Consider the following 131,732-nt stretch of genomic DNA (forward strand, 5'->3'; position numbering starts at 1 on the left):
ATAATATAACTGGTTTATATAAGGTAGTACTGTATACTATTAGTATATGATAATATAATAAGAATATAACTGATTTATATAGAGTAGTACTGTATGTCGTTAGTTTATGATAATATAATAATATTACTGGTTTGTATACAGCAGTAGTGTAGGTTGTTGGTATATGATAATATAATAATAATATAACTGGTTTATATAGAGTAGTACTGTATATTGTATACTTACAATATAACGGGTTTATATACAGTAGTAGTATATGTTGTTAGTATATGATGATATAACAATAATATAACTGGTTTATATAGACTAGTTGTGTATGTTGTTAGTATATGATATATAAGTGAAACAATAATATAACTGGTTTCTATAGAGTAGTAGTGTATGTTGTTAGTATATGATAATATAATAATAATAATATAACTGGTTTATATACAGTAGTAGTGTATGTTATTAGTATATTATAATATAACTGGTTTATATAGATTAGTACTGTATGTTGTTAGTATATGATAATATATAATAATATACCTGGTTTCTATACAGCAGTACTGTATGTTGTTAGTATATGATGATAAGATAATAATATAACTGGTTTCTATACAGCAGTACTGTAAGTTGTTAGTATATGATGATAAGATAATAATATAACTGGTTTCTATACAGCAGTACTGTATGTTGTTAGTATATGATAATATAATAACAATATAACGAGTTTATATACAGTAGTAGTATACGTTATTAGTATATCATTATATAACAATAATTTAACTAGTTTATATACAGTAATAGTGTACGTTGTTAGTATATGATAATATAATAATAATAATAATATAACTGGTTTCTATACAGCCGTACTGTATGTTGTTAGTATATGATGATAAGATAATAATATAACTGGTTTATATACAGTAGTAGTGTATATTGTTATTATATGATAATAAAAGAATCATATAACTGCTTTATATACAGTAGTAGTGTCAGTGTGTTTGTCTTTATTTCTATTCACAGCTGTGCGGAAGTGACACAGCAGGCGCGCGCCGCGTCACGTCACGCGAGACAGCACAGGAGCCGAGCGAGAGGAAAAAAACATGAACAAGAACAAGAAGAGTTTCCTGTGAATTAAACCTCGTGACAAACACTGGACATGTCCAACCCGTCCACACCGGTACCGGGGACTCGCTCGGAACCGTAAAGATGAGCTCGAATCGCAGGTCACGCGCCTTTTCCCTGAATTTACGGTAAGAGTCAGAGCAGGAGAGAGTGGGGGGGTGAAGCTCGTCCACGCAAACATTGCCGCGTCATTAAAATTCACAAACACAATGTTTTGCCGCCAGAGGAACGGACCTGCACAGAGACACGGACTCACGGACACGCAGGTTCGCCCGCTGCGCTGGCGGCGGGGCTTCGTCTGCAGCTGCACGCGCACAGGTCGTTAGCATTGTTTTGGTTGAGGGGCGGAAGAATGAGGAAGTAGCTGCTCAGTGAAGCTAGGAGGTAACTCGGTGCCGCGCACAGCACCACAACAACGTGTCTCCTTTGTGACAGCAAGTGTGTTCACGTCTCGTCTCAGGATGTCTCTCTCTCTCGGTGTGTCAGCACTGAACCCCTGCAGCGGGTCACATGCTGCCTGTCTGCGCTGCGCCGCACAGCACGTTGGAAATGTTGATCTGTGTGTTTATGGACATTCATATTGGTCCATACAAGTTATAAACTCTGAATAGTGAACGTACACTCTGTATCTGTTCGTTGTTAACACGATCAATCAATCATATTGTAATAAATCCAATGTTACAGCATCCACTTCCGTTTTCCTTTCCTGGCAGAATTTATTCAAGTCCCGAAAAACGTGTGTCACCTTATTGTCTGTTTTTATTGTTGATGAACGTAGGGATTATTTTCTTCAAAATAATTGATAAATTGCTGTTTACTCTATAAAGTGCGAGCAAAATAGTAAAGAATGCACAGGAGCTCCCATATGACTGGCATGGCAGTCCAAGGATTATCAGTCAACTGTCAGTCATAACTAGGGCTCTGCAAATATTGCCCAAAATATTGTCACGGTAAAGAAAGAAATCATATCAGTCGATATCAATAATTATCCTGATAAATGTCAAATTAATATTAGTTTAAAGACTGATTCCTGCTCCTGAGTGAAGGTTGTGGTTTTAAACTCTTCAAACACTTAATAAACAGCAGAACATTTACTATTGTACAAACAAGGCATCAATATATATTTAACTTTTGTTGTGTTGTTATTGATGAAATTATATTACGATAATTATTGTTATGTTTTAGCTCCCAGTCCTATTCTATTATTATGTTAATGATTAGTCAATGACCAACATTTTTCAATACTTTAAGGTCGATTGACTCATCATTTGTAACATTGTTTCAGGGCTACTGTCACTATCATGTATATGTTCACTTATGCTGATGTGTGTCGTGATGTTTTTCTTCTGTGACTTCATGCTGGTGATTTATTTTTCTAGGCTATGAATTTCTCCGAGCATGGGGAAGTTTCAGATGAGGCGATGCCAGAGAAAGGCAAGTTTTGTCTTTACACAGTAATTGAAGTTATAAATAAGATTAAAAACAGCTGGTGTATATAAAGCTAGACTCATTTAATCTAATGAGTCTAGCTATATAGTCTGATCTTAAATATTTGTTTTCAAGTTTTAAATCAAACATGTTAGGATTCTTTTTCCTGAATAATATATGTGGCTAAACCACATCTTTGAAAGAGACATGAAATGACGTCTGAGCACGTGAGGATCTGACATGGTTTAACAAAGAAAGTATGAATCTCCCATTATTGCAGAACACAAGCATGTCCAGGACATTAAGGAGGAAGCAGAGGACTATGCTGTTTGTGAGCTACCTGAAGGACGTGGAGGAGGATCTCATGCGACCTCTGAGGCTGGTAAGCGGACATCTGCAGAGATGGGTCCTGAAACAGACCTGTCCTCCAGCAGCAAGAGAGCCAGAGTCTCTGCAGAGGTAAGCTAACGTCTAAATATTTCATCTAGGAATTAACTGCATATCGTTTTTTTATTGTGTAGGTTGAGTTGTCTCTTTCAGTATTTCTGTGTTGTTTCCTCTGTCTAGATGAGGAGGCACTTGATCGATGTGAGCAGCAGACATGAGCCTCTTTGCCTCACCACAACCGGAGAGAACAGGGACTGCGTCCAGGAGAAGTCCAGGGCGTCCTACAGAAAGCCTCTCTTCAGCATCTCCCACAGGATCTCAGAGAAGAGGAATACACCGAGTCTGGAGCAGCAAACCAGTCCTGATGCTGGAAATCCACTCAACTACAGCAGCGTCCTCTCGTCCAAGCTACAAAATCCAGAGGAAAAAGACAAATCGGAGACCCTCCCCACCACAGACAGTTTAGGCCAAGCTTCAACAACAAACTCCAGCCTTTATCCACTGATTGAGAAAATGTTTTTTATTCTCAATACCCTCAATTCGAGCATGACACAACTTCACAGCAAAGTGGACTTGTTAACCCTCGAAGTCCTGCGCATAAAAAGGCAGATCAAACCCGCCGAGATGGTGACGGCGTTCCAGCCTCCTCCTGAATATCTACTAACAAGTGACGAATTGAATCAGCTGATGGAGCAGACATCCGGTGCGGGGGAGCTCGGGTGTCGGCTGCTGGTGCATCTCTTCCCAGAGCTGTTCAAAGTAAGGGAGTGCTCTCATGAATGCATGGCGAGCAAGAGAATGCTGGAGTCTCTGCATCTGCAGCTGATCCGTAACTACGTCGAAGTATGCTACCCGTCAATCAAGAACAACAGCGTCTGGCAGGAAGAATGTCTCCTCCAGATTAATGACTTCTTTAATCGCTTTTGGGCGCAGAGGGACATGGAGAGCGCTCAGCAGCTCCGGAAGCAGACACTCGCAGGTGCTCTGATCAAAGCTGAGCAGCCTCCAACCTACCATTTCATCAATGAGCAGGGTCAGGAGGAACACGTCGCTCTAGATAACCAGCAAAGCAGCCTTGCTGAGTCAGACCTTGCTTTCACTACTCAAGCCACAGAGGACATCGATGAGTTCTCGTCCCATGAGGACTTAATTTTTTTTCTCATGCACCGTCTTTTCCCTGAGGTGTTTGAAGCGGGAAAAATGCCTGAAGGCTCCAGTAGCTTCAGTAGAGTGGGGCAGCTCTTTCTAGACTCTGACAAGATGGAAATTATAAGAAAGTATATGGAGGCAAATTTCCCTGATGTACCTGAGGACAGCTGGCTCCAGGTCTGCATTCAGCATATGGAGGATGCTCTCGAGGGTCCTCACAGTAATGGTAATGGGAGTGAACCTGACAATATCAACGATGAGGGCTATGATGGAGTCAGCCTTTCAGAAGATGTTTCTATTATTAAAGTTCCAGAGGCGGCTGATTATGAAAGGCCCAATCGCAAATCCAAAAAGTCACTGCTCTCCCCCGTGGATTTTGACAATCTGGAGATTCCGGTACCCGACTTCACTGTCCCCCAGGGGTTCCTCTTGTCCCTGGAGCAGCTGAAGTTCAACTATGAATGTAGCTTGTCCATTGGGAACTTTGCCTCTCGGCTGCTGGTGCTTATGTTCCCTGAGCTCTTCACCCACGAGAACGTAAGGAAGCAGTACAACTGTAGTGGTTCTCTTGGGAAAAAGCAGCTCGACCCTGTTCGTGTAAACCTGATTCGTCACTATGTGCAGTTAGTCTACCCTCGGGCCAACAACGACAGAGTGTGGATGTTAGAATTTGTGGGGAAACTTGATGAGAGGTGTAGGAGACGTGACACAGAGCAGAGGAGATCCTACCTGCAGCAGCGCAAAGTGTATGGGCAAGAGTCTGAGCAGGACTTCCTTTGCCAGCTGAGCCAGCTCAATCCAGATATTAGAGAGGACTCAGATATCCCCTCTTTACCTCCTGAGAAAAGCAGCAAAGATTTTTGCAAAATTCCTCTGGATGAACTGAATGTATCCAAACCTGACTTCCCCGTACCGTCAGCCTACCTGCTCTCAGACACCGAGGTACGGGAGATCGTCCAGCAGAGTCTCTCTGTGGGGAACTTCGCTGCCCGGCTGCTCGTGCGCCTCTTCCCTGAACTCTTTACACAGGAGAACCTGCGGTTGCAGTACAACCATTCAGGGGCCTGCAACAAGAAGCAGCTCGACCCTGTGCGCCTCAGATTGATCCGTCACTATGTGGAAGCAGTGTATCCTGTGGATAAGATGGAGGAGGTGTGGCACTATGAATGTGTGCCAAGCATTGACGAACGCTGCCGGCGCCCTAATCGCAAGAAGTGTGACATTCTCAAGAAGGCCAAGAGGTCAAGCACTGTGTCCTAGTTACAGTACTCTCCAGTTAGGCAACACTTTTTGTCATGAAAAATAATTGCACATTATATAAGCTGAAACCGCATTGTTGAACTTTTACATAACTGTCCTATGTAGGATGAAGCCAAGCTGGTATGAGTTTCTTCAGTACTATTCTTTGTCATATTTTATATTTGGACTACAGCAATAGATGTTGTAGTGTATGCAGTCTTATTAATGTTGGCTCAAGACTTAAAACTGCTTCTATTTATAAGCCAAAACTGTCATAGCTTATCTAACATTCTTTGTTGATAAATGTTGTAGCCTTAACAAGAATAACAAATATAGTAGCTGATACCATCACTCACACATTTGCTCTATGGATAGCAATGATTCAGAACTATGTGATGAGACAGGTGACAAACTAAAGGAAAAACCTGAGTAAATGAGTATATATATATATATATCTATCTCCAGAGGGGCTGTATGTGAGACCGTTAATATCGGGATCAGAGGCTCCAAACATTCCCCAGTTTCTCCTGCCAGAACCTGAGTAAATACTCTGGAGGATGCCTGAATCAGCCGAAAAGAGAAAACAGCGAGAGATCCTCTGCAGGATTCACCGCTAAAGGGTGGGTGTGTTGATGACATTTCTAAAATGAAAGAAAACAATTATCTCAGGGTGAAAAGGCGATGCCACACACATAGAAGACACTGACAAAGATGTCCAGGGGCCTCATTTATAATCATTGTGCACGCACAAAACAGGCGTGACACTTGCGTACGTCACTTCTCACGCAAAACGTTGGGATTTATAAAAACAAACTTGAATGTGCACACTTCCACGCTAACTCTGACCCATGCGTACGAACTTTTTGGAGATGGAAAAATGACAATGCAGATGTGGGGTGGTGAAATGAAGCAGATTATTGATCCACTTCATCATTACCATTAAAACCAACAGCTTTGGTTGTGCTCATGCGACAAAACTGATCCATAAGAACCTTCCATTGAAAAATATATAAAACAACTTACAGTAAATTACATACAGATACCATTAAACAGCTTAGTCATTAATAGTTTTTAATAATATATTCAAAACTGTGCATGTATCATCAAGGACAAGTGTGTGTGTAAAATCGCAGCAGTGAACGTGACTGTTCCATCTCAAAGAGTTTTTGTCCCATGATGAAGACTGATCAGCTGATATATATTCCAAAGATCTGTTATCTTGGATCTTTGTCCTGAACTGAATCCAGTATTACACAGATCGACCGATGGAACCGATCCATCCCAGTACAAAAAAAGTTTTTAATTGAATAGATTGTGGACATGACAACTGTCTCTACATTTGATAACAAAGATTAAAACTCGGACAGGTTATACAAGTTCCCTCACAATCTGACAGTTTGGAACGCTGCAATTGGATCTTATTTAAAATTCAGGCTCCGTTCTATCTTCTTCACTCTAACTCACTGTTTTATCAGCAGCAGAAACAGTGTATCATTGTATTTTCATTATTAATTACATCACTGCTGTCCAATGAAATCGCTCTCCACCTCACCACCAAACACCTCAATGTCAGGGTCAGAAAGTTTTGCTTCCCCTTCTCATCGCTTGATGCCATGACTCTGTCACGATTCACTGTGAAAACCCATTGGTCAGCAGGATAATTTAATATTCATTAGTTGCTTTGCATTGACCATTTATGGTTGAAAGTGGGCGTGTAGAGGGTGGACTGTGATTTCTAAAGTGAACATTGCGTTCATTAGTGTACGCACGGTTTTATAAATCTGAAAAAATCGGCTTTTGTGCACACGTACACTTTGAGTATGAATCCTACTCACTGTTTTACAAATGAGGCCCCTGAGGGGAGAATGATGCAGGTGTCCATGTGCTGTAAACAAAATTGCATCCTGCCTCTGCCTGTTTTGCCACACCTCACCTGAACACTGGAGATGTCATTGTTGTTGTGAATCTCAAACACCAGACCCAATCCTACGGACATACACTGGAGTTCAAGTCTGAAAACCTCTATTATGGCCTTTACCGTTGTTAGATCTCAGTACATCTCCAATAGAGGAAACCTACAGGACATTTCTGACAGATGTGACATCTCTCTCTCTCCTCCATCATCATCAAAATACCAGTATACCTTAGAAGAACCGTGTTTCATCCCTCTAGTTGAGTTCAGACACTTGTGGATTGAATGCAAAACACCAGTGAAGCTGTTGACACATGTTGGCCCAACTCTTAACTCACCTTGTATCGTTATTTCCTGTAATTTGTCACCTGTCTGTATTTCCGTTACAGTTACTGATGTAGCATTGTGCCACCACTGTTTTAATAACAACGTGCTTATGTTAAGCCTTCTTATAGAAGTTTATACTATAAAGACAATTTAACATGACAATGGATCATGATAACCTTTCTAATAAAATCCTAGTTATAAATATAACATTATCAGACTGTTTTACATAATATCACTAAACTGTTGAGGTACTGAATCGTGCATACATTTCTTCAGCAGGAAGTGAGAGGTGTGTGTGTCCTGGATCCTGACCATTTCCCAATTTTGTTGTGCCAATACATGAGAAAACTAATTAACGTGAATATTGGTCCTTCGTAAAATGTTGTACCATTTAGAAAACGATTAAATCCAGATTTACAGGGAAAAGCACAACAAACCCAGGCAACCGAGTCGGACGGAGCCTGTCAACTTCAAGTCATGGCGCTCTTCATCAGCAATTTTTCCATTTTCAAACATTTTCCAAACTTCAAAGTGCACATTTATTGGACTCGCAGAGTATATGGTGGGGAAAGGGAAACAATCCAAATCTTTCTCCCAGCCAACTGCTGAATGTCTACAACCATTGAGAAATGTTCATCTTTACATCATACAACTGTTATTGATTCTCGATCAAACTTCTTGGAGACCATTCAAACTGCCAGTCGTACCATGTCTGTGTTGTTGCCTTGCTGGCATTACAGTCTCTTCCCGTCCCATTCAAGTTCATGGCTTAAAGGCCTCGTCCTTGGAAAGCTCTATAGATTTCCAGCGCCTGATGGCAACTTTGTACTTTTCTTTTTTACTGGTTTCCTCAAAAACACTTCTCACGATGACTCTCATCAAGGTTACAGTGTCTCCTGCCTGGTTCTCTGACAGGACCATGTCTAACGTGTCCCCAGCTTTCACCTGAATACAGAAAAAAATATGAGTTAATGTATATTTGAGGATTACGTGCAGGACTACATAATTTGTCACAATACATTACTCACCATTTTACTTTTTTTGATGAGTTTCTGCCCGTTTAGCCGGAGTTTATTGCTGTAGAAGGCATCTTCAATCTTTCTGTAACAAAACGAAGGAAACACTTTATTCAGGGATTAAAAGGCTTATACCTTTTTACTGTTTACAAGTCACGTTTGATTATGGTTATCCAATATTCATAAGCTATACAGAAAATGTCTGCAGAGCTTGTAAACATAGACTGACTCACTTATTTGCCATGTCCAGGCCAGCCTTCATGATGCCGTCGTACCGGAAAGACTTAACATACTTTTCCATATCTTTATATTCCTTTGGCTGATTTGGGTCCATATCCACCTGATTATCATCGTGGTTGTCCTCTGGGTCTTTCTCATCCTCATCTTCCTCCTCCACCTGTGCTGTCGGAGCAGTTTCTTTCTTCCTGATGCTTTTAGATCTCAGATGATGAACGGACCAACTCCTGAGAGAGTCTCTGCTGTGGGAGGTCGGCCTGTGACAGCCAAACATGGGGAACGACGAGCAGCCCCACAGCTGGCGTGTGTGTATGCTCCTGGGACACCATCTACTCTGCCTCAGTCCATATTCAGCAGCCAGCAGGTGGCGGGGGTTCAGCCGCCCGAGCTGCCTCATGGCAAGTGACTGCACCACCAAATTCTGCATGTTTGTGTTCCACCCGGTCACTACAAAAACACCACAGGTTAAGAGACATCACACTGCAACACCAGCCTCCATATGACTAATGTAGTGTAATCTATATGTGTAAGATAACGAATTATCAATTAGTATTAACACTGACCCTGATTATAAGTAATGATTATTAAAGATTTACCTTTACATAATATCCTATTTCACTAAATAATTTCACCCCTATGTTTTGGGTTGTTAAATTTAATTCATTATATGTCCAATTGTTATTCAAATGCTAAAATACCTTTGTAAATAGAAAGGTAAAAGGATTAGGTTCTGCAGCACTATTCAACAAATTCGACAATCAAGATAAAAGCCTCACTCTAGAACAATCAAGGACACATTCAAGACTTCAGCAGAAATTACTTTAAAACACTGATAATGAGGAGAGCACAAACTGGAGCATCATTATTGACATGTGTTTGTTTTCTGCTTGCAGCCAAACAACAACAAACATTCGGCTGAGAGTCAGCGCTGTTACAGATTCTGTCTCGTCGCTGCCTGCTGCTCCACTAAATATAAAACATAATCTAACATAAAGGCTGTCTGACTGAGTGAAGTTGAACCCAAGCTAGCTGCAGCTAACTAGCTTCACTTTTCTCCAGTGAGTGCAGGGACTCGCTACGAGCTCGCTGACAGACACACACACCGCGGGCTGTGGCCAGAGGGACTCTGCTGCTACACGCTGAAGTGCAAGCTCTTCACATGATTATTATTATTATTTATTAGACAACTCACCTACGAGATAACCTTTCACTGCTTGTTACTGTACGCTGCTTATTCGCCTCCGCTGCTTGGTTACATGTCAATGTGCTGCCACCTGCCGGACAGGAGGGTAACAACACGTTGTAGCTCAGTATGACTGAACAAAAGAGGAAATATTAGGGCTTGGAAATAAATATAATTTATTATCTCAATATAATTATCATCAATAGTAGTATAAGACTTGTTGAGTTATTTTGTATCCATTGTGTAAGCACAGTGAGGACATACACATAATTGATCTACCTAGGATTTGTACAATGTTTTGCTGTTTATTAAGTGTTTGTCATTCGCTGCTCATGAAGAAGAGTTTAAAACCACAACCTTCAGTCGTACAAAAACTACTGTCTTTACACTTAACAAAAGAAACAATATTGTCCCATTTATTTTTAACATAATCGACGGATATAATTTTTTTATCTTGCCTTCACTTTTGTCCTTATCGCCCTGTGCCAGTTTATAATAGAAACAGTTGTGCAACAGATATGTACAAACTGTTTTCCACAGATGGCATGTTATACACAATGTATGTATATATATTTTAACTTTTTCTACAACAAAGCCACAAAAAAAAAATGTTGATTGCCGTCAATCTTTCAGTTACCTTTGGAGTGGAAAAGATTAAAGACATTGAGAGCAATGCATGACCTATGAAATTAATTGAAGACGATTTAACACAAGCATTATTTTATTTTTTTTGCTCAGTCCACTGCGGCTGGACCCCTGCAGTACTTCTCTTTCCTTTGCTCTGTCTGCTCATTGCTGCAACCAACATCAATGTGCATTACCGCATTCCAGTGTTGCCACAGCTACTTTGAAAAAGTAATCTGATTACTGATACTCCTTTAAAAAGTAACTTAGTTACTTTACAGATTACTCGATTTTAAAAGTAACTAAGTTAGATTACAAGTTACTTTATTAGTTTCATTCAGCAGCTGCCGACAACACCCCCGCCGCCTCAACATAAAAATGACAACCGGTTTGGCCAACACTCACTTTATTAGAAGTGCATTTTTAACAGTAATGTACACAACAACAATTTATAATATAAATTATTTATTTTTATTTATAAAAATAAAATAATGACAGTCTTTCTTGAATTTACTCAACATAAATACTTGTTTTTCTAAAATAAAATAAAGATAGTCTTTCTTGACCTGACATATTTAACTCTTTACACTGTAATGGCAAAACTTACTATTTATGATCTATATTGTTATTGTTATAAATGTAACTATTAAATTCTTTTCAACATGTTTTATGAACATTGTACCTGTTGTTCACAGCATTAGAGAAGCAAGGAGTGGTTTTACAAAACAAAACAAGTGTATAACACCACATGTAGCCTGATATCATGTCTACATTTGTAACTTTGGCCTAATCTTATGTTGTTATCGCGTGTTATGAGACAGTGGAGTGGGGCGAGTAAACCAGTGGTTGTACCTCATTAACAGAAGCTTCTCAAACCTCTTGTCAGAAAGTCTATTTCTTCTAGGAGGAGGACCAAACCTCCCAGACTGAAAAGCCGCTCCACAGGAGCAATTGATGGGGCTGGAGTGTTATACTTCAAGAACATTTTCTTTATGTTTGAAAACTGATGCAGAATCTGAAGGTCATAGGCTGACCTCAGGTAGTCCATGACTTCATTTTCTGAAGAGTAGGTCTCCTCTGGCTCTGCCTCAAAAGTGAAAAAGTCCATCTCACCTTGGCTGTCAGATGTGGTGGGCACACTTACAGGGCCCTGTGCTGCAGGAGCAGTTGTGCGGTGGCACTCTGCTGTCAGAAGCTCTTTTACTCGCTCCCTCCTACCTGCATCTCTCAGCCATCGGAGTTTGAATTTTGGACAACTGGCAGCTGCGAGAAGAGCATCTTTGTAGTCCAGCACACCGGCGAAACGTGTCTGAACGTGTCTGAATATATATATAATATATAATTCATATGTTTATGCCAACAAGGCCTACAATTTATTATGTCATTGAATTACTTGGAAGCCACGCCTAATGTGGGATCAATATTATGGATTTAATTTTGTTTTAGGTTACTTACTGAGACATTTGTATTTGTTTTATTCTTCTTTTGCGATGATAATGAATATTATGTTCCATGTTCATAAATAGTGTGATGCAAGACATTTTAATTAGCTTAAAAGATGGAGTATACCTGCACTATGGCATCTGGAAGGCCTGCCGTCATCCTGGAGAGGGCATCTTTCACAGCCAGGGTCTTCTGCATCAGAACTTCAAGTGTGGGTAGTAAAGTCCCATAAGGACAGTTGCCTTGCAAAATTACCAGTGCTGCAGTAAGAGGCTGCATGGCGGTGCACTACTCATGCAGGAACTGGTACTATTTGTCTTTGAAGCACTTAACTCCCAGCTTGATGCACAGAGTATTCAGCTCACTCATGGGGATATCTGCAATTCTCTTTACAGCATTGGTACCAAGAGCTTTCTTTTGCTGACTTCCTCCACTGTTTCCATTGTCTACTTGGTTTGGTCCAAAGAGCTGTGCATTTTGCTGTGCTGCTCCTATACACAGCCTTGCTCTCTGCATTGGAAGTTAAATATTTCTCCACATCCTTTGTAGAAATGAGGTTGATGGTGTGGGGGAAGAGACAGCTGGCCATCACTTTCATCCTCAGCTGAGAGGATTTCTGACACATCTAAAAAAGTGACATCATCATCATCTGTGGGGGTAGACTCTCCCTCCTCCTCATCGGACTCTGTGACAGGCTGATAAACTTTAAACGCCTTGACAAAGTTGGATCCATTATCAGTCACTGTTGCAACTACTTTGATTTCTGCACCAATAACATCATATGTGTGTCTACCGCGAATTCTCCTACATGCTAATGCAGCCTTCTGGCGCTCTAATGTGGATCTACTGATCCAGTGGAGCGTTACTCTCATATAACTTATATTGTTAGCAGTCCAAATATATGCGGTAGTTGACACAAAGTCGACCTCATTCAGCACGGCCTTCAGATTTCTCTCCATCCCTGCGTACTCCTTCTCTATGTAAGAAGAAAAAGCTGTTCTGTGAGGCAGCCCGGCATTGACAGTAGTAGGGATCATGTTTATTGAGGCACGAAACGAGGGCGAGTCAACCGTGTTTAAGGGCAGCCGTTCCTCTACAACGTACTGCCCGTCCAACTTCTTCAACCCTCCCCCACTTACCGGTTTTGCACCGAAGTCCAGCTTTTGTTGTTTGGGTGGCGGGGGACCTCCTGCTCTCTGCTTCGTACCACCTTGTGGGATTTCCTCTGTAAGTTTGACTGTGCAGTGCTGCGACTCCCAATGTTTGATCAAATTTGACGTCGTGTTTTTGTAGCTTGATAGCACTTCGTTGCACAGAGCGTACAACGAACCTTGATATTTCCATCTTTAGCTGACAAATACTCAAAATAGTGATTGTATTTCCAACTCGAAGATGCGCATCTCTCTCTCTCCTCCTCCATTGTTGTTTGTGTCACTGCATGGTAGTATATACACGTGACGTGACCCTCATGCTGAAAACGTGACTTAATTGTCGCATAGGCTACATGACTTCACTCCCAGAGACGCAAGAAGAAATAAAATATATATTTTACTATTAACGACAAAATAGTAACGCACAGTGACTTGGACAAGTAACTTTAATCTGATTACTGGTTTGGAAATAGTAACGCTTTAGATTACTCGTTACTGAAAAAAGTGGTCAGATTAGAGGAACGCGTTACCGGCATCACTGGTCTGGATCTCATTTAAGTAGAAACAGATTGAAGAATGATAATTAGGTCTAATAAGATGGAATTTCCCTAACTATGTCAAACAGCAGCAGCATCACAGGGCTGCTTTTAAAGGGCTTCTGGTCAAATGTAACCAAACGCATGCATGCACACGAACAAACACACACACACACTCACACACAAATGGATACATAAGGTTACGTGAGGCCTATGACAACCACTATTATTTGCTTCATCATAAAATGTAAATATTTATGTTGTTTCTGCAGAATATCGTGCCTACTAATTCTAATCTGTAAATAGTTCAACGTTTTATGAAAAAATGTTTATTTGTGATCTCGCTGAGAGTTATATGAGAAGATGAACCTGGTTCTGTTCAAATTCAAAAAAATCCACAAGGACATCAGGAACTCACTGTTCCTGGACAAACATACCCTGACCACAGTGTGTGGTTTGGAGTTTGTAAACAAGATCTCATGTGGTATTAAATTGCTTTTAGTGATGCTAGTAAATAGGTTTTATTAGCTTCTTAGTCTTTGTTAGCAAACCTTGACACAATAACAGGGGAAACAGTGAGGCTCCGTCTAAAGCCGACAAAATCTGTGTATTAAGGAATTAACATGTTTGTTTAATCTGAGGAATTAAAGTGAAAGTGCAACGAGTCACTGCTCAAGAAAGAAATGATCAGAATGGTGAATTATTATTATATTTATTTCTGTACTTTGATCAGAGCATACATATTCAGTTTGAGAGATGCATGTTTAGATAAGCATTTTTTCTTCTGCCTGAACCTTTTCAGTCACTAATGGCCCAACTGTCAATGGCAGAAAAAGGCCAGACAATCCGTTTGAATTTAATCAAACTTCAACAAATTTCACACACTCATAGATATCAGTTCCCTGAACTCATCAAGATCAACGAAGTATTTCCGGGGAATATTCTCTCAATGTTAAAGAACGTGAAAAAAAATTCCTGGATCTGAATCGGCCCCCAAATAAATTGGGTTCTTCTCTAACACCCCATTTTTTTTGCACCCCATTGCACAGCATTCTTAAAAGCAAGACACCGCAGGGAGTTGAACCCTGTCCTGACAAAGTCAGGAGTGCCACCACCGGGGTCTTTTGCTTTTTTGTTTTTGCTGTAATAAGGGCAAAAGCAAAACCTGGAGGAACAAAACCAAGGCTTTGTTCCCCCAGTAAAAGAAAACCACTCAGCACCTGGCTGCTATATTATTCCAGGTTAGAGGACTTCACACGGACTTGAGCCAGTCTCGCACTATTATTTCTGTGAAGAGAAGTACAGGGATAAACCCAACCAAACCCAATAGCAATATAAACTACTGCAACACATTTGCACTGCATTTCAGACCAAATTGAAGCTGCACCATGCACAGCCTTCCTCAACTACTATACGATCGTTTGACAACCAGATTCCAGGATTACTGTTGTGTTCTTTTTTTTATATATATGCCACTGCCAGTTTTTAGAAATCTGAACAATGTTAGCATCCATTTATTAATTATTCTAGTTTTATATTATTGTAATAAGGTACGTTTAGCAACATTCATACAAATTTTAAATGCATGCGAGTTAGCTGTAAGGTAAATTTTCATCAGCAGTCACTTTGCTAGATGATATTAGTTATCCTGCACTTTATAAATATGGTGGAATAGTAGAATATAGTTTGCATCACCCGCGGATAAGTTCTACTTTTAAGAAATTGAAATTGAAATTGAGTGACCTTAGGTGATGCTTGATTCACAAAGGAACTTGTACAAACAATTAGTTAGGAGTTTCTGGTGATCTTGGGTATTGGAAGGCGCACAGGACACAGCACTCTGAAAAATGCAAAGGAAAAAGCCTCTCCCCACAATACCCTTCCCCGAATACAAGCAGTACAACACTACAAGACAATCACTGGAATTAGAGTTATCCTAATTACAACTGCCTTCAGAGGGCCAACTGTTTGACTGAATACAATTCAAAGTGGAAACCTTTTTCCAGAAGAAGCTTTTAAATACCACAGACCTGAACGTGAAGGATTCCTCCTTTATGAACCGTAGGTGTAGACTTGAATGTAGATTTTGGAACGGCGGCCCATATGACTTAATCTGCAAGAGTCACAAATACACAGTTCCCCTCCCAACCCAACACAGCAACTTGAAGCCTGTACAGAATTACAATTACTTCTAGTAAAGATACTTGTTACCCCCCCATAACAGGCCATAGTGTAACATAAATGTAAACACAGAATTTGATTGTCTTAAATGCATCTTTGATTTTTCAAGGATAAAGTTGCTTCCTTTGTTTGCATAACTAAATTAATTTGTCTCCTATCATTGCTGGATTTAGATTAAGACTTTTAAGGGATTTCTCATAAATTACTTTTCTCTCTTTTATGTAGCTTTAAAAAAAAAGATGGCTGAATTGACCAAGATTACACTAATAGTCTTGGTATCTATAGCTTAATTGTTATATGAATTCATCCTTGACTTTGAGATGAGTCTGCATTAATTTAGACTTTTTTTTTAGTTAGTTGACTCCAGTAATATATGTATATATTAAATTTGATCTGAATTAAGATTAAATTTAATCTAGATTAAATCCTTAATGTTGCAACATGCAAAATTACCAATAACCAGTTCATTCTAATAATGAGGCAGTTGAATAAAAATGCCCTTTAAAAAACTTTAGGATTCTGAGATTGGGATTAAGGGCCTCTGGCTATAGCTCCATAGCAGTTAAATAAATATGCTCAAAATACCAATTACTGATTGTGTCCAATTTGATTTGTTATAATATTTAATTATAAAATGTTTGGACTAAATAAACTAAAATGTTCGAGGTTACATGTAGACTTGCCGCTAAATTGGTTGGCTGATGACATTGGCCGATAAGAGCCGTTCACACAAATATTTATCTGTATAAATATTTTCAGATATGAAAATCTAAAGAAGAAAATGTATTTGTGTTTTTTTCTATCTTTCATTAAGTTTTATGGTAAAACATCAAGCCCCAATTATTTCTTTATGGGATCGTTTGACAACCAGATTTCGGGATTACTGTTGTGTTCTTTTTTAATATATGCCACTGCCAGTGTTTAGAAATCTGAACAATGTTAGCATCCATTTATTAATTATTCTAGTTTTATATTATTTGAAAAAAGGTACGTTTAGCAACATTCATACAAATTTTAAATGCATACGAGTTAGATGTAAGGTAAATTTTCATCAGCAGTCACTTTGCCAGATTATAATAGTTATCCTGCACTTTATAAATATGGTGGAATAGTAGAATATAGTTTGCATCACCCGCGGATAAGTTCTACTTTTAAGAAATTGAAATTGAAATTGAGTGACCTTAGGTGATGCTTGATTCACAAGGGAACTTGTACAAACAAGTAGTTAGGAGTTTCTGGTGATCTTGGGTATTGGAAAGCGCACAGGACACAGCACTCTGAAAAATGCAAAGGAAAAAGCCTCTCCCCACAATACCCTTCCCCAAATACAAGCAGTACAACACTACAAGACAATCACTGGAATTAGAGTCATCCTAATTACAACTGCCTTCAGAGGGCCAACTGTTTGACTGAATACAATTCAAAGTGGAAACCTTTTTCCAGAAGAAGCTTTTAAATACCACAGACCTGAACGTGAAGGATTCCTCCTTTATGAACCCTAGGTGTAGACTTGAATGTAGATTTTGGAACGGCGGCCCATATGACTTAATCTGCAAGAGTCACAAATACACAGTTCCCCTCCCAACCCAACACAGCAACTTGAAGCCTGTACAGAATTACAATGACTTCTAGTAAAGAGACTTGTTACCGCACTCCCTGGGAAAACAGAACGTCTTGCTACATCTGGAGACTAGTTCTGAAGCTGCTATCCTGCGATAGTGTCCATCTTGTTGGTGCACCTGGAAGTTTCCTATTCAAGGCCTTTTGTACCGGTAGCATAGAGCTGTGAATTCTAGTTTGAGACTGATTACCCCCCCCCCCCCCCCAATATCAGGCCATAGTGTAACATAAATGTAAACACAGAATTTGATTGTCTTAACTGCATCTTTGATTTTTCGAGGATAAAGTTGCTTCCTTTGTTTGCAAAACTAAATTAATTTGTCTCCTATCATTGCTGGATTTAGATTAAGATTTTTAAGGGATTTCTCATAATTTACTTTTCTCTCTTTTAGGTAGCTTTAAAAAAAAAAGACGACTGAATTGCCCAAGATTACACTAATTGTTTTGATATCTATAGCTTAATTGTTATCTGAATTAATCCTTGACTTTGAGATGAGTCTGCATTAATTTAGACTTTTTTTAGTTAGTTGACTCCAGTAATATATGTATATTAAATTTGATCTGAATTAAGATAAAATTTAAGCTAGATTAAATCCTTAATGTTGCAACATGCAAAGTTACCAACAACCAGTTCATTCTAATAATGAGACAGTTGAATAAAAATGCCCTTTAAAATACTTTAGGATTCTGAGATTGAGATTAAGGGCCTCTGGCTCTAGCTCCATAGGAGTTAAATAAATATGCTCAAAATACCAATTAATGATTGTTTCCAATTTGATTTGAGGTAATAAATTTAATAAAATGTTTTGACTAAATAAACTAAAATGTTGGAGGTTACATATTGACTTGCCGTTAAATTGGTTGGCTGATGATATTGGCCGATAAGAGCCGTTCACACAAATATTTATCTGTATAAATATTTTCAGATATGAAAATCTAAAGAAGAAAATCTATTGTTTTTTTCTATCTTTCATTAAGTTTTATGGTAAAACATCAAGCCCCAATTATTTCTTTATAGGATCGTTTGACAACCAGATTTCGGGATTACTGTTGTGTTCTTTTTTAATATATGCCACTGCCAACTGTTTAGAACTCTGAACAATGTTAGCATCCATTTATTAATTATTCTAGTTTTATATTATTTGAAAAAAGGTACGTTTAGCAACATTCATACAAATTTTAAAAGCATGCGAGTTAGCTGTAAGGTAAATTTTCATCAGCAGTCACTTTGCTAGATGATACTAGTTATCCTGCACTTTATAAATATCGTGGAATAGTAGAATATAGTTTGCATCACCTGCGGATAAGTTCTACTTTTAAGAAATTGAAATTGAAATTGAGTGACCTTAGGTGACGCTTGATTCACAAGGGAACTTGTACAAACAATTAGTTAGGAGTTTCTGGTGATCTTGGGTATTGGAAAGCGCACAGGACACAGCACTCTGAAAAATGCAAAGGAAAAAGCCTCTCCCCACAATACCCTTCCACAAATACAAGCAGTACAACACTACAAGACAATCACTGGAATTAGAGTCATCCTAATTACAACTGCCTTCAGAGGGCCAACTGTTTGACTGAATACAATTCAAAGTGGAAACCTTTTTCCAGAAGAAGCTTTTAAATACCACAGACCTGAACGTGAAGGATTCCTCCTTTATGAACCCTAGGTGTAGACTTGAATGTAGATTTTGGAACGGCGGCCCATATGACTTAATCTACAAGAGTCACAAATACACAGTTCCCCTCCCAACCCAACACAGCAACTTGAAGCCTATACAGAATTACAATTACTTCTAGTAAAGAGACTTGTTACCCCCCCCCCCCCCCCCCCCATAACAGGCCATAGTGTAACATAAATGTAAACACAGAATTTGATTGTCTTAACTGCATCTTTGATTTTTCAAGGATAAAGTTGCTTCCTTTGTTTGCATAACTAAATTAATTTGTCTCCTATCATTGCTGGATTTAGATTAAGACTTTTAAGGGATTTCTCATAATTTACTTTTCTCTCTTTTATGTAGCTTTAAAAAAAAAGATGGGTGAATTGACCAAGATTACACTAATAGTCTTGGTATCTATAGCTTAATTGTTATATGAATTCATCCTTGACTTTGAGATGAGTCTGCATTAATTTAGACATTTTTTTTAGTTTGTTGACTCCAGTAATATATGTATTAAATTTGATCTGAATTAAGATTAAATTTAATCTAGATCAAATCCTTAATGTTGCAACTTGCAAAGTTACCAACAACCAGTTCATTCTAATAATGAGACAGTTGAATAAAAATGCCCTTTAAAATACTTGAAGATTCTCAGATTGGGATTAAGGGCCTCTGGCTCTAGCTCCATAGGAGTTAAATAAATATGCTCAAAATACCAATTAATGATTGTTTCCAATTTGATTTGAGGTAATAAATTTAATAAAATGTTTTGACTAAATAAACTAAAATGTTCGAGGTTACATATTGACTTGCCGTTAAATTGGTTGGCTGATGATATTGGCCGATAAGAGCCGTTCACACAAATATGTATCTGTATAAATATTTTCAGATATTAAAATCTAAAGAAGAAAATCTATTTGTGTTTTCTTATCTTTCATTAAGTTTGATTGTAAAACATCATGCCCCAATTATTTCTTTATAGGATCGTTTGACAACCAGATTTCGGGATTACTGTTGTGCTCTTTTTTAATATATGCCACTGCCAGTGTTTAGAACTCTGAACAATGTTAGCATCCATTTATTAATTATTCTAGTTTTATATTATTTGAAAAAAGGTACTTTTAGCAACATTCATACAAATTTTAAAAGCATGCTAGTTAGCTGTAAGGTAAATTTTCATCAGCAGTCACTTTGCCAGATGATATTAGTTATCCTGCACTTTATAAATATGGTGGAATAGTAGAATATAATTTGCATCACCTGCGGATAAGTTCTACTTTTAAGAAATTGAAATTGAAATTGAGTGACCTTAGGTGATGCTTGATTCACAAGGGAACTTGTTCAAACAATTAGTTAGGAGTTTCTGGTGATCTTGGGTATTGGAAAGCGCACAGGACACAGCACTCTGAAAAATGCACAGGAAAAAGCCTCTCCCCACAATACCCTTCCCCAAATACAAGCAGTACAACACTACAAGACAATCACTGGAATTAGAGTCATCCTAATTACAACTGCCTTCAGAGGGCCAACAGTTTGACTGAATACAATTCAAAGTGGAAACCTTTTTCCAGAAGAAGCTTTTAAATACCACAGACCTGAACGTGAAGGATTCCTCCTTTATGAACCGTAGGTGTAGACTTGAATGTAGATTTTGGAACGGCGGCCCATATGACTTAATCTGCAAGAGTCACAAATACACAGTTCCCCTCCCAACCCAACACAGCAACTTGAAGCCTGTACAGAATTACAATTACTTCTAGTAAAGATACTTGTTACCCCCCGATAACAGGCCATAGTGTAACATAAATGTAAACACAGAATTTGATTGTCTTAACTGCATCTTTGATTTTTCGAGGATAAAGTTGCTTCCTTTGTTTGCAAAACTAAATTAATTTGTCTCCTATCATTGCTGGATTTAGATTAAGATTTTTAAGGGATTTCTCATAATTTACTTTTCTCTCTTTTAGGTAGCTTTAAAAAAAAAAGACGACTGAATTGACCAAGATTACACTAATTGTTTTGATATCTATAGCTTAATTGTTATCTGAATTAATCCTTGACTTTGAGATGAGTCTGCATTAATTTAGACTTTTTTTAGTTAGTTGACTCCAGTAATATATGTATATTAAATTTGATCTGAATTAAGATTAAATTTAATCTAGATTAAATCCTTAATGTTGCAACATGCAAAGTTAACAACAACCCCGTCATTCTAATAATGAGACAGTTGAATAAAAATGCCCTTTAAAATACTTGAAGATTCTGAGATTGAGATCAAGGGCCTCTGGCTCTAGCTCCATAGGAGTTAAATAAATATGCTCAAAATACCAATTAATGATTGTTTCCAATTTGATTTGAGGTAATAAATTGAATAAAATGTTTTGACTAAATAAACTAAAATGTTCGAGGTTACATATTGACTTGCCGTTAAATTGGTTGGCTGATGATATTGGCCGATATGAGCCGTTCACAAAAATATGTATCTGTATAAATATTTTCAGATATTAAAATCTAAAGAAGAAAATCTATTTGTGTTTTCTTATCTTTCATTAAGTTTGATGGTAAAACATCAAGCCCCAATTATTTCTTTATAGGATCTTTTGACAACCAGATTTCGAGATTACTGTTGTGTTCTTTTTTAATATATGCCACTGCCAGTGTTTAGAACTCTGAACAATGTTAGCATCCATTTATTAATTATTCTAGTTTTATATTATTTGAAAAAAGGTACGTTTAGCAACATTCATACAAATTTTAAAAGCATGCGAGTTAGCTGTAAGGTAAATTTTCATCAGCAGTCACTTTGCTAGATGATATTAGTTATCCTGCACTTTATAAATATCGTGGAATAGTAGAATATAGTTTGCATCACCCGCGGATAAGTTCTACTTTTAAGAAATTGAAATTGAAATTGAGTGACCTTAGGTGATGCTTGATTCACAAGGGAACTTGTACAAACAAGTAGTTAGGAGTTTCTGGTGATCTTGGGTATTGGAAAGCGCACAGGACACAGCACTCTGAAAAATGCCAAGGAAAAAGCCTCTCCCCACAATACCCTTCCCCAAATACAAGCAGTACAACACTACAAGACAATCACTGGAATTAGAGTCATCCTAATTACAACTGCCTTCAGAGGGCCAACTGTTTGACTGAATACAATTCAAAGTGGAAACCTTTTTCCAGAAGAAGCTTTTAAATACCACAGACCTGAACGTGAAGGATTCCTCCTTTATGAACCCTAGGTGTAGACTTGAATGTAGATTTTGGAACGGCGGCCCATATGACTTAATCTGCAAGAGTCACAAATACACAGTTCCCCTCCCAACCCAACACAGCAACTTGAAGCCTGTACAGAATTACAATTACTTCTAGTAGAGAGACTTGTTACCCCCCCCCCATAACAGGCCATAGTGTAACATAAATGTAAACACAGAATTTGATTGTCTTAACTGCATCTTTGATTTTTCAAGGATAAAGTTGCTTCCTTTGTTTGCAAAACTAAATTAATTTGTCTCCTATCATTGCTGGATTTAGATTAAGATTTTCAAAGGATTTCTCATAATTTACTTTTCTCTCTTTTAGGTAGCTTTAAAAAAAAAAAGACGACTAAATTTACCAAGATTACACTAATTGTTTTGATATCTATAGCTTAATTGTTATCTGAATTAATCCTTGACTTTGAGATGAGTCTGCATTAATTTAGACTTTTTTTAGTTAGTTGACTCCAGTAATATATGTATATTAAATTTGATCTGAATTAAGATTAAATTTAATCTAGATTAAATCCTTAATGTTGCAACATGCAAAGTTAACAACAACCCCGTCATTCTAATAATGAGACAGTTGAATAAAAATGCCCTTTAAAATACTTGAAGATTCTGAGATTGAGATCAAGGGCCTCTGGCTCTAGCTCCATAGGAGTTAAATAAATATGCTCAAAATACCAATTAATGATTGTTTCCAATTTGATTTGAGGTAATAAATTGAATAAAATGTTTTGACTAAATAAACTAAAATGTTCGAGGTTACATATTGACTTGCCGTTAAATTGGTTGGCTGATGATATTGGCCGATATGAGCCGTTCACAAAAATATGTATCTGTATAAATATTTTCAGATATTAAAATCTAAAGAAGAAAATCTATTTGTGTTTTCTTATCTTTCATTAAGTTTGATGGTAAAACATCAAGCCCCAATTATTTCTTTATAGGATCTTTTGACAACCAGATTTCGAGATTACTGTTGTGTTCTTTTTTAATATATGCCACTGCCAGTGTTTAGAACTCTGAACAATGTTAGCATCCATTTATTAATTATTCTAGTTTTATATTATTGGAAAAAAGGTACGTTTAGCAAAATTCATACAAATTTTAAAAGCATGCGAGTTAGCTGTAAGGTAAATTTTCATCAGCAGTCACTTTGCCAGATGATATTAGTTATCCTGCACTTTATAAATATGGTGGAATAGTAGAATATAGTTTGCATCACCTGCGGATAAATTCTACTTTTAAGAAATTGAAATTGAAATTGAGTGACCTTAGGTGATGCTTGATTCACAAGGGAACTTGTACAAACAAGTAGTTAGGAGTTTCTGGTGATCTTGGGTATTGGAAAGCGCAAAGGACACAGCACTCTGAAAAATGCAAAGGAAAAAGCCTCTCCCCACAATACCCTTCCCCAAATACAAGCAGTACAACACCACAAGACAATCACTGGAATTAGAGTCATCCTAATTACAACTGCCTTCAGAGGGCCAACTGTTTGACTGAATACAATTCAAAGTGGAAACCTTTTTCCAGAAGAAGCTTTTAAATACCACAGACCTGAACGTGAAGAATTCCTCCTTTATGAACCCTAGGTATAGACTTGAATGTAGATTTTGGAACGGCGGCCCATATGACTTAATCTGCAAGAGTCACAAATACACAGTTCCCCTCCCAACCCAACACAGCAACTTGAAGCCTGTACAGAATTACAATTACTTCTAGTAAAGAGACTTGTTACCCCCCTATAACAGACCATAGTGTAACATCAATGTAAACACAGAATTTGATTGTCTTAACTGCATCTTTGATTTTTCGAGGTTAAAGTTGCTTCCTTTGTTTGCAAAACTAAATTAATTTGTCTCCTATCATTGCTGGATTTAGATTAAGATTTTCAAAGGATTTCTCATGATTTACTTTTCTCTCTTTTAGGTAGCTTTAAAAAAAAAAGACGACTGAATTGACCAAGATTAAACTAATTGTTTTGATATCTATAGCTTAATTGTTATCTGAATTAATCCTTGACCTTGAGATGAGTCTGCATTAATTGAGACTTTTTTTAGTTAGTTGACTCCAGTAATATATGTATATTAAATTTGATCTGAATTAAGATTAAATTTAATCTAGATTAAATCCTTAATGTTGCAACATGCAAAGTTACCAACAACCCCGTCATTCTAATAATGAGACAGTTGAATAAAAATGCCCTTTAAAAAACTTGAGGATTCTGAGATTGAGATCAAGGGCCTCTGGCTCTAGCTCCATAGCAGTTAAATAAATATGCTCAAAATACCAATTAATGATTCTGTCCAATTTGATTTGAGGTAATAAATTTAATAAAATGTTTTGACTAAATAAACTAAAATGTTCGAGGTTACATATTGACTTGCCGTTAAATTGGTTGGCTGATGATATTGGCCGATATGAGCCGTTCACAAAAATATGTATCTGTATAAATATTTTCAGATATTAAAATCTAAAGAAGAAAATCTATTTGTGTTTTCTTATCTTTCATTAAGTTTGATGGTAAAACATCAAGCCCCAATTATTTCTTTATAGGATCTTTTGACAACCAGATTTCGAGATTACTGTTGTGTTCTTTTTTAATATATGCCACTGCCAGTGTTTAGAACTCTGAACAATGTTAGCATCCATTTATTAATTATTCTAGTTTTATATTATTTGAAAAAAGGTACGTTTAGCAACATTCATACAAATTTTAAAAGCATGCGAGTTAGCTGTAAGGTAAATTTTCATCAGCAGTCACTTTGCTAGATGATATTAGTTATCCTGCACTTTATAAATATCGTGGAATAGTAGAATATAGTTTGCATCACCCGCGGATAAGTTCTACTTTTAAGAAATTGAAATTGAAATTGAGTGACCTTAGGTGACGCTAGATTCACAAGGGAACTTGTACAAACAAGTAGTTAGGAGTTTCTGGTGATCTTGGGTATTGGAAAGCGCAAAGGACACAGCACTCTGAAAAATGCACAGGAAAAAGCCTCTCCCCACAATACCCTTCCCCAAATACAAGCAGTACAACACTATAAGACAATCACTGGAATTAGAGTCATCCTAATTACAACTGCCTTCAGAGGGCCAACTGTTTGACTGAATACAATTCAAAGTGGAAACCTTTTTCCAGAAGAAGCTTTTAAATACCACAGACCTGAACGTGAAGGATTCCTCCTTTATGAACCCTAGGTGTAGACTTGAATGTAGATTTTGGAACGGCGGCCCATATGACTTAATCTGCAAGAGTCACAAATACACAGTTCCCCTCCCAACCCAACACAGCAACTTGAAGCCTGTACAGAATTACAATTACTTCTAGTAAAGAGACTTGTTACCGCACTCCCTGGGAAAACAGAACGTCTTGCTACATCTGGAGACTAGTTCTGAAGCTGCTATCCAGCGATAGTGTCCATCTTGTTGGTGCACCTGGAAGTTTCCTATTCAAGGCCTTTTGTGCCGGTAGCATAGAGCTGTGAATTCTAGTTTGAGACTGATTAAGCCCCCCCCCCCAATATCAGGCCATAGTGTAACATAAATGTATACACAGAAATTGATTGTCTTAACTGCGTCTTTGGTTTTTCAAGGATAAAGTTGCTTCCTTTGTTTGAAAAACTAAATTAATTTGTCTCCTATCATTGCTGGATTTAGATTAAGACTTTTAAGGGATTTCTCATAATTTACTTTTCTCTCTTTTATGTAGCTTTAAAAAAAAAGATGGCTGAATTGACCAAGATTACACTAATAGTCTTGGTATCTATAGCTTAATTGTTATATGAATTTATCCTTGACTTTGAGATGAGTCTGCATTAATTTAGACTTTTTTTTTAGTTAGTTGACTCCAGTAATATATGTATATATTAAATTTGATCTGAATTAAGATTCAATTTAATCTAGATCAATTCCTTAATGTTGCAATTTGCAAAGTTACCAACAACCAGTTAATTCTAATAATGAGGCAGTTGAATAAAAATGCCCTTTAAAAAACTTTAGGATTCTGAGATTGGGATTAAGGGCCTCTGGCTATAGCTCCATAGCAGTTAAATAAATATGCTCAAAATACCAATTACTGATTGTGTCCAATTTGATTTGTTATAATATTTAATTATAAAATGTTTGGACTAAATAAACTAAAATGTTGGAGGTTACATGTAGACTTGCCGCTAAATTGGTTGGCTGATGACATTGGCCGATAAGAGCCGTTCACACAAATATTTATCTGTATAAATATTTTCAGATATGAAAATCTAAAGAAGAAAATCTCTTTGTGTTTTTTTCTATCTTTCATTAAGTTTTATGGTAAAACATCATGCCCCAATTATTTCTTTATACGATCGTTTGACAACCAGATTTCGGGATTACTGTTGTGTTCTTTTTTAATATATGCCACTGCCAGTGTTTAGAACTCTGAACAATGTTAGCATCCATTTATTAATTATTCTAGTTTTATATTATTTGAAAAAAGGTACGTTTAGCAACATTCATACAAATTTTAAAAGCATGCGAGTTAGCTGTAAGGTAAATTTTCATCAGCAGTCACTTTGCTAGATGATATTAGTTATCCTGCACTTTATAAATATCGTGGAATAGTAGAATATAGTTTGCATCACCCGCGGATAAGTTCTACTTTTAAGAAATTGAAATTGAAATTGAGTGACCTTAGGTGACGCTAGATTCACAAGGGAACTTGTACAAACAAGTAGTTAGGAGTTTCTGGTGATCTTGGGTATTGGAAAGCGCAAAGGACAAAGCACTCTGAAAAATGCACAGGAAAAAGCCTCTCCCCACAATACCCTTCCCCAAATACAAGCAGTACAACACTATAAGACAATCACTGGAATTAGAGTCATCCTAATTACAACTGCCTTCAGAGGGCCAACTGTTTGACTGAATACAATTCAAAGTGGAAACCTTTTTCCAGAAGAAGCTTTTAAATACCACAGACCTGAACGTGAAGGATTCCTCCTTTATGAACCCTAGGTGTAGACTTGAATGTAGATTTTGGAACGGCGGCCCATATGACTTAATCTGCAAGAGTCACAAATACACAGTTCCCCTCCCAACCCAACACAGCAACTTGAAGCCTGTACAGAATTACAATTACTTCTAGTAAAGAGACTTGTTACCGCACTCCCTGGGAAAACAGAACGTCTTGCTACATCTGGAGACTAGTTCTGAAGCTGCTATCCAGCGATAGTGTCCATCTTGTTGGTGCACCTGGAAGTTTCCTATTCAAGGCCTTTTGTGCCGGTAGCATAGAGCTGTGAATTCTAGTTTGAGACTGATTAAGCCCCCCCCCCCCAATATCAGGCCATAGTGTAACATAAATGTATACACAGAAATTGATTGTTTTAACTGCGTCTTTGGTTTTTCAAGGATAAAGTTGCTTCCTTTGTTTGAAAAACTAAATTAATTTGTCTCCTATCATTGCTGGATTTAGATTAAGACTTTTAAGGGATTTCTCATAATTTACTTTTCTCTCTTTTATGTAGCTTTAAAAAAAAAGATGGCTGAATTGACCAAGATTACACTAATAGTCTTGGTATCTATAGCTTAATTGTTATATGAATTTATCCTTGACTTTGAGATGAGTCTGCATTAATTTAGACTTTTTTTTTAGTTAGTTGACTCCAGTAATATATGTATATATTAAATTTGATCTGAATTAAGATTCAATTTAATCTAGATCAATTCCTTAATGTTGCAATTTGCAAAGTTACCAACAACCAGTTAATTCTAATAATGAGGCAGTTGAATAAAAATGCCCTTTAAAAAACTTTAGGATTCTGAGATTGGGATTAAGGGCCTCTGGCTATAGCTCCATAGCAGTTAAATAAATATGCTCAAAATACCAATTACTGATTGTGTCCAATTTGATTTGTTATAATATTTAATTATAAAATGTTTGGACTAAATAAACTAAAATGTTGGAGGTTACATGTAGACTTGCCGCTAAATTGGTTGGCTGATGACATTGGCCGATAAGAGCCGTTCACACAAATATTTATCTGTATAAATATTTTCAGATATGAAAATCTAAAGAAGAAAATCTCTTTGTGTTTTTTTCTATCTTTCATTAAGTTTTATGGTAAAACATCATGCCCCCAATTATTTCTTTATACGATCGTTTGACAACCAGATTTCGGGATTGCTGTTGTGTTCTTTTTTTTATATATGCCACTGCCAGTTTTTAGAAATCTGAACAATGTTAGCATCCATTTATTAATTATTCTAGTTTTATGTTATTGTAAAAAGGTACGTTTAGCAACAATCATACAAATTTTAAATGCATGCGAGTTAGCTATAAGGTAAATTTTCATCAGCAGTCACTTTGCCAGATTATATTAGTTATCCTGCACTTTATAAATATCGTGGAATAGTAGAATATAGTTTGCATCACCTGCGGATAAGTTCTACTTTTAAGAAATTGAAATTGAAATTGAGTGACCTTAGGTGACGCTTGATTCACAAGGGAACTTGTTCAAACAATTAGTTAGGAGTTTCTGGTGATCTTGGGTATTGGAAAGCGCACAGGACACAGCACTCTGAAAAATGCAAAGGAAAAAGCCTCTCCCCACAATACCCTTCCCCAAATACAAGCAGTACAACACTACAAGACAATCACTGGAATTAGAGTCATCCTAATTACAACTGCCTTCAGAGGGCCAACTGTTTGACTGAATACAATTCAAAGTGGAAACCTTTTTCCAGAAGAAGCTTTTAAATACCACAGACCTGAACGTGAAGAATTCCTCCTTTATGAACCCTAGGTGTAGACTTGAATGTAGATTTTGGAGCGGCGGCCCATATGACTTAATCTGCAAGAGTCACAAATACACAGTTCCCCTCCCCACCCAACACAGCAACTTGAAGCCTGTACAGAATTACAATGACTCCTAGTAAAGAGACTTGTTACCCCCCCCCCCCCCCCCATAACAGGCCATAGTGTAACATAAATGTAAACACAGAATTTGATTGTCTTAACTGCATCTTTGATTTTTCAAGGATAAAGTTGCTTCCTTTGTTTGCATAACTAAATTAATTTGTCTCCTATCATTGCTGGATTTAGATTAAGATTTTCAAAGGATTTCTCATAATTTACTTTTCTCTCTTTTAGGTAGCTTTAAAAAAAAAAAGACGACTGAATTTACCAAGATTACACTAATTGTTTTGATATCTATAGCTTAATTGTTATCTGAATTAATCCTTGACTTTGAGATGAGTCTGCATTAATTTAGACTTTCTTTAGTTAGTTGACTCCAGTAATATATGTATATTAAATTTGATCTGAATTAAGATTAAATTTAAGGTAGATTAAATCCTTAATGTTGCAACATGCAAAGTTACCAACAACCAGTTCATTCTAATAATGAGACAGTTGAATAAAAATGCCCTTTAAAATACTTGAGGATTCTGAGATTGAGATCAAGGGCCTCTGGCTCTAGCTCCATAGCAGTTAAATAAATATGGTCAAAATACCAATTAATGATTGTGTCCAATTTGATTTGAGGTAATAAATTTAATAAAATGTTTTGACTAAATAAACTAAAATGTTCGAGGTTACATATTGACTTGCCGTTAAATTGGTTGGCTGATGATATTGGCCGATATGAGCCGTTCACAAAAATATGTATCTGTATAAATATTTTCAGATATTAAAATCTAAAGAAGAAAATCTATTTGTGTTTTCTTATCTTTCATTAAGTTTGATGGTAAAACATCAAGCACCAATTATTTCTTTATACGATCGTTTGACAACCAGATTCCGGGATTACTGTTGTGTTCTTTTTTTTATATATGCCACTGCCAGTTTTTAGAAATCTGAACAATGTTAGCATCCATTTATTAATTATTCTAGTTTTATGTTATTGTAAAAAGGTACGTTTAGCAACATTCATACAAATTTTAAATGCATGCGAGTTAGCTGTAAGGTAAATTTTCATCAGCAGTCACTTTGCTAGATGATATTAGTTATCCTGCACTTTATAAATATGGTGGAATAGTAGAATATAGTTTGCATCACCTGCGGATAAATTCTACTTTTAAGAAATTGAAATTGAAATTGAGTGACCTTAGGTGATGCTTGATTCACAAGGGAACTTGTACAAACAAGTAGTTAGGAGTTTCTGGTGATCTTGGGTATTGGAAAGCGCACAGGACACAGCACTCTGAAAAATGCCAAGGAAAAAGCCTCTCCCCACAATACCCTTCCCCAAATACAAGCAGTACAACACTACAAGACAATCACTGGAATTAGAGTCATCCTAATTACAACTGCCTTCAGAGGGCCAACTGTTTGACTGAATACAATTCAAAGTGGAAACCTTTTTCCAGAAGAAGCTTTTAAATACCACAGACCTGAACGTGAAGGATTCCTCCTTTATGAACCCTAGGTGTAGACTTGAATGTAGATTTTGGAACGGCGGCCCATATGACTTAATCTGCAAGAGTCACAAATACACAGTTCCCCTCCCAACCCAACACAGCAACTTGAAGCCTGTACAGAATTACAATTACTTCTAGTAGAGAGACTTGTTACCCCCCCCCCATAACAGGCCATAGTGTAACATAAATGTAAACACAGAATTTGATTGTCTTAACTGCATCTTTGATTTTTCAAGGATAAAGTTGCTTCCTTTGTTTGCAAAACTAAATTAATTTGTCTCCTATCATTGCTGGATTTAGATTAAGATTTTCAAAGGATTTCTCATAATTTACTTTTCTCTCTTTTAGGTAGCTTTAAAAAAAAAAAGACGACTAAATTTACCAAGATTACACTAATTGTTTTGATATCTATAGCTTAATTGTTATCTGAATTAATCCTTGACTTTGAGATGAGTCTGCATTAATTTAGACTTTTTTTAGTTAGTTGACTCCAGTAATATATGTATATTAAATTTGATCTGAATTAAGATTAAATTTAATCTAGATTAAATCCTTAATGTTGCAACATGCAAAGTTAACAACAACCCCGTCATTCTAATAATGAGACAGTTGAATAAAAATGCCCTTTAAAATACTTGAAGATTCTGAGATTGAGATCAAGGGCCTCTGGCTCTAGCTCCATAGGAGTTAAATAAATATGCTCAAAATACCAATTAATGATTGTTTCCAATTTGATTTGAGGTAATAAATTGAATAAAATGTTTTGACTAAATAAACTAAAATGTTCGAGGTTACATATTGACTTGCCGTTAAATTGGTTGGCTGATGATATTGGCCGATATGAGCCGTTCACAAAAATATGTATCTGTATAAATATTTTCAGATATTAAAATCTAAAGAAGAAAATCTATTTGTGTTTTCTTATCTTTCATTAAGTTTGATGGTAAAACATCAAGCCCCAATTATTTCTTTATAGGATCTTTTGACAACCAGATTTCGAGATTACTGTTGTGTTCTTTTTTAATATATGCCACTGCCAGTGTTTAGAACTCTGAACAATGTTAGCATCCATTTATTAATTATTCTAGTTTTATATTATTTGAAAAAAGGTACGTTTAGCAAAATTCATACAAATTTTAAAAGCATGCGAGTTAGCTGTAAGGTAAATTTTCATCAGCAGTCACTTTGCCAGATGATATTAGTTATCCTGCACTTTATAAATATGGTGGAATAGTAGAATATAGTTTGCATCACCTGCGGATAAATTCTACTTTTAAGAAATTGAAATTGAAATTGAGTGACCTTAGGTGATGCTTGATTCACAAGGGAACTTGTACAAACAAGTAGTTAGGAGTTTCTGGTGATCTTGGGTATTGGAAAGCGCAAAGGACACAGCACTCTGAAAAATGCAAAGGAAAAAGCCTCTCCCCACAATACCCTTCCCCAAATACAAGCAGTACAACACCACAAGACAATCACTGGAATTAGAGTCATCCTAATTACAACTGCCTTCAGAGGGCCAACTGTTTGACTGAATACAATTCAAAGTGGAAACCTTTTTCCAGAAGAAGCTTTTAAATACCACAGACCTGAACGTGAAGAATTCCTCCTTTATGAACCCTAGGTATAGACTTGAATGTAGATTTTGGAACGGCGGCCCATATGACTTAATCTGCAAGAGTCACAAATACACAGTTCCCCTCCCAACCCAACACAGCAACTTGAAGCCTGTACAGAATTACAATTACTTCTAGTAAAGAGACTTGTTACCCCCCCTATAACAGACCATAGTGTAACATCAATGTAAACACAGAATTTGATTGTCTTAACTGCATCTTTGATTTTTCGAGGTTAAAGTTGCTTCCTTTGTTTGCAAAACTAAATTAATTTGTCTCCTATCATTGCTGGATTTAGATTAAGATTTTCAAAGGATTTCTCATGATTTACTTTTCTCTCTTTTAGGTAGCTTTAAAAAAAAAAGACGACTGAATTGACCAAGATTAAACTAATTGTTTTGATATCTATAGCTTAATTGTTATCTGAATTAATCCTTGACCTTGAGATGAGTCTGCATTAATTGAGACTTTTTTTAGTTAGTTGACTCCAGTAATATATGTATATTAAATTTGATCTGAATTAAGATTAAATTTAATCTAGATTAAATCCTTAATGTTGCAACATGCAAAGTTACCAACAACCCCGTCATTCTAATAATGAGACAGTTGAATAAAAATGCCCTTTAAAAAACTTGAGGATTCTGAGATTGAGATCAAGGGCCTCTGGCTCTAGCTCCATAGCAGTTAAATAAATATGCTCAAAATACCAATTAATGATTCTGTCCAATTTGATTTGAGGTAATAAATTTAATAAAATGTTTTGACTAAATAAACTAAAATGTTCGAGGTTACATATTGACTTGCCGTTAAATTGGTTGGCTGATGATATTGGCCGATATGAGCCGTTCACAAAAATATGTATCTGTATAAATATTTTCAGATATTAAAATCTAAAGAAGAAAATCTATTTGTGTTTTCTTATCTTTCATTAAGTTTGATGGTAAAACATCAAGCCCCAATTATTTCTTTATAGGATCTTTTGACAACCAGATTTCGAGATTACTGTTGTGTTCTTTTTTAATATATGCCACTGCCAGTGTTTAGAACTCTGAACAATGTTAGCATCCATTTATTAATTATTCTAGTTTTATATTATTTGAAAAAAGGTACGTTTAGCAACATTCATACAAATTTTAAAAGCATGCGAGTTAGCTGTAAGGTAAATTTTCATCAGCAGTCACTTTGCTAGATGATATTAGTTATCCTGCACTTTATAAATATCGTGGAATAGTAGAATATAGTTTGCATCACCCGCGGATAAGTTCTACTTTTAAGAAATTGAAATTGAAATTGAGTGACCTTAGGTGACGCTAGATTCACAAGGGAACTTGTACAAACAAGTAGTTAGGAGTTTCTGGTGATCTTGGGTATTGGAAAGCGCAAAGGACACAGCACTCTGAAAAATGCACAGGAAAAAGCCTCTCCCCACAATACCCTTCCCCAAATACAAGCAGTACAACACTATAAGACAATCACTGGAATTAGAGTCATCCTAATTACAACTGCCTTCAGAGGGCCAACTGTTTGACTGAATACAATTCAAAGTGGAAACCTTTTTCCAGAAGAAGCTTTTAAATACCACAGACCTGAACGTGAAGGATTCCTCCTTTATGAACCCTAGGTGTAGACTTGAATGTAGATTTTGGAACGGCGGCCCATATGACTTAATCTGCAAGAGTCACAAATACACAGTTCCCCTCCCAACCCAACACAGCAACTTGAAGCCTGTACAGAATTACAATTACTTCTAGTAAAGAGACTTGTTACCGCACTCCCTGGGAAAACAGAACGTCTTGCTACATCTGGAGACTAGTTCTGAAGCTGCTATCCAGCGATAGTGTCCATCTTGTTGGTGCACCTGGAAGTTTCCTATTCAAGGCCTTTTGTGCCGGTAGCATAGAGCTGTGAATTCTAGTTTGAGACTGATTAAGCCCCCCCCCCCAATATCAGGCCATAGTGTAACATAAATGTATACACAGAAATTGATTGTCTTAACTGCGTCTTTGGTTTTTCAAGGATAAAGTTGCTTCCTTTGTTTGAAAAACTAAATTAATTTGTCTCCTATCATTGCTGGATTTAGATTAAGACTTTTAAGGGATTTCTCATAATTTACTTTTCTCTCTTTTATGTAGCTTTAAAAAAAAAGATGGCTGAATTGACCAAGATTACACTAATAGTCTTGGTATCTATAGCTTAATTGTTATATGAATTTATCCTTGACTTTGAGATGAGTCTGCATTAATTTAGACTTTTTTTTTAGTTAGTTGACTCCAGTAATATATGTATATATTAAATTTGATCTGAATTAAGATTCAATTTAATCTAGATCAATTCCTTAATGTTGCAATTTGCAAAGTTACCAACAACCAGTTAATTCTAATAATGAGGCAGTTGAATAAAAATGCCCTTTAAAAAACTTTAGGATTCTGAGATTGGGATTAAGGGCCTCTGGCTATAGCTCCATAGCAGTTAAATAAATATGCTCAAAATACCAATTACTGATTGTGTCCAATTTGATTTGTTATAATATTTAATTATAAAATGTTTGGACTAAATAAACTAAAATGTTGGAGGTTACATGTAGACTTGCCGCTAAATTGGTTGGCTGATGACATTGGCCGATAAGAGCCGTTCACACAAATATTTATCTGTATAAATATTTTCAGATATGAAAATCTAAAGAAGAAAATCTCTTTGTGTTTTTTTCTATCTTTCATTAAGTTTTATGGTAAAACATCATGCCCCAATTATTTCTTTATACGATCGTTTGACAACCAGATTTCGGGATTACTGTTGTGTTCTTTTTTAATATATGCCACTGCCAGTGTTTAGAACTCTGAACAATGTTAGCATCCATTTATTAATTATTCTAGTTTTATATTATTTGAAAAAAGGTACGTTTAGCAACATTCATACAAATTTTAAAAGCATGCGAGTTAGCTGTAAGGTAAATTTTCATCAGCAGTCACTTTGCTAGATGATATTAGTTATCCTGCACTTTATAAATATCGTGGAATAGTAGAATATAGTTTGCATCACCCGCGGATAAGTTCTACTTTTAAGAAATTGAAATTGAAATTGAGTGACCTTAGGTGACGCTAGATTCACAAGGGAACTTGTACAAACAAGTAGTTAGGAGTTTCTGGTGATCTTGGGTATTGGAAAGCGCAAAGGACACAGCACTCTGAAAAATGCACAGGAAAAAGCCTCTCCCCACAATACCCTTCCCCAAATACAAGCAGTACAACACTATAAGACAATCACTGGAATTAGAGTCATCCTAATTACAACTGCCTTCAGAGGGCCAACTGTTTGACTGAATACAATTCAAAGTGGAAACCTTTTTCCAGAAGAAGCTTTTAAATACCACAGACCTGAACGTGAAGGATTCCTCCTTTATGAACCCTAGGTGTAGACTTGAATGTAGATTTTGGAACGGCGGCCCATATGACTTAATCTGCAAGAGTCACAAATACACAGTTCCCCTCCCAACCCAACACAGCAACTTGAAGCCTGTACAGAATTACAATTACTTCTAGTAAAGAGACTTGTTACCGCACTCCCTGGGAAAACAGAACGTCTTGCTACATCTGGAGACTAGTTCTGAAGCTGCTATCCAGCGATAGTGTCCATCTTGTTGGTGCACCTGGAAGTTTCCTATTCAAGGCCTTTTGTGCCGGTAGCATAGAGCTGTGAATTCTAGTTTGAGACTGATTAAGCCCCCCCCCCCAATATCAGGCCATAGTGTAACATAAATGTATACACAGAAATTGATTGTCTTAACTGCGTCTTTGGTTTTTCAAGGATAAAGTTGCTTCCTTTGTTTGAAAAACTAAATTAATTTGTCTCCTATCATTGCTGGATTTAGATTAAGACTTTTAAGGGATTTCTCATAATTTACTTTTCTCTCTTTTATGTAGCTTTAAAAAAAAAGATGGCTGAATTGACCAAGATTACACTAATAGTCTTGGTATCTATAGCTTAATTGTTATATGAATTTATCCTTGACTTTGAGATGAGTCTGCATTAATTTAGACTTTTTTTTTAGTTAGTTGACTCCAGTAATATATGTATATATTAAATTTGATCTGAATTAAGATTCAATTTAATCTAGATCAATTCCTTAATGTTGCAATTTGCAAAGTTACCAACAACCAGTTAATTCTAATAATGAGGCAGTTGAATAAAAATGCCCTTTAAAAAACTTTAGGATTCTGAGATTGGGATTAAGGGCCTCTGGCTATAGCTCCATAGCAGTTAAATAAATATGCTCAAAATACCAATTACTGATTGTGTCCAATTTGATTTGTTATAATATTTAATTATAAAATGTTTGGACTAAATAAACTAAAATGTTGGAGGTTACATGTAGACTTGCCGCTAAATTGGTTGGCTGATGACATTGGCCGATAAGAGCCGTTCACACAAATATTTATCTGTATAAATATTTTCAGATATGAAAATCTAAAGAAGAAAATCTCTTTGTGTTTTTTTCTATCTTTCATTAAGTTTTATGGTAAAACATCATGCCCCAATTATTTCTTTATACGATCGTTTGACAACCAGATTTCGGGATTGCTGTTGTGTTCTTTTTTTTATATATGCCACTGCCAGTTTTTAGAAATCTGAACAATGTTAGCATCCATTTATTAATTATTCTAGTTTTATGTTATTGTAAAAAGGTACGTTTAGCAACAATCATACAAATTTTAAATGCATGCGAGTTAGCTATAAGGTAAATTTTCATCAGCAGTCACTTTGCCAGATTATATTAGTTATCCTGCACTTTATAAATATCGTGGAATAGTAGAATATAGTTTGCATCACCTGCGGATAAGTTCTACTTTTAAGAAATTGAAATTGAAATTGAGTGACCTTAGGTGACGCTTGATTCACAAGGGAACTTGTTCAAACAATTAGTTAGGAGTTTCTGGTGATCTTGGGTATTGGAAAGCGCACAGGACACAGCACTCTGAAAAATGCAAAGGAAAAAGCCTCTCCCCACAATACCCTTCCCCAAATACAAGCAGTACAACACTACAAGACAATCACTGGAATTAGAGTCATCCTAATTACAACTGCCTTCAGAGGGCCAACTGTTTGACTGAATACAATTCAAAGTGGAAACCTTTTTCCAGAAGAAGCTTTTAAATACCACAGACCTGAACGTGAAGAATTCCTCCTTTATGAACCCTAGGTGTAGACTTGAATGTAGATTTTGGAGCGGCGGCCCATATGACTTAATCTGCAAGAGTCACAAATACACAGTTCCCCTCCCCACCCAACACAGCAACTTGAAGCCTGTACAGAATTACAATGACTCCTAGTAAAGAGACTTGTTACCCCCCCCCCCCCCCCCCATAACAGGCCATAGTGTAACATAAATGTAAACACAGAATTTGATTGTCTTAACTGCATCTTTGATTTTTCAAGGATAAAGTTGCTTCCTTTGTTTGCATAACTAAATTAATTTGTCTCCTATCATTGCTGGATTTAGATTAAGATTTTCAAAGGATTTCTCATAATTTACTTTTCTCTCTTTTAGGTAGCTTTAAAAAAAAAAAGACGACTGAATTTACCAAGATTACACTAATTGTTTTGATATCTATAGCTTAATTGTTATCTGAATTAATCCTTGACTTTGAGATGAGTCTGCATTAATTTAGACTTTCTTTAGTTAGTTGACTCCAGTAATATATGTATATTAAATTTGATCTGAATTAAGATTAAATTTAAGGTAGATTAAATCCTTAATGTTGCAACATGCAAAGTTACCAACAACCAGTTCATTCTAATAATGAGACAGTTGAATAAAAATGCCCTTTAAAATACTTGAGGATTCTGAGATTGAGATCAAGGGCCTCTGGCTCTAGCTCCATAGCAGTTAAATAAATATGGTCAAAATACCAATTAATGATTGTGTCCAATTTGATTTGAGGTAATAAATTTAATAAAATGTTTTGACTAAATAAACTAAAATGTTCGAGGTTACATATTGACTTGCCGTTAAATTGGTTGGCTGATGATATTGGCCGATATGAGCCGTTCACAAAAATATGTATCTGTATAAATATTTTCAGATATTAAAATCTAAAGAAGAAAATCTATTTGTGTTTTCTTATCTTTCATTAAGTTTGATGGTAAAACATCAAGCACCAATTATTTCTTTATACGATCGTTTGACAACCAGATTCCGGGATTACTGTTGTGTTCTTTTTTTTATATATGCCACTGCCAGTTTTTAGAAATCTGAACAATGTTAGCATCCATTTATTAATTATTCTAGTTTTATGTTATTGTAAAAAGGTACGTTTAGCAACATTCATACAAATTTTAAATGCATGCGAGTTAGCTGTAAGGTAAATTTTCATCAGCAGTCACTTTGCTAGATGATATTAGTTATCCTGCACTTTATAAATATGGTGGAATAGTAGAATATAGTTTGCATCACCTGCGGATAAATTCTACTTTTAAGAAATTGAAATTGAAATTGAGTGACCTTAGGTGACGCTTGATTCACAAGGGAACTTGTACAAACAATTAGTTAGGAGTTTCTGGTGATCTTGGGTATTGGAAAGCGCACAGGACACAGCACTCTGAAAAATGCAAAGGAAAAAGCCTCTCCCCACAATACCCTTCCCCAAATACAAGCAGTACAACACCACAAGATGATCACTGGAATTAGAGTCATCCTAATTACAACTGCCTTCAGAGGGCCAACTGTTTGACTGAATACAATTCAAAGTGGAAACCTTTTTCCAGAAGAAGCTTTTAAATACCACAGACCTGAACGTGAAGAATTCCTCCTTTATGAACCCTAGGTGTAGACTTGAATGTAGATTTTGGAACGGCGGGATATATGACTTAATCTGCAAGAGTCACAAATACACAGTTCCCCTCCCAGCCCAACACAGCAACTTGAAGCCTGTACAGAATTACAATTACTTCTAGTAAAGAGACTTGTTACCGCACTCCCTGGGAAAACAGAACGTCTTGCTACATCTGGAGACTAGTTCTGAAGCTGCTATCCAGCGATAGTGTCCATCTTGTTGGTGCACCTGGAAGTTTCCTATTCAAGGCCTTTTGTGCCGGTAGCATAGAGCTGTGAATTCTAGTTTGAGACTGATTAAGCCCCCCCCCCAATATCAGGCCATAGTGTAACATAAATGTATACGCAGAAATTGATTGTCTTAACTGCGTCTTTGGTTTTTCAAGGATAAAGTTGCTTCCTTTGTTCGCAAAACTAAATTAATTTTTCTCCTATCATTGCTGGATTTAGATTAAGATTTTTAAGGGATTTCTCATAATTTACTTTTCTCTCTTTTAGGTAGCTTTAAAAAAAAAAAGACGACTGAATTGACCAAGATTACACTAATTGTTTTGATATCCATAGCTTAGTTTTTATCTGAATTAATCCTTGACTTTGAGATGAGTCTGCATTAATTTAGACTTTTTTTTTGTTAGTTGACTCCAGTAATATATGTATATATTAAATTTGATCTGAATTAAGATTAAATTTAATCTAGATTAAATCCTTAATGTTGCAACATGCAAAATTACCAATAACCAGTTAATTCTAATAATGAGACAGTTGAATAAAAATGCCCTTTAAAAAACTTTAGGATTCTGAGATTGGGATTAAGGGCCTCTGGCTCTAGCTCAATAACAGCTAAATAAATATGCTCAAAATACCAATTACTGATTGTGTCCAATTTGATTTGTTATAATATTTAATTATAAAATGTTTGGACTAAATAAACTAAAATGTTGGAGGTTACATGTAGACTTGCCGTTAAATTGGTTGGCTGATGATATTGGCCGATATGAGCCGTTCACACAAATATTTATCTGTATAAATATTTTCAGATATGAAAATCTAAAGAAGAAAATCTATTTGTGTTTTTTTCTATCTTTCATTAAGTTTTATGGTAAAACATCAAGCCCCAATTATTTCTTTATACGATCGTTTGACAACCAGATTCAAGGATTACTGTTGTGTTCTTTTTTTTATATATGCCACTGCCAGTTTTTAGAAATCTGAACAATGTTAGCATCCATTTATTAATTATTCTAGTTTTATGTTATTGTAAAAAGGTACGTTTAGCAACATTCATACAAATTTTAAATGCATGCGAGTTAGCTGTAAGGTAAATTTTCATCAGCAGTCACTTTGCCAGATGATATTAGTTATCCTGCACTTTATAAATATCGTGGAATAGTAGAATATAGTTTGCATCACCTGCGGATAAATTCGACTTTTAAGAAATTGAAATTGAAATTGAGTGACCTTAGATGACGCTTGATTCACAAGGGAACTTGTTCAAACAATTAGTTAGGAGTTTCTGGTGATCTTGGGTATTGGAAAGCGCACAGGACACAGCACTCTGAAAAATGCAAATGAAAAAGCCTCTCCCCACAATACCCTTCCCCGAATACAAGCAGTACAACACTACAAGACAATCACTGGAATTAGAGTCATCCTAATTACAACTGCCTTCAGAGGGCCAACTGTTTGACTGAATACAATTCAAAGTGGAAACCTTTTTCCAGAAGAAGCTTTTAAATACCACAGACCTGAACATGAAGAATTACAATGACTCCTAGTAAAGAGACTTGTTACCGCACTCCCTGGGAAAACAGAACGTCTTGCTACATCTGGAGACTAGTTCTGAAGCTGCTATCCAGCGATAGTGTCCATCTTATTGGTGCAACTGGGAGTTTTCTTTTCAAAACCTTTTGTGCCAGTAGCATAGAGCTGTGAATTCTAGGGAGAGACAGATTAAATGACTGAGAGTGATACAGAGATACCTCCACCCATTATACGAACCACCGCCTTGCTTTAACGTGTGAAGCTAGAAGATTTGTCTCTCATCACTGGCTGGCTTGTTCTAGAACTGCTGCTTCCGTGATGGTCTCTCTGTGCTGCTCCTCTGCCCTGTACCTGTGACTCCCTCTGGTGTACACATCGCCAACAGCTGCTTCCTTCAAAGGAAATCCTTTGAGTTCAAAATCAAAGGAAAATTCTTTGGGTTCAAAATCAAGGGGAAATCCTTTGAATGGAAAATGACTGTATTCTATACAGCATAGGTAATTATGAGCCATCTGCAGTTGAATAAAAATGCCCTTTAAAATACTTGAGGATTCTGAGTTTGGGATTAAGGGCCTCTGGCTCTAGCTCCATAGCAGTTAAATAAATATGCTCAAAATACAAATTACTGATTGTGTCCAATTTAATTTGAGGTAATATATTTGATAAAATGTTTGGACTAAATATACTAAATGTTGGAGGTTTCATGTAGACTTGCCGTTAAATTGGTTGGCTGATGATATTGGCCGATATGAGCCGTTCACACAAACAGGTATCTGTATAAATATTTTCAGATTTGAAAATCTAAAGAAGAAAATGTATTTGTGTTTTCTTATCTTTCATTAAGTTTTATGGTAAAACATCAAGCCCCAATTATTTCTTTATACGATCGTTTGACAACCAGATTCCGGGATTACTGTTGTGTTCTTTTTTAATATATGCCACTGTCAGTGTTTAGAACTCTGAACAATGTTAGCATCCATTTATTAATTATTCTAGTTTTATATTATTGTAAAAAGGTACGTTTAGCAACATTCATACAAATTTTAAAAGCATGCGAGTTAGCTGTAAGGTAAATTTTATCAGCAGTCACTTTGCTAGATGATATTAGTTATCCTGCACTTTATAAATATGGTGGAATAGTAGAATATAGTTTGCATCACCCGCGGATAAGTTCTACTTTTAAGAAATTGAAATTGAAATTGAGTGACCTTAGGTGACGCTTGATTCACAAGGGAACTTGTACAAACAAGTAGTTAGGAGTTTCTGGTGATCTTGGGTATTGGAAAGCGCACAGGACACAGCACTCTGAAAAATGCAAAGGAAAAAGCCTCTCCCCACAATACCCTTCCCCAAATACAAGCAGTACAACACTATAAGACAATCACTGGAATTAGAGTCATCCTAATTACAACTGCCTTCAGAGGGCCAACTGTTTGACTGAATACAATTCAAAGTGGAAACCTTTTTCCAGAAGAAGCTTTTAAATACCACAGACCTGAACATGAAGAATTACAATGACTCCTAGTAAAGAGACTTGTTACCGCACTCCCTGGGAAAACAGAACGTCTTGCTACATCTGGAGACTAGTTCTGAAGCTGCTATCCAGCGATAGTGTCCATCTTATTGGTGCAACTGGGAGTTTCCTTTTCAAAACCTTTTGTGCCAGTAGCATAGAGCTGTGAATTCTAGGGAGAGACAGATTAAATGACTGAGAGTGATACAGAGATACCTCCACCCATTATACGAACCACCGCCTTGCTTTAACGTGTGAAGCTAGAAGATTTGTCTCTCATCACTGGCTGGCTTGTTCTAGAACTGCTGCTTCCGTGATGGTCTCTCTGTGCTGCTCCTCTGCCCTGTACCTGTGACTCCCTCTGTTGTACACATCGCCAACAGCTGCTTCCTTCAAAGGAAAATCCTTTGAGTTCAAAATCAAAGGAAAATTCTTTGGGTTCAAAATCAAGGGGAAATCCTTTGAATGGAAAATGACTGTATTCTATACAGCATAGGTAATTATGAGCCATCTGCAGTTGAATAAAAATGCCCTTTAAAATACTTGAGGATTCTGAGATTGGGATTAAGGGCCTCTGGCTCTAGCTCCATAGCAGTTAAATAAATATGCTCAAAATACAAATTACTGATTGTGTCCAATTTGATTTGAGGTAATATATTTGATAAAATGTTTGGACTAAATATACTAAATGTTGGAGGTTTCATGTAGACTTGCCGTTAAATTGGTTGGCTGATGATATTGGCCGATATGAGCCGTTCACACAAATAGGTATCTGTATAAATATTTTCAGATTTGAAAATCTAAAGAAGAAAATGTATTTGTGTTTTCTTATCTTTCATTAAGTTTTATGGTAAAACATCAAGCCCCAATTATTTCTTTATACGATCGTTTGACAACCAGATTCCGGGATTACTGTTGTGTTCTTTTTTAATATATGCCACTGTCAGTGTTTAGAACTCTGAACAATGTTAGCATCAATTTATTAATTATTCTAGTTTTATATTATTGTAAAAAGGTACGTTTAGCAACATTCATACACATTTTAAAAGCATGCTAGTTAGCTGTAAGGTAAATTTTATCAGCAGTCACTTTGCTAGATGATATTAGTTATCCTGCACTTTATAAATATGGTGGAATAGTAGAATATAGTTTGCATCACCCGCGGATAAGTTCTACTTTTAAGAAATTGAAATTGAAATTGAGTGACCTTAGGTGACGCTTGATTCACAAGGGAACTTGTACAAACAAGTAGTTAGGAGTTTCTGGTGATCTTGGGTATTGGAAAGCGCACAGGACACAGCACTCTGAAAAATGCAAAGGAAAAAGCCTCTCCCCACAATACCCTTCCCCAAATACAAGCAGTACAACACCACAAGACAATCACTGGAATTAGAGTCATCCTAATTACAACTGCCTTCAGAGGGCCAACTGTTTGACTGAATACAATTCAAAGTGGAAACCTTTTTCCAGAAGAAGCTTTTAAATACCACAGACCTGAACGTGAAGGATTCCTCCTTTATGAACCCTAGGTGTAGACTTGAATGTAGATTTTGGAACGGCGGCCCATATGACTTAATCTGCAAGAGTCACAAATACAAAGTCCCCTCCCAACCCAACACAGCAACTTGAAGCCCTTACAGAATTACAATGACTTCTAGTAAAGAGACTTGTTACCGCACTCCCTGGGAAAACAGAACGTGTTGCTACATCTGGAGACTAGTTCTGAAGCTGCTATCCTGCGATAGTGTCCATCTTGTTGGTGCACCTGGAAGTTTCCTCTTCAAGGCCTTTTGTGCCGGTAGCATGGAGCTGTGAATTCTAGGGAGAGACTGATTAAGCCCCCCCCCCTACAATATCAGGCCATAGTGTAATGGATAATTATGAGGTATGTACAGGATAGTTACACCCACATGTACATTTCATGCATTAACTGACTGCTGGGTTAAGAGGTAGATGTAGCTGATGTACCAATGAGGGGCTGTTGCTGAAGCACTGAAGGGTTGTGGTATACACGCAATCGGCTGCACAGGAGACCATCCACTCTCACTCCAATGCAGAAACTTCTCTAAAAGTAATTGAAAAGCTAAATGACTGAGAGTGATACAGAGATACCTCCACCCATTATACGAACCACCGCCTTGCTTTAACGTGTGAAGCTAGAAGATTTGTCTCTCATCACTGGCTGGCTTGTTCTAGAACTGCTGCTTCCGTGATGGTCTCTCTGTGCTGCTCCTCTGCCCTGTACCTGTGACTCCCTCTGTTGTACACATCGCCAACAGCTGCTTCCTTCAAAGGAAAATCCTTTGGGTTCAAAATCAAAGGAAAATCCTTTGGGTTCAAAATCATAAATCATAGGATAATCCTTTGGGTTCAAAATCAAGGGGAAATCCTTTGAATGAAAAATGACTGTATTCTATACAGTGTAGGTAATTATGAGCCATCTGCAGTTGAATAAAAATGCCATTTAAAAACTTGAGGATTCTGAGATTGAGATTAAGGGCCTCTGGCTCTTGCTCCATACCTGTGGAACAAATAGGCTCAAAACACCAATCACTGATTGTGTCCAATTTTATTATAGGTAATAAATTCAATAAAATGTTTGGACTAAATAAACTAAAATGTTGTTTTTCGGCATCCTGCACTTTCAAATATCGTGGAATAGTAGTACATAATGTGAATCACCCTCGGACAAGCTCTACTTTTAAGGCATGTTCAACATTGTCAGCTAAAGTCCAAGCTGTCATGTTACCAAAAGTCAGACTAATCCCATCGTTGATTTGTGGCTATACTGACAAACAGAAAAGAAAAAAATAAATGAACAGAAGGTATTTATGTACTCTTTTATTCACAGCTTTCATTGTGCTACGAAAGACATCTGCCATCAAGTGCAGTTAACTGATTTAAAAAAAAAACTTTTAGCCACGGTAAAATCTGTCATCTTTGATTCACACAGTGAAATGCAAACAAGTAGTAAATAATAAGATTTTTTTTTTTTTTGACAGTTTTCTCAACCATGGCAGCTTGGAGGACACCAGGAGCACTGTGGCAGACTGTGCACCAGGTTTTTGTCAATTTAAAGATGGTCCTGACACGGAGCTGGAGGAGGATAGCTCTGTTGCTGCGTGAAATGTTGAACAGCAGGGCAGGTAGTTCAGGTGCCGGAAGACGTCATAGATCAGCTGCTGACATTGATGAAGAGTTTAGAGGATATATAATTTTACATCACAACAGTATCTTCGGTACCAATATTTCCATAGACATGACAAAACCTGAGTTATTGCCTTGCAGTATCAGTTTACATACATTTCTTTAGGTTTTTTTTGAGGACACATTCATATTTGTATCAAATTTGATGAGGGGTTAGGGTTAGAAGAATGAAATTCCCTGCAGGTGTTTATCATACAAGAACCAGAGACTCTATCCCCCTCAAAGCATCAGTGGTTTAGATAATGGATGGATGATGAAGTGTCTCCCATCACGATGGTTGTCTAGTTCCTCACAGTTGTCATCTTCTGACTCTGGTAAAAAATTGAGTTGGATCAGTAGCTACATTAATGTCAGCCTGAATTTAGTCCAGAGGTTAGTCAGACTTTTTTTACTGTAGATAGCATCAACATATCAAGCCTATCAAGATGGACTCTGGAGATCTCTTGTTATTATTGTTATTATCATTATTATCACTATTATTATTATTCACCTTGTTATTAGAGCAAGGTGATAAAAGGACAGATTTGAAAATGGTACCGATCTTCTCCAACTCTCCAATATAAAAAAGCATATTTCACAAATCAGTACATTTAATTATATTCAAACTTTCCCTTATTTTTCCCTTTTATGTTCAGTCTGTTCAGTTTAGTGGGAGTGGGAGAAGATTCCTTGGTGCCAATTTGTTTGAGCAAAGTCTTTCTAAACTCTTCTCACAAAAATGGCAGCTCTCTTGACTGATCTGGACCAGACTCAACCGATTGGACGTCTGACAACTTTGGCCTCGTCCACGAGAGAAGCTAAATCATCACACAGGTTTCAGAACCATATCACATCGCAATCAAACACACTCCCACCATCACCCAGAGGGCCCACATTGACGCCCGTCAGTCTGGAAACGCTTCCAAGGTCATTCCAAAAGCTGTGGGGCGCCACTGAGCCCTGGCCAACTGTGAAAGAGAGGAGAAACTGTGCGAGACAGCGGTGAATCTTCCCAGAAGTGGTCATCCTGCCAAAACCTGTATAAGTATAAGCATGAAAATCATGAAAAACGTCAACATGTAGCCTTCGTTTCAACAGTCAGCCGGCATCTCGGGGCTTGGCTAAGTTCAGCGTTCAAGAGACCACCACGAGAGGAGGCCGGAGACAATGAGTCGTGGAAGAGAACCAAGACAGAAACCACTGCAAACATGTTTGTCGGATGATGGCCAAAAACACACCCAGGTGATCCAGAGACCTGCTCACTTATCAATCTCTTCTCTCCTCCTTCTCTACCTCTATTTTTGCAGCCAAAATATGCTTTTATCAGACAAAAATACAATCCTGATTTTCCAATCACAAAAACTCTACTGCATCTGTTCTAAACTCCTTGCAATCGGCAAGATGGGAGTATTGAAAAGGCTGGTGGTTTCTACCAACACCCCTCAGTCCAGCAGAGATTGAATCACGCCTTCAATGCCTGTAATCTCTCTGGGAGGCAAGGGATATTATCTAATTGCAGGTAGCTTAGCATTAGCTTTTTCTTTCACTATGTGAGGCGAGAAATTTCAACATTAAGATGCACTATGTAGAAATCTTTGCTAAAAGACTTGTAATTAGTTGGGTGTGAATGCAGAAGCTGCATTCAGCTTCTCTCTTTGGCTGGCACGTAGCATTCATCTCTTCAATGTGTCCTGACACATGTCACAACCACAGCAACATGTGGATGTGTGTCATTTACTCTGTTCAATTTAATCTGATGGTTTAATGGGCAAGGTGCACCATTGTGGACCAACAAAATATGTTCATATTAAGTGTTTTGTATCCAAACACGCATTGGCTCATTCATTGTATTAATCTGTAGAAATAAATGCTCCTGTGCAGTAGCACTGTAAGACAGGTCTCATTGCAAACATCAAAGCCACTCAAGCTATGTTTGTATCAGGGTAATGGATAAAGCAGTAAACAAAACTTTAAAGGCAAAAACAATGATTTGAGTGTACAGCGAGATTAGGTCAAATTTGCAATTTCCAATTAAAAATATTATTTAATTTATGAAAGTTATGTAAGATCGATTTAGAATTAATATCTATTTTGTAGAAAGCACAGTGAAACTATACCTTTAAATTATTATAGACTTATAATATATTCATATGTTTTATTTTAAATGATGATAAATGATAAACCAAACTTTAGGATTAGTTGATAACCTAAATACCAATTCAATTTTGGGATTGGTTTGAGGAATAAACCAAGACGTTTGAAGAGACGCCCTGCCACTCCCTAAACTCCTCAACTTAATTAGTGGTAAAGCAGTTGAATTCAGATGCTCTACACTATTTCAATTTTTAGTATTTTACTTTCATTCTACTAAATTTATTTTATTTTATTTTTCATCTGCTCTGATTTTAATCAGTCATAACTTCTTTTCTCTGGCAAATGACTGCGCAGCTGGCCATTCACCATCAGCCACTCACACATGAGCACAGTTAAATAAATCATATTCTGTAAGTCTATCTTTTTATCTGCCTATGACTCCAGATGTCATTCTGGAGCAGAACATTGCTTCGAACCGGGCATCTTGTTTATAACCGGTGGAATGAATCAATTTACTTGACACTTTTGCTCTGCTTCCGATTCGCCTTATTTCCGATTCGTCTCGGCTGTGGACTCTCCTGCACACATATACTGGCATTTGATTGTTTCGTTTTTTAAAGTCCAATAGCAGAAATTTAGCATGTTTTCTTTATGATCTGGATCTGACACGGTAAGGCAAAATCAAAGAATAGTATCCTGAACTGACGCAGAGAAGTGAATAATACAAGTATCCTGAAACTTTAGCAGCAAAATTTTTTTTTTTTTAATTATATTCCTCTTTTTCTGTTATGAAATGTTCAAATGTCTTCCTGCTGGTGTCCATAAGGCTATTCCGAAGTATACCAGCCAGTTTGAGGATCCAAGCCAACAACATTATTTAAATATCCATGGGTTTATTATTTTAATATTTTTTATTGCAACTTTTATTTATCCAGGATAAGATATATTTGAATACATATTTTAAAACTGATTAGTTATTTATACAGCCCATTTGATTATAATGACAACAACAAAAATTCAACATTTTACAAGAAGCTTTAAGTGATTGTGTATTGTTTCATGTCTGAGCTGTTATTTACGTGTTACAAATTGAATACTTTATTACTCTAAGGGGATTTACATTCCAACATTCAGCTTTACTACAATTCATAATGTCCATGAGTGTCATTTCAAGTGCATAATACTTGTGTCACCACATAATTGAAAGCAAAGTAACAACAATATCTTATTTGCTAGGAAGCATTCAATATGATCCTGTGAGGTGTTGTACAAAAAGTCAGTATTACAAAGGTCGTAAGATGTCCACGTGTAAACTTAAGTGCATTTACATCCTTGCATATACAGCCTGTAAACCCGATTCAAAAAGAGTCAGGGATCCTATTTATAAGTTAGATGTCAACAGCCAAAGTCTCTGTAGAAAACATGGTGATATGTCGGTGTGCTCTTTGTTTTTGCCTCTCTGAGCACATTCAGTACACGCCAGACAGTGATATCCTCAGTTTACATCTTAAAAATGGAGCATCATCCTTTACTAGACATATATGGGACATATACCACAGTATATCATATATGCTGGTGGTTTACATTCAGGTAAGTTTCATAGTTTTAAAGACATTATCTTAGCAGAGGGAAATCATGCAACTTTGATAATGTCTTTGATAAGCTCTTGGTCTTTATGCACCTTAATCCACAACATCTTTAGTTGTTTGTCAGATGATTATGGTCAGGACTCATATTCAAATGTGTAGCCGATGCAGTGTAAACCTGTCCTTATCTTGTCTGGTTGTGAGGAAATTACATATTGACACAGTAATGCGCTTGTCACACAGTTGCCGGCAAGATTGTGTCGTGGCAGTGGGCAGCAAAAAAGTCAAATTTAAGACAAACTGTAAGAAGCACTAAAGTACTTGTTTAGGTTATCATGGATGGTGGACGTTTATGCTATATGTTGATTGGTCAAGGAAAAGACTCATGACCCAGTTGTGGGCTCCAGTTTCTGGGTCAGTCAAGACAAATGAATCAAATATGAAAGCAGAAATCCTGCCTGAAACACCTTCACAACATTAAAAGCTTCTCTGATTATGTTTTGCGGTTTCATATTACCTTGCAGATTAAGTTCAACATCCACAGGGTAGATTTGTGGTTGAACATGTTTATCAACTGTAAACATCATGTTCAAGATGTTAGTCCATCAACATCCAACAGTCAGGGATGTTTGTTTTTGCAGCTGCCATAAAGCACCAACAGTCGACAGTCAGACAGGGAGAAATCCACTGTAGAGGAAGCGCATCACCCACAATGCAATGCAGCAACATGACAGGTATGTGCTCAGTAAAGGGCAGAAGTCCTACATTTTTCTTAAATACACCACTGGCTCTTTTTTATATTTTTATATTGCTTTCCACCAACAGTACAAATTAAACCTGAACCGGTTGTCTGCAGTTGCCAAAGGGCATTGTGGGAAATGTAGGAAGTCACTAACTCAAGTGACTAAGCAAATAGATCTTATTTTGTTTTCTTAAGGAGGTACACCAAAAAGTTATTTACAACACTGTTCCACAACATAAGTGGAATAGAATTTAATTTCACAAGAGTGAAATAATAATTTTTGGATATCAGTATAACAGTGAGTGAACGAAACCAAGGACTTCAATCGAAGGTTTCCAACAATGAATGTCTGTGATGTGCCCAATCCTAACATACAGCAGTTAACTTGATACTCAGATATTGCTGTAATTGGCAGTAGTACTTGTGAAAATATCTGCATTATCATCATTATCTGATCTTTCATTTCTGATGAGTTTGTGTTTATGAGATCTCACTGACTGAAGGAGCTGTTTAAACCTGTCCGTCTCTTCCGTGGCCTCTGAAAAGGTCTCATGAGGTAACTGCAGAATCAGTGTCAGTGTCAGTTTCATATGGACTGCACCTATGAGATCTTAAACTCTATGGCAATGACAGACACAGTGACAGCCTTTTCTTGAGTTTCATAGGAAGCCAAGCAGATACACTCTAACAAAGTGGTTCACAATCCATTGTCACTTTGTTCTCTGTCCTCTTATCACTGTTATTGCTTTAGTGATCTACACATTCAGGATTCGGGCATCTGTTTCAGATAGTATGGCAATATAACATAAATCTGTGTCCCTCACATTAAGAAAGTGTTTATAAAGTGTTTGTATGCTACAGAAATGCCCCTTTGCTACGTCAGTGACTGCATAGTTATAAAGACGTCTCCACACAGGAGCCATGTCTGTGGAACGACCTGTGGTGGTGGCAGTTGTCGCTGCAGTGGACAATAAGCACTGGGTAGCAAAGAGCATCGTTATACTCAGGGGGTTCCTCTTCGTCTGTGGCGAGACGCTCAGATAGACAGCGGGTATTTTCACTGGGGCTCTCCTGCTCATCCAGACTGCCGCTCCTCCAGAAGCAGCTGCGTTGGGAGCCGTAGCGACGGGCCAGGGAGAATCGGCTGCTGCTGAAGGGGATGCGGGAGCTGGCACCGGTGCAGATGCTGAGGGCGCTCCTGGAGAACACAGAGGAGCAGCTCATGGTTCGATGGCAGCGCTCGCAATTCTGACGGATCCCGCTGAAGCTGGACGGGCCCTGGGCCAGGTCCATCAGGCCAGCCTCTGAGTAACTGGGCACAAGCTGCTGGTTGGACCGAATGTGCCACTCTAATTCAGTACTGTCAATTGTGTTAACACGAGGGATGCGACGCCAATATGGCCGCTCGTCGCATGGGGTCACCGGGAGGTAATCGTGCCCAAAGAGCTTCTCCACACGATAGTGGACGTATGCGGTACGATACTCTGTGAAGACTCTGAGAGGCCAGGAGAAAGTGAGGAATGAGACGAACCAGAAGACGTAGTGGGACAGATACCAGGGGTGGTGCTCTGGGTCAGACATCACCAGGACGTACTCCTTCAGGTCAATGTTTTTCAGGTGCATGCCCTCCCTGGCTTCCATGTAGTCGTCAAGGCCCTCGTTGTCGGTGAAGAACCTTGCACGTTGCGTAAGGTAGGAGTTCTCTGACTCTACGTTGGCAAAACTGAAGCACTTGGTGAACCGCATCTTTGTGAGAGCAGACTTCTCCAAGCCCAGCAGCTGTTTTGAAACATCTTTCACACCACAGGGACTGTAGTCATATTCCGCTTCAGCCACATGGGTGTTGACACGTTCATGGTAAACCTGGGTGCTCGTGTATGCGTCCCCATTTCGGTAGCGTGTGACTTGTCGAGTTCGGCGAACATAGTGGTAGCTGATGGCCTTCCACCAGATGCAGGGTTTGGCCTGCTGCATCCTCTGGACACGCTCGTAGATGCCTTCCACGTCCACCTTGTGCTGCAGCTCATTCTTCACATGACAGTGCCAGCACTCCACAAGGTAGACTAAATAGAGCATGCCCAGTAGGGCCAGAGGGATGTAGATATAGCCATCAGAGCAGGGGGTGTCATGGTACATCATGGATTTCCCTTTGAAGGCACTGTCAAAGGTGAGGCGGGTGACCTTGGTGACATGACACCAAACCATCGCCCCCATGCAGCCGTACATGAGAATAGAGAGAAGCAGGCATTTCCAGAAACTCTCCCGACACAGGGACTTTCTCAGGGACTGCTTCAGGGGTCTTTGCTATTGAACAAAGAAACAAAAGAACAAAAGAAAGCATGATATAGATGGATTTCAGATCATTTGTGAAATCTTAAATGTAATTGCACCCTGCAACATTGGTGGCACAGTCAAGCTTCTTAACACACTTACTAAAATTAATGAATGGGTCACGCACCTATAGTAGTAGCCCTGACAGCAGTAGATGATAAGAAAGTTCTTTGGACTCTGAGGATATTTTTATGAAATTTGCATTGCACTGCATAGACTGACAGGTTTAAAAAGATGTAAATAATAAGCCTTAAATGTGACATGAAAAACAGGAGAGGTTGGTTTTGGCAATAACGTATAGTACAATTCTTACTGCAGGCTATAAGATTATGTGAATTTTCAATAAGCCCACTGACAAACGATGCACCTGCAGTGTGTTACAGCCTGCACATCATGCATGGATCCATTAAGGCTCAGAACAAAAAGGCATGTATTGCTCAGATAGTGGATGCGAGCGAATAATACCTCCTCTCTGGTGTCCTCCTCGAAAACGGTGGTGGTGCTGCTTTCAGTCGCCGTGGCAGCCGATGCTGGAGGGGACATGATGCTGGGCAGCTGTGGATGGGGATAATGACAGGGCGTGGAGAAGGAAGAGACCTCACCACCTTGCTCTGCAGCGTCCCTCCGCCGAGACCCGTCAGACCGCGACCATCCAGAGGTTCAACACCCGAAGAAGAAAAGCCCGAGGCTGGCGGACCGTGGGCATGATGATCGGTGGGGGAATAAACAGCAGCCCGGTAATAAGTGGATCTCTCCGGCGGCTGGGAGATGAAGAAAAGGCGGGGGTGTGTCTAGAGGAAAGCCCGCATCCTGGCCGTCAGTGCCGCAGTAACATGATCGCAGGTTGTGCTGGCTGAGCGGCTCGTCTCAACAAAATGAAGGTGCCCTGCATGGTCCTCAGAGACCACCGACTCTCTGTCTGTCCGTCACAGTGAGGAGGGGGACAGGGGGACAGAGGGTCGCTGTCCCTGGTACTGACTGAGGCAGGTGCACGGAGGGATGTTGTTGCACAAATCTGCCACTTAAAGGGAAAATTCAACCAAAAAAGACCTTGTACTAATCTGGAGATCAGAGCAGTGGCGGGCATTTCATTCCATTAGCACCAGTACCATTTCATTATTATAATTATTGTTGTTGTTATCATTATCATTATCATTATTATTATTATTATTATTATTATTATTATTATAAGTCGTATTATTATTATTATTAGTAATATCAGTAGTAATAGTAGTAGTAGTAGTAGTAGTAGTAGTTGTAGTAGTAGTAGTAGTAGTAGTAGTGTTATTGTTGTTATTAATATTATTATTATCATCACTGAACTACAGATTACTGATTAGATTCAGTTTATCGAAGAAGCAGAAATGTTGCTGTCAATGTATAAATGTCAAGAACATTATGAAGTCTACCAGACACTGAATATATAAACACAGTGTTTGTTGTAGTTAATTCTATTTTCTGAATTAAAGGTTCAGTGTGAAGGATTTAGTGACATCTAGTGGTGAAGTCGCATGTTGCAGCTGAATATCCCTCACCTCATCCTCCTCTTCCAAATATGAAAGAAGACTGTGGTAGCCTGCAGTCGTCATAAAACCTCTAAAGATGTTTAGATGGTCCATATGAGGCTGCTGTAAAAAACATGGAAAAACTATGTAGATTAAGTATTTTCAATATAAAGGGCCCATTCTAAGGTAAAGAAAAGAACAATTTGGACCATTTAGATGATTCCACATTAGTGAAAACATTACTAGGAATATTTTATATTCAATTAATGCCAATAAATCCATTTCCCCTAAATCGTACACACTGGACCTGTACGTTTTTTTCCCCAAAATAATACTGGAAATTACACCATGGCAGGCATTTACATGTAGTATTAAAAGACTGTACTTCGAGCCTTACTTACTTTATCTTTAATATTTTACACATTTGTCTATATTTTTTTTTAAGTGCAACCAATTCCATTCTGTAACATACTGTACATACACATCAGACATTTGTAACAAGACAAAGAGTTTGCAATCAGTTGAAAATTCACTGACTTATGCACATTTTACTTGGACAGACCTCCGACCTTAAATGTGCATCCCCCTTCCCTCCCATCAAATCCACCCCTGCATAACAGCAGTATATTTGTTGATCAGGTGACGCATTTGGAAGTATTCTCTATTCCAAAAACTGCTAACAACATTGGTCTGCTTAATCATTTTTATTAACTGCAAATACATTTTCAATTTTTAATTTTCCCTTCTAAGGCTTACAAAATAAAGTATCTATTGTAATTATAATAAAAAATAACATAGAGGCATTCGAATACAAAAAAATCATCACGTAAATTTGATACTCTGATTAACATATATACTTTTTATTGTATTTTCAAGTTTTATATTTTAAATCATTCATTAGTCTCATATTTATTGGTTGTTTATTTATATGTTTGTCTTAAACAAGTTGAATCATCTTCTGTTGAAGGCTACTGCTTTCTCTTGCTGAAATTTCATAGAATAATTAATTAGCTAATGTCTACTGTGGCCTCAACACTATGTCTAGAATCACCCTGGTTTTGACAAGTAGTATTTAAATTCAGGTTTAAAATGATACTTATAACGTCTTGAAAAGGTACAAAAATCTATTTGGAAAGTTTGAAAAGTCTGAGAAGGTGGAGGGAAATTTAATTAGTTTGTTTAGCATTAAGTTACAATTCACCTTCTGTCTGTGATATGGAGGTCTATGGTTTTATATGTTTTACACAAGTATAAATCATGTAAGAGGTTACACATGTTGCAAAGTAAAAAACAATCCATTCATGTGCTTACAACTGCAATACAGCAGGTTATTTATAACTTCATTTTGAATCTGAATCAATAACGTGTGCAGACTTGACCATTGTTGATCTGAAAAGCTGTCGTCCTATAGCATAGGGGGACATAACATTAGACCATGAGGAATTTATTATTGTAAAGAGAGGAGTCTTTGTTTAGAACAAAACCATTTCAGCTGCAAGGACGTTTCTTCCATTTGATCACATTGTGTTCCAATCTCTTTACTCTTTCTCCCAGGGTCTCCTTTTCTGATGACGATGGGAACTCTTAAAAGGAAAGAGAATATATAACATTGAATCATCACTTCTCATTAGACCCATGTCTCCAACTCTGAGACAGATACATTTTGCACCTTGTCAGATTATTGTCCAATTAATTGGCAATAAATTTAATTTTAAACATGAATTCTGAAACATTCATGTCACCAGTGGCAGAGCTACTTACAGGGTAGATGTTGGAGAGGTTGCTGAAAAGCACTTGGCCTGCGCTCACTTTGTTCCTCACTCCCCGTATGGTCCCATTTTTGCTGCAGATGTTGATGCGTTTGTTGCTGAAGAGCATCTCCCTCTTGGCACTGGCGTACAAAAGCAGGTCATCAGGTTCGCAGCCGCTCTCGTCCACAGCGGTCTCCACCACCAGTCCATTCAGGTGGCTGTTGGCCTCACTGGCGGGAGGCGAGCTTCCCTGTTCTGCCTCCGGGCTGCTGGCACAGTCAGAGTCCACAGAATCCGACACTGAGCCGCACCAGGCTGTTTCATCCTTGAACACCTCCGTGAGGACCCTGCCGCTGTTGGCCGATGCCACTCTAAACCTGACGGTTTTAACAGCCTTCTCTTTCTCCTGTTTCACCTTTGGCCGCTCCATTAAAATACAAGATAGTCTTACATGTTCACATCCCATTCAGAAAATCCATCTCTTTCAGCCTAAGCCATAGTGAGATGCAATTATCGAACAATAAAATCCTAATTGAGTGAGAAGGAGCTGAAAATACCACGGGTACAATAACTAGACACCCATGTGTTTAACAATAGATGAACTTCTGCCATGGTAACAGCTAAAACAGGCAAACAGTAAACTGATCTTTCTATGTTCAATAATTAATCATGGTTAGTGTTCAAGCAGCAGATAGGCTACAGGCTCCACAGGATAATGTCTGCTCAGCTGTTTCAACTGAATATTTACAGATAACCTTCCACTGCCCTCATCTGACCTTGAAGTCATTCTGAGTGCACCAATTTATCCAATATTTACCAGCTTGATCAGGGATCAGAGTATGTAGAAAGGTGGTTGTCGTACAAATCCACAGATTTCTTTTCACTTTAAAAATAATAATTATACACTTGAATTAGATATCATTTTTCTTTACAAGATAAAATTATAAAAATACATCAATAACCTGTTTAGATGCCTAGTAATCTACTTATCTTACTAATAATTTTATAAACGTTTGTTTGTCTGTATGTGGAGCACGTTTCTTTTGAAGCATTCATCTTATTGGCTTCACAATAGGTATGTGTATTGTTAATTGGTCAGGGAAGTGCAGTGTTGAATTTGGTGCAATCTTCTACGTCCCCTGATAAACTACGTCAGTGGTCGGTACCTGGGTAGAACCTTGGGTTAAAAATGTAATAATGCAAGTTCCTCTGTATTTTATGGTAAACAATGACATGATATAAAATCTTCATCGCAGATAATCCAGGTAGGATGAACACAAAGTTTTTTCTAACTTCGTTCTGCACCATAGACTGTTTACAAAAAGATCTGCACACAACGTCCAGCACACAGACAATAAAGACTGACAGTATAATGTGGAACTGTTTGAGGAGGAATCACTTATGATAAGGAATAGGTCTGAAGTAGCACTGGAGCATTAACACAGGACAAGAGAACATAACATTACAAACGAGCAGGTTTACAACGGGCACTTCACTATTATTTTACAATACTCACTTTAACATAAATTGGTGTCTCAGGCCTTGACAGTAATATTATATGAGGAGCAGTTATAATATTTTTCTCCTGGAGTGCATCTACTAGAAAATTAATAGGATCCCTTCCCTCTCTTCATGTCCCCAACCGCAATTAGAAACAAACCTGCAAGTGTAATTCTCCTCCGTTCCCATAGGTGGCAGTCAGACAGATTGACTGAATCGCCACAGCCACCACCGACGCTGGAGACACACGTGTAGCACAGTGTCAACATGGGGAAGAGGAGCCAGAACAAGCAACTTTTCACTAGTTTATCCAAGAAACAGAAGAAGCACTTGAAGGAGTTTGGAGAGGAGCATCCGTTCCATGATGCGTGAGTAGCACAACAAACTCCAGCCTGCGTGACTGCTGCTATTCAGCTGCGGTGTTAGCAAACCCGCTAAATTACTCACCCGGCTGTGGCACAGTTTAGCCGCATGATGCTAGCTAAAGTTGTGTGTAGTTAGCAGAAACAAAGCTAATAAAGTCCGTGACGTTGACAACGACGTGTTCTGGCTGAAATGCATTATTTTGTGGTTCGAAGATACTTCCGCTTATTGTAAACGGGTTATAATGAGACCTAACACCACACACGAGGAGACCCACAACACAGGGTCAATGTCAAATAAATGTGTTGTTAATGTGGTTCTTTACTGTGGCTATTTAGCTAAATGGCTGGAAACAAAGAAAAAAGTTAAATTACACATGGTAGAAACTCTCTCTCCCTCTCTGTCTCTCTCACACTCTCTCTCACACACACACACACTTTCTCTCTCTCACATGTTCTCGATGTGGCTTCTGTCAGAACTTTCAAGGACGAGCTTTCCTCTCTTGAATTGTAATCTTCTCTGAATCCTAATTAATGAATGGGTGGATCCTCAAGCAGCCCAAACAAAGAGCTTTGTAACATGTCCTCATTAATTTGTTGTCTTCGAATATGTTTGTTTTCTAAGTTGATTCATTTCCTTTTGTGGGTCTTTTTCAAAGCATCAACGAAAAACCTGAACGAACTGAAGTAGTGGAACTGGTGAGTAGAACTGCACGTCAATCCCACTATATGCAATTTACGATTGAAGTGATGTTTTAATTCTGCTGCAGAGATCATATTGTATGTAACCTCTTCCAATATTATGACGATAATGTGTCCTCACAACTGTTATAGCCAGCCAGCCCTTTGGGATCTGATGCGGAGCCCGATGAGCTAGAAGAGGAGGAGGAGGAACCAGAGCAGAAAACAGCCTACCAGAAACTTCTGTCAACTCTCAGCCAACAAGAAGATAATGACCAGAGTGAAGAGGATGACAGTTCTGATCAGGAGGAGGTGGAAGAAGAGCTTATTGGTGAAGGTGAGTTGTTTATTTCCAGTACATGTGAACATCTTGATGTGACTATATTTGCATTTCACTAAACACCGTTGTGCTGTTCATAACAGAGGACAGTGATGGAGTTGGAGACGAGAGCGAGGATGGTGGTGAAGAAGAGGGAGAGGAAGAAGTCGCAGATGCAGATGAGGTTCTGACAGAAGCGGTTGACGGGGAGGAGAAGGATCAAGGAGACAAAGAATTTGTAGATAATGAGCATGAGTCCCAGTTCTGTCTGGAGAACAACTTCATCGGTGAAGAAGGACAAGAACAAACGGCAGAGCAGGAAGACAGCAAGGAGGAGAAAGGTGGGGACAATTTATATTCAAAGTCAGAGCTATCTGTTGGTTTTTCAAAAACAATGCATTGAATTATTACTCGGAAAGTAAAGATGCATTTTGAGTTGCATGTTTTATTATGTCTCTGCACTAGGGGTGGGATTTTTTCTTTTCTTTTTCTTTTTCAACGTGAACGACTCTGCTTGGATGCAATAATATCAACTTTTCACTGAATTAGAAAACTGATAACGATGTGACTACAACTTGTTTTACTGTGTATATTTTCTCTGTGCAGACATGTTTTCACAGCATTTACACACAGAGCTCAGTGAAGAAGATGTGCAGAGGATAACATCTGGCAGTAAAACAAAGACTCAGATCACGGTATTAACAACATCATTTGTTAAATTCTACCAGTGAACATTTTTTTCATTGAAATAAGTCCTAACTATATATTCTGCCTTTGCGTTTCTCTTACTCAGTGGCCAAAATTAGGCACTCTGCTCTGTACCAGTCCCCTGGAGAAGTTTGGACCCCCTGGCCCTCAGAAAGTCACAAAGCTCCCAGATTTCCACAAAGTCTTGGAGACTTCCTGGAAAGATCTAAACCAGACGTCCGATTCTAAAAATGTGGCGGAAGAGATCAGTCCTTTCCAGCTAGAGCTGCTGGCCCTCATGGGTTCCTACAAGGATCTATACTACCCAGAGACCTGTCATCTGACTAAGCACCCTCAGGTGCGCAGTGCATACTGTCTACATGTGCTTAACCATGTACTGAAAGCCAACTCCCAGGTCCTTGCTCACAATGCTCAGTTAAGAGAGCCAAAGACTCGGGCTAAACCCGGAGCTGAGCCACAGGACGAACCCAGAGACCAAGGTCTGACCCGGCCCAAGGTAAGCAATTGTGTACATTTCATTCGGTATCTTTACAGAGCTTCATTTGTTATTTGTTACAAATAATGAATTGCTTTATGATTATGGCTGGGCAATAAAATATCTTCTTGAAATAAAATTAAGCGCAATATTTACCTTTCTCATGAATGGGTCAGGTGCTGATTCTGGTGCCGTTCCGAAGCGGAGCTCTGCGAGTCGTTCAAACGTTCATCAGCCTGCTGGAAACCAAAGGCAAGAAGATCGTGGTCAGTAATAAGAAGAGGTTCAAAGAAGAGTTTGGGGAGGATGCGGATGAAGAGCCGCCCAAAACGCAGAGACCGGATGACTACCGCGCCATCTTCTCAGGCAATGTTGACGATCACTTCAAGATAGGTACAGTTTGGAAATACAATTTGACCCACGTTAAGAAAACCTGAGTTCTTGAGCCTGAGACCCTGCTGCTGTCCTCTCTATTCACCAGGTGTCTCCATTGTAAGGAGCAGTGTGCGACTATACGCCCCCTTCTACTCGTCAGACATCATCGTTACGTCTCCCCTGGGCCTGCGAACAGTGCTGGGAGCAGAGGGAGAAAGTCAGAGAGACTTCGACTTCCTCTCCTCCATTGAGATGCTGGTGATGGACCAGGCAGACGTCTTCCTCATGCAGAACTGGGAGCACATCCTGGTAAGTTTGCTAACAGATTCAGGAAGGTGCTGTCATCAGTGTTCCCTCTTGGAAAATAGTCATTTATTTATTTTGATGCTCTCCACATTGATTTGACATCCATTCAGTTTAGGTTTGTTTGCACTTAGGCCTAAAATTGGTAGGAAAAACGGATAGTAGGAAAATTGAACATCGTAACTTATTATTTGAAAATAAAACATTCCTTCGAATGTGGTATAGAGTCCCTATTCAAACTGTAATGTGCCTGTTCAAATTCAAAACGTTCAGCCCTTGAACCTCATCAGCCCATCTGGAGTAATTTGCCTTGTGATCCAGCAGGGGGCGCTCACTATAAGCTTGGCCCTGACCCTCTTGATGTACTGTATCAGTTGAGGGTGATATTTGATTTATTATAAAACATCACATTATCCACTCTCATCAGCATTTGATGAAGCACATGAACCTCCAGCCGCTGGACTCCCACGACGTGGACTTCTCCAGGGTGAGAATGTGGAGCCTGAACAACTGGTCCAAACACTACAGGCAGACGCTGGTGTTCAGCTCCATCCAGGAGCCGCAGATCAACAACATCCTGACCAAACACTGCGCCAACTACCGGGGACAGGTAACTGCTTTAGTTCAACTCATCATTAGGCAACCCTCAGTTGTTGCAGCAGTACAGATCCTACTAATCTGCAAGATGTTCCAATATAAACCTGTCCTGCTATTTTACTGACCCTCTGAGGTAGAGAGTTAAACACAAAGCCATTGGCCATCACAATTTAATTTGTATTTTAATAGACAGTTTATTCATTGTCATTTGAACTTGTAAGTAATTAGGAAAGTCCTTTTGTTTTTCCTGTTTCAGATTGTCACTAAGAACATGCCCAAAACAGGTTCCATCTGTCAGGTGATGGTTCAGCTGCCACATGTGTTTCAAATGTTCCCCTCCGACAGCTTCATGGACCACGATGCCCGGTAAGATCCTCCCACAGGTGAACCATCACAGCCTGACTATTGACCATGTCATCTCTGTAAGATGGAGTCTTTAAGAATTCAGTTAAAGTGCTCTGTGGAGTGTTCTTGCAGCAGTCGTGCTGCAAGAACACTCCAGGAAGCCTTTTTCTTCTTCAAGTCAAGAAATAGAATATCCACAGTTATTCCTTGAATACTGTATCTCTCATTTTATTTGTTTTTATGCTAACTTTTAAGCAGTCATACTAATCTTCACTAATCTAAACTTAAACTCACTTAAATAAATTAGTTCAGGAGATCTTAACATATGATTGTATGTTCCCAACAATATATTCAATGAGTCTTCTTTCCACTCTTTTCCATCCCACAGATTTCAGTTCTTTTTAGATAAAGTGCTGCCTCAGTACAGGGACTCAGTTATGTCCCACACTCTGATCTACATCCCCTCTTACTTCGACTATGTCCGCCTGCGTAACTACATGAAGAAAGAGGAGATCAACTTTGCCAGCATCTGCGAGTACACCACCAAATCAGAGGTGTCCCGAGCCAGGCACTTCTTCCAGAACGGGGAGAGACAGTTCGTGCTCTTTACTGAACGCTTCCACTTCTACAAGAGGTCAGTTGTTTTTAATGCTCCATCAGGCAGTTTCACATGTGTTGGGTTCTGTGATGGCTTTGAGGAGGAGCTTCTGTTTTCATCAGATGTCAGTGAGGTTCAATCTGCTGGTAAATCTCTCCCTTATCATGTAACAGTGTTTATTACCTTTCATAGGCACAACCATCTGTGATTACATCATCTCTTTTACAGAGTTCAAAAGTTGGACCTGGTGCTTCACTTATGCATTTGTGAAGAGCTAAGGGGTTCAGTTTAGACCTCCATCAAGGCCTACATTTCTACACCGTCATGATCATTTGGAAATTCTTCTAAAACTATTGCCGCAAATTAAAAAAGGTTGATTCCCTCCTGAGTCCACATAGTAACTGCTACACATCTGTGGTAGTTGACTGAAAAAACCCGTCCCCACTGGGTTTACATCCTACTTACATAACCTGTGCAACGGCGGTCAACAAAGACAACCGTGTTTGCAGCGATTGTAAATAATTATTTATGTCGCGTTCAACACTGGTAGCTGACGCTAACTGCGTTTTTTCCAGCTGGAAGTTATGTGATAGGAGCCTGATGAATCAGCTAAGGCTAAATCGTAACTGAAAAGACTCATTCAGAGTGAGAGGAGTTTCTACATCATCGTTTCAAACATCTCTGCTTCGGCCCGTCCAGACTGAAATGAAGCACCGGAGCTTTCGAAGCCAGCAGTGTTTCCAAACTTAGACACGGGGCATATCCACAGCAGAGTTGATGCATTTTCAAATGAAAAAGTTAAAATTTAAATCTGTTCAATACAGATTTTTTTTGGAAATTTGTGAAAATGTTAGTAATCTTAAACTTTCATACAAATGGCCAATGGTGAAAACATAACCTCTTAAAACGTATTTAAAATGTCTTAATCTAACTGAAAAGTCATGAATCCTGCAGAAACCCTGAACTCTGACTTATTTCTTTTTTCAGGTACACTATCAAAGGGATCCGCAACCTCATATTCTATGGATTGCCCTCCTTCCCCCACTTCTACAGCGAGGTGTGTAACATGCTGGCATCGGACGTTCAGGGAGAAGCGAGCAGCTGGACCTGCACTGCCCTCTACTCGCGTTACGATGCTCACAAACTGGCTGCCATCAGCGGGGCGCAGCGAGCCGGACAGATGCTGCACTCCAACAAGACTGTTCACCTCTTTGTTACAGGAGGGGAAGATAAAGCCTGCTGATGGAGCCGGACAGATAAAAGAGGGACCACCAGGCTAAAACCATAGTACATATCGACTGTACATGTTAAATCTTATCAGGTTTATACCATTACACCAGGGCTCTGTTCATATCTGGTATCAACATGTGTCTTTGGTGATCTGAAGTGGACAGCTCTTAGTACATCAGTTCAAAGGTGGTTTTACAATTTGTCCCCACATGCATCTCCAGTGATCACTTAATCTGCTTTCAGACATTCACTGAATGTGAAAGACAAACTGTGGACAACGTCCGGACCCAAATCTCCAGTGTTACTAATAAAAGTAGATAATTTCTGTTTACAAAGACCAACTCTTGTCTTTAACTGGTCAGATGCAGCAATGCACCTCTTATGCTGAGGCTGCTGGAATGGAAGAGAAGAAGAAGACATCCAAACAGTACACAGTGTGTCTCTTCCATGGTGTTTTCCAGTGAAACCAAATTGCTCCAAGTTCTTGTGTTCGTGTGTGCCCTCATAATTGATGATGACATGGAGTAAGCCAGTTTGCACCATTTGTGCAGCTTGTGTTGTGACCACATGTGGCTCAGACCAGCTCCGAATGTGGTCCGAGGAATTGGATGTCAACACGTCCTCGGTGCAACGTCAGTGGATTCACACTTGTAATTAGAGCTACCCACATGTTATTAAATTCCCAGGTATGAACAAGGCCTGTGACGACCGTAGATCAGGTGTTGACGTCAGGTCTGTTTTAGAGGTTTGCTGTGGGAAGCATAACTGGATCAGTCCTTGAGAAGATTCACTCTTATGTCATGAACTCTCACACACATACACGCTTGAACACCTTTAGCTGGAAAACTGTCATTAAGTTACAAAGTGACAAGATCGTAAAATACCAGTGGTTTGTAGATCAGGTTGCAGGTGATCGCTGTGATAAACACCATTAGCTATTTGGATGTGTGTTTTCAGATTCAACATATAGAATAAATATTTGACTGTTCATATATAATGTAAAATATGTAATTTCTTTTATTACATAAGTGTTTTGTAACAATACCTGTCCCTGCTGAAATAATGACCAGTCTGTTTTCATGGTCGTTACTATGAAGGCCAACCCAATATAAAACTGCTTGAAATGACTGGGGTGTTGCTTTTCTTGCTTGGCAAAGGATTTTAGGAATTTGAAGCCAGAGGAATTTTAAGTAGTTATTCAAATGCTAATGCAGAAAGTGGAAAGAAGAGAAGGAAATGAAACGTCAGGTAATCTTTAGCTTAATGCGAAATGTTTGAGTTGAATTTGTGGGGGGGGGGGGTGAAGCAAGTGGGAGATGTATGTAAATGATTTCTAGATTTACTAGAGCCCACTTTACTCAGGGTCACTGCACGTTGGATAGGGTTTCATCTCCCGACCCTGAAACAAATGAAGGGAGCACAGCCGAACCAAGACGAGGCCGTGACAGCATCTTTGAAAAATACAAAAGGTGCACAGTCACAAATTAATACTCAGTTGTATGAACCACCCACGTAATAATTAACTTTCTGGGTTGTTGCAAGAGTGACTTTGGCCACAGAATTACAGTGCTTTCTCCCCTGGACAAGGCGTCAGACGTCAGATGTGATTATGGAGAAGAAGACAGAGAAGCTCAGCCTGAAGCGAGAAGTGGGGCTGGCAGGGGCCGTGTCCCTCATCGGAGGCACGATGATTGGATCTGGGATCTTCATGTCCCCGCAGACGGTGATCTCCACCATCGGCAGCCCCGGTGCCAGCCTGGTGGTGTGGGCGTGCTGTGGCGTCCTGGTGATCATGGCCTCCTTCTGCTACGCCGAGCTGGGCACCGTCATCCGGGAGTCCGGGGGGGAGTACATCTACATCCTCCGGACTGCGGGGCCGGTGGTCGCCTTCATGCTGATCTTCAGCTCGGTGCTGTTCGTCAGGCCTGCTGGCGTCGCTGGCATCGCGCTGAGTTTCGCTCAGTACGTGGTGGCTCCTTTCTACCCGGACTGCCCCCCTCCAGAGCTGCTGGTGAAGTTCATGGCTGCAGCGGCTATCATCACCCTGGCCACCGTGAACTGCCTGAACGTGCGCTTTGCCATGTCACTGCAGGTGTTCTTCATGGTGGTCAAGGTCCTGGCCCTGGCAGTCATCATTATAGGAGGAATGGTGATGCTCGTCAGGGGCAACAATGAAAGCTTTAAAGATTCTTTTGAGAACACCAATGTGGGCATCAACCCAATTGGCATTGCTTTCTACCAGGGCCTGTGGTCCTACGATGGCTGGAACAATCTCAATTATGTGACGGAGGAGTTGAAGCGTCCAGAGGTAAGTGAAAGGAGATGAGTGGAATGGGTTATTTCACTGAGGAAATTAGGTGGGAACAATAAACAGTCAATGCTGTGGTGACCCTTTCCTCCCATCATCGCCATAAAAGATCAATTAAAATTACAACCGTATACAAAGGTGGAGAAAAGCAGTAGAATTTTATTGCTGCGGACTCTATCGTTTAAACCATAACATTACCCAAGATACAGTCGATTATACTGGGGATAAACCAGTTAAGTTAATGTTTGATCTTGTATATCCACTGCCCACATGACTTGACACAGTACATTTTGTCACTTGTCATTTGCAAGTACTGTCAAATAATCTTTCAGTTTAAAATACAAATGCTTATCAGTATCAGGAAAAGATGAGTGAATGAAACGTTTCTAAGAGCAATTTAGACTAGAAAACAAAGAGATTAATGTGCACGTTTTCATTCCGAAAGAAGAAGGAATGTGAATTGTGACCTTGTCCAGTTCATTCCCTTATTTATATTTTGTCTTCAAAATTGATGTTAAACACACACCTTCAAGCTTTCTGCCTCGGGTTCCAAATACCATTCGAAACAAGGCAGTCATGAAAATAAATAGAAAAACTCTTAGAGAATTCTGAGCAGAAAATGTAAAACGAATCTAGAAAACCTGATCATCGGAATGAGACACACTTCAGCATCAGGACAAGCTCCACGTCCTGTTCCATCACATATCCATTCAGAATGTTATTTTAAAACATTTATTTGAACATTCATTTCAGTTTCTAACAACTTTTCCATAATTTTACTTTTTCTGTGACACACTGATTTTTCATTAGGTTTCTCAACTAAATGTTTCTCTACATTCAGCTTTAAATATCAAACTTTACTGAAAAAAATATTTATCTATACATCGTCATCATCCTTCATCTCTGACTTCACAACAAAAACCTGGAAACTAAACAGCCATTGAAGGGAAACTATAGCTGCAAAATTGTCATCACATCAACTGCAGCTATAATCCCACTAATGCTTTTGAATGACACACTGTAACATGATAAATATGTCCGATCGCCCATGTGTGTTTGTGCTGTGGACACATTTCTGCTTCCTGCATATGAAAGTGATGATGTAAAAGCTGTTGTGGTGTCGAAGGGAAAGCCGCAATTTACCGATTAGATTTAAACAGCAGGTGTGTCTGCGTCAATTACGATGATGTCAGAGGCTTTAGTGCTGATCACTATAGAATCATGTGTTAGTCATGTGTTAGTATTACTGAATGCTTCGTCAAATGCATAACACACACAAGTGCCCATTTCTTCTCAGCTAACACATTTGAATCTGGAGTATCTATTACAGCTGAAATTAAAAAAATGAATGAATATCAAAATAGAGTGAAAGAGTGAAGCAACATTTTAGTTATTATTTAGCAAAAACTACTACTTTATTTACATACTTCTTTTTTGACAGATTATTCCAAATGGTAGGACTGAGAAGTTATATTAACTCATATAACTATTCTGTTGCAGCTAAAGTATTTCTTTGATTTGTTTATTTTTCCAATAAGTGTAAAACTCATCCCACAAATTAATCAGTATCAGATGCATGATAGGAAATGGTGATTGACTAATATGAGAATACAACTGGAAGTCATATTTTAGAACATAAGACAAGATAGATAATATTAATTGTAACAACAACAATAATAGTAAAAATAATAATTCATATTGTTATTATAATATAATTTATATTGTTACTAATTGTTATTAAAAACATAATTCATAGAGAAGTTTTTAAGAAACACATTTACAAAGCACTTCTTGGACGATACTGTTTTTTTTATGAAAGACAACAGTCACAGTAAAGCAATAAAAATAAACAACTGGTTAAAGGCACTGAGAAACATGTTAAGGACTTGGCTGCACCTTGTTTAAGTAGCTGTACAATATTGTTTTGACCTCCTAATCTGAGCTCAGCTCCAACGTCAGCAGTGATAGTCAATAACTAGATCTGTGCAGGACTGTGAGGAAGCAGCCGATCGCAAACGATGGAGAAAGGAGGACAGAGGCTCAACCTGAAGAGGGAAGTGGGGATATTAGGAGCAGTGTCCTTCATCGCTGGAACCATGATGGGATCTGGGATCTTCATATCACCCCAGTATGTGCTGGCTACTATTGGCAGCCCTGGGGCCAGCATGATTATATGGGCCTGCTCTGGGTTGGTGGCCATGCTGGGGGGCCTCTGCTATGCTGAACTGGGCACAGTGATACCAGAGTCCGGGGGAGAGTACATCTACATGCTGCGGACAGTGGGGAAAGGGGTGGCGTTCATGTTTGTCTTCAGCTTCATCATGGTCATGAGGCCCGCCAGTGCCACAGGAATCGCCCTGAGTTGTGCTGAATACGTCGTGGCCGTGTTTTACGATGGCTGCGCCCCCCCACAGGTGCTGGTGAAGTGCGTGGCTGCAGTGAGCATCATAGTGCTTGCCATCGTTAACTGTCTGAGCGTGCGCCTGGCCACCGCCATCCAGGTGGGGTCCATGGTCGTAAAGGTGCTGGCCCTGGCAGTGATCGTGCTCGGAGGCGTTGTGATGCTCTTCCAGGGAAACGCACAGAACTTTGACGGGTCATTCGAGGGAACAAATGTTGGCGTCAACTCCATTGGTGTTGCTTTCTATCAGTGCTTGTGGTCCTATGACGGCTGGAACACTTTGAATTATTTAACTGAGGAGCTGAAACATCCAGAAGTAAGTTTAGTTCAGAAGTAAGTTCACTTTTGAAAGTGTGCTGTTGGTAAATATTTTTGATGTTTATGATGATGTGGTTGTTATATAGTTATGTAAGTGTCAAACACATTAAGATCATACTAGATCTACTATCAAGTTTATAAATCATTAATCATTCCTAGTGCATTGGCCCCTCCCACAAAAAATACATACTTTTTTTCGTATGTATTTATAAGTCACAGAAATAAATTTAAGCATACATTTCATTAAATATGTATAATGCTTATATCCACATCAGGGACTTCATCGTGAACTCAAATGAGAACTTTCGGGGTTAGGAGCTTAACAAACCACAGAGGAGTTAATTAACCTACAATAAGCCTACAATAAACAGTTTTTACAGGCCTATAACAAGTTACTGGTTATCCAGAGACGGTATCAGTGTGTTATCTCAGCGTTTGCTCCCCAAGGCTTCATAACAGCTACACTGAACTTGAACTTGTGCTCTCCGGTCGGCGCGGCCATGGCGGACAAAGGACCCGAAAGCATGAAAATGAAACGAGAAATTGGGTTGATTGGAGGCGTGGCACTGATTTCGGGAACAATGATCGGATCCGGTATATTCATGTCCCCACAGTTTGTCCTGGCTTACGTGGGAAGTCCTGGAGCAAGTCTGTTGATCTGGGCTGTTTCAGGAGTCATAGCCATGTTCGCAGCGCTCTCCTACACTGAGCTCGGCACAATCATCCCTGAATCTGGTGGGGAATTCATCTACATACTGAGAATCTACGGGTCATGTCCTGCTTTCTTTGCGGCGGTCACTTTTATCTTGGTTGTGAAGCCGTTCGGCATCGCGGCCATGTCGATTAGCATCGCAGAATACGCCACAGCACCTTTCTACGTGGGCTGCCCTCCTCCACAGCTGGTGGTGAAGTGTATTGCTGCTGCGACCATCTTGGTTGTTGCCACAGTAAATATCCTGAACGTGCGCATTGCTCTAAGAATCCAGGTGGTCTTCTTGGTGGCCAAACTGGTGGCACTGACATGCATAGTAATAGGAGGGATAGTGGCGCTCACACAGAGCAGCACTGTCATTGTAGAAAATCTGAAAGTAGAGAATGCATTCAAAGGGACTCAGTATTCTTTGAGCACTCTAGGAATGGCTTTTTATCAAGGACTCTGGTCTTATGCTGGCTGGTACAACTTGAACTATGTCACTGAGGAGCTGAAAAGACCAGAGGTGAGACTAACACACTGGAATGTGCATCTGTGCTTAAGTCAGTAAATAATTCTTAGATAGGAGGAGAGTCGATTAAAGATAGTTCGCTCGAGAGGGAAAGAAAGGGACGAAGAGAGACATGTCTGTCGTTGTTTACTTTAGACAGGTTGAGGGTGGGTTTCTTCAGGAGAGGGTTAACTCTTGACAGGAAAGGGTTGATAAGATGGGTAAGAAAAGGAAGAAGATTTGGAGTAATAGTTTTTATGTAGATCTCTGTACTTTATGTGCCATTTTAAATAGGATATATAAATATACAGTATATATTTATACTGACATATACCAGTGAGAGAGGTTCAACGCCAAACCATTTTTCTGCAGTTATAAGATACAGTTTGTTATTATTGTGACCCCTGTTCTGGGAATCTGGGTCATCGTAAAATAAGTTATAGATAATGGTTTATCTTAATCTTCAGATCATTTGTATAAGGAAACAAGGACAGAAACAGTTGTGGTCCTGCAGGCTATTACTTTCAAAAACGAATCTCTTGTACATTATTCAATAATTAACCATAGTGTTACCAGGACACAAAGTCAAGCTCAGCCACGACTGTAAACTTACTGCAGCAGATCTCTGTGCTCATCTCCTCCTGTGCATTCAATTGGCAAAGCTCATTGAAGCCGCTCTTACTCTTCCTCTGTCCATGGCAGGCCACTTCACAACCCTCCACCCCTGCACCTCCTTTTCAAACTCAATCTTACTTAATCAATGTTCTGTGCCAGGGTCAAAGTAAATAGATGCTTGTTTTAATGCTGCAATGTTTCATATCAAGCTGAATTACAGAGCTTTTATATTGAAAAGTTGTGAACTTGGATCTACAGATTGTGTCGGTTGCCTAGCAGACCGGTAATATCAACATGAAATGAAAAAAATAGCACCAGCGTAGTAAATAATTCAAAATTATATATAAACCACAGAAATGAACAAAAACAAAGCAATCTCTGCTTTATTTTATGAAAAAAAAGGCTATCAAATTTTCACTGCAGATGAACCAGGTAGGATGAACACAAAGTTTTTCTAACTTCACTATGCAACAAAAACTGTTTCTAAAAAGCTCTGCCCACAAAGTCCACTTAACTAATAATAACAAAATAAATATATAATAAGTGACAGTATATTTTTGTCTCAGGTTAACCTTCCCCGGGCAGTTGTAATAGCCATTTCTCTGGTGACTGGCTTGTATCTGCTGGTGAATGTGAGCTACCTGACAGTGATGACGCCCAAAGAGCTCATGTCCTCCAGCGCAGTAGCAGTCACCTGGGGGTAAGGCAACACCCAATCACACATTGTGGAAGGGTGGGTTAGTTCTCATGTTAAAATAACTGACCAACAAAGGAGGAAATCTTTAATTTCCTAACATTTTAAACTGTGAAAAAAAAAATGTATGATGCACCAAACCTCTTGATATTCTTTCTTCCCTTAGCAGGCGTCTTATGAAATAACCTCCTCCTTCCTCCACAGGAATAAGGTGTTAGGGAGCTGGGGCTGGATCATGTCTGTGGCTGCTGCGTTGTCAGCCTTTGGCTCACTGAATGGAACCTTCTTCAGTGGTGGCCGCGTGTGCTTTGTTGCTGCCAGGGAAGGACACATGGTGATCATTTATTTATGTAATAGAGGATATGTTAAATTGTTTGGAGTAAGATTGTTGTCACAGGGTGTGTTTTTGTTTCGTAGCCAGATATTCTGGCCATGGCTCACGTCCACAGACTGACTCCATCCCCGGCTCTGATCTTCACCACCATCGTCTCTCTGGTGGTGCTGATCCCAGGAGACTTCCAGAGCATCGTCAACTTCTTCAGGTGAAGGCCGCGTCTGCGTTTCATCATCATTTCTTCAGAAAATAAATGTACAACCTGTTTGTGGTCAGCTGACATTTATTGTTTTTACTGTTGTCAGTTTCACCGCCTGGTTTTTTTACGCCATCACCTTGTCTGGACTCCTTTATCTCAAGATCAAGAAGCCAGAACTCCCCAGGCCGTACAGCGTCAGTGTCACATATACTTTTATCTTTCCTTTCAACAATGATAATCTCAGCTTGTAAAGATAAGATATACAGAGAGAGATCAAGGTTGTGTAATTGTGTAATTTGTTGACACATTTATTTCTTCCTCTCTTTCGCAGGTTCCCATTATACTCCCCATCCTGGTCCTCATTGCAGCAGTATTCCTTGTGCTGGCCCCCATCATAGACAGTCCTCAGATTGAATACCTCTATGTGACTTTATTTATCTTCAGTGGAATCTTAGTCTACATTCCCGTCATCCATTACAAGCTCTGCCCAGGCCTGTTAACGAGGTTAACAGTGCTGCTGCAATTGTTTTTAGAGGTCGCACCTGTGGAGAAAAACTTGTGATTTCCATGTTAATAAACTGCTTTTTAACTATACCCTCGTTTTTTACTGACACTCAAACCTTGTGGGTTGCAGTCTGTCCTCGGCTGTGCACACACAGATTTTAACGTCTAAGAGACAATGCTGCTGGAAACTGCAATCTGACGTCAAATTACCTTCTAAAACTTGAAACAATCGTCTGGTAGTGCCTTTTTGAAAAGGTGCACGTTGTATTAATTTCACTGACTTTTGACTCACCAAAGTTTACCTGTGCAACACTTCATGCAAAGTGGCATGCATAGTGTGTTCTTGAACTGAAGATAATTTATGTTTTTACCTCCACCATGAGGTTATGTTGCCGTTCATGTCCATTTCAGGCTGTTTTCAGTTTTGTGCACAACTCAGTTTATGTGCAGTTTTTTTTTTTGTAAATGTCTTCATCCGCTGTGGGTGGACACTTGGGTACAAGATAAGATCTCATTAGAAAAGACTTTTCTGAACAAAGCGAGTCTTAAATTCAAAGTACGCACCCATACAAAATGTGTGAATTAAAAAAAAAAGTTTATTAAATAGTTGTTATCCAACATAAGGATAAAACAAGACATGGCCAATTCATAGTGCAACTTTCACATAACAAAAGATTGTTCATCACAATACAAGAAGGAGCTGGTACGACTGTGTAGAATGTATTGTGTATGCATATGCACACCAAAAAAGTCTTACACTGAAAAATGTTTGTGTCTCTTGTGTATATTTTAATATGTGTCTGTGCGTGAGAGTCCTTTTGTTAAAAAAAAAAAAATTGAGGCATTACACTGCTTCACTGTTCTTCTCTGTACCGTTAGAAGAGTTTGACCTGTTTTCACTTCGGAATTCATGGCTCTGGCCCCCTGTCCCACTCGCGCCGCCCTGTGACGACTGGTGGTATAGCATGTGAAGCCGCTCTGCGTTAATGTCTGCATCCTGGGCTCCCTCACAGCACCTCATCCAGGACTGTGGAACAGCCTCAATGCCGTAGTGGGCCCCGGCAATGGCCCCTGCCATGCAGGCTATGGTGTCTGTGTCCCCTCCCAGGGCCAGGCTATATGCTATTGTCCTCTCAAGGCCGCTGTAGTTCTCTGGGAGGCATTTGCGGGGCTGGAGGCAGTGGAGGACACAGAAGATGGCGGTAGGGACTGAGTGGAGCGCCGCAATTCCATTACCTGGAAGGAAACACGAGTCATAGATTGGAAAGACTTGAAATACACATTGTTAATGCTCTAATCCGTTATGAACCTAAATCACAGGTTATGGAGGAATATGAGAAACGTGATTAAGATAGGATGGGTGAAAAGCTAGATGAAAATAAATGTACTGAAACAGATACTGACCGAGTTCAGAGATGACCTCCTCTATGCTGACCTTGCTCCTGTCCATCAGGTCTCGGACTCTGTGGAGGCGGTCACTGAACGGCATCTCTGCTTCCTTTAGGCTGCACAGACGCACAATAGAAAACCGGTGAACTGATCAATGCTGAATTTCGACCCATGAGACATTACTGAATCAGATCTGTGCTAAAGCAGACACAGAGGCTTTAAGTACATGATACTCACATTCTGGCATCATTGCGTGCTGCCTCATCTTCCTCAACTTCCTCCATCTCTGTGATTAGTCTGCTGATGAACTGCTGAGGTAAGTCTAGCGCCCCCTGCAGGGAGAGGTGCACAGCCAACGCCTGCAGCACTGCTCCATTATAACCCAGAGAGCAGGAGTGGGTTAGCATGGCGCCGCGACGGGCAAACTGGAGAGGAAAGAATAAAAGAAAAAGAAATCAGACCTGTCATTGATAAATAATAAGGAGGATTATTTTTAATACAAGACTTTGGTCTTTAACCTTTTATCAGATAGTGACAGTCGAGAGAAAGGGAAAGAGGAAAGGATTGACATGCAGTGATTTTCCACCAACAAGGAGTCACACCAGAGACCTGCTGTTTGAGGGCATGTATGCTCAAGTGGCACGTGCCTTAACCATTCCCCTATCAGGTCGCCCCCATTTAAAGGGAATTTTAAAGTAAAATGTATAAAAAAAACATGTGGTTTACATCTAAATGCTTTGTTATGCAGGACTGATAATGGTAATAATTACATTATGAACTTGAGATGCTTTTTTTGTTCTAACCAAAGAAGAATCACAATATAACCCTGTGGTAAACTAACCGTGCCATATATCACAACCTCTGTGTTGGTATATATTGTGTTGCAAGTAAAGATTTTAGACTGAGATGGTTGTTCTCAATCTAAAGCGAAACTGCATCATAGATGGATGTCTCCATCAGAAACATAGTGAAATAAAACGTGTTATTACTTTTATATGAAAATATCACTCACAAAATCTATTATGTAACTTTCTTCTGTACAGAGAAAAGAACTGATAACACTGAAGCTAAACTACAGTTCTAAATAATTTAGCACAAGACTAGGGCTAGCACAATATATCATAAATATAACATCATCGAGATATACAGCACGATATACAGTGCCTTGCATAAGTATTCACCCCCCTTGGACTTTTTCCCATTATGTACTGTTACTAACTGAAATTCAAATAGACTTAAATAAACTTTTTCCCGTTTGATCAACAAAACATGCATAGTACTTTGGAGGTGCAAAATAAATTTTATTGTGACACAAACAATAATGAGAACAAAAAAGTTGACATCTGTTGGGTGCATAAGTATTCACCTCCCTGTGTCAATACTTGGTAGAACCCCCTTTCGCTGCAATTACAGCTGCAAGTCTTTTGGGGTATGTCTCTACCAGCTTTGCACATCTAGAGATGGAAAGGTTTGTCCATTCTTCTTGGCAAAAAAGATGAAGCTCAGTCAGATTGGATGGAGACCGTCTGTGAACCGCAATCTTCAAGTCTTGCCATAGATTCTCTATTGGATTGAGGTCTGGGCTTTGACTGGGCCATTTTAAGACATTAACATTCTTTAATCCAAACCATTCCTTTGTAGCTCTGGCTGTATGTTTAGGGTCATTGTCCTGCTGGAAGATGAACCTCCGCCCCAGTCTCAAGTCTTTTGCAGACTGCATCAGATTTTCTTCAAGGATTTCCCTGTATTTGGCTCCATCCATCTTTCCCTCTATTCTGACCAGTTTCCCTGTACCTGCTGAAGAGAAGCATCCCCACAGCATGATGCTACCACCACCATGTTTCACTGTTGGGATGGTGTGCTCAGGGTGATGGGCAGTGTTGGGTTTTCGCCACACATAGCGTTTTGCATTGAGGCCAAAAAGTTAATTTTGGTCTCATCTGACCAGAGCACCTTCTTCCACATGTTTGCTGTGTCTCCCACATGGCTTCTGGCAAACTCCAAACGGGATTTTTTATGGATCCCTTTCAACAATAGCTTTCTTCTTGCCACTCTTCCATAAAGGCCAGATTTGTGGAGTAGACGACTAATAGTTGTCCTGTGGACAGATTCTCCCACCTCAGCTGTGGATCTCTGCAACTCCTCCAGAGTAACCATGGGCCTCCTGGTTGCTTCTCTGATTAATTTTCTCCTTGTCCGACTCTTCAGTTTGGGTGGACGGCCTCCTCTTGGTAGGTTTGAGGTTGTGCCATATTCTTTCCATTTTCTTATGATAGATTTTATGGTGCTCAGAGAGATGTTCAAAGCTCTGGATATTTTTTTATAACCTAACCCTGCTTCATATTTCTCCACAACTTATCCCTGACCTGTTTGGTGAGCTCCTTGGTCTTCATGATGCTGTTTGTTCAGTAATGATCTCCAACAAACTCTGAGTCCGTCACAGAACAGGTGTATTTATACTGAGATTAAATTGCAGACAGGTGGACCCTATTTACTAATTATGTGACTTGCAAATGTGACTTGTGAATGCAATTGGTTGCACCAGATCTTTGTTAGGGGTTTCACAGTAAAGGGGGTGAATACATATGCACTCAACACTTTTCAGATTTTTTTTTGTAAATAATTGTGAAATCCATGTAATATTTCCCCCCACTTCCAAATGATGCACTATTTTGTGTTGGTCCATTACATAAACTCACGATGAAATAAATTTTAATCTGTGGTTATACCATGACAAAATGTAGAAAAGTCCAAAGGGGGTGAATACTTATGCAAGGCACTGTACATATCCCAAAAGACTGCATGAACTAAGATAAATGGTGTTCATTGTGTCATGCATTCACATTGTCTCATGCATTCACATAATCTCTCTCTCTCTCTGCTACTCTGTGAGTAGCCGAGATTATGAAAAAGTAAGAGGATGGCCTGCAAATGTCCACTGCTTAAAAGGAACAGTGAGAAAATAAAATAAATATATCTATATATTCTGCTTATCATATCAAATGGAAGTGTAGAGCAATGGGGGACCAGTTGTTTATGAATACCTCTGTTTTCAGTTATAATAGAGCAGTCAAATGTTCCATCCTGTACATATCTGGAATTCTATCCCTCCAATCGGTTATTGTGGGGGGCTGTGGCTTCAGCCAGGAGGCTGTTATTACTTTATTTGCTATTAGAAGAGGGGCTCTAAGAAGTTTTGTTTGGCTATTTTCAGGCAGTATCAGGCAATATCCCTAAAAATAAAGTGTGATGGATCTAATGTATGTCTATAAATAAACATGTTTTTATTTCCCTTTGTAATTTTTGCCAGTATTCTGATAACTTTGGACAGTCCCAAAATATGCGTGTGGTCTCCCACCTTGCCACAACCCCTCCAGGCTACTAACTTTATGGGGTCTATGATAGCAGAGAACCAAAATCAGAAGGACTTTAACACTGTATACCTAAGCGTTTGTTAATTCATTCTACAACGTTATTGCATATCGCATGTTTTCCTACCCTTGTTTAAAAGCGTCTTTCTGTATTATTAATAATTCATTTATAAGGTAACTTAAAGTCCACGTAGACACCCTATGCTCACCCTTTTAACGTCAGCCAGGTCAGGAAAGGCCAGAGCGAAGGGAGCCGCCCTCATGGCCCCTCCATTCCCAAAGGAGCCCCGACCATTAAATTGGTCCCTGGCTGGCTGATACACGTCACTGAGTTGTGGAGAGGACAGCTTCTTCAGCACCTGGATCACTCCGGAACCATATCCGCGGCCAGGGGATGCACTGTACTCCTTCGCAAACCTGGAAGGGGGAGATACCTGAGGTTAAGTTGGTTTCTTTGTGAGCAAAGTCCTCATATTACTTCATGAGCCCTCCTCAAAGTAGTAGATACTAGTAACAATGTGTGTTTGTGTACCTGCGAGCCATGTCCTGCTCATCGAAGCCTGTTCGGGTGAGTAGAGACTGGACCACACAACGTGCCATTGCCGTGTCATCACTATACTCAAGAATACCTAAAACACACACACACACAAACTTCTTGACAAGTGGTGGACGACTCAACGTGTAGGAACTGACTCGTATACATCTCATTCGCTGGTTGGGAGTTGATAAGGTCCCATCTTGGTGAATCACATTCTTGATCGCAACTGCTGCACTTGCCACATGTCTGTTCTGTATTCCGCTTCCTGTTTGTATGTTTCTTTTTATGTATTACTTGACGGCTACATAGCCATTGTTGGTTTTGCATGTTGAAGGAGTGTGTGTTGGAGTAAATGGGATTTATTGTTAAAAAAATTCTGTGTTATCAAATTGGGTATCCGGGAACATGGACAATTCATGGGATCAATTACTAAAGGTTGCATTGTAATGTATACATTACCTGTCCTTAAAAAATCCAATAAAAAAAACATTATTGATGTTTATTTGCCAATGATGATACGTTATGTTTTAAATTAAGAGTGATTTGACGACCCAGAAGTTAAAATCATGCATCTGAATAATAGCAGGCTTGTGAAGTACTCAGAGTCGTGCTGTAGTTTTAAACATGTCAAACTCGTCTGCAGTCCTGGCTGAGGACCAGAGGTAACCAGATCATCTCTGCCAGGGCTCCCACTCATTGGAACAACTTCCCTGAGGAGATCCATCCAGAAAACTCCTCCTCTTCTTAAATCTCTCTTACATTTCATATTGTGCTTTGTCCTAGTCCTGATCTTGAAGTTATATTAATCATATCATAATGTTTGTACTGTTTTCTTATTTGCAATTTTGTTTGTGTTTTTCTATCTGTGCTCTATTGCTGTGTGATCTTCAAATTACTTTTAATTGTTTATTTTTTTGAAAAACAGCTTGCAACTGTGATTTGAGAGGTGCAACAGCAGATACATTCCTCAGTTCTTCTCTTCACATGGGTGCCTGTGCAGCGGGCCTGGGGTCAGAGGACGATCATCTATTGCACGGTTATCGATGCCGTCTTTTTTGGGGGGGCTCCATCTCTTGCAGACTGATATGAAACATCCCTGCTTTCACTGACCTTCCCCTTTCGTCTCGTCGTCCAGGCCGTTCAGGTGCTGCAGCACGCTCTCCATGGGCACCTCCTCCGCTCCTTCAAACTCACCGCCGACACAGTCACCGAGCACAGCCGCGACCAGCGCACCTCTGAACCGGGACAAAGACGCAGGGCCCCCCGCTGCTGCGGCCGCTCTCACCGCAGCCATCGCCATTCACGCGCCGGCGAAGAGACCTCAACCCTCACCGAGAAAACACAGAGCTAGTCCACGGACCTGACTGTCAGACGTGCAGGTGACAACAACAACAGATGTCGCTCGATCGGCCCCTTCCTGCTGCTTCCTGAAAACGTCCCGGTGCTCGTTTGACCCCAGGAAGGGTTGGGGTTATCCCACCTAGATGTACACACACATAGATTGGTCTTTCATTAGGAGACAGGCTGAAGTCTGTTCTACTTTATTTATTTCTATGCAGAGAAATACGCCTGATACCGAAAGTGACATAATAAATGCGACCAACGTTTCTGAGTGAACATGTCATTTGCAGCCTCCAGTCGTTAAAGTTGTGAGCTGAACTCATCAGACATGTTGTGTGTTCAGTCTGATGGTTCACCCGCTGTTTACTGGGTTTCTCATTCCTGCAGAACTCATTGTTTCCGCTCTTCGACATGGTGTGTGCGCAGATACTCTCGGTTTTACGGTACAGCCGCACATTCGTCAACAGTGCCATCTAATGGACAGGAGCTCAGATCTCAGAGAGGAGAAACTATTAACTGTTAATTTCTAATAAAAAACATACGATGTTCCATTCATAAATTAATCATTATAGTACAGTGCCTGATCTAAATCTACATGTTTGGAAATAACTGTTATCTTGATCCGTGTTAGAGCTCAGTGGCTACTTCATAATTATTACATGGACATCAGAATCAGAATCAGAATTATTTTTATTGCCATGTATATTCGCAGATACAGGAAATTGCCCTGGTGTGGTTGGTGCACTGTAAAAGCAACAATATAAAAACAACAATATAGAACAACAATATATCCAGTAAGAGAGTTATGGGCACGTGTGGTTCTAAGGTGCAGAGATTGGTGATAGTGCCAATAATATATAGTTATAAATTATGTGCGATGGGGGGGGGGGGGGTCAGCAGGGTCAATGTGATGCAGGGGGCTTGTTTGTGAGCCCCATTGCCATAGGGGAAAAAATGTTCAGGTGACGCAAGGTTTTAGTCCTGATGGCCCGGAACCTTTTTCCGGATGGGAGTCTCTGGAATAGGTGGTGACCGGGATGGGAAGGATCAGCAATGATCTTGCCTGCTCTCCTACTGGTCCTGGAGTGGAACAGGTCTATGAGAGCCGGCAGGTCGCAGCCGATGACCTTCTCAGCTGACCGAATGATCCGCTGCAGTCTGCCCTTGTCCTTGGCAGTGGAGGCAGCAAACCAGACGGTGATTGATGAGGTGAGGATGGACTCAGTGATGGCTGTGTAGAACTCAACCATCACTTTCCGAGGCATGTTGAATTTCCTCAGTTGCCGCAGGAAGAACATCCTCTGCTGGGCCTTCTTGATGGTGGAGGTGATGTTCTCCGTCCATCTCAGGTCCTGTGTGATGATCGTTCCCAAAAATCTGAAAGACTCCACTGTTTTAACTGGGGAGTCACACAGTGTGAGGGGCGCGGTTTGGGCTGGGCTCCTCCTGAAGTCTGCTACCATCTCTACAGTTTTTAAAGCGTTCAGCTCCAATTAGTTCTGGATGCACCAGGAAGCCAGGCTGTTTACTTCCTCTCTGTAGGCGGCCTCGTCCCCATTGGAGATGAGTCCAATAAGGGGTTGTGTCGTCGGCAAACAGAGGGGTGGCTGGATAGACTTGTTGTCCTTGTGATAGCACTAATCTTCTCTGGTCAGGGTCAAACGACATAAGGTGAATAGATTCATACAAGTGTGTTTGAGTATGTATGTGTGTATGATGTATATATGTGTGTATATTTATGTGTGTATATGTGTATCTATCTGTATAGGTTGTTTAGATAAATTCATTTGATGCATTTCACTGCAGGTTCCCATAGCAGCCTCCCCCCACAGCTCAACGGTCAAGTGACGACAGTCTTCTTACTGTCGTACTTTTGAAGTCAGTGGTAACTTAAGAAACCGCCAGTTTTCACTTTTCGCTCAGTTCTCGTCTGACTACTTGGCTGGTTGCACCTGAACTCTGTTCTTTGGATTTGACTTGAAGTCAACTAAGATCTATTTGAACTCTGGTCTTTCACCTGAACTCGTTTCTTTCACCTGAACTTGTTTCTTTGGATTGAGAGAAGAGAAAGATGTTCCGGAGGCCCCGTGACAGGGAGGCTGTTGTGTCCTTGGAGGCATCTGCCTCCTCCAAGAAGCCATGGACCCCACCTGATCGGAGGGGCGAGAAGTGGCGTTGTGTTCCATCCAAGCCCGTGGGCTTTCTCGACGCTGCCTCCTACGAGCATCAGCCGCAGGTGAACATCGCCTTTGGCTTTCCATCCATCCAGAGGACAGAGAAGACAGAGGAGGAAGCTGTGAGGAAGGAGCAGGTCCGGCCTGAGGAGACCGTCAGCGGTGTCACTGACAACTTTCAAGCGTTCATAAGTCACGAGGAGATGGACGGTGAGGAGAGCCTGCAGGAAACGGTTGAGCTCGTCTTCAAGAGGGCCGTGCAGAAACCAGACTCTGCTGCAGTCTTCGCGGAGCTGTGTCAGCGCCTCTCAACAGTAAGTGATGCATCTATGACTGGAAGCTACTTTTATCCTGTTTCTTACTTAGTTGAGAAGTTGATCTTTTTTTGCAGGATGTAACATTCATTTAAAACTTTGATAAACAAGCTATGCTAACCCCTTAATGCACACCATGGGTCATATCTTTGAGATAACTGTATTATATCATTTAATATTCCAGGTATTCATTAAATATCCTGTTTTTGATTACCAGAAATATTGATCTTTATTTTTCCTTTTATTACTTTATGAACAAACATATATTTTGTATTGGACATAATATTCTTTCTCACTAGTAATGGATTGTGAAGAAACTCTTAATAATAATTTACATTTGTTTATAAGGTAAGAAAGGAAAAAAGAAAATAATGATTTGTGTTAATCAAAAACAAAATAACTAATGATTATCTGGAATATTAAATAAAGAAATAAATTGATTTCAGAGATATAGCAAAGAAACATTCATGCCATGCATGAAATAACATAGGAAATTAAAACAGGTCATTTTTGACCCATGTTGTGAATTAGAAGGGTAGCGATACAAAAAGTACTTTTTTTCCAAATAGTAAGAAAGGAAAATTTAAATCAGGATTTGTGATGATCAAAAACAAGTTAATTGAGGAATACCTGAAATACTAAATTAATCAAAATGAATCGTCACTTTGGTTAATCCAATAATAAATAAATTTAGAATTGAGGATAATAATCAGCACACACTGATCACTGTTGACTGCGTTTGGTGTTTGCTGTATAAAGTGATTCTTTACACATAAATAATCACAATGTTTTCCTAAGTATGTGAGTTGCATTTGTGTTAATATTTCCTTATGGTTTTCTTCTCTTCAGGTGGAATTCCAATCCTTGTCCGACTGGTCGACCAGCGTCTCCTTCAGGTCCCTGCTGGTCAAACACTGCCAGGCAGAGTTTAAGAAGAACTTTGAAAGGGAGGACATTTCTCGGAAGGGGGGGTCCTGCCTAGAGCCAGTCAGGGACGTGAGGGTTATTGATCGACTGAGGGAAGAGAAAAACAACGCCAAACCCTCCTGTCGCTCCATACATACCATCCGGTTTATTGGGGAGCTGTTCCTCTCCAAGGTTCTGGGTGAGAAAGCCATGCACTGCTGCATCAGGAGGCTGCTGCAAAATGGAGACGGGCCGTCTCTCGAGAGCCTCTGTGAGCTCCTCCAGCTCATCCAGCAGGACCTGGAGGTGGTCACGTCCAGGGAGGTGATGGACTCGTACTATAACCAGCTGAAGTTCGTCGCAGAGAAAGGGAGGAGGGCACCAAGGCTCTCCCTTTTGTTGAAGGACGCGATGAAGGCAAGGAAGTGAGCAGGCTCCATCCCTCACACAGACACACATGCTGCATGATTACAAACCTCACTGATGGATGACCGAGGGCATCTCCTCAATCCACGCTGCTGGGAGGACTCGGCGACTTTAAACTGGTGGTGGTTTCTCATCACTGGAAACTGTCCAGACCTTCTGCCCTGCACAGTGAGGAATATAAAGACAGTTACACCATCAAAACTACAACAATCCTTATTTCTAATTATCATCATCTGACACGGTTGAGTGATCACCTTTACACTGTGACAGACAAACCCAGCTGCTGGGCTGCTCATGTTTGAGGAGCCACAACATGATGCTATCCACCTGGCTACTTTACGCAGTGCTGCAGAGAAACAGAGTAAAACAGGCATAGATGATTTTTCTATCTGTTTGTATCATCAGCCAAATTGTCAGCAAAAATTATTATTATTTTATGAAAATGTGTCAAATAGCAAATGAGAGATGAGATATTTTCAAAACTTTTACATCATGTTTCTGATCCGCACCGGCTCAGGTGAACAGTTCCTTCAGTCAGCGGTTTGTAAAGTTTCCACCTCGTCTTCATCGATCCACACTGTAAACTCAACATTTGTCACTTTAACCCTGTACAGACTTTGGAGAACGCCGTTATTGTAAAGTTGTATTGTATTGTATACCACAGTACATGTGAATGTAAATACACTTGTGCTTTTTTCTATTCTAAATAAAGGATATGATCTGATATTAACCAAAGTGTGATTTTGGTTCATGATGTCTTATTGCCGTAATATGTGCTTCTGATAAATTGCTGCATCCAGTAATTATGAAGGAAGAGAAGGAAACATAACAAATCCTGATAACAGACTGATATTCATACATTTTCTGATAGTGCAGCTCCAAGTTGAGTTAATCTGATCATGTTGTCCTCTTCATTTGTTTACTTGAGAACTAAATTTATTTATTTAAGATGATATTACACATTTAAACTCTAACTTTACAAATTTCTCAAGTTGAAATCCAGATAATAAAGTTATTTTCACTTTCAGGCTTTAACTCTTTATATAAAACTTCTATCCACTTTATAAATTATCTGTTCATTTGTGCACGATAGGGGTTTGTGAGCTGTGGAGAGTTTTGTTCATAGAGAAATCTCCTACTACTGAGTCCCAATTGTAAATAAACATTTTGAGAATAATTTGTACTGTTTCTTGTTGTATATACGTGCGAGTGATGAATCAGAGTAATAATTCCATTAATTTTCTAAACTGTCTTTCCCATTTAGCATCTTAGTTGATGGAGACCCAGAATCAAATCAATACTTTCTTTTATTTGCATAGTCAGTATTCACAAATCACATTTTTTCCTCATAGGGCTCAACAACCTGTACAAGGAGCGACATCCTCTGCCTTGATAAAGCAGCAAAGGGGACAGTCAGAAATAGACACTAGAAAAGTAATAATAAGTGAACATGTGATACTTTCTATTAATGCAATGAAATATAAAAACAATTAAAAAATACAAATAGAATATAATATACTATAATAGATAGCAGGGGCGTCGTTAGGCCTGTTTTTAGGGGGGTGAATAGTTAATTAAACTATTGTTTTACACATGGACAAATTATTTATAACTCTAACATGCTACATATATAAGTGCGTTTCTGGTTTGTATGTTTTCTCCCACTTCAAATTACAATCCAATAGCCTCTCATCATACTTAACAATATAAAAGACCAGGCACTAGGACCTTGGGGAGTCTGCATCGCTGCTGCGCTGGCTTTCTCACTCTGCCAAGTAACGTCTCTCATCAAGAGATAAATGATGCACGGAGTGAAATTGTAACTACAGGTAGTTACAGAATGTGGCTATCTGTAGTTGTTAACGATTGTTACCTGCTTCAATTTAGGTTTACTTGAGGAAAATGAAAGGGAATATTGTAATGAGCTATGTTAACACTAAGCTAGCTAGCTAGCTATTTTGTTAGAAAACGTCTCCAGTGAGCAAGAGTGTGAACGAGCAAATTTGAAATGTAAGAAATAACTATCGACAGCTCTCTATTCTTTGCATTAATATCTAGCTCTAGTATTTTAAAACAATAATATCAGTGCCTATAGAATGTTGTTGTTTATTATCAGTTCATATTTGTGTTGTCAAATTTCACAATGACCCTGAAATTCTGTCTTTTCTGTTATCTTATACTGAATGAATGCAAGCAAAGATACAGAGAAAAATCACACTCTTTCTGATTGAGCCAATCTATGAACTATATGAAACATGGATATCCGCAGCCCCAAATGAGCCTCTGAATGTTTGCGTGCGCGCTGCGCGCGCAATCATTCAGCATCCTTAGGGGCTAAGCCCCCCCTTTCTTTCAATCCTAGAAACGAGTAGAGGGGAGAGCACACAGCCTTGTTGGGCTCCAGTGCTGATGGTCCGGGGCTCAGAGACATGTCGATGTAAATAAACAGTCGACGAAGAAGAAAAAAGTCTTCTCTAAGGTCGTCTTCGACAGAATACGTTACTCCGCCTAGTGTTTTGGCGGGGAATTGCTTTGTAACAAGCGCAACGATTTGAGAAGCATGAATGACAACGAGTCCTTCAACACAGCTGCGTGAAAAGCCGCAGCCGCAGTTGCAGACAGCGTCTGGTCCAGCTGCCTTGTGGGGGTTCAGTCTCTTCAGTAGTTTGTTGACATCTCTCTCCTGAATTGAGAGAGGTGTGAAGGAGGGATGGGGCAGTCTGGGGCCATTAGACCTGGTCATTTGTTTGTCTAATCTACAGTAAAAGTCATTCAGTTCATTTGCAAGCTTCAAGTCTTCCAAAGAGTTGGGGGTATTTGTTTTTGCAGCCGGTGATCACCCGAAGGCCTTTCCAGACTGAGGAGGTTTCGTTGGCTGCTATTGGCTGCTATCTATTTATCTATCTCTAACAATTAGCAATACACAATGTTCTTTGTATAAATATTCCCCTGAATAGCAATAGACGAAATGTCACAATACATTTTTGCAAAGACTAATATAATTATTTGAATAAGGGAAAAAACAGATTCTTATACAATTACATTTATATATTAAATAAATGTTTTTGCTCTTACACCATTACACTACTATTACTCGCTTTTTTATGTGTAGTACTGCTATTCATGAGTAATATTACTGAGTTTTCTTAATCATGTTTATTACCAGGCACAATATATTACTCCTTTAATCATTACTACCTACTGCCGACGCAATTCAGTCAGCAAGTGACTGCCAGTTCAGCTAAGTATTAGTCAGTCAAGTAACTTATTTTCACTTTTTATCATTTTCTACTCTTATTTCTAAGAGAAGTAGGTTCTGAATTTACTCGGTATTCAATTTATATTTTAATTTTCAATTATTATGAACTCTATACTATTTTGTATCTCCAATTGTTGTAATTGTGACTTTAAGCTATTATTTTATTCCCTGTGCGCTACTATTTTATCTTTTGAAAGCAGCTAAACAACTTGTGGTAAACGAATGCGGAGGCTGTGATAATATGACGTAATATGATCGTTTGTTTTCTAAAATAAAGTGTGAGTGTCACGGTCCTGCATGGTGCACACAGTGTGCTCACAGTGCAGACAGCGCCTGTTCCACACACATCCTCTAACTGGGGCAGGCTGCAGTCAGTGAGCGCTACCGTCAGTCAGGAGCAGCACGAAACACGGTAACGCTTCAACTTCTTCTTCGTCCTCTCTGTATTTTCCAGGTGATAACGTTTTTAAACATCCTTTTACACCTTTACACAGTTAACATACCGCTGTTGGTCGTCTAGCTTGTTTCTCCGAGGGGCAGCAGTGTTGTAGATGCTAGCTTCTCGCATACAAAACCCAGAACCCTCCGTGGAGGTGGGTGGGAGCGCGAGAAGCGCGGCGTCTGCATCGAAAATAAAACATGGCGGATAGCTAGGAATTTAGACTTAAACGGTTAAAGGTAAGAAACACACATATCAAATATAATCACAGCGATTCCCGGACGCCAAATTGATCTTTTAGCCGATTTGACTGCACGACGCGCTGTGGCTGTGTGCTAGCTTGAGGTGTTCCAGTTTAACTGGCGACCATGGCAACTGGCGATATGTTTACATTATTACAGATGTTGATTGTCGGTTGCAGAGCCGGTCGCAGATTCGTTATTTTCACTAAGCGCCTGTGTGTGAGGTGCGTTGATCGACCGAAAGTCTCGTTGAAATATAAATCCTACAAAAAAAACCTTCACGAGTTAATGTGTCCGTGTCCGCATCACGTTGAGACAGCAATATAGATCAAATGGTTAAATAAAAAGAAAATAGTACAAAAATGGAATGGGATTCGAAACAACGAGCCGAAGCACTATTTGATTATTGCCTGATGACGATCTCATTACGCCACAGAGCCGCTGAGTTCTTCATCGCGCATCAGATAATGTCTCGTTCTTTGCTTTGTCAGCTGTATAAAACCATATGTGCTTTAAGGTAACGCCCATGTTATCTGGTGACACGAACACAGAATAAACGCTCCACACTTAATAACAGGCTTCACAAAGTGATGCTCCTCTTCATAGGAGACACAGGGAGTTATGAAGAATACACACAAGTAACCAGCTCCACTCAAAGTGCTTTCGTTTGACACTAGTGATCATTACAATGTGCACATACCAAACAAGTGTCATATGCAAACATCCCCTCACATAAACAAGGCGGAAGCTCAAGCGGTGTTTTTGTGAGTAAAGTTGGTGAACATGTTTAATGGACGTGTTAAGCTTCATGTGTCCTGTATATTTTGTTGTATTTTCACGAACAATGTGGTGTGGTGGTACAGGCAATTCAGGACGCTTCAGGAAACATCATCATTAAAAATAAAGTGCCTTTGTGTCAGTAGGGGAGATCGGGGTAACATGAGACATCGGGTAATGTGAGACACCCCCTGTATCTAGGCAGCAAAGGAACACATTTGTGGCCATGTGACCATTATGTTTTCAAGCCCCTCCCTTTGCCAAGAAGGATAAGTTGGTGCTGGTGCTGTGGTAATTATGTTTTTTCACAAAAATCTGTTTTTGCATGTAAAAGTAAATTTTCTTGCTTTGAACTTAATCAACTGTTGTGTCAAAACAAATTGATTCAGGTATAAAACTTATATCATACATGTTGGTGAACTTAAAACATATAAAACCATGTGATTGATGCTAGCTGAAGATTAGCCTGAATTGCCAAGAGATGTTGTTTTTTCAAAAATGGTGGCTGTGGGGGAAAATGAGACACTTTCTCACTTTACCCCACCATGAAGCACAAGTTAAGTTTAGTCTTAAACATATTTTACTGTACTATTGCATTACATATGTTTTATTTTTAATTTCATACACATTGTAGAAAAGCCATCATGCCAAGAAACTACACCAGGAAGACAACCCGGGGCCAAACATCCTTCGCAGAGATGGAGCGTGCAGCTGCTGAGGTCATGCAAGGAAAGAAGTCCTTAAGAAAAGCTGGAAGGGATAGAAATATTGATAAGACAACCCTCAAAAGATTCATAAAGAAAAAAGAGAAAGGGGAAGTAAAATCAGTAGCCTGGGGTGCAGTAGCTGAGGCAAAGAGAATATTCACAGATGAGATGGAGGAGGAGTTTGCCAATCACTTGAAACAACTAGCGCACCAGTTCCATGGCCTTGCTCCAGTTAAGTGCCGTGAACTGGCATTTGAATACGCAGAGAAAAACAATATCCCTGTCCCTGCCAATTGGACAGAGAAACGATGTGCAGGTAAGCTAGGGTGTGCAAGAGATCACATGATTATGTAGGTTAACTTAGGCCAACTGATCTTGACACAAAGCTAAATCTTATAATAATGAGTTCTCTAATCTTTAGGAGTAGAGTGGTTTGGCAACTTCCTAGCACGTCGCCATCTCTCTGTCCGAACTCCGGAGGCAACATCCCTGGGTAGAGCTACAGCCTTCAATAAAACTACAGAGGGGGAGTTCTTTGAAAATCTGGCTGTATGGATGGACAGGTGACAGAATTAATTCTTTAGTTGCAAATGTTTTATGGAGGCTTTACCTGTAAGATTTGGTTTTGATTCTGATAAGGTTTTTCCCTTGCCTCTCTTCTTTAGCGGGCACACATTCCCTCCACACATGATTTACAATGTGGATGAAACAGGCGTCTTTACAGTACAAAAGCCACGGCAGGTAAGCTACACATGATACACTATAGAGCACCAGACTGATACTGAGTGGCTTGTGATAATGACCAGCCAGCTATTGGCAGAATGCTGAAACTAATGCTATTAGTAATGTTGTGAACCTGTGAACTGGAAAAAATGAATGGACTGAAACGAAATACAATGTACCTTTAGACCAGGGGTGTCCAAAATCCCGAGGGCCACATATAGAAAAAAATACGAAGGTCTGGGCCACTCACGCCGCCATGCCCCCCTGCCCTGGAGCGGACAGTTGTTTGGACACCCAAGCCTACTGATTACACATGCCAGTGATTTAGGTGGTGACAGAGAAAGGAAAAAAGCAAGGTGGTTCTATCCGATCAGCTGAGCGAGGAGAATATGGTGACTGTGGTGTGTGCAGTGGATGCTGCCAGGAATGCCATACCTCCCATGTTTGTCTTCCCCAGAGTTAGGTTTAAGGACGACTTCATGATAGGAGCACCTCCAGGAGCCAAAGGTGCCTCCACCAGAACGGGATGGATGAATGAAGACACCTGGCCTGAGTTCCTTGACCACCTGATACAGCACACTAAGTGCACTCCTGAACATCCCATGCTGATAATCCTTGATAATCTTAAAGCTCACATCACACATGGATGTGCCTCGCCAGCTGACTCAGATGTGCCACGTGTTACGAGCCGACCTGGATATGTGTCTCCTCGGGAAATCCTACACCTTCCCAAATGTCCCCCCAGAGCACAAACCAACGGAAAGCGTGTGAAGACAGCCATCCTAACTGATACTCCTGAGAAGCAGACGATAGAAAAGGCTTATGAAGAGGGACAAAAGAAACTGGCAGGGAAAAAGCAAAATATCAAAGAAAAGGGAAAACCCAAAAAGAATGAACCCAAAAAGAAAATCATAGATTGCAGCTTTGAGGAGAGTGATGTCCCTGTTCCACTTGATGATGAGTTTGACAAAGAGAGCTCTGAGGATGAAAGAAGTGATCCTGGAAACACAGATTTTTCCGTGGGTGACTTTGTCCTAGTTAATCATTAGCAAATTCACAGTAGTTCTCTCTGTATATTTAGAAATTAATTTAGAATTTAAAGTTTTGTCATTGTTTTCTTTAAAAAGTGTACTTTAGGTGATATCAACTAGTTCAAGTTTAACAGTTCTGAACTTTTTGACATTCTTGATATTCTGTGGAGAAAGATCTATTGAAAATGAAACTGGTTTGGTAAGTTCGGTAATCAATTGTTGACGAGTAAAGAAAGCTGACATGAGTTGGCTTCTTGAAAGACCCTATTTTACAAGCCTCTCTCTCCCTTACAGCACGAGGAGCACCTGTCCAGCGTGTATGATGAAGTGATGGGGCTGGGAGACTTCGCTGAATCCTCTAGGGGCTCTGCCACTTCTTCTAAGAATGGAGGTCAGGAGGAAACGAAGGCAGTAGAGGAAACATCAGGACATGAGGAACAGCAACCGGTTGAAGAAGAGGATAGTAATGGTAGTGGACAAGAAGACAATATGGACGAGTGGGTGGTAGAATCCCCCTTTCCTCGCATTTCCTCCCCTCCCTCTGGTCAACCCTCCACATTTAACTTGATAACCAATGAAGGAGGGAAAGGAGGAGGAGAAGGAGGAAGTGGAGGGGCAGCATTTGATGATGCACTGGATGGCTTTCCTCTACATGAGCCAGAAGAAGAGGATGAAGATTGGCACTTTGTCCTGCCAAGGGGCTCCTTGGAGGACGTCGATGTGAATAAGAGAAACAGAAAAAAAAGCAAAGCGGACAAGGGGAACAATTCAAGTCGAGGCGATCCCTTTACTAATGAGCCCAAAGGAGAGGAGAAAGAGAAGGACGAGAGCACAGAGTCTGCCAACACTTCCCACTCCTCCCAGGGCAACACACCTGACAACAGCCAAGGTAAGAGATCCCACAAGGTAAACAGTTTTAAAGGACAAGTTCAATTAATTTATAAAAAATGTTCTTGTGATTCTATCAGCTGTATGGTGATATAATTTTGAATAGCTGGATTGGCAGTGAAAGCAACTTTGGCCTGTCATCATCTGCAGTTGTGCAGTGTGGCTCCATTTCCTGTGGCTGTGTTTAAAAACTTGCGTAAAGCCTTTAATTGTGATATGAAATCAAATGATAAGAGTTGGCTAAATGAGGGTTATGAGAGAGAGAAAGGTTGTACATAGGGCAGATCTGACCTGACCTCGGAGCTGTCCATTTGTGATCAGAGCTCTTAGGATTGATGTTAATACCAGATCTGAACAAGGCCATTGTATCACTGGGATGAAACGCCCCTTTTCATTTTAGGGGGAGTACTGATATTAATTTTATATCATCACAAATGATACTTCACCAGTCCATGACTTAATGTAGCAATCGCAATGAAAGATGAAACTTTTCTTTACCAACCTTTCTCCTCTTACCCAAGTGCCAGCGGTAATCCCTGCCCGGCCTCCTGTTCCCGGTAGTGTTCGCTGCAGTGGCTGCTCTAAGGTACCTTTGTAATTCTGCTGCTTTGTCCAAAATCTACAAATGTGCCACAAACATGTTTTAATATTGAACAAATCCATTATTAATGTCATGACATTAACTGGGAAATACCACAGTTGTATCTTGATATTGGTCAGCTACAGTATATTAATGATACGAATGTTACATTTGTTTGTTGTAATCTATTTGTTGTAATTTATATTTTTCATGGGTCTGCTAATGTTTCTATAGGTTCTGCTAAAAGGCCAAACACCATTCCAAAGAAAAGGTTCGACGCAGCTCTTCTGCTCCACAGTATGTCTGACTGGACGTTTGCCTCCAACCCCCAAGAACAGATTGTGTTTCCAGTGCAACAGGTACATGTTTGTTGTTTGGCTGTCACTTTTTAGAAAAAAATCCAACATTCATTCAAAAATGCAAGGAAAAGTTTGTATTCGACCTGTAACGACCCATTTAGATTCAAAATACACAGTCTGGAACGCATCAGACTGCCTGGTGTCCTCTTGAACATCATAGAAGCTGCGTGTGGAAGTGTTTTGAGTTCTACACCATAGACTGAAAAGTAACGATCAAAGGTGATTCTGTCTGTCATCTTTGTACCATGCAACTGCCTTATAACAAATCTGCAGGCTCACTTGTTAACAGCAACTGAGGAGGCACCAAAGACAAGGTCGCTGTTCAACCATGTTAGACTGCAGGCGCATGTGGGTTGAATGTATTTTGAATGAATTGTGTCATGTCAGATACGTTCAAACTGGACTTTTGGAATACTGACAGCCCTAGTGTGTTTCCACTTGACATCAGTATGAACGTCAAATAAGGTTTTCAATTAGGTAAGTTACCGTATACTATAAAAAGTGCGTTAATTTAACACCTACAAATATTCATATTGCCCCCTTTTCTTTTGTACCACAGGGCTGCCTATCTCTTGGCAGACAATTACAGTAAAACTATGTTTGTTTAAAGGCTGATTTATTGTTGTAGGCTATAAAGTTAGGTAGTCAACAATATTTACACAATATTTAACGCATTATTGACACAATAATTCTTGTACAATGATTTATGTGAAACATACAATACACAGTAATGATCTCTTATTCTGCTAAACATGACAGTTTTTTTTATATCAAGAGCCATTATTCTTATATCAACAAAAATGCAGAAAAACATCCCATCTCACAATGTTAAAGACAGCTGGGGAAAATCCAGAATCCACCCCATGATCCAGATCTGCACCAATATTTCATACGTTCTTCTCTGACCGATAGCACATCCTTCAACCTTTGTGACATTGATGATAATGATAGTGTTTATGTGATCCTGCTAACAGTCAAACTAACTAACAAAGACAAAAACCTAACTTCCTTGGCTTAGGTAATAACATCTGTCATATCAAATATATTATTGAATTTTTTTCCTCTTTTCTTGTTTGCTCCAATCCTCAATTCTACCTTCATCCTCTATCTTTTCATCCACTGTATTTATTCCCTGTGCTTTTCTCTTTGCAGGGAGATCATTCAGCCTGGGATCACACTTCTAGCAGACGATAACATGTACATGCACTTCTGTGGCCCGTTCTGTCTGTCTGTCTTTAGAGACAAGAAGAAATATAATGAGAAGCCGCCTAAGAAACCAGTGGAAAAACCCTTCTGCAGTGTCTGCAAAGTTACCAATAAGGTGAGAGGCTTGTAACTTTTACAGTAAGAATAGATTTGGTCAGTGTGCCTAATGACCTAAATCAGGTTCTCTTCCTCATCTTCTTCTCTTTTGTCCTTATGTTTACCTGGGGTCATCTGCTGCAGATTGAGCATGAGGTCACCCTTCAAGGTCGTGTGCACAGACTCTGTGGTGATGCTTGTTTCGTAACATGGCGCAAGATGCGTCTCTTTGCCATGAAATGCTTTGAAAAATGCGGACTTAAGTGTAATGGCTCCTGTCAGCCTCCCAAGGTTGAAAGATATCAGCTCAACTTCTGTAGTCCTGCTTGCATTGGGACTTACAAACAGGTATGTGTCTGTAAAAAACATATTTCTTCTGAAATTAGCATGTTTCAGTATTTATTGCATGATTATGGAGATTTAGCATGAAGAAAAAAAAAATCCATGCTAACCAGAAATCACATAATACTGTAGATAAATAAAATGACACATGTGCTTTATCAAGCATATACTTTTGATGTTACACTTGTGCAAAATGTAAACCCCTAAATCTGTAATTGTTTTTGTGAAGACCTGCAGAAAGACAGTGGACTGTGTCTACTGTCGCAAGATGGCAGTAGTGTCCGCCACCATCATGGAACTGGACCTAAAGGGCAAAGTTCAACTTTACTGTTCACGTCATTGTGTGAAACTCAGCCGATCATCCCGACATAGGCTCAGCGGTAGGACACACAAAGCAGGGACACACACTAACATGCCAGTTTGGGTGGGATATGGATTCGTTAAAGCTAGGGTTGGTAATCCTGGAAAAACGAGGAAAAGAGCCGGCTTTGAAAATAAGCAACTAATATGTCCCACCCCCTTCCAACTTGTTAAAACTATGCCCATATTAACACTTACAGCCTGACAGCTGCTTGAAGCCAACTTTTTATTTCAAGAACAAATTTATTGATTGCTATTTAGACGCAAAGAGGATCTTCAACAAATTCAATATGAAGTGTTTCAGAAACAAATTACCAACCTACCCATTCAACACAGAAGACTTGAAAAAATTGTTTTCAAAACAAATGCTCATATACTATCAACATTTAACAGCTAATCAAATTTGAATTGTTTTTATTTTACCGCAGGTACTCCATTACCATGCAGTCTGTGCAAGGTGACAGCTGTTCCTCAGTATCATCTGGCCATGGTGGATGGCACCATTTGTAACTTCTGCTCCTATGACTGTGTTTCCATTTACAAGGTAAAGGCACCAGTAGCAATAGCCTTATTTAAAACTTGTCTCCATCATAATTTGACATTGTTGTTATTTTTCCTCCATGTCTCTTTAGAAAACTGGGCACCCCTCTCAGCCAGACCTGACCAGTGAAACCTTCTCTCTCAGGGACCCCTCCATCACAGATGCTGTCAAACTAGGGCCCTCTGCTTGTGCCAGCTCAGTTCCTCCCATTCTTCAGGACTACCCATCTTCAGTCCCCTACCCAGGCCATCATCCCAGTCATACCTCAGTGCCCCCAGTCGTGCCCCCCTACATGGCCACGTCCTCCCCCTCTGTTCCAGGGCAAGCACTGACCAGAGTGCCCCCTGGTCAGTCCTCCAAAACAACAGAAGGTGCACACATTGACACCTCCAGACTGACCTGCCATCAGTGCAGCAAACAATTCAGCAACAAGCTGACGCAATACAGTCACCAGGTAAGGAGCACACTGCCAGTTCAGCTAAGTATTAGTTAGTCGAGTAACTTATTTTCACTTTTTATCATTTTCTACTCTTATTTCTAAGAGAAACTGGTTCTGAATTTACTCGGTATTCACTTTATATTTGTATTTTAAATTAAAATGAACTCTATACTATTTTTATCTTCACTTGTTTTTTGTGACTTTAAACCATTATTTTATTTTCTCTGCTATGTTATATTATCTTTTAAAAGCAACCAAGCAGCTTGTGGTAAAATAATGCGGAGGATGTGATAATATGACTAAATCGCAGAGCAACAAGAAAAAGCACGTTTGTTTTCTATAATAAAGTGTGCGTGTCACGGTCCTGCATGGTGTACACAGTGTACTCACAGTGTGCACTTAATCACGGCCGCAGACAGCGCCTGTTCCACACACATCCTCTAACTGGGGCAGGCTGCAGTCAGTGAGCGCTACCGTCAGTCAGGAGCAGCACGAAACACGGTAACGCTTCAACTTCTTCGTCCTCTCTGTATTTTCATGTGAAGTTGTTTTGAAAGTTCACCAGAAACACACGTTTACACCTTTACACAGTTATACCACTGTCGGCCGTCTAGCTTGTTTCTCCGTTGGGCAGCAGTGTTGTTGCTGCTAGCTTCTCGCATACAAAACCCAGAACCCTCCGTGGAGGTGGGTGGGAGCGCGAGAAGCGCGGCGTCTGCATCGTAATTAAAACATGGCGGATTCCGAGGATTTTAGACTAAAACGGTTAAAGGTGAGAAACACACACATCGAATATAATCACAGCGACTCCCGGGCGCCAAGCTGATCTTTTAGCCGATTTAACTGCACGACGCGCGTTGGCTCTGTGCTAGCTTCCGGTCGAGATGTGCATATTTATGCTAACGTCAGCCAGCTAGCTTAAAGCCCTGTAGCTCGCTGCTGTTCAGCTCTGATACACGCCGCTCCCGCCGAGCTCCATTTAAGAGCTTGTTAAATTGATCATGAGCAAAGGAACATATTCAGCCCTGTATGACTCAGGCCGTTTGGATCACAAGAGTGTGAATGAAACTGGTGCTGCAACTTTGTGCTGCAGCTGACTCCCGGTTCCTCAGCAGATGCATCGCGCAGGGCTGCTGCGAACAATACAAAGTGGATATTGTATTTAAGTTGAATCTCGTCAGACGAATCACTTAAACGTGATGTGTATTCGCAGTCTCCGCCAACATGATCCGAGTAGGTTTTGTGGTTTGCATTAAATTATGATTTACCAAAATGCTAGAGATTACCCAAATGTTAATGGTTTGGTGCCAGTCCTCCTCCATTCAACTGAATGGACTGCATGCGGCCTGTAGCCATCATTATTACTAATGTTAATACAGTAATAATGATATCTGGCTACGTTAATAGCCAGATATTGACAACACCAGGATTGTTGTTGTAGTTCCCTCAAACATGACGAACTTGTTTTCATTGAAGATATGAGGTGTGTCTTTCACGACAGCCCAAACATTTAGATAAAAGCTTGAAATTATAAACACCTAAAGAGCTAAACATATGTGTTTCCTTGTCAATAAAGACAAGGGATTGGCTGATTGTTGTGTTCGGTGTTATTAGTCTGTTATGTTATTGTGCCAAGGTGATGGGGAAAGTTGCCCTTATAGACCAATGTGTGAAATGGGTGTGTTGCTGCATGCAGGTTGTATACAGCAGGGGCACCTGCTGGTCAGATGAATTTTCAGCAGTCAAGCAAAGAATAGTTATAACATTAATGAGGGTGCCTCATCTAATACATATGCAGCCTGATGTATAAAGTGCCACTCTATGGAAGGGTAAATATAAAGCTGTGAATTGAACTGCTGGCATCACACTATAACACACGTACTTTAGTATGTAACTCTGTACAAATTGTGTGTTCACATAAACACAAACGACCCTCCCTGTGTGCAAGGTTATTGAGAAAGTTTCAACTGTTATTTTATTTTTCTGAGAATAATTCATGGATCTTGATGGGGAAAAATAGACTGATATTTATGCGTTTGTACAATTTGGCTTCATAAGGGGACTTCTGGGCCTAGATGGAGGTATGGATGCTGTCAGTGCCATTTTAGGCGATACTTTAAACTTTCAAAAGAAATGTAGTTGAGTTGTGACATACAGCATCAATATCTCTGCAAGTGAGGCTGAATGTAGTGTATCTATATGGAAAAAAGATTATAAAAGTTTAGGGTTTGTATCTGGGACCAACCTTGTGCCTTATGTACTTACTGTGTAAACATTGAATATTTAACAAACAATGTTTTCATCTGTTTACACACACCTCAAACTGGATTCCAACTGGTATAAATGTAAATCCAAACCATTGAAAAGTGACTTGGTATGTAGCCATGGGTGATCAGGCATTACCTCATACATCCAATAACAAGTGCAGTCCAGAAGTCTGAGACCTTTTGTAATTTGTGATCATTTATGTTAGCAAATTAAGGTAGTTCTTTCTGTATATTTAGGAATTAATTTAGAATTTAAAGTTTTGTAAATATTTTCTTTAAAAAGTGTACTTTAGGTGATATCAACTTGTACAAGTTTTACAGTTATGAACTTTTTTGTCATTCTTGATAGATATTCTGTGGAGAAAGATCTATTGAAAATGAAACTGGTTTGGTAAGTTCGGTAATCAATTGTTGACGAGTAAAGAAAGCTGACATGAGTTGGCTTCTTGAAAGACCTTATTTTACAAGCCTCTCTCTCCCTTACAGCACGAGGAGCACCTGTCCAGAGTGTTTGATGAAGTGATGGGGCTGGGAGACTTCGCTGAATCCTCTAGGGGCTCTGCCACTTCTTCTAAGAGTGGAGGTCAGGAGGAAACGAAGGCAGTAGATGAAACATCAGGACAAGAGGAGCAGCAACCGGTTGAAGAAGAGGATAGCAATGGCAGTAGACAAGAAGAAAAAATGGACGAGGGGGTAGTAGAATCCCCCTTTCCTCGCATTTCCTCCCCTCCCTCTGGTCAACCCTCCGCATTTAACTTGAGAACCAATGAAGGAGGAGGAGGGAAAGGAGGAGGAAGTGGAGGGGCCGCATTTGATGATGCACTTGATGGCCTTCCTCTGTATGAGCCAGAAGAAGAGGATGAAGATTGGCACTTTGCCCTGCCAATGGGCTCCTTGGAGGACGTTGATATGGATAAGGCCAACAGAAAAAAAAGCAAAGCGGACAAGGGGAACAATTCAAGTCGAGGCGATCCCTTTACTAATCAGCCCAAAGGAGAGGAGAAAGAGAAGGACGAGAGCACAGAGTCTGCCAACACTTCCCACTCCTCCCAGGACAACACACCTGACAACAGCCAAGGTAAGAGATCCCACAAGGTAAACAGTTTTAAAGGACCAGTTCAGTTAATTTAATGCCTTGAGGAAATAAGCTAGATGTCTTCATAAGGGTTATTTAGTTTTGGAGACTGGGTTTTTAACAGAGACTTTTTGACAAACTGGGAGTGTAAAGGTTTAAATGACAAAAGGCTATACCAAAATCTATAATTGAGTTGTATTATGCCGATGATCCAGTAGAGAGTTTGACCCAGACTAAAAGTCATCTGTTTTGATCATTCTTTTTAGGGATGCACCGATTTATCGGCCGAACATCGGTAGCGGCCGATATTCGCCTCGTTTACTGATATCGGCTTATCGGTAATAAACTTGACTTTCACCGATATCATTGGCCGATGTTCATGTTTGTGGTAAAACCGCTGGGCACGTGCCGCGGCTGGGGGAGCAGTCGCTCCCTCGCCCTCCTCTCCGCGCCGCCGGAGGCTCAGTGTGCGGCACCGGGAGGTCCTCATCCGGTGGCACCTCACAGCGTCACTGGTGCGGGGGCTTTCTTTCTCTTGGACCGCGGGGCAGTGTCCATCGCCGGCGCGGAAGGCGGGCCGTTGGAGGGGACCGGGTACGCGGTCAGCGGCGGCCACTCTGGACGCGTGTCGGGCCCTTCTCGCGGATCACCTCAGCTACGGCGACCGCTGGGGGAACCCTCTGTTCGCGCGCGGGGGGGGGGCATCCTGTGGTGCGCCTTTGCTGGCGCCTAGCAGCTGACTGAGAACTGGTGCGGACCAGGGGAATCCGACTGTTTAATTAAAACAAGCATCGCGAAGGGCCACGGGGGGTGTTGACGCGATGTGATTTCTGCCCGACACTCAAAACAGGTAAAACTGAGGAGGGCTTGTTAAGTTATCTTGACTCACACAGTGTAACTTAAAAAGTATGAGCGTAGCGTCTGTTTAAGTACTTTATTCTCATGTGCATCGGCTCTATTCATCCGTCTCATGCACAGGTAACAAGGGAATTGACAACATACCTCATACACACAGAAGCCGTAACACATCTAATAAACGGGCAATACTGCTACCGTAAATCAATGAGAAGAGCGTACTCTATAATGATACTTTAACAGGGCTGTTTTAGACAGGGTAAAAAGGTGCTGTTTTAAATTATCCTTGTGGTATTTTGACCAAAATATCTTTTGGTCATTTCATTAAGATCCCAAGGAACCATTTCAACTTGCGGTAAAATGGGCATAATATGTCTCTGTTAAATAAAGTTTAGTTAAATCAAAGATTGTTTCAATTTTTTTAAATAGTGCTTTTTAAATAATGATTTAATTATTTTTCTGGCACAAAAGGGTGAATGAATAACAACAAAAAGAAAATAAACAAATATCGGTATCGGCCAGATTGTTATTTTAAATATCGGTATCGGCCAAGAATTTCCAAATCTGGTGCATCCCTAATTCTTTTAGATTTTTTTTTTCTTGTGAGTCCATCAGCTGTATGGTGATATCATTTTGAATAGCTGGATTGGCAGTGAAAGCAACTTTGGCCTGTAATCATCTTTAGTTGTGCAGTGTGGCTCCATTTCCTGTGACTGGGCTTGAAGCCCCTTTTCCACTGGCCAGAAAACCCTCAAACACCGACTAACATTTAGCTTTTGTCTCCAATGTGTTTGGATGCAACACCTCGAAGAGCAAATTTTTCAAATTTTTCCAATATCCTTCATATCACGCAAGATGCAACATTAAAAAGATAGATGTGAGAGAGCTTCTTGGTTTCCAAGGTACTGATGGTTTCGTACATGACTCACCAGGGGGAAAAAACAGAGAGGCAAACACCTACTAGCAATTGGGAAAGGAGTCAGTTGCCTTTTTCGGGTTTACCCGTGTTTAAAAACTTGTGTATAGCCTTTAATGTTGATAAGAAATCAAATGATAAGAGTTGGCTGAATCGGCAGCAATGAGGGTTATTGAGAGAGAAAGATTGTACATAAAGAATCAGTGATTTTATTTAATGAAATTATTTTTCTTAAATTTATTTATCTTAATCATTTTTTACCCTCATTGTTTTTTACCTTTTCACAAGGACATGACCATGGACGACTTCAAGGCAAAACTAAATTCCTCAGAACCAACTTCTTATACGGCACATATTGAATTATTTTTTTCGATCTCTGAATTGAAATCAAGAGTGGTGTCATCTGAGAATAGTAGACTTAGTCTAAGAAAAGTAGCATACATTTTTTGAAAAAAGTGTTTTCTTTATCTAAATATGTTTTTCCCTCCCTGTCAGATGGTGGCCCCCTGAACGAGGGAGAGGAGACGGATGACAGTCAGCAGGGAGAGGTGGGGATTCGGTGAAATATCAAGAGCTTGCTTTAAAAGTAATTAAAAAAAAAATCTTAAGTCATTCTATTCTTGATATTTCAGAGATCAGAAGCAGCTCCGGTGGAGGACAGTAATCCCCCAATGTCTCCGACGATCAATATTAAAGATGAGCCTATCGATGAAGGCTACGACGCTGCTTTACTGCCTCAGAGCTCCATCAGGCAAATCAAAGAGGAGCTGGAGCATCAGGAGGTACGTGTGACGAAAGGATGTTAGAAGTGTGCATCTGCTGTTTACTTTTTGCTATTCTCTGTCTGAGTCGTATTATTCAATATTGGATTAAAATAAAAAAGTATTTAAGGTGCTAATAGCTTCCACTGTATGCTGATAGTGAATGAAAAATAAGACACTTTAAATCAGTTGGTTTTATCTTATGAACATGAGAAGGAAGGCACCCTGAACTATATAAAGAAAATCTAATTTCTCATGTTTAATCATTTCAGGAAGAGCTGAGAATCAGTTCTGTCTACTCTGTAGGAGGAGCAAACACCTTTGTGTCTCCTAGTGGTGAGTTGAAATGTTCTTTTGCATATTCCACTATTTATTTCTTTGCTCTCTTTTAAACTACAGCTGTAGTTTTGCAGTGGTTATATTGACCATGTTCCGACCTGGTAACGTTCCGTCCTGAGTGATCCGATTACAACTTGACCGCTCTAAGCAAATGTGTCTTGAGATCTCTCAGACCATACAGAGGTGGAGGGACGCACAAGCCCACATTCTTTCACCATGTGAACTTATTCATTTTAGGGGGAGCACTGATATTCATTTTATATCATCACAAATGCTACTTCACCAGTGCATGACTTAATATAGCAGTCTCAATGAAAGATGAAGCTTTTCTTTACCAACCTTTCTCCTCTTACCCAAGTGCCAGCGGCAATCCCTGCCCCACCCCCAGCAGCCATTTTTATCCCAGGTAGAGGTACAGTCCTACAAGCTATGACTCAGCTTCCTGTGAGACCAGCAATTTCAATCCCAGGTCCATTACCAGCTTTGGCAGCAGCGCCCCAACGCCCACCTCATCCTCCTGTTCCCGGTAGTGTTCGCTGCAGTGGCTGCTCTAAGGTACCTTTGTGACTCTGCTGCTTGTCAAAATCTAAAAATGTGTCACATATAGGTTTTTAATATTGACAAATCAATCATTAATGTCAAAAATGTCATCCCATTGATTCGGAAATACAACAGTTGATCTTGATATTGGTCAGCCACAGTATATTAATGACAAGAATGTTAAATTTGTTTGTTGAAATCTATTTCTTGTAATTTATATTTTTCATGGGTCTGCTAATGTTTCTATAGGTTCTGCTAAAAGGCCAAACAGCATTCCAAAGAAAAGGTTCGACGCAGCTCTTCTGCTCCACAGTATGTCTGACTGGACATTTGCCTCCAACCCCCAAGAACAGATTGTGTTTCCAGTGCAACAGGTACATGTTTGTTGTTTGGCTGTCACTTTTCGTAAAAAATTCCAACATTCATTCAAACATGCGAGGAAAAGTTTGTATTTGACCGGTATCGACCCATTCAGAATCAATATACAGTCTGGAAGCGCATCAGGGCACTGTTGCCCTCTTGACCTGTCAGTGAAGTAAGCCATTAATCAGTGGTGGGAAGTAACGAAGTAGAAATACTTTGTTACTGTACTTAGGTAGATTTTTCACATCTGTACTTTACTTGAGTATTTATTCTCCTGACGACTTTTTCTTCTACTCGTTACATTTGAACAGAAATTTCTGTACTTTCTACTTTGTATATTCTCAAAACTGGCTTGTTACTTGAGAAGTTGGCGAACCTCGACGCAAGGCGCACCTCTCTCGCTCACTCGCACGCCCGCTGCCTTAGATGCGCAGGTCCAGTGGCGTCTTTGCTGTCGGGCGGGGCAGCGCGAGACCCTAAGCGTCCGGAGGTTGGTCGGGCTGCCTTGATCGACCGGGGTCGTGCAGGCTGTAACGGTATTGATCCCTCGGCAGGTTCACCTTCAGAAATTTTGTTAAGAGTTTTACTTCCTCTAGTCCAGTTTGATCGTCTTCTCGGTGCTCCGCCATGGCCGTTACCGACTCTGGAGGGGCCGATCTGAGGACCTCCCTAAACCATCCAATGGGGAGTAGCGATGTGTGTACAAAGGGCAGGGACTTACTAAACGCACATTCCCCAATCAATTTATTCCCTTTAGAATTATCCAGGTGCTTCTGCAGGAGCTCAGTTCACTTCAGTCTTTAGAATTTAGTCTGATATTTGGCTGCAACACAAGACTGTGTTCAGTGAGTTTTTTTCTTCTCTGTACTAGCAAAGTGCATGTTGGCAAAAGAGAAACTCTTATTTTGTGTGCCTAGATCTTGTTTCCCTTGGCTGAGTTATCATAAGGGGCATTGTTTATCATTCCTGCTGCTGATGAAAGGTCCATGTTTAGTGATATTTACAGAATGTTTAGTGGTTATACTGTGGTCTATTAGTGTTCTTAGGCTGACACAAGAGGCACTTGTTTATAGTTGATTCTTTGTTGTCTCTAGAAGTTCAGATGCACTAGTCCATTACTATTTGAACCTCAGCATCTAGGGTTCCAAAATTTTAAAATTATACATTATATGCATATTGTTGTTATAATTTTTAAGTCAGTTTAAATGCATCTTGAGGAGAAACATTCTGGGGAGTTTTGTGTCTGTATAGGCCTACTATAAAAAGCACTTTGCATTTATTATTTTGGTACTTGTACTTTTACTTTTGATACTTAAGTACATTTCAAAACCATACTTAAGAACATTTAATATGAGCTACTTTAAGACTTTTACTCGAGTCATTTTCTGACGGGTGACTTTTACTTTTACCGAAGTCACTCTCAGGTAAGATATCTGTACTTTGGCTTTCAAGTACTTTATCCACCATTGCCAGTAATATTACGTTATGTTGTAAAGAAAATTGTTGAATCTAGCAAGCAAAGCCGTCCTGAACATCACAGAAGCTGCGTTTGGAAGTGTTTTGAGTTCTACACCATAGACTGAAAAGTAACGATCAACGGTGATTCTGTCTGTCATCTTTGTACCATACAACTGCCTTATAACAAATCTGCAGGCTCACTTGTTAACAGCAGCTGAGGAGGCACCAAAGACCAGGTCGCTGTTCAACCATGTTAGACTGCAGGCGCATGTGGGTTGAATGTTTTTGAACGATTTGTGTGTCAAATACGTTCAAACTTGACCTTTGGAAATACTGACAGACCTACTTTGTTTCTACAACCTACTTTAAAAAGTGCGTTAATTTAACACCTACAAATATTCATATTGCCCCTTTTTCTTTTGTACCACAGGGCTGCCTATCTCTTGGCAGACAATTACAGTAAAACAGTTTGTTTAAAGGGCGTTTTATTGCTGTAGACTATAAAGTTAGGAAGACTTATTCATCAAGTGTTTGTTTTACAGCTACTTAACATGGAATTATGAAGGTTGCTTCAAGGCTTTTCCAGTTTGCTCAAACCCTGTATTCCCTGTTTTTTTCTCTTTGCAGGGAGATCCTTCAGCCCAGGGACATGATCACAATTCCAGCAGACGATAACACGTACATGCACTTCTGTGGCCAGTTCTGTCTGTCCGTCTTTAGACACAAGAAGAAACTTAATGAGAAGCCTCTTGACAAACGACTGGAGAAGAAGCCAGAGAAGCCGCCTGAGAAACCAGTCGAGCGGCAGCCTGAAAAACCCTTCTGCAGTGTCTGCAAAGTTACCAATAAGGTGAGAGGCTTGTAACTTTTACAGTAAGAATAGATTTGGTCAGTGTGCCTAATGAGCTAAATCATGTTCTCTCTCATTTTCTTCTTCTCTCTTTTCCTTATGTTTGCCTGGGGTCATCTGCTGCAGATTGAGCATGAGGTCACCCATCAAGGTCGTCTGCACAGACTCTGTGGTGATGCTTGTTTTGTAACATGGCGCAAGATGCGTCACTTAGCCATGAACTGCTGTGAAGGCTGCGGACTCTACTGTAATAGCAACTCAGGCTCCTGTCAGACTCTCACGGTTGAAAGATCTCAGCTCAACTTCTGTAGTCCTACTTGCATTGGGACTTACAAACAGGTATGTGTCTGTAAAAACCTATTTCTTCTGAAATAAGGATGTTTCAGTATTTATTGCATGATTATGGAGATTTAGCATGAAGAAAAAACGCACGTTTTTAACCATGCCAACCAGAAATCACATTATCGTAGATAAATAAAATGGCACATGTGCTTTATCAAGCATATACTTTTGATGTTATACATGTACAAAATTTAAACCCCTAAACCTGTAATTGTTTTTGTGAAGACCTGCAGAAAGACAGTGGACTGTGTCTACTGTCACAAGATGGCGGTAGTGTCCGCCACCATCATGGAACGAGACCAAAAGGGCAAAGTTCAACTTTACTGTTCACCTGTTTGTGTGGAACAGAGCCGACCACCCCGACATATGCTCAGCGGTAGGACACACAAAGCAGGGACACACACTAACATGCCAGTTTGGGTGGGATATGCATTCGTTAAAGCTAGGGTTGGTAATCCTGGAATAAACTAGCAAGAGCTGGCTTTGAAAATAAGCAACTGATACGTCCCACCCCCTCCTAGCTTCTTAAAACTACGCCCATATTAACACTTACAGCCTTGAAAAAAGAATTTTCAAAACAAATGCTCATATACTATCAACGTTTAACAGCTAATCAAATTTTCATTTTTATTTTACCGCAGGTACTCCATTTCCATGCAGTCTCTGCAAGGTGACAGCTGTTCCTCAGTATCATCTGGCCATGGTGGACGGCACCATTCGTAACTTCTGCTCCTATGACTGTGTTTCCATTTACAGGGTAAAGGCACCAGTAGCAATAGCCTTATTTAAACCTTGTCTCCATCATAATTTGACATTGTTGTTATTTTTCCTCCATGTCTCTTTAGAAAACTGGGCACCCCTCTCAGCCAGACCTTACCAATGGAACCTTCTCTCTCAGGGACCCCTCCATCAGAGATGCAGTCAAACTAGGGCCCTCTGCTGGGGCCAGCTCAGTTCCTCCCATTCCTCAGGACTACCCATCTTCAGTCCCCTACCCAGGCCATCATCCCAGTCATACCTCAGTGCCCCCAGTCGTGCCCCCCTACATGGCCACGTCCTCCCCCTCTGTTCCAGGGCAAACACTGACCAGAGTGCCCCCTGGTCAGTCCTCCAAAACAACAGAAGGTGGACACATTGACACCTCCAGACTGACCTGCCATCAGTGCAGCAAACACTTCAGCAACAAGCCGACACTATTCAGTCACCAGGTAAGGAGCACAGGTCAAGAGCATGTGTACATGTAGACACTCGTCAAATATACACTTGACCCCAACTTCCTTATAGTTACAGGCTTGACCTGAGTGTAACGCTAACCATAGACATGATTTTTTTTTTTTTGCAGGGTCGTATTTCTATGTTTTGCACTACAACGTGTTGTGAACAATACAAAACCCAGAAAAATATCCTGGCAGTGTGCGAGTGCTGTAAACGTGAGAAGGTTCCCTTTGAAATCCTCAGCAACAACCAACAGGAGCTAGTCTTCTGCAGTGAAAGTGAGTTCACACAGAAATGGCCTTTTCACATTTTATTCACCTCTGTTATATCCTTTTAATTAAGTGGATAATTGACTTGGTAACCTCGTCACAGTCTTCATAAAGCTTTTTTTTTATAAATGAATATAGTTCTAAATCCTGATTTAAAGGCTGTGTCTGAAATCACCAATTAACCACCCCCTACTCACTATATAGGGACTCCTGTGTAGAGGACAAAAATAAAAAAATGCTTTAATGCGCTTATTGGCGCCGGTAACTATATAGTGGACTGTAAAGGGATTAGTGACTGATTTCAGACACAGCTGAAGTGTCTCTGAACTTTTGTGGCAGAAATACATGTTCATGGTACTGTAATATAAAAAATACAATGTCCCATATGTCATGTGTTTCAGACTGTAAGACTCTCTACAAACATGAGCTGACCTCTAGTAACAAGGATCATACCTGGCGTCCCTGCTCATACTGCTCTAGCATCAGCCAGAAGATGCTGCACAGTCATTATGGCGGCAAGATCGAGGAGTTTTGTAAACCCCACTGCATGTCCCAGTACACTGTGATCTACTATGGGGTAAGGAGTTGGATTTCACAGTGCAATCTACAGTTTATTACACTAAAAGAAGCGTCTTAGTTTGTGTCCGTTTTGGTTGTGTTTCTTTGCTGATCTGTATTTCCTTTGTCCTTCCTCTCGACCTGTTTCTTTCCGTCATCTTCTGTCCAGATGGGGAGATGTGACAGTTGTAGGAAGCAGGGCCACATGACTGAAAAGCTTCAGTGTTTGGGTTCAGTCCGTAACTTCTGTCACCTGCCCTGCCTTCTACATTACTGCCACCATCATTTTGAGACGAGCCAAAACAGCAACAGTAACGGTACTGGAACGGCCCCACAGACACCATATGGTAACTTGTGTCAAATTTGTGTTGATGTGGTCTTGAGCAGAGTTTGTGCAAGCTCATCCAAAATAAAAATCATGAGTGGGAATATGATGTGGCAATGTTCTCACCTCACTGCACAGTGGGAGCTATGTTTAAGTAGCTTTTTGGTTTTAACTTAAATAAAAAATTTACTTTTTACTTTAACTACAAATATTTATTTTATTGAAAATCTTGATAAATAAGGGCAGGTTCAAACAGTCTAAATATAATTTTACATCTGGGCTTTGATTTTAAAGTCCCTTCTTTCTTTCTTCTAGCTCCTACGCAGCCACATCACTCCTCAAAGATGAGTCCTGTCATAGCTGATGTCGTCTCATTGGCCAGTGGCTCTGCCACTCAGCCTAGTGTATCAGCAGATACTGCTCAGACTGGTTAGTTTATTGACATATCCCTGGGTGGCTGTTTTCAAAGTACATATCCGATTCTCTTCACAACCATCCAACATAGGAATAACTCATCCAAATGTTATTTCTAGTGAAAAGTAGAGATTGTTCTATATTGAATCAACTAATATAAAATTATTTAGTTATGGTAGTAACTCATGGTCGTCATGGTTTTCTGTATTTATAATATGTATTTCTAGAGTGTTTTTATAGTTTTCTCCCTCTTTTGTAGGAGCACTTCCAGCCTCCATTGACGGAAAGAACCTTGACCATGTATGTACCTTGTGTTTTTGTCACAGGCTAGACCAGGGGTGGGGAGCATTCGCTCTCCGGGCCATATGTGGCCCGTGAGGCAATTCATAAATGCAAAAAATCAAATAAAAAGCGAAAGCGACTTTAAGTCTGTGAAGCTCCACCAGTGTGCCTGCATTTAGCTGCTCAAAACTATAAAACTTAAAGCTCATGTAAATCCTAGCCACCCCTTCTCTTTACTGGGCTGGTAAGATATATTCTGTGCCAGATGTTAAATATTCATTCAAGAGCATTTTTGTGAACAGAGCCAGAGAGTCCATTTTATTAATTGGACTCTGGTGTCTGGTTTAGTTAATCTGTTTTATTCATCAAGGATATTTTATTATTTTTAACTGATATGTCAGACTGAATATTCTTAAGAATTGTATTCATTGTTCTTTGCAAGGGTGAACATGCATTATTATGCTGTAACATTGTCACATCAGTTGTATAGGATGTCTCAGTTATATTTAATTGTTTACATGACGATATCAGGTCCAATAAGCATTTGTCTAAATTTAAGATTTAAGATCTGGTTAAAAAATTAACTGCCCCTTTATTTTTTTGTATTGTCTGTGTCCAGGCGAGCACACAGACTGACGCCATGCGTGTGCCTGTGTCCCGTCGGCGTCAAATGAAGAACAAATCGGTTCTGTGTCGCCCCTTCACTATGGACCAAGAGACTATGTGCCAGCTGCCCACATCTTCCACTGAATCAGAAGGTAACTAGAAAATGATGTGATCATATTGTGGATGTTAAGTTCAGAGAACATCAGCTCAGCAGTTTTGGGAGTGCGTGCTGAGTTTCACACTGTCTAGTGGCATCCCGACAGTAAAGTGCCACAGAACCTATTTTCAGTGGCTTCAGAAAGTATTTAGACCTCTTCACCATTTCCACACGTTTACCAGATGAAAACATGTTTTAGAAGAGGGAAAAAAGCCCAGACATTTCTCATATACACAAGTTGTCATACCATTAACTAAGTATATTGTAAAAGACCCTTTAACCACAATACCGACTCGAAGGTCCAGAAAATACTTGCTATTTAATCGCGTGAACGCATAGGCAACCGACTGCATCATGAGTGACCTAATCATGGACCTTAGTCTCTTTAAGCATTGTACACCTGGATTTGGGCAGTTTATCCCAGTCCTCCAGGCAGATCCTGAGCAGTGTCTGGGAACTGCAATCTTCAGATCTCTACATATGCTCTACTGGGTGTAAGTTTGGGCTAACACCCAGTAAGGATCTTTCTTTACTGGACACCAGGTCCCCTTTCTGTACATAGTTCAGTCATCTGATTCCTATTTGAAATATTAACTATTTAAATCTCTTTTCATAGAGAAATGTTGGAATTTTTATTAAATGTTCTTCTTTTTACACCTCATGATGTGTTGGAAACTCGCTCATGAGCTCTCAATGGTCCTTAATTATTGGCTTTGATTGGTTTTACTTTGAAGCCGTTATTATGTTTTGATGTCTAATGATAAAAATCACATGATCAACTTTGAATTATGAAGTTGAATTATCAGTAAATCTAAATCAACTATTAACTCAATGTATTGTTGAATATAATATTGAGTTTGCTTGAACTTATCTTTAGCTAATATCAATCTTCTATTTAGCATCAAGTAATGCCTAATAATTGGCGGGAGTTATAGTCAATGTAAGGCATTGACAATAATGCTAGACGACTCTAAGCATGCTCCTCCAGGCCGAGGAAGATGTGTCCTTTTTGTCAGGCTGATTTATTTTGTGTAGTACGTTTCAACAACACAAAGTGCTTGTTAAAGGCATGACGACAATATGAAAGACATATTCTTAGGATGTGTCGATTGTTGTTTGTGACAACCCAATGCAGCAATATTTTTATGAAGGTTTTTCCCCTCCCCCCTATCTTTATTCAAGAGAATTGTCTTTCAACTTTAGAGCAGGACACTGATTTCATGTTTAGATTTTGTAATGATCTCACATATACCTTACTTCTGCTTAGATATCCTGCGCTCCAGCTTCAGCCCCTCTTACACTGCTTCTCTCCTCTTGTCTTAGATTTTTGTGCAAACAAGTCTGTAGAAATTCTCTATTTTCTCTAAAAAATCTGAATTTGAAATCAATAAATGCTGCTCTCAAACTTAAAGATCACTCTAGGATTAAGATTAGAAGAAATCCCATGCAGTTTCGTTTGTTAATGTTTTTTGTTTGGTTCAGTTCTTTGGTTGTTCACAATTAGCTGTTTCAATAATCACAACAGCTCTGCTAGATAGCTCCTTGCAACCATCCACTGACGCATCCACATCTCCAGCACCGTCACCTAAACCTCAGGGAGAAACTCAACCATGTAATGGCGTGCCGGCGCGCCTTACCGGACGGCATTTCCTGAGCATGCGAGAGAGTGTCTCTGACTGCAAGGTCTGCTCACGACACAAGAGGAAGAGGGTGGAGGAAGACGAGAAGCAAAGGAAGAAGCAGAAGGTGGAGGAGGGGCCAGAGAAGAGAACTGAAGACGAGGTACGCGATGAGAAGGATGAGGAGAGAAAAGAGGAGAACTCGGAAATGAAGGAGTGTGAGCAGAACAGTGGGACAGCGAGGACGCAAACATCATATTACTGTAAGACATGTTCAGGAGAGCCCAGCCTCTGCCCTGTGCCCTGTTTTGAACTCTACCACACCAGACTGATCTACAAAACAGCCCTTGAACTGGAAACACAAGGTAAGCCTTCTGCATAACAGCAGACATCAGTTGTGCTCAAAAAAATTCTGATTTAAATATTATTATTTTTTGAATTTAGTCACTAGCTGTTTTCAGACAATATCTGTATAACTGGGTCTGGACTTTCTCCAGAATTTACCTTTTACACATGAACAACACAGCAGGAGATTATCCCGCTCAGACCCCTTTACAACATCACAGAAATCACCTGTGTTAACGTTGCTGTGGACATCACATGTTTTTGACACCGGCGTCTGCCCTTATCACCAAAAACGTATTATTGTTGTCATCTTTCGTTGCTGTCTTCTACGTGTGTGACTCAGTTGTTTTTCGTCCATAAATATTTGTATTCCTTAATTTATTTTATTTTCATATTTGCATCTGTCACGTATGATACACCATCAGCACACCCACTCACTCGCGGAGGATCTCCTGCTGTGTTCTCACATCGAATAATTTTTACTAGTGAGCTGGCCGGAGAAACTCCACAGAATGTCCAGGTGCTCTCACACAGACAGTTGTGTTCTCACATACAGCCCCTCCAGAGTTCAGTGCATGTCTGAAAACAGTTTTTGTTTGAATCGTGATAACTACAACTATGTTTATGTTATAATAACAGTTAACTACTTTGTGCTTTTTCAAGTCAGCTTCACTGATTTCTTAAGAGGGTCAAGTGTCACCCGAGTTTTTCTCTCCACAGCCTCCTGATTTGCAGACACAAGAGGTCTCTTTATACCCTCCCCATGGACAAAGATTAACAAGCGGATTATGTTCAGATCTACACTTCTTTTGTTACCTCGACTTTCTTTTTTAAGATTTTTTTTTTTTTAAGTTCAACCCAAAATTTACTGACTGCAAAGGCAGAACACCCATTTATTACATGAATGTGCATTGCAAACTGGTAGTGCAGTGAAATTTAGCACTTAAAAGAGTGTTTCTGTGTTTTTTTAACAAACAGAAGATAACCGGTTTTAAGATTCCATTTACCAATCACTGCCTGTCTGCATCCTGCCTTCATTGAGGTTATTCATTTTGTGCGGGGATATTCCAAGTAGTGTTGAAGTGATTGACTAACTGGAGGTTTCACTGAGTAGATTGAAAAACTGTACTGTTTCAATGGCCTACAGAGCATACTGTAATATGTATATATAAGGAAAAATAGGTTTTACCTCATTCTTTAAATGTGTCAAAATCATGAAAATCATTAATCTGATTCACATCATGTTGCATTTATCAAGTGCCCTAAAATCCACAAATACATTGTCCGAGAGATATGTTCATGTTGTGTAAATCGCCTCAGGAAACTAACTGTAAGGGCAAACAAGGTGTGTTTTGAAATATCTCCTGCCCACTGTGTTTCACTACATAACATCTTCTGTAGTCATATAGTCTGGAATCTGGTTTTCATATTTGTGAACGTCATTTTTAGCCTTGTTGCTGTTAAGGTCCAGAATAGATAAAACACTGTTCCACGTATAACAAACCAAATTTGATTATGTTTAGGAAATTAAAAGAGCAACAGAGTCGTGTACGATCATGCGGCTGTATCCAAGCAACTATGCTGCTGAGGTAAATTGTTTTTATAATGATTATTATCACTCCTACTACTACTGCTGCTCAGTAGATTAGGGTGATATTGTTGTGCCAAGACAGTGTTAGTTGTTGAAGGTTGCATGGCAAAATAAACTAAACAGCAGAACAAAGTGAATGCTTGTGTTAGTTTGTTTTAACATTACTCTGTTTATTTTGATTTATATCGAACTGACGTGGCAAAATATAGAGAAGTAATTTGGAACAAATAAAAATGTCTCGAGGAACAACATCTGTCCAGTTTCTTTTATGATGGAATTCCCAGTTGTGATTCAGTATTACTGCCATACTGAATTGATAAGTAAGGAGAAAGATGTGTTTAATTTAATTTACATGACCCTTGTTTCGGCTCAAAATTCTTGGCCTGTTGTCCCACTAAAATCTGAATTCTTTTTTGTCTTTTGTGGCTGCATAAAACAGCTTTCATTTGGATGTTTAGTTCACTTATATGTCCTGTTACACTACACTTCAAGTTTAATGTAAATGTGATGTATGAAAGTTTAAGTTTATAATTCCCTGTTGCACCTCAATAAACCAAGACTAACCTCTGTTCATCCATCTGCTGTCATAGTTGAACTTGAGCTGTATCACATATTTGATGTTTACATCAACCTACTGTCTGTTGTATATTCCTTTATCATAAGTGCAGGTTGCTTTCTTCGCAGTTTTTCTCAGATATGGTTAAGGTGACATGGGATAGACCGTTCTTGCTTTTGTTTGTTTGTTTATAAGTTGTCTGCACCTGAAAAGGGCTGTTTTTGTTTTGTTCAATGCAAAAAATGTCAATAAATTAAGTTTGAGAAAGAATATATATATACTGGGCAATAATTTATCAAGTTTGACTTAATTCACCACATTTCACTTACAAATGGTCTCTCTCATATGGACGATAAACATGCACAATAATGTTACTATGAAATGAGAATAGACTCAGTTGACGGTAAATAGATTGAGATATACTGAATAAGTGAGTGATCATTTCTGATGCGAAACTACTAACATGCACCCCCACATCATGCATACAGATGAGTCTATTATGGTGCATTTCTCAAAACTGTCCATGATCAGGCAGAACGGTGAGACTAGTGATGGAGAAGCAACTCGTTCTGATACATTGAAGAATTGGTTTGTTAACTGTTTAAAGCATTTGATTGCGCTGGTGGTAATAAACTTAACATTCTCGTGAGTCTATACCCAAGCCTTGGTAACAGCAGCATGTGATTCATAAACTGTACATTTAAAAAGCCTTATGTCTGATGTTTAGAAAGTCAGCAGCAGATGATGACATCTGTCGGATACTGGGGACACAAATAGATCTAATGTAAAAGAAACATTTAGATGCAGTTGAGTACTGATGATGACTGGTGCATAGATACATTACTTTATGAGTTATGTGTATAGATACAGATAACTACAGCTGGTTGATAAGGTTTCTTCTGTGGATGATGTTATGATGTTGAGGTTTGTTTCCTTAAGGTGTCATGAAAACTCAATAAATCAACACTTGGCTCATTCATCAGTATTTAGTAGAAATATCATTAAGTGTTATCATTTTGTGAAACACATTAACATCCCCATTGGAGAGGTAAGGTAGCATTTATTTGATAAAAATCTGGTCTTTTTTCTATTTGTGTCTTAACTTACAGAATTTCAGTGATAAGTATAAAATGCAGATATTTAAATCAAATACATAAAAATACAATAAAATGTTGCGCAGGAACAAGAAATAATTGAAGTTCTTATTTAATAAGAAATAAAAGTAGCATCAGTTTTAATGTCAAATTAAACTTTTTTGTATTTTTCTCAATTATGGCTTGAATCGAAACCTAAATAACTCGTGATGATCTTCTCATGTCCTTCCTCCCTCCTCCAGCTCAGTCTTCACCCTCAGTGACCACCTCAGCCAGAGAGGAGAATGTGAAGGTGATATTTGTACCGGTCCCAATTCCGGTCTTCATTCCAGTGCCTATGAATATGTACTCCCAGTACACACCTGTACCGATGGCAATGCCCATTCCTGTATGTAACCGTCACCCTTTACCTTACTTTCACGTTCTGTAACACTTAAAAGTATTCAAAGACCTCATATTGAATCTTTACAGCAGTAAATTAAATGTATAGTCTTGTCTCCCATTGCTTCCAGGTTCCAGTACCCATTGTAGTACCACCTAAGAACAAGGACATGAAAGATGCAGCTGTCCAATCAGAGCCTTGTGATTTGAAGATGGAAAAACACAGTGATCAGCCAGTTTCCAGTGCAGGTGGGATTTTTTTTACATATTTGAGTTCGATGATGTTTTAGATCTTTTTGACAAAGCAAGGAGGCAAACGCCAAAAAACCCTCAGATTCACCTTGTGTGTGTTTCATCTCTGTGTATCTTCTACAGACCAAAGCAGTTCCAGCGCAGACGTGGAGTCACAAGTGGTCGATCCCATAATCCATGAAAAGGAGGACACTTTAAAAGCAGTTCAAGCTGATCTGCCTCTTACTGTAAGTTCAGAAAGGAGTAGAGAGTCTAGTGAACCCCGGCTTGATGTCAAGCCAGAGAGCTCGACCTCAAGTGACCCACCGACCACCAGTGCCGAGCATCAACCTCCCTCCTCCCCAGTGATGGACCTGGAGATTGACTTCCCTTCTGGTGAGATACCGTGACCTGTAAAGTGATTGCCCACCCCAAATCTGCTGAAAAAATGAGATGTAGTTGCTCACTTGAAAGCTCCAATAAATGTACAGTGCCTTGCATAAGTATTCACCCCCTTTGGACTTTTCTACATTTTGTCATGGTATAACCACAGATTAAAATTTATTTCATCGTGAGTTTATGTAATGGACCAACACAAAATAGTGCATCATTTGGAAGTGGGGGGAAATATTACATGGATTTCACAATTATTTACAAATAAAAATCTGAAAAGTGTTGAGTGCATATGTATTCACCTCCTTTACTGTGAAACCCCTAACAAAGATCTGGTGCGTCCAATTGCATTCACAAGTCACATTTGCAAGTCACATAATTAGTAAATAGGGTCCACCTGTCTGCAATTTAATCTCAGTATAAAAACACCTGTTCTGTGACGGACTCAGAGTTTGTTGGAGATCATTACTGAACAAACAGCATCATGAAGACCAAGGAGCTCACCAAACAGGTCAGGGATAAAGTTGTGGAGAAATATGAAGCAGGGTTAGGTTATAAAAAAATATCCAGAGCTTTGAACATCTCTCTGAGCACCATAAAATCCATCATAAGAAAATGGAAAGAATATGGCACAACCGCAAACCTACCAAGAGGAGGCCGTCCACCCAAACTGAAGAGTCGGACAAGGAGAAAATGAATCAGAGAAGCAACCAGGAGGCCCATGGTTACTCTGGAGGAGTTGCAGAGATCCACAGCTGAGGTGGGAGAATCTGTCCACAGGACAACTAGTAGTCGTCTACTCCACAAATCTGGCCTTTATGGAAGAGTGGCAAGAAGAAAGCCATTGTTGAAAGGGATCCATAAAAAATCCCGTTTGGAGTTTGCCAGAAGCCATGTGGGAGACACAGCAAACATGTGGAAGAAGGTGCTCTGGTCAGATGAGACCAAAATTGAACTTTTTGGCCTCAATGCAAAACGCTATGTGTGGCGAAAACCCAACACTGCCCATCACCCTGAGCACACCATCCCAACAGTGAAACATGGTGGTGGTAGCATCATGCTGTGGGGATGCTTCTCTTCAGCAGGTACAGGGAAACTGGTCAGAATAGAGGGAAAGATGGATGGAGCCAAATACAGGGAAATCCTTGAAGAAAATCTGATGCAGTCTGCAAAAGACTTGAGACTGGGGCAGAGGTTCATCTTCCAGCAGGACAATGACCCTAAACATACAGCCAGAGCTACAAAGGAATGGTTTGGATTAAAGAATGTTAATGTCTTAAAATGGCCCAGTCAAAGCCCAGACCTCAATCCAATAGAGAATCTATGGCAAGACTTGAAGATTGCGGTTCACAGACGGTCTCCATCCAATCTGACTGAGCTTCATCTTTTTTGCCAAGAAGAATGGACAAACCTTTCCATCTCTAGATGTGCAAAGCTGGTAGAGACATACCCCAAAAGACTTGCAGCTGTAATTGCAGCGAAAGGGGGTTCTACCAAGTATTGACACAGGGGGGTGAATACTTATGCACCCAACAGATGTCAACTTTTTTGTTCTCATTATTGTTTGTGTCACAATAAAATTTATTTTGCACCTCCAAAGTACTATGCATGTTTTGTTGATCAAACGGGAAAAAGTTTATTTAAGTCTATTTGAATTCCAGTTAGTAACAGTACATAATGGGAAAAAGTCCAAGGGGGGTGAATACTTATGCAAGGCACTGTAGTTGGAAATGCCCGCACCCAAGTTTTAAAATGGAGAAACATCCTCAACACCTGTCACTCAGAAGCGATCTGTTTGTGTTTCTGCAGTATCAGTTGGTCAGAAGTCGACTGCTCCACAGCGAGGAGTGAAGAGACCCAGAGAAGGCTTCTCTGGCCGAAAACGGGTATGTCTCTCCACATAGGTCGACATTGTTTTGGGGTAATATCAGATTAATTTAATTAGCATTTGATATTGACCCTAAAGTCGCTGATTATTAGGCAGAAGTTCTCTTGCTGGCTGCTCTGTGATTCTCTGGCGGAAACATTTTGTTGTGATCTGCTGCACTCAAGTGCTTTGGGAACTGGAGGCTTGGTCCTCAGATCTTAATACAATCTTTAATGTTGTGTGTATTAAGTTGACCAAAAGTTTTACCAATAATGCTTAATGTTTGCCCCCAAAAAGTCAAATTTTCACAGTCAACCTTTCAGTCATTTCAACAATATTCTTTCCAGTTTTCATTGCATAGTTTTGTCTATGCAGGGACGCAGGCGGACTGTTTTGGACCGCAGTGCAGTGGAACCGCCTGCCGCCGCCTCCAAACTGAACCACCTGTATGGGGTTAAAGCCTGGAAGTGCTGGGTCCAACTGCGCAACAAACAGTCACAACAGTGTAAGCCTCAGTTCTCTTTACAGTTTTAGTTTCCTTTATCTCTAACTCGTACAGTGCTGTTTTCTTGTCCTGTGTTAACGCTCCGCAGCTTCTTCAGAATTATCACTTGTCGTTAATGAGTCCAGCTCAAACAGTTCTGAGAATATACCGTCACTTTTTATTGTTTGTGTGCTGAACGTTGTGTGCAGAGCTTTTTATGTACAGTCTGAGGTGCAGTTAAACTAGAAAAAACCTTGACCAAGATTTGATAACTTGGTAAAACTTTCAAATTTAATATGGACTGAATTGTCTTTATTATTGTTCACGTGTGTTGCTTATATACATATATATATGTACGAATAATTTATTTTCCATACATTTTGGCTATTACAGAGGTTTGTTAATCAATTGAAACAATCTTCAGAAGTTTAAGTTCACAACTTAAAAAAATAGAAGTTCTATGATTCAGCTCAATATAAAGCATTGCCTCAACAAAATGAACAATGCTTTTACTTAAATGCCAACTAAGAAGTTCTTCTATGAATGTTGCTGCCATAACAGAGGGCACCACTGCACCATGGCTGTTTGTGTCTGCCACAGTCAAATATGGTGAGATAAAAAAACGAATTTTCCATGAGCTGGGGGCGAATTCGCCAACGGTTTGAAGCAGTACTTCCTATTTCCACCGAGAATACAAATGCCAAGTGTGAAGTGGTTTAGATGAACGGTTCGCGATATATGCCTTCCACGTACAGACAGACAGACGTTTGTGGAATTAGTGGAAAGATGTGTTTAATGGCTCTATTGTAAACTATAGTAAATGTATTTTATGTTCTCTCCACCAGTAGCCACTCTAGTGGATATAAAAGAAGACATCCTTCAATGTGACTCTGCTGAGCTGAGCTTTGCTCTGTCTCGCTTCATCAGAGAAGTGAGACGGCCCAATGGAGAGCCCTACAGCCCTGACAGCATCTTCTACCTCTGTTTGGGGATACAACAGGTCAACACACACAACAATCACCGGTTTCAATTGAGATGCCTTCACTGTGTTCACCACTTTTTGACTCTTTGTGTTTTGCCTCCTCTCTGAACAGTATCTGTTCATGAAGGGCCGCATAGAGAACATCTTCACTGACGAGCTCTACAGTCATTTTGCCGCTGAGATCACCGGGATGCTGCAGTTCTGGAAACCTAAACTACTACCTAGTGGTATGATCACTGAGACTAAGTCACACCCAATTAACATTGATACTATTTATGGTTGGCTTTTTTTCTTAAATATCAATTCAACATAGTTACTATATTATACTCATCTGTATACAATCTGTATACAAATTTGAATTAGTAGAGTCTGAATTCCTGCACTTGTTTCTGACCAGGTGCACCAATCAATATCATTGACTGGTTGATTGAATACATGTGATATAATAGGGGTTGTCATAGTGATGAATTCACAGAGAATTTTCACTGAACTCCCCTCAGCTGGGGAAGTCAGTGGCTGAAGAGCCAGATCATTTCCTCAGCATTTCCCCTGCTTCCTCTTTCCTCCTACAGGTGGTATTGTGTCCTCCCGTGTTGAAGAGTCCTACCTGTGGGAGTGTAAACAGCTGGGCGCTTACTCACCCATAGTGCTGCTCAACACGCTGCTCTTCTTCTGCACCAAAACCTTCCACTTAACTACGCTGGCTCAGCACCAAAGTCTCTCCTTTGTCAACTTCACTCGACGCTCCAAACCCTGCAGCCGAGCTGGAAAGGTCCACTACCTCCAGTACCAGAGAAGCAGCTCTGCCACGCCCAGCCGGGAAGACACAGGTTGTTGGTGTACAATGAAACCACTTCATCCTAATTTATGTCATTAATATTTTAAGTACTGACAGGCTGTGTTTTGGTTTGTCCTGTTATTTCTAGAGCTGCACAGAAGAAGACAGACAGACAATGAGGGAAGCATGGAAATGCCGGAAAATGTCACCAACCCTCTGCACTGTCCCGTCAGACTCTACGAGTTCTACCTCTCTAGATGGTGAGACACAGATTTCTGCTGATAACTCACACTCCCTGGTTAACAACCCGGTGAAGGAAAGTGAACAAACATTTTCTCTGTCCTCTTGCTCTTCAACAGCCCCGAGTCGGTGAAGAAGAGATCTGATGTGTTTTACCTCCAGCCTGAACAGATTGTCCACACACACAGGTCAGAGTCTGTCAAACAAACCGAGTGAGGTCAGATTTCTCCTTCAAGAGGGGGTCACTTATTTACCGGACTTTATTTACAAATCTTTAAAGAACAAGTGAGAGGCCTCATGAGAGAACATGTTTGCATTTCTCTTACATTTGTTCGTGAGATGAGTTTGTACGAACATGACCTGATTTAAAATATATAAATATATACAAATATATCTAGACTTTTTAGCAGTGTCAGAAGTGGAATCAAGAGACTGATATAAAGACAACATTGTTCAATATGAAATGGCTCAAAAAACATATAGCTTATTTTAGGACTAAGATTAGAAACTGGCTCTTAGAAAAGGTAACAGGAATTTGTTGGACAAAAACCTCTGACAATGTTAAACAGTTTCAACATTATTTTTTTTTTGCACAGATTAAAGCTTCGAGATAAAATGTGTTATTTTTATTACAGTTAAAAAAACAAACAATCACAGCATTGATCAAAGTTACTACAAACCCTGTCTAATCAATACAATTTTATGACACACTTTTAAACTAGCTTAATTATTGTTGATAATGATGATCAGTTATTGAAGATTTATGATTCAATACTTGATAGTTCAAAGTAATACAATTATTGTAAGATGATACATTTTTGGGGATATTGAAACACCACCAAGCCATAAAGAAAGACATACTGATAATACAGCTATGGAAATTTTAACTGTTCTGTGTAACTTTGGTTGCACAAACGCAAAATGTCTTAGTGTTGACACCATAAAGCTTTGTCTGACTTTCTCTTTCTCCTGTCCTCAACAGTTCACACTGGTACACTTCTCAGCCATTAGAGGGCGCCACTCTACAGAGCATGCTCACTCGCATCCTGGCCGTCAGGGAGGTGAACAAGGCGCAGGGAGCAGCTCAGCATCAGTCCTCCGCCACCACTGTTGACCGCAGCTTACATTGAGATTAAACCAGTCTGAGTCCACATGAGCCCACACCCATCAGTCCCTTCAGACTGTGAAACGGTGGTGTTCATAATTGGAACCCCTCCACCAGGCTTAGAATGACAGAATAAACAGAGATATGATTAAAAAAAGACTCTTTCATAAAGAGACATATTAAGATCTTGGATAATTGTATTTAGTAACCTCAATGGCCATCTCCTCCTCATATAAATACAAGAGTTTAGACACTGATATCGTCAGTGATACTGTTGAACATGGAAAATGGAAAGTTTAGCAGTGCATTGTTATTGCAGCATTCATCACATGCGGTGGGAATTGATCTACTACCTGTAATGGTGAAGGCCAAACCTGTCAGATGTACCATTTATCACAAGATCAGACCAGTGAAAACAGTCAAAGCTGCTGTGAACAATGAGAGGGCTCTTTTATTGTTCTCATTGTCCCTCTGTATTTGTTCGAGTTTTGACCGGAGCTTTTAAGGCTGGTATTAGTCTTTTAAGGAAAATCCAAACCTGAAAGAAAGACATTTTGAGCAGGTTTGATTTTTCAGTCGTGTGTAGCTACACAAAACTTCACGTCACTGGTTTCAGGTGAAGCCCCTCCGACAGAGATCCATTGGAGATTTAACAAGTTAAAGATTTAATATGTAATTAAATCTGCATCAAATTCATCTCATTAGAGGTGGAAGACATATGTAATATGTTGGTAAATCCATATATATACCAGTGTAACTCTTTTCATGATGAGACTCACAGTGCCTCTAATTTTTTTTCCCTTTATTTTTAACAATTTAGCATTTATTATTTTGTTCCTCTTTTATATTCCTCATTCTTTGTGGCCTTATTTCTCTTCTTCTGTCTTTCACTTTCAATCTTGACATGGGTTTGTTTTGCCTCCAGGGTTTCCTCCGATGCACTTATTGCCATCGTTTTCTCCTCTGGGATGTTATACCCTCTCTTTGTTTTCCTTTTTCCAATTTGTGTTAGGGTTAGGAAATTGGTTACGGAGATCTGACAAAACCAGCACAGAACTCAAATAACCCGAACGCCTGAGGTTTCTCATAATATAACATGGTCTATACGATTAATGGTGTAGCATGGTTCTTATTGATTTGTTGTATATTTGATAAAAAATCATGAAATCTCAAAAGAAATGCTGACCAGAACATCCATGATGTAAAACATATATTACTATGTTGAGATTTCCCCAAATAAATAACCATTTGTTCTTTTTATGTGATGAGAAATACTCCTTTGTTGTTTTTGTATGTTTTGTCATGGAGGCCAATGTGCCTTTACTTTTGTCTCATCCTAACATTGGATATAAAATCCATGTTACAGTCTAGAGGAGATAAGAGAACTACACTTCACTCTAGTGCTCCATGCTAACAGTTCAGCATTCACAGTCTTCACTGATGGTGAGCCATCGGCTGGATTCAGTCACAACATACTGGACACCCTGTCGCTGCTGCTCTCTGAACCGCTCTCAGTAGATTGTTCAGTAAGACAAAGACAGTGGGATGCTTTATTGTCCTGCACAAAATGCTGAGTCTCCATCAAGTCTTACAATTCATCTTATTCCTTCTTTAACTCGGTTGCAAGCTGGAGGATTACTATTGAAAGCATGATGGAAATTAAATGGGATATTGAAAGTGTAAACCTTGTGCATTTTTGAAACATTGATTTATAAAATGTGTCAAGTTGGAATTTGTGTGCGTGTGTGTTTGTTTTAGATCAGTTGAAGTGTGAAAAAGTGAACATGGCTCATTTTCACTTCTCTTTTTCTCCTTGTCTTTTCTCACTGATTGTGGAACTAATATAAAGTCGATGGCTTCAAGTGGTTGCAGAGGATCATATCTGTAGATAGAGTCCATAAATGACTACCTGCTAATTCCACATACAGTTGCAATCAGAAATATTCAACCCTCCAAAGATTTTAAGGATTTATCAATTAAAGTTGACAGAATCTTGCTCTTTGAGCAAGATTCTTGCTCTTTGAGCAAGATTCTGCTTCGGATGACTTCTTTATGAGTTGAGTGATACAGAAAATCAACACGCATAATGCATGATGTATTATTTATGTGTAGCAGTATATTTTGTTAAGATAACCATGTCACAATTATTCAACCCCTATATAATATTGTTGTTTTTAAAGCTGTCTGACAGTTTTTTTGTCCTAAAGTTGAGTTGAAACATTATTAAGCCTTTGGGAACTCTATACTGATCCTTCATTTGCTTCAGCTGTGATGCATATATAAACCCCACCCATGAAGGTATTCAAGGTGAGTTGCAATCATGGGAAAGACAAAGGAGCTTCCACAAAAGCTGAGAGAGGAGATTATTTCATCACACCTGAAAGGCCTTGGGTAGAAGAAGATTTCCCCCAAAAATGATATTCCAAGAGACACAATTGGGAACATTATAAGGAAGTTTAAAACTGATGGAGCAGCTTCGAACCTGCCTGGCCGTGGAAGAAAGCCCAACATTTCATCAAGGACCCTCAGCAACTTAGTCAGAACAACTCAGATAAACCCCTGTGTGACTGCAAGACACCTACAGGATGACCTGATGAAGGCTGGTACAAGTGCTTCAGTGGCAACTATAAGACGTGCACTGAATAAAAAAGGACTTCATGGCCGGCTTCAAGACACACTCAGCTCTTGACCACAAGGAAATCAAAAGTCGACTAGAATATGCCAGGAGGAATTTGGATAAGACTACTGAGTTTTGGGTGACAGTTCTATGGACTGATGAAACCAAACTGGAACTGTTTGGATGTATGGACCAGCGGTATGTCTGGCGTGTGAAAGGCCAGGCTTAGGACCAGAAGAATACCATCCCCACAGTCCAGCATGGAGGTTGGTCAAAGATGACGTTGGGCTGTTTTTCTGCGGCAGGAACTAGCAATCTTTATTGTGTACATGGCATCATGGATTCACAGAAATACCAGGCCATTTTAAAGAGGAATGTGATGCCTTCTGTTGACAAATTAAACCTTGGTGATCATTGGACTTTCCAGCAAGACAATGATCCAAAGCAAAACCTCCAAGTCCACCAAAGCTTGGTTGAGAAAAAGATCCTGGAACGTCCTGGAATGGCATTCACAGTCACCAGATTCAAATTTGATTGAAAATCTTTGGTGGGATTTAAAGAAGGCAGTTGCAGCATGGAAGCCATCAAACATCACTGATCCAGAGGCTTTTACACTTGAAAAATGGGCAAAGATTCCAATCGAGAGGTGTAAGAAGCTTGTCCGCACTTACCGAAAACATTTTTTAGAAGTTATAAAAGCTAGAGGATGCGCCACAAAGTACTGAAGCTGGGGGGTTGAATAATACTGAACATGCACATGTGTTGAAAGAGTTACATTTTTCATTTGAACTTCAAAGTTAAGTCAAATTCTGTTGTCAAAATAACTAGAATACGCATCAATAAATATCTTTTGTTGTTTGATGAGGTTTGTCCAATTTGCAAAGTGGATTCACAAAACGTTAAATATTAATAAAAATGAGGTTGTACATGTCTTCTATGTCCTCAGATAAACTACGGCAGTGGTCTGTAACTGGCCATAATGGCAATAATAGCGGATCCACCTGATCATTTTCATAATTTGATTATTTAAGATCTTCATCATGCCAACAACATACTCTCAATTTAATTTTAGGAAAAACTGACTATAAAATCGTCATAGTAAATAAACCAGGTAGGATGAACACAAATGTTTCTAACTTCACTCTGCACCACCTTGTTCTTGCTCTTTCACAACTTATCCTCCCTGGGTTTAAAACTTGTCGGTTCATTCTTGACTTTGGAAGCAGCAGCTGATCGAAGCATCTGAGCTCAAGGTTGTTAGTTCGTACCCACTAAAGCTGTCAAACTGAATTTGAAAAGCAAATGAGACAGTATAGAAACTGCAAAATCATTCACTGTAAAACTAAAACACATCTAGAACAACACTTTTTAACACTGTCCTGTTCTTTATTTACAGTGTTTTGTGATATTGAGTGTTGATTTAACTTTAATGGCTTCCATTAAAGTGTAGAATTGATTTTAAGATTTCATGCTGACTTTTAAGGCCCTTTTCTGGACTTGCACCTAAGTACATGTTGGATCTTTTGACACAAAAAAAATCAAATTGAATAGATGAAGTGACAGGATGAGGATCAGGATGTTGGACGTTATCAGATTTGCTGCCTGTCAGAATGACCTCATGTGAGGGAGTTGCACTTCACATAACAGGCCTCCATCACTGATTTGAATAAAAAGATATGACATGGATATTATCATCATATGCATATCAATACACCGTTTTTGATAAGAATAGAGACAACACCTGGTCTGGGATGAGATAATCATGTTATTGCTCTGGTGGGCAGAGAGAACCAGCCTGATTCAGACATTTAGGTTTGTCATAGTGGGAAAATCTCAGGTATTACTACTGACTTGTGACAGTGAGCCAGCACACATCTTTCAATTTCCTCTATTATGTCTTTTAAAGTACCTGCCCATCCACAGAGGTTTCTTTACTCCAGTAAACTGCTGCACATTAACACCCAGACACACAGAACTAAGCAGGTTTAGCTTATTGTATAAACGACTTCTGAAATACTGTTGATAGAAATTCTTGAGAGGCAGACTTAACATACCGTGTTCAAGAAGTCATTTGAGGTCACCATGACCTTTGACCAACTAAATCTAATTAGTTAATCTATGAGTCTAGGTGATCGTTGAATGATTGTGGGATAAATAATTCCCTCGCCTGTAATTTGAAAGCTAAGGTAAGTCGTCTCAACAAAATGGATAAAAAGTAGACAAAATAAGGAGTTAGTCAAAAAAAAGCATTTTTTTCTTTAAAAAAAGAATTGATTTAATTCTGCTTTCAAGTGTTTACATTATCTTTCATCAAACATATTTAAACCTGGATGTTGATAAAGCCAAAGAAAAAACAGAGGGATTTTAACATAAGACAAGGACCGGAATTTCCTGAGACTTGTGTATAGCAGTGAAGTAACGTTAACCATTTCAATTTCAACAATATGTCAACATTTTTGGTTTTTCCAGGTAAATGAGGGGGGTGGAGGGGGACAGTTAGGTGATGCACTTGGATGAAACTAAAATTGAAAACATCCATATTCAAAACAGGAAGGAAGAAACACAAAACATGAAGGCAACGGCAAAAGAGTTGGACATTTTAAAAACAACACCATTTTTATTTCTTTGCACTCCCATTAAGATGTTGTATAATTTTGAGGTTATTGTTTTATTATTGTCAGCACTTAACTCTTGCATAGTAAGAAACGGGTCATTGCTGTTGTTTAGGCCAATTCCTCTTCGCCTTCCTCCTCAAACTCGCCCTCTTCCTCAGCAGTGGCGTCCTGGTACTGCTGGTACTCGGACACCAGGTCGTTCATGTTGCTCTCAGCCTCTGTGAACTCCATCTCGTCCATGCCTTCGCCCGTGTACCTGAAACAATGGACGTAAAGTAAATACTTACTGATGGGCATTAAGTCGGTGTATGAATTCTGGGTAAGAACAGGCGAGCACAAGAACATAAACTTCTCCCCACTGTCGGGACATCAGTGTTATTTCTCTCACCAGTGGAGGAAGGCCTTGCGGCGGAACATGGCAGTGAACTGCTCTGAGATGCGTTTGAACAGCTCCTGAATGGCTGTGCTGTTGCCGATGAAAGTTGAGGCCATCTTGAGGCCGCGGGGAGGGATGTCGCAGACGGCCGTCTTGACGTTGTTAGGGATCCACTCCACAAAGTAGCTGCTGTTCTTGTTTTGCACGTTCAACATCTGCTCGTCCACCTCCTTCATGGACATGCGGCCCCGGAAGATGGCTGCGACAGTAAGGTAGCGCCCGTGGCGTGGGTCACAAGCAGCCATCATGTTTTTGGCATCAAACATCTGCTGGGTGAGTTCAGGGACTGTCAGTGCCCTAGAAAAAGACAGACAATTCAAGTAAGATTCAAAATACAGTAACATACTACTTGCTGGTCTGATGCGGACTCCTGCATCTCTACCTGTACTGCTGGCTGCCCCGACTGGTCAGGGGGGCAAAGCCTGGCATGAAGAAGTGCAGCCTGGGGAAGGGCACCATGTTGACCGCCAGCTTCCTCAGGTCAGCATTGAGCTGTCCGGGAAAGCGCAGGCAGGTGGTCACCCCGCTCATGGTGGCTGATACAAGGTGGTTGAGGTCACCATAGGTGGGTGTAGTGAGTTTCAGTGTACGGAAGCAGATATCATACAGGGCCTCATTATCAATGCAGTAGGTCTCATCTGTGTTCTCCACCAGCTGGTGGACAGACAGGGTGGCATTGTACGGCTCCACCACCGTGTCTGACACCTGGAGAGGGAGGGTGAAGGGGAAGAGGACACAAAGGGGGGGGGGGGGGGGGGGGGGGGGAACGAACACTATTAGAGCACAGAGGAAACAGGTAGAGCAACATTTTAATGAGTGAAGTGTACCTTAGGGGAGGGCACTACGCTGAAAGTGTTCATGATGCGATCCGGATACTCCTCTCGAATTTTGCTGATAAGCAGCGTGCCCATGCCAGAACCGGTTCCTCCACCCAGGGAGTGTGTGAGCTGGAAGCCCTGGAGGCAGTCGCATCCCTCTGCCTCCTTCCTCACCACATCCAGGACAGAGTCTACCAGCTCCGCTCCCTCGGTGTAGTGGCCTTTGGCCCAGTTGTTACCTGCTCCGCTCTGGCCTGTGGTACATGCAAATACATGCCTGTCTCACAGCTGTGTAGTCAAAACCTTCCTCATCTATTTGCAATATGACCACATAGTATTTGTGAACGCCTTTTACTTGCAATGAGCAATGCATATATGGAATACGATTCGCTTCTTTACTCTTGCAGAATTGTGGAAAGCAACTCATTTTCAGTATTAAAGATCTAAACAAGCCACTTTTGTCAGGCCGTGTTTAAATACAAATTAATTTATAAATTGAAATTCTCACCAAATACAAAGTTGTCTGGTCTAAATATCTGGCCAAAGGGACCCGACCTCACAGAGTCCATCGTTCCTGGCTCCAAGTCCACCAGGACTGCACGGGGGACATACTTCCCACCTGGAGATAACGGGTACAAAGATATGAATATGAAGATGAAAATACACAAAGATCACTCCCTTTTTTCCATCAAAATATTGTATTCATTAAATACTTTAATACATAGTTTCTTTTCAATTCTGTCCATTTCTAGTGATTCAAAGTCATTATCCCATCCAAGTGATATGATAATAACTTTAAGTTTTGGGGGTTTAAGGCTTTTTTTACAAGTTTTAAAATGTTGCCAGCAAAGCACAGAGGGACAATCTCAAAATGTTTGCCGCAGTGGTTTGTAAGTAAACTTTAATCCCTCATGTTTTGCAGCCTCTATAGCACAACACGCCTTGGTTTTGAACACTCCCTTGCGTGCAGTCTAATACATGTTATATAAAGGTAGAGTTAACATCGTTAGCTGGGGGGGGTTGATTTGTTGTGTCATAGAAACGGTAACAGTAACCATGGGGGGCGAGTCAGGACGGGCCCGTGGGATTAGGACCCCCTGCTGGACGGTCTCGGTATTGGATTACACGGGCTCTGGCGGAAAGGCTGGAGGAGTTTCGGCAAAGTGGCACCGACCTGTCGCCTCGTTGTAGTAGACGTTGATTCGCTCCAGCTGCAGGTCGCTGTCCCCATGGTACGTCCCGGACGGGTCGATGCCGTGCTCGTCGCTGATCACCTCCCAGAACTAGAGTAGAACAAACGTTAGGGGTTAAAGTAGCCGAGTCAAACTTAACGCGGGATAACATTAGCTGGATCGCCAGGTAAACTCGTTGGGCAGCCCGCCCGATCCCAATGTAACATTTGTGCTCGTTCACACTTCGTTTAAAGCGGGTTTCCAAACCTTGGCTCCGATCTGGTTGCCGCACTGGCCGGCCTGCAGGTGCACGATCTCCCTCATTGTGGTCGAATGGAAAAACTGACGGACTGAGGGTCAGATAGTTCAAAGCTGTAACAACTCCAGCAACAGACTGACCGCGGCAGGCAGGAGCGCTGACAACTGACAGCGGCCGATCGACGCAATTGGAGCAAGCTACTGTCAAGCAAAGCAAACCGGGAATGTGATTGGTCAATGGAACTTAGTGTGGAGTTATGATTGGACGGCACGCTGGGGGGGCTCCGTTGTCCTGGTAACATAAAGTGGATTATAAATACAACGCTCTGGTGGTCCGCTTCCTCTTTCCCCCTCTCTCTCTCTCTCTCTCTCTCTCTCTCTCTCTCTCTCTCTCTCTCTCTCTCTCTCTCTCTCTCTCAGTTTAGGTAACAATTAAAACCCTGCAAATTTAGAGATCTAACTTATCTTCATAATTCACAGAGGATATAAGTCTTGGCAAAAGTAAAAGATGAGACTGAGATTTCACAAAAATGAGAATAACTTTTTTCAAAAGACAGGGGCCCATTTGACCAACGACACATCAGTCCTTTAATTAGGTTTTCCAACAGCTACACATTCTTTATTTCCTCCTGTACAGTGAGTAGCAGCGGTTCAATCCCAGTTGTCTCCTTATCTTACAATTATTATTTTGCCTCGATCTGTAATAATATGAACCTCCCTAAACATGGCAAAAGCAATGTCACCAGATATACGTTTTCATATTACACATAAATTAATATATGATATAAGGGCAGGTCAGTTGGAATCAATGATTATTCAATAATAAGGAGGCTATCCAAATAATCATACACTGCAGATTTTGGTTACCAAATACAGTCAAATTACTTGGAGCGTTCCCGCGTTTTTCTCCAGCTTCACCTGCCTCTCCCTGGGTGCAACGTTACACCTTTGGATTGAGGCCAATAATGAAAGCTTGTCTAGAGATCCATTCATACTGGAAGGAATGTTGTTCTAAAGTTTCACACAACACACACACACGCATACCATTACAACTGAACTCTGTTATGTAACGTTTCATTACATGGACAAATGTCATGCAGGATTTTGAAATAAGCTTTTTGTCTTCTGGGAGTTGGTTGAAACTATTGTCAATTTCTTACTGTCCTCAAAATGATTATATTCTTGTAAAAACATATTTACTCATTGGCGGATTAAGATAACAGTCATGTCACTTTTATAAATTGATGTATAGTCATACATTTATTGCTATAATGTTAAGTGCCTACAAGTGTCCCATGTATTGTACATCCCTATCCACAAGTACGGGACAAATCAAGGCATTTTGCTATAATGATAAGTTTCTACAAGTGGTCCAAGTATTGCAGTTCCCTAACACCAAGAGTAGGACATTTCTAGACATTTTGCCTCAATGATAAGTGCCTAGAAGTGGGCCTACACTTGTGGTTAGGGATGTACAATATGTGGGACACTTGTAGGCACTTAACATTATAGCAAAAATGTCTAGAAATGTCCCACACTAGTGGTTACGGAAGTGCAATACTTGGGACACTTCTAGGCACTTATCATAGTAGCAACATAGTACTTAACATTTCTAATTCTGCCATTATAATAAGCGTCTGAAGCCATCCATCAAATTATTCAATCCATTCAGGCCCCCATAACTATTTTTGGTAAATTAGTCTGTATCAACCAGATATGAGCAATTCATAAATAAAAAAATAGAAGAGTATATCTTTCACAATTTTATCTTTGAGGATTATAGTAAACATGTATATCAAAGCTCATAACATTTAAAATAAATTAACTTCCGGGATTTACCATATAAAATGCATCTTGATATCTGTTACTGATAAGTTTAAATTGCACTTACAGCACTTTTACACATTTTAGGCAAAAAAAATATTCAAAAGGCAAATCCATTAACAACATCAACAACCAAATAAGACTGAGCAAATCCAATCCAAATATAAATAGATAAGTACAAACACAAAACTCATAGGTGAGCAAATTCGAAAGTAGATTTAATTTAAAAAAAAAAATTAACAATTAAATAAATAAAACATTGGCAAGCATTATACAATTATTATTCCTCTTTAAAGAGATCAATGTACACATTAACAGTTTATTACTATTTATGTGATATAAGTTTGATATTAAATTAATTCACATAAAAACCTGTGAAGTTGGTAGTTTACGCTGAATTCACTGTTATGTTTATTAACAATATTTTGATGAGTTTTTACAGGATATGTTGTTATGGAGATGCGTTGAGGAAGATACATATTTGTTGGCTATGTAAATTGTGTAACATTTTAATTAATATTTCTTAATCTTATATATGTTAATGTTTGACACATTTTAGTTTCAGTGAACCGGTGGCTGCCGAGTGACGTCATATCTCTGCGACTGTTTACTTTCCGTCATGGCGCTGTTTCCAGCGTTTGCAGAAACTTCGAGTGATAAAGTTGAAGATTCGTCTAAAGGTGAACACACCGTCTTGTAGCCCGCGTTTTAATGACAGTTGCTTATCTAATTGATGCCTTGTTGTCATTATACAGAGTGGATTAATCAGATTAGCCACAAAATAGCTTGTGTTAGCTTCGTGTGGTTGGAGCTGAACGACAATTGATGAAACCGACCCAGATGAAATAATCTCAGAGAATTTACTCATCGATAGGACACACAGGTTCAGCTTGTAGTAGTGCACCGTCTTCACAGAAAGAGAGACGATCTAGGATGAAGCCAGACTTTGACTCGACACCAGCAGGCTCCTGCACACTGCTACATGTGTTTTGGTCATGTCCCAAGCTGCATCTATCTTTGAGACACTGTAGAATATGTGGAAAAACAGTGCCATCTCAATTCATTGCATTGTTTGGATGCTTGTTTTACTACCTGCCATTTGAATATAATGGTATTTTGCTCCCTGCTGTCCAGAAGACTTATTTTGTTCGAATGGTCGGATGCTCTCCCTCCAATATATGGTCACTGGATCATAAAGCGGACTCAGACTGAATTAGATTCACCATAAGGGAGTCCACTAGCATATTGGACGTCTCTCGCCAGCCATTTTTTTTCTTTGTAGAATGCAGGGAAGCTATCAAAATAATCCACCCTTTTTTCTTCCTTTCAGCTATTTATTATTGTTATTATTATTTATATCTGCATTTTTACCTTTGTCTTCACTTCAATGTATTTACAAGTCTATTTATATAAGTTATATAATATATTTAAATAATATAAATATATTTATTTTTCATGGATGTCTGGCTGTCCATCGACCAGTATTTTGGAGGGGGGGGGGGGGGGGGCAGTCCGAGGATATGGACCGTAACTTGACTGTCCTATGTTCAAGTTGTATATCTTTTGTTACATGTTGGAAATAAAAAAAAATACATAGTCAAAAAAAAGATTTTGCCGTTAATTAATAACTATAACATAACTTCACATTCCTGCTACATTGTGTCTTTTAAAAGCAGCAGCATCAGACTATTTATCAACCACATCTCATTAGTCTGGGTTTAATTATGTTTCGGTCATGACCTTTACATGCAACATTGAGAAGTCTTCTTGTCTGCTCCAAGAAGACATGAAGGCGTATTTAGACTGCAGGTCAATTTAACTTCTCTCTGTTGTAAGAAAATAGAAATGTATCCCATAGAGCAGTTTGTTTCCACTCAATTTAAACAGCCTGTCAAAGGCATGATACTACACTGCACATAACATAAATCAGTGCTTGATAATCAACATCATGATCCAACAGTCCTCCTGATTCTCTCTCTTCTTGGTCACTCTCTCCCTTTAGAATTAGGCTGGTTGACCAATACAAGTTTTCAGACCAGAGATGCCTTCTCTCTTCACGGTCGTTTTTTAAAGAAGGAGACAAGGTAATAATAAAAAAGACACATCACTGGAAATTATACATTGTGTGGTCGAGTACACAACGTTGTAGTTTGTTGCATCTTTCCATTTCCAATATCGTACTGCATATCTCTGTTTGCCGTTTCTGGATTTGGTGAACTTATTCCTCTTATTTTACCCTCTTATTTTTCTCTTTGTACCTTAAGAAGCTTATTAAATAAACTGAATTAGTCTATAATTTTTGTAGTTACAAGTATTCAGGAGACTATAAGGGAAATGTGTAAATCTTGTGTTTCTGCTTGAAATTTAAAAGTGTTGTAACCTCGTGAATGACCCTTTCAGTCTAAGCAGAGAGGTGAGTTCTGCTGAGGAGCAGAAA

At 39.6% G+C, this 131,732-nt stretch overlaps 11 protein-coding genes across 20 annotated transcripts in view; 7 read left to right on the plus strand and 4 right to left on the minus strand.

Moving 5' to 3' along the window:
- Positions 1 to 1,030: 1,030 nt before the first annotated feature.
- bend3 (BEN domain containing 3) lies at positions 1,031 to 7,759 on the plus strand. Its single transcript, XM_053434229.1, has 4 exons — positions 1,031 to 1,238; positions 2,490 to 2,544; positions 2,819 to 2,997; positions 3,106 to 7,759. Exons 2-4 carry the CDS (start codon positions 2,493 to 2,495, stop codon positions 5,332 to 5,334), a joined length of 2,460 nt encoding a protein of 819 aa, XP_053290204.1. The 5' UTR covers positions 1,031 to 1,238; positions 2,490 to 2,492; the 3' UTR covers positions 5,335 to 7,759.
- Positions 6,610 to 10,062, minus strand: mtres1 (mitochondrial transcription rescue factor 1). The gene is made up of 4 exons (XM_053434230.1): positions 9,998 to 10,062; positions 8,802 to 9,252; positions 8,581 to 8,653; positions 6,610 to 8,497 (listed from the first exon to the last, which is right to left on the minus strand). Exons 2-4 carry the CDS (start codon positions 9,230 to 9,232, stop codon positions 8,315 to 8,317), a joined length of 687 nt encoding a protein of 228 aa, XP_053290205.1. The 5' UTR covers positions 9,233 to 9,252; positions 9,998 to 10,062; the 3' UTR covers positions 6,610 to 8,314.
- A 41,026-nt stretch (positions 10,063 to 51,088) lies between these two features.
- On the minus strand, positions 51,089 to 53,068 carry LOC128451347 (transmembrane protein 151B-like). The gene is made up of 2 exons (XM_053435143.1): positions 52,991 to 53,068; positions 51,089 to 52,498 (listed from the first exon to the last, which is right to left on the minus strand). Exons 1-2 carry the CDS (start codon positions 53,066 to 53,068, stop codon positions 51,089 to 51,091), a joined length of 1,488 nt encoding a protein of 495 aa, XP_053291118.1.
- Positions 53,069 to 57,505: 4,437 nt separating this feature from the next.
- Positions 57,506 to 64,402, plus strand: utp25 (UTP25 small subunit processor component). Its single transcript, XM_053434277.1, has 12 exons — positions 57,506 to 57,649; positions 58,303 to 58,342; positions 58,478 to 58,661; positions 58,748 to 58,984; positions 59,250 to 59,338; positions 59,437 to 59,847; positions 60,003 to 60,219; positions 60,308 to 60,510; positions 60,932 to 61,114; positions 61,358 to 61,467; positions 61,835 to 62,080; positions 63,032 to 64,402. Exons 1-12 carry the CDS (start codon positions 57,549 to 57,551, stop codon positions 63,285 to 63,287), a joined length of 2,277 nt encoding a protein of 758 aa, XP_053290252.1. The 5' UTR covers positions 57,506 to 57,548; the 3' UTR covers positions 63,288 to 64,402.
- A 454-nt stretch (positions 64,403 to 64,856) lies between these two features.
- On the plus strand, positions 64,857 to 71,939 carry LOC128451578 (b(0,+)-type amino acid transporter 1). Its single transcript, XM_053435458.1, has 6 exons — positions 64,857 to 65,582; positions 70,685 to 70,818; positions 71,017 to 71,146; positions 71,230 to 71,354; positions 71,452 to 71,539; positions 71,677 to 71,939. The coding sequence occupies exons 1-6, from the start codon at positions 64,884 to 64,886 to the stop codon at positions 71,905 to 71,907; spliced, it is 1,407 nt and encodes a 468-aa protein (XP_053291433.1). The 5' UTR covers positions 64,857 to 64,883; the 3' UTR covers positions 71,908 to 71,939.
- Positions 65,606 to 68,480, plus strand: LOC128451580 (b(0,+)-type amino acid transporter 1). Its single transcript, XM_053435460.1, has one exon. The coding sequence runs from the start codon at positions 67,601 to 67,603 to the stop codon at positions 68,318 to 68,320; it is 720 nt and encodes a 239-aa protein (XP_053291435.1). The 5' UTR covers positions 65,606 to 67,600; the 3' UTR covers positions 68,321 to 68,480.
- On the plus strand, positions 68,530 to 70,250 carry LOC128451579 (b(0,+)-type amino acid transporter 1-like). The gene has a single exon (XM_053435459.1). It carries the CDS (start codon positions 68,802 to 68,804, stop codon positions 69,561 to 69,563), a length of 762 nt encoding a protein of 253 aa, XP_053291434.1. The 5' UTR covers positions 68,530 to 68,801; the 3' UTR covers positions 69,564 to 70,250.
- A 488-nt stretch (positions 71,940 to 72,427) lies between the features above and the next one.
- On the minus strand, positions 72,428 to 86,491 carry adprs (ADP-ribosylserine hydrolase). Of its 2 annotated transcripts, XM_053434305.1 has the most exons (10): positions 86,071 to 86,491; positions 82,798 to 82,885; positions 82,563 to 82,654; positions 82,359 to 82,469; positions 78,258 to 78,627; positions 77,142 to 77,238; positions 76,819 to 77,026; positions 73,476 to 73,663; positions 73,254 to 73,354; positions 72,428 to 73,085 (listed from the first exon to the last, which is right to left on the minus strand). In XM_053434305.1, the coding sequence occupies exons 5-10, from the start codon at positions 78,445 to 78,447 to the stop codon at positions 72,694 to 72,696; spliced, it is 1,176 nt and encodes a 391-aa protein (XP_053290280.1). In that variant the 5' UTR covers positions 78,448 to 78,627; positions 82,359 to 82,469; positions 82,563 to 82,654; positions 82,798 to 82,885; positions 86,071 to 86,491; the 3' UTR covers positions 72,428 to 72,693. The 2 variants fall into 2 exon arrangements, with proteins under 2 accessions (XP_053290280.1, XP_053290281.1); XM_053434306.1 differs by having other exon boundaries at positions 82,818 to 86,491.
- On the plus strand, positions 85,879 to 121,287 carry LOC128450695 (zinc finger MYM-type protein 4). Of its 9 annotated transcripts, none has more exons than XM_053434295.1 (41): positions 85,879 to 85,979; positions 87,660 to 88,048; positions 88,154 to 88,295; positions 88,398 to 88,473; positions 89,781 to 90,375; positions 90,896 to 90,960; positions 91,189 to 91,313; positions 92,466 to 92,634; positions 92,760 to 92,963; positions 93,187 to 93,337; positions 93,746 to 93,861; positions 93,950 to 94,312; positions 96,914 to 96,955; positions 97,051 to 97,642; positions 99,906 to 99,958; positions 100,043 to 100,192; positions 100,444 to 100,507; positions 100,869 to 101,065; positions 101,300 to 101,424; positions 103,499 to 103,721; positions 103,848 to 104,060; positions 104,289 to 104,439; positions 104,705 to 104,820; positions 104,909 to 105,271; positions 105,406 to 105,556; positions 105,949 to 106,124; positions 106,275 to 106,452; positions 106,746 to 106,859; positions 107,104 to 107,144; positions 107,746 to 107,884; positions 113,337 to 113,482; positions 113,607 to 113,724; positions 113,851 to 114,102; positions 115,909 to 115,985; positions 116,342 to 116,471; positions 117,296 to 117,450; positions 117,545 to 117,659; positions 118,005 to 118,262; positions 118,359 to 118,470; positions 118,570 to 118,638; positions 119,433 to 121,287. In XM_053434295.1, exons 2-41 carry the CDS (start codon positions 87,670 to 87,672, stop codon positions 119,578 to 119,580), a joined length of 7,053 nt encoding a protein of 2,350 aa, XP_053290270.1. In that variant the 5' UTR covers positions 85,879 to 85,979; positions 87,660 to 87,669; the 3' UTR covers positions 119,581 to 121,287. The 9 variants fall into 9 exon arrangements, with proteins under 9 accessions (XP_053290270.1, XP_053290273.1, XP_053290274.1 ...); XM_053434298.1 differs by having other exon boundaries at positions 117,299 to 117,450; XM_053434299.1 differs by having other exon boundaries at positions 106,275 to 106,422.
- A 3,475-nt stretch (positions 121,288 to 124,762) lies between these two features.
- LOC128450697 (tubulin beta-4B chain) lies at positions 124,763 to 127,636 on the minus strand. The gene is made up of 7 exons (XM_053434304.1): positions 127,481 to 127,636; positions 127,216 to 127,324; positions 126,550 to 126,660; positions 126,051 to 126,295; positions 125,606 to 125,928; positions 125,176 to 125,520; positions 124,763 to 125,043 (listed from the first exon to the last, which is right to left on the minus strand). The coding sequence occupies exons 1-7, from the start codon at positions 127,535 to 127,537 to the stop codon at positions 124,896 to 124,898; spliced, it is 1,338 nt and encodes a 445-aa protein (XP_053290279.1). The 5' UTR covers positions 127,538 to 127,636; the 3' UTR covers positions 124,763 to 124,895.
- A 2,246-nt stretch (positions 127,637 to 129,882) lies between these two features.
- Positions 129,883 to 131,732, plus strand: part of nrde2 (NRDE-2, necessary for RNA interference, domain containing) — an 11,766-nt gene continuing 9,916 nt past the window's right edge. Inside the window, exons 1-3 of the mRNA XM_053434308.1 lie at positions 129,883 to 129,975; positions 131,298 to 131,379; positions 131,696 to 131,732. The exon at positions 131,696 to 131,732 is cut by the window's right edge and continues 167 nt beyond it. Of these exons, the coding sequence (XP_053290283.1) occupies positions 129,915 to 129,975; positions 131,298 to 131,379; positions 131,696 to 131,732 (180 nt within the window). The 5' untranslated portion in view covers positions 129,883 to 129,914. The remainder of the gene's footprint in view (positions 129,976 to 131,297; positions 131,380 to 131,695) is intronic.

This window comes from Pleuronectes platessa, chromosome 11, assembly GCF_947347685.1.
Source record: "Pleuronectes platessa chromosome 11, fPlePla1.1, whole genome shotgun sequence".
NCBI classification, from domain to species: Eukaryota; Metazoa; Chordata; class Actinopteri; order Pleuronectiformes; family Pleuronectidae; genus Pleuronectes; species Pleuronectes platessa.

Bases quoted from the DNA above. Each gene is read 5' to 3' on its own strand.
- LOC128451578 (XM_053435458.1), top strand. From the start codon at position 64,884: ATGGAGAAGAAGACAGAGAAGCTCAGCCTGAAGCGAGAAGTGGGGCTG. The intron at 65,583-70,684 runs GTAAGTGAAAGG...TTTTTGTCTCAG, and splicing joins AGGAGTTGAAGCGTCCAGAG to GTTAACCTTCCCCGGGCAGT. The intron at 71,540-71,676 runs GTCAGTGTCACA...TCTCTTTCGCAG, and splicing joins AACTCCCCAGGCCGTACAGC to GTTCCCATTATACTCCCCAT.
- utp25 (XM_053434277.1), top strand. From the start codon at position 57,549: ATGGGGAAGAGGAGCCAGAACAAGCAACTTTTCACTAGTTTATCCAAG. The intron at 58,985-59,249 runs GTGGGGACAATT...TTCTCTGTGCAG, and splicing joins AGACAGCAAGGAGGAGAAAG to ACATGTTTTCACAGCATTTA. The intron at 60,220-60,307 runs GTACAGTTTGGA...TCTATTCACCAG, and splicing joins TGACGATCACTTCAAGATAG to GTGTCTCCATTGTAAGGAGC.
- LOC128451580 (XM_053435460.1), top strand. From the start codon at position 67,601: ATGGAGAAAGGAGGACAGAGGCTCAACCTGAAGAGGGAAGTGGGGATA.
- LOC128450695 (XM_053434295.1), top strand. From the start codon at position 87,670: ATGCCAAGAAACTACACCAGGAAGACAACCCGGGGCCAAACATCCTTC. The intron at 115,986-116,341 runs GTATGTCTCTCC...TTGTCTATGCAG, and splicing joins GCTTCTCTGGCCGAAAACGG to GGACGCAGGCGGACTGTTTT. The intron at 117,451-117,544 runs GTCAACACACAC...CTCTCTGAACAG, and splicing joins TCTGTTTGGGGATACAACAG to TATCTGTTCATGAAGGGCCG.
- bend3 (XM_053434229.1), top strand. From the start codon at position 2,493: ATGAATTTCTCCGAGCATGGGGAAGTTTCAGATGAGGCGATGCCAGAG. The intron at 2,545-2,818 runs GCAAGTTTTGTC...CCATTATTGCAG, and splicing joins TGAGGCGATGCCAGAGAAAG to AACACAAGCATGTCCAGGAC. The intron at 2,998-3,105 runs GTAAGCTAACGT...TCCTCTGTCTAG, and splicing joins GAGCCAGAGTCTCTGCAGAG to ATGAGGAGGCACTTGATCGA.
- LOC128451347 (XM_053435143.1), bottom strand. From the start codon at position 53,068: ATGTCCCCTCCAGCATCGGCTGCCACGGCGACTGAAAGCAGCACCACC. The intron at 52,499-52,990 runs GTATTATTCGCT...TTTGTTCAATAG, and splicing joins AGGAGGACACCAGAGAGGAG to CAAAGACCCCTGAAGCAGTC.
- adprs (XM_053434305.1), bottom strand. From the start codon at position 78,447: ATGGCGATGGCTGCGGTGAGAGCGGCCGCAGCAGCGGGGGGCCCTGCG. The intron at 73,355-73,475 runs GTGAGTATCATG...GCGTCTGTGCAG, and splicing joins GCACGCAATGATGCCAGAAT to CCTAAAGGAAGCAGAGATGC. The intron at 73,086-73,253 runs GTCAGTATCTGT...GTTTCCTTCCAG, and splicing joins GGAGGTCATCTCTGAACTCG to GTAATGGAATTGCGGCGCTC.
- mtres1 (XM_053434230.1), bottom strand. From the start codon at position 9,232: ATGCAGAATTTGGTGGTGCAGTCACTTGCCATGAGGCAGCTCGGGCGG. The intron at 8,654-8,801 runs GTGAGTCAGTCT...GTTTTGTTACAG, and splicing joins GGCCTGGACATGGCAAATAA to AAAGATTGAAGATGCCTTCT. The intron at 8,498-8,580 runs GTGAGTAATGTA...TTCTGTATTCAG, and splicing joins TCATCAAAAAAAGTAAAATG to GTGAAAGCTGGGGACACGTT.
- LOC128450697 (XM_053434304.1), bottom strand. From the start codon at position 127,537: ATGAGGGAGATCGTGCACCTGCAGGCCGGCCAGTGCGGCAACCAGATC. The intron at 127,325-127,480 runs GTTTGGAAACCC...GTTCTACTCTAG, and splicing joins GCAACCAGATCGGAGCCAAG to TTCTGGGAGGTGATCAGCGA. The intron at 126,661-127,215 runs GTCGGTGCCACT...CGTTATCTCCAG, and splicing joins CTACTACAACGAGGCGACAG to GTGGGAAGTATGTCCCCCGT.
- LOC128451579 (XM_053435459.1), top strand. From the start codon at position 68,802: ATGGCGGACAAAGGACCCGAAAGCATGAAAATGAAACGAGAAATTGGG.